This window comes from Heloderma suspectum, chromosome 1, assembly GCF_057233095.1.
Source record: "Heloderma suspectum isolate Gila_16-S chromosome 1, 16-S_ref, whole genome shotgun sequence".
NCBI lineage: Eukaryota > Metazoa > Chordata > Lepidosauria > Squamata > Helodermatidae > Heloderma > Heloderma suspectum.
The window spans coordinates 314069371-314213549 of record NC_139458.1 but is presented as its reverse complement, the minus strand read 5'-3'; the positions used below and the strand labels follow the sequence as shown (position 1 = coordinate 314213549).

At 42.6% G+C, this 144179-nt stretch overlaps 1 protein-coding gene across 4 annotated transcripts; it reads left to right on the top strand.

The window, feature by feature from the left end:
* Positions 1 to 75628: 75628 nt before the first annotated feature.
* On the top strand, positions 75629 to 134039 carry FBXL4 (F-box and leucine rich repeat protein 4). Of its 4 annotated transcripts, none has more exons than XM_084827164.1 (9): positions 75629 to 75718; positions 78650 to 78737; positions 92675 to 93278; positions 98158 to 98515; positions 104832 to 105076; positions 112983 to 113196; positions 119365 to 119436; positions 122963 to 123275; positions 133357 to 134039. In XM_084827164.1, exons 3-9 carry the CDS (start codon positions 92770 to 92772, stop codon positions 133518 to 133520), a joined length of 1875 nt encoding a protein of 624 aa, XP_084683290.1. In that variant the 5' UTR covers positions 75629 to 75718; positions 78650 to 78737; positions 92675 to 92769; the 3' UTR covers positions 133521 to 134039. The 4 variants fall into 4 exon arrangements, with proteins under 4 accessions (XP_084683290.1, XP_084683291.1, XP_084683288.1 ...); XM_084827165.1 differs by lacking the exon at positions 78650 to 78737 and adding an exon at positions 92261 to 92319 and having other exon boundaries at positions 75629 to 75793; XM_084827162.1 differs by having other exon boundaries at positions 75629 to 75793.
* The last annotated feature ends 10140 nt before the right edge of the window (positions 134040 to 144179 follow it).

The following is a 144179-nucleotide window of genomic DNA, read 5'->3' as shown; positions in this document are numbered from 1 at the left end:
AATCCAACCCATAGACTTTAGTCCAGTGTAAGATGTTGGTTGTGAATTATGGCCAAATGGGAAAACTATATGGTATATATATTCAAGTGTGTGAATGAAGCCCTGACAGATTTGTTGGGTTTTCTTTTACTTAATGAAACTTGTACCTGACACTTGTACTTTTACTTGTACCTGAATAGTTCTCCCCAGACAAAAAACAACAACATTCAAGCAGAGAAAAAACAGCCAGTGGGGAAAGGATTAAGCATGCGCATGCACACACATGCACACACTGTTCATTGGATCAAAGAAATAGTCTTCTAACAAAGGCTGTTTCTCATTAAAAGACCAACCTGTTGGGAGGGATTTAATTGCCTGCATTTATGTGTATTTACCCTAATGTCAATTAAGGTTAGGAATAGCTATGTGGTTTCTGAGCAGTACATCAGAGCTTGCACCAGTATAGCATTAGGAGGATCCAGGTGTACTAGTTTTCTTTCTACCAGGCTTCCATGACTTTTGTAGCCCAGTCCTATGTATGTTTGCTTAAAAGTGTTATTTAGTTTAATGGAACTTCTTTCTGCATTGCTGTGCGCAATGCACTGTCTTAATGCAGAAATTCAGCAGATGAAATTTTCCCTACTGATACATTTTTATGTGAGGAAAAGGTTCATGCTCAATTTCTGCATATCATGCATATGTGAAAGGCACAGGAGACCTGGCAGAGAAAAAGTTGGCAATCCCAGAAGGATTAGGCCTTAAAGTGATATGAATACAGCTGTTGGTTTAAAGGATGTTCAGTCGTTAAGTCATGTCCGACTCTTTGTGACCCCATGGACCATAGCATACCAGGCCTTCCTGTCCTCCACTCTCTCCCAGAGTGTGCTCAAGTTCATATTCATTGCATCGGTGATGCTATCTAGCCATCTCATCCTCTGCTGTCCCCTTCTCCTTTTGCCTTCAATCTTTCCCAGCTTCAGGGTCTTTTCCAGGGAGTATGCTCTTCGCATCAGGTGGCCAAAATATTTGAGCTTCAGCTTCAGGATCTGTCCTTCCAATGAGCATGCAGGGTTGATTTCCTTTAGGATTGACTGATTTGACCTCCTTGCAGTCCAGGGGACTCGTAAGAGTCTTCTCCAGCACCACAGTTCAAAAGCATCAATTCTTTGGTGCTCAGCCTTCCTTATAGTCCAGCTCTCACAGCCATACATTACTACTGAGAAAACCATAGCTTTGATTATACGAACCTTTGTCGGCAAGGTGATGACTCTGCTTCTTACTATGCTGTCTAGGTTTGCCATAGCTTTCCTCCCAAGGAGCAAGCGTCTTTTAATTTCATGGCTACAGTCACTGTCTGCGGTGATCTTGGAGCCCAAGAAAATAAAATCTGTCACTGCTTCCATTTCTTCCCCTTCTATATGCCAGGAAGTGATGAGGCCAGATGCCATGATCTTGGTTTTTTTTAATGTTGAGTTTCAAACCAGCTTTTGCACTCTCCACTTTCACCCTCAATAAGAGGCTCTTTAGATCCTCTTCGCTTTCTGCCATTCGGGTGGTATCGTCTGCGTATCTGAGGATGTTGATAATTCTCCCGGCAATCTTAATTCCGACCTGTGATTCATCCAACCCGGCGTTTCTCATGATGTACTCTGCATATAAATTAAATAAGCAGGGTGACAATATACAGCTTGTCGTACTCTTTTCCCAATTTTGAACCAATCGGTTGTTCCATGTCCAGTTCTTACTGTTGCTTCTTGACCCTCGTACAGGTTTCTCAAGAGACAGGTAAAGGTGGTCTGGTACTCCCATCTCTTTAAGAATTTGCCACAGTTTGTTGTGACCCACACAATCAAAGGCTTTAGCATAGTCAATGAAGCAGAAATAGACATTTTTTCTGGAATTCTTTTACTTTCTGCATGATCCAGCGAATGTTTGCGATTTGATCTCTAGTTCCTCTGCCTCTTCGAAACCCAGCTTGTACTTCCGGTAGTTCTTGGTTCACATGCTGCTGAAGCCTAGCTTGTAGGATTTTGAGCATAACCTTGCTGGCATATGAAATGAGTGCAATTGTGTGGTAGTTTGAACACTCTTTAGCATTGCCCTTCTTTGGAATTGGAATGTAAACTGACCTTTTCCAGTCTTGTGGCCACTGTTGAGTGTTCCAAATTTGTTGGCATATTGAGTGCAGCACTTTAACAGCATCATCTTTTAGGATCTTAAATAGCTCAGCTGGAATACTGTCATCTCCGCTAGCTTTGTTGTTACTAATGCTTCCTAAGGCCCACTTGACTTCACTCTCTAGGATGTCCGGCTCAAGTTCAGTGACCGCACTCCCATGGCTATCAGGGACATTCAGATCTTTCCTGTATAGTTCTTCTGTGTATTCTTTCCACCTCTTCTTAATCTCATCTGCTTCTGTTAGGTCCCTGCCTTCTTTGTCCTTTATCATGCCTGTCTTTGCACAAAACATTCCCTTGATACCTCCGATTTTCTTGAAGATATCTCTAGTCTTTCCCATTCTATTGTTTTCCTCGATTTCTTTGCATTGTTCATTTAAGAAGGCCTTCTTGTCTCTCCTTGCTGTTCTCTGGAAATCTGCATTCAGTTGGATATATCTTCCCCTTTCTCCCTTCCTTTTCGCTTCCCTTCTTTCCTCTGCTACTTGTAAAGCCTCCTCAGACAGCCACTTTGCTTTCTTGCATTTCTTTTTCTTTGGGATGGATTTAGTTGCTGCCTCCTGAACAATGTTACAGTCCAGACCTCCATCCATAGTTCCTCAGGCACTTTGTCTATCAGATCTAATCCCTTAAATCTATTACTCACCTCCACTGTATATTTATAAGGGATATGATTTAGGTCATACCTGAATGGTTTAGGGGTTTTCCCTACATTCTTCAATTTAAGCCGAAATTTTGCAACAAGCAGCTCATGATCTGAGCCACAGTCAGCTCCAGGTCTTGTTTTTACTGACTGTATAGAGCTTCTCCATCTTTGGCTGCAAAGGACATAATCAATCTGATTTCGATATTGACCATCTGGTGATGTCCATGTGTAGAGTCGCTTCTTGTGCTGTTGGAAAAGAGTGTTGGCTATGATCAGCGTGTTCTCTTGGCAAAACTCTATGAGCCTTTGTCCTGCTTCATGTTGTACACCAAGGCCATGCTTGCCTGTTATCCCGGTGGTTTCTTGACTTCCTACTTTAGCATTCCAATCCCCTATGATGAAGAGGACATCTTTTTTTGGTGTTAGTTCTAGAAGGTGTTGTAGATCTTCACATAACTGATCAACCTCAGCTTCTTTGGCCTCAGTGGTTGGGGCATAGACTTGAATTACTGTGATGTTGAATGGTTTGCCTTGGATTCGTACTGAGATCATTCTATCATTTTTGAGATGGTACGCCAGTACTGCTTTTCCCACCCTTTTGTTGACTATGAGTGCTACTCCATTTCTTCTAAGGGATTCTTGCCCACAGTAGTAGATATAATGGTCACCTGAATTAAATTCACCCATGCTTGTCCATTTTAGTTCGCTGATTCCCAAGATGTCGATGTTCAATCTTGCCATCTCCTGTTTGACCACCTTCAGCTTATCTTGATTCATTGATCTTACATTCCAGGTTCCTAAACAATATTGTTCTTTACAGCATCACACTTTCTTTCAAAACACACAGTACAAATGAAACTATTCTGAAATTAAGTGCATGGGTACCTTATGAATGAGATGAATAATCAGAAGTTTTTTAATGACTAAATGATGTGCTCATTCATTATTTTTCTACTTCCAAGTCTTAATAAACAGTCCCAGTGATAATTAAATGCAGTTCGGTGTTTATAAGAAAGTGGCACTTCATAAATATCAAAATGTGTCCATTATCACACATGTAGGCTGGTTTTCTATAAATGCATAAATGTGGTAATTACCACTAGAACTATTTATTAAAAGGGGGAAACAGATAGATTAAAAAAAATAAGAATGTCAGGTAATCATTACAATTCTAGAAGTAATATAGCAAACAGATAAATCCCTCTTTGTTGAATAGCCATTTCTTGAAGCCAGCCTATGGTAAATAAGGCAGTATCCTCCAGGGGAAGCCCGATTTGCAAAAGTAATTTTTCACTTCATGTGAGAACAATTTATATGAAAAATATGAGGCTGTTCCAATCAGTGTGTTAATTTTGTGTGGGGCCACATTAAGACATAGGCTAATATAGCCTTCTGTAATTACACTGGACTCTTAACTTCCATATAAATCAGAACTGGGCAGATTTTAGGCTTTGGGGATGAACCCCAATGTCCACAAATTAGAGCCTGGTGCAAAAAACATAAACCTGGTTAATGTGATGAAACCACCATGGTTTGTTTAGTGTGTAGGTTATTTGAGAATGACTGGGAGTGAGTGAGAGCAAGCAAGCAAGCAAGCATGCATGCATGCTGATTCCTAACCACTTGCCTGCTTCTGGTGTGCTAAACAACCCAGGGACACTGGTTTGTTCTTATAATTATTATTATTATTAAATTTATTAATCGCCCATCTGGCTGGTCACCCAGCCACTCTGGGCGATGTACAACATACAATAAAACAGTTTAAAACAATAAAATTCTACAATAAAAACATTTTCTAAAATACCCTAACCCACCCCAAATGCCTGCCTGAACAACCACATTTTTAATGCACAACGGAAGCTCATTAAAGAGGGGGCATGACGGAGTTCCCTAGGGAGGGAGTTCCACAGAGTGGGGGCCACCACAGAAAAGGCCCTCTCCCTCATCCCCACCAGTCTAGCTGTCCTGGCTGATGGGACAGAGAGAAGGCCATCCGAGGCTGATCTTGTTAAGCGGCCTGTCTGGTGCTGCTGGAGGCGCTCCTTAAGATAGGCTGGGCTGGAACCATATAGGGTTTTAAAGGTCAAAACCAACCACAGCTGACACCTGAGCCTCCATGGACAGCTGGGAGTCCAAAATGACCCCCAGGCTGCAGACCTGGTCTTTCAAGGGTAGCTGTACCCCATTCAACACCAGGTCAACATCCCCCAACCTCCTCTTGTCTCCCACCAAAAGTACCTCGGTCTTGTCAGGGTTCAGCTTCAGCTTATTCCTCCCCATCCAGCCACTCACTGTCTCCAGACATTTGGACAGGGATTCTACAGCCAACCTTGGTGAAGATCTGAATGAGAGGTAGAGCTGCGTGTCATCCGCATATTGATGACACTGCACCCCAAAACTCCTGATGATAGCCCCCAGCGGCTTCACATAGTCTTCACATCTTCACATAGATGTTAAATAGCATCGGGGAGAGGATGGAACCATGTGGCACCATGGGTTCTATAAGCCAAGAACAAACCATGGGTTCTAACTATGGGTTGTTTCTCCCCCAACAACCCAGAGTTCTGGTTTTGGATGTCATAGAGAACATCCTAGAGACAGAATGTTCCTGGGTTTAGTGTACTGGAAGCAGGTGAGCAGTTGGGATCCAACACACTTGCTCATTCCCAACAACCCACAGTTAACAAAACATCGTGTTTCATTGTGCGAACTGGGTCATACAGATAAAACTATAGAATTCTGAGCTGCGGAATTTGTTTCAGGTACCAGAAGTGAATGGAGCTCACAGTCATTCCACACAAAAATGTATGCCTGGATCCAATGTTAGTCCTACTTAGAGCAGACCCACTGAAGTGAATGGAACCCGTTGTTTTCAAAAGTGTGTGTGTGGGGGGTTTCCAATGGTGCTTAAAATAGTTAAACTCTAGTTAGCCAGAGGCTACATGATAGAGTGAATAAAGTACTGGACTAGCAATACAAGCTTCTGGTACTCCCTCCGCCATGATGCTCACTGGGTAGTATGGTTGGCTTACTGGGGCAACTGGGAGTGTCTTTTTAAGATGCTGCTGCTCTCAGTGATGCGATTTAGGTTGGTGATGGTATTTGGGCCATTGAGCAGCTGTCAAGGTGGAAAAGTCCTGTGTCCTTTCTGCAGGGAGATGTGAGGTCTAGGCCAGCCCAAGACATTTTGCTGCCTGAGGCAAAGGACAAGATGGCACCCTCTCTCCCATTCCACATAGATAAGCTGACTGGACTTCTAGTTGAATCTTGTTGTCCTACTGACAGTATTAAAGTATCATCCACCACACCTGAGGGCAACAGGCCAGCTTAGGGGATCAGGACAGGCCATATGGCACACACAGCTTTGAACTTCAAAAGAGGGGAATAACCAGAGGCCTCAGGAGGAACAACCAGGTGACGTCTGCTGCTGCCACCTAGCATCTGCTACCTGAGGCAGTTGCCTCACTCTGCCTAATGGTAGGGCCAGCCCTGCATGAGGTGGCAGTTGAAGCATGGCTGGCTTTGTCAGCATGGTGCTGGTGCCAAGTGCTGAATAGAAATAGAGGGCACTGATGTTAGCAAGACACTGGTGGAAAGTCCCTGTCACCTGATATGGTGCTGACAGAGCCCCTGTCCACCTCAGTAAGGCTACCTCATATTTCCTTGTACCAAGGACTTGGGGTCCCTCTCTCTCCTCAGTGTCTGCATCCAGGTTTACCTTTGGTTCTACATATCACCATGGTGTCATTGGACAATCACCACGCTCCTTTACAAGACAGTTACCTCAATGGCATGTGAATAGAACAAGAGGACTGCACCTGCTGACCCTGGCATCCCACACATGTCCATTGAACACACAGATCATAACATATTTAGAAGGCTTGCTTCTGTTAAACATGAATAACTTCTCCAACATTTCATGCCAATGAATCTGATTGCAAGTCAAATTGACCTGGAGTGTTTCTTGTTTGGCTAAGGTTCCTCCAATTCTCCAATTAATTTTGATGCTTGTATGGTGCACTCTGCTGTCAGGTTCTTTAAATATTTGCAAATAAACTTTGAATTGCTGTCTTTTCTTCTCTCTCTGACTTTTTTTCTTATTGTTGTGTTCTTTTCTGTATCAGTAACCCATGCTGTGTCTTTGATTCATAGTTCACTGATCTTATTTTCATGGGTTTTTTAATTAAATGCATATGAAGCTCACGATTAGAAGAAACCCACTGAGAGATAGATCTGCAAGGAAAAGTATATTGTCAAATGGGTTTCTACTCATATTTACAATAACCTGTAATTTCAAGTTTGTGACATGTATGCATCCCCTTATAGTGCAGTAACAACTTCCAAAGGGGAGCTGAATTAGTCTGAAATGGCAGGCTTAGACCTTAAGTTATCTGGAAGTTTAATTCTACTCATTTAGGTCTAAATCAAGATTATATTTCCCTCTCCCACTGTACACATAAATTAGCACAGCAAAGCTTGAATGATTGTGTTATCGCCAATTACTGCTGTTACGAATAGTCACTGCGTTTGACTATTCCAGCCCCAGCACTGGGTTGAAACTAAAGTCCACTTCCAGAAGGTGCCTTTGCTCAATTTTCATTGATCACTGTTCTTCCTGCACCACAGCCTAGCCCATTTAGCAGTGGCTCCCAATCCTCTGTGTAGCATTTTCAGGGGGCTGGAGGGGCTACCATGGGGGATGGAAGTCCAAGTCCAGCCCTGTTGCATGTGCCTAAATCTGGATCCAACCCTAAAGCTTTTACATTGCCTTGCCACAGAAGACCCATGTTGTGGCCATTTGGCCCCACCCTTCACATGTTTTTCTCTATTTGTTGTTGTTCAGTCGTTCAGTCGTGTCCGACTCTTCGTGACCCCATGGACCATAGCACGCCAGGCCTTCCTGTCCTGCGCTCTCTCCCGGAGCGTGCTCAAGTTCATATTCATTGCATCCGTGATGCTATCTAGCCATCTCATCCTCTGCTGTCCCCTTCTCCTTTTGCCTTCAGTCTTTCCCAGCATCAGGGTCTTTTCCAGGGAGTTTTCTCTTCGCATTAGGTGGCCAAAATATTGGAGCTTCAGCTTCATTATCTGTCCTTCCAATGAGCAGTCAGGTTTGATTTCCTTTAGGATGGACTGATTTGACCTCCTTGCAGTCCAGGGGACTCGTAAGAGTCTTCTCCAGCACCACATACCCTGCATGAATATGCATGAACACACATATATGTGCTGACTGAAGGTAACATTTTATGCATCTGATGAAATGAGCTGTAGTCCATGAAAGCTTATGCCACAACAAATCTGTTCGTCTTTAAGGTTCATTCCACGGTCTCTGTGCTGTTTTTCCATAAAGTATGTCATCATCAATATACATACTTATACAAGTACATACCTGGCTTCTTTTCATGGTGGAACGACCTGATTTCAATGGAAAAGGTAGTGTGTGCATCACTGTGCAACAAAGAATATTTTGAAGTCCTGTATCATTACTTTGTGTGTGTGTGTGTGCACGTGCGCGTGCATGCGCATAGATAGATATCTCTACAAGTCTGGCATTTTTCAGCATCTCTCCTCTAAAGAATTCCCCCCACCTCCCACAAACACGCCACAAACACACAAACCTCTCAAACCAAATAAATGGTCCACAGAATGATGTGGCCATGAGAGAGTTGCTTCTCCATTAATTATTTTCAAAAACAATATCTAGTTGATGTCCATGACATTTGCACAATCACATTCCACTCAGCAATCACAACAGCAATGAATCTTCTTGCTACAATATTGAAAAGGTTCAGTTAGATATACCATTATTATCTGCTTTGATCTGGCAAAAGCAAGATATAGACTGTGATGTATACAGAACAAATTGCTTGTCCTAGATTTCCTGAAAAATTGGGCTAAGTATAAAAGTAATTTATCTTCTGATCTCTTTCCGTTGATCTCAATACTATCTCACCTTCACTTTGATCCAATAAGAAAAGTTGTACATGTTTTATTTTGGGATCCTCCCTCTCCACCCATTTACTAGATACTATGATTTGACATAAAGACCCTCGGAAATCAAATGTAAGGCCCTCTGTTGTACAGTATCTACAGTTAAATATTTTTATAATGGACACATTTTTGCACAAATCAAGGGAGACTCAGGAATTATCTCCTATTGAATATATTCTAAAAGGGTCAACAAAAGCTAAAGAATTACTGTCTTAAACATAGAAGGTTTTGATTAATTTGTGTTTAGGGGAAGATAAAGCTAAAATAAGATGGGATAGAGATCTAAAGAAATCCAATTAAAATGAAGGATGGTTTTATATATGTAAACCAGGATACTATACTTCAATGTGTATAAATTTAAAACAAAACTTTAAAAAAAATCTTACACCAATGATACTATACACCTCTTAGACTAAGCAGAATTTAACAGTCTCCTAACATGTTCTGGAGGTGTAATATTGCTAATTCTGTTGTTGGTTTTGTTGCATATTTGCTGTCATTGCACCTTAGTGGGGAAAGGTAGTATGTAATATTCATTTAATTATTGGACAGAGACTTCCTGTATTACCAAAAGTTATTATGCTAAGTCAATTTTTTTTTAAAAGTGAATACAACCATACCTTAGTACAGAATCTTCTGATGGCAGCCAGGATAATACTTGTGAGAAAATAGATGACAAAAATATCCCAGATCAGTAAAGTCTGGGACATTATGTTTATGAATACATTCATATTATTTAAGGATGATTAATGGCACAGACACTATTGGAGATCTGGACTCCCTTTTGCATTTTTCCAATAATTTGAGACAAGACACAAATATACAAAATCAGGTTTTATTTTTGTAAGTTTAGTAATTTCTTCTTTTCTTATGTAATTTCACTGTATTAAATTCTTTAAAATAAAATTAAGAAGTATGACAGATGTCAGTAGGCAGACGTTGTGGCTTACCTGGGTACAGGCAGGGGGCATATTCACAGATTCATGGGGAGATCCTATTGCCGTCTATTGGCAGCCACTATGCCAGGGCTAATGCTGATATGGCAAGATAGCTGTAATCTTACACTCCACCAGTAGCTGCAGGTACGATGTGCCAATGTGGAAACACAGACACAGACTGCGCCTGATAACTCTAGTGCTGCATCCCAGTCGAGATGCTGTACTCCTGGGGCATGTTTCCACACTATCGGCTTCACTTTGTTTGCAACTTTGTTGTGATGTTTCTCCAATTGCATCTTCTCCTTTTCCTGTTTCCACAGTCCTTAAAGACCCGGCTTATTAATGCTGTAGCCTGGTGGTCTGGGCTGTTTCCACTGAGCTCTAATTGAATTATTTTCTTGATGACTGGGTGGAGTCTGGGTTGGGTCTGATTGCCTCATCAGTGTTCCCGCCTCCTCCTCTTGCCGATTCCCCCCTCCCTCACCTCCTTCTGCTCTGCTCCAGTTTCCCACTCTGGCTAGTCTCCTGCATGCCTTTCAAGCCCTTTTGTTTCTTTTCTTTAAGCAAAATCGTGTGTCCAGCATCCCCCTCCTTTTAAATCTTCCCCCCCCCCGCAAAAAAGGGACTTAACGTGAAATTTCACTTTAATGAAGGAGTGAAAAAGCAAAGTCATGTGTGCTGCATCCCCATCCCTAGCGCCCTCCCCCCGGTGACCGCTTCACAGAGACACCTTCTTCATTAGACCCGGCTTGCTCCCCCTGCTCCCCCCCAGTGCTGTTGTTGCTCTTCTCACTTATTCAGGCTTCCTAATGACCCTGCAAAGTGGGCTAGGAGAAGAGGTAGTGGCTGGCTGTCTCCCCCCCCCCAGCGCTGTTGTTGCTCTTCCCCCTTATTCTGGCTTCCTAATGACCCTGCAAGGTGGGCTAGGAGAAGAGGTAGTGGCTGGCTGGCTTCCCAATCAAAGGCACTTTTAATACCCATTGAAATCCTAAGTGTCAAGTCTTTTTCCTGCATGGCTGAGAAGGGAGACTTCCCCATCACCTGGGAGGAAAAAAGCCCATTAAACTGGTGAGCAAAAGGGAGAAGAAGCATTCAGTGAAGTCAATGGGAGGGGGAAGTTCCAAGTACATTCATTGAAGGGGATGAGAGACCTTATGACTGCTACTCTAAGTAGACTTACAATGCACTCCTATGCATGCCTACTCAGAAGCAAGCCACACAGATTTCAATGGCACTTACTCCCAGGAAAGGAAAGCCTTACAACCAATGAGTTTACTCAGAAGTAACACCGCCTAGCACACGCCCACACAAAGTGGGACAAAGTGCTAAAGGGGAAATAAATACACTGGGAGGAAATGGTGAGGAGAGCCAGTGGATGATATACTAGTTATGCATCTCGTCATCTCTGCCTCCTTCGCCCCCTTCTGCTCTGCTCGAGCCCTTTTGTTTTTTCCTTTAAAGTGAGTTTTAAAGTGCACTTTTGCTTTTACAAAGGAGTGACAAAGCAAAGTCGTGTGTGCAGCATCCCCCCTTTTAACCCCCACAATGAAGATTTAAAACACACTTTTGCCTTAACGTAGAGGACCATAAAAGCAAAGTCATGTGTGCAGCATCCCCCCCCACACTTTAAACCCTTTCTTCCCCTAAACCGGGGATGTGCCTTAATGACTTAGCGACTCTCCGTGAAGCCGTCTTTGTGGCTCTCCTGATTTCCCTGCCACCACCTTGACAGGGAACTTCATAGGGATACCCAGGGTGGGTGGACACTGCACTTGTATGTCAGGGGTGCTTATGGGTGCATCTCTTCATCTTTGCCTGACTGCTCCGTCCAGTATCATCTCCCCCTCTCCTTCACATGCTGCTTCCGGTGAGGTCATGGGGAGGTGAGTGACACACCCACAAGGGCTGGGCTACATGCCCCATGGGCAGGACTATGATACTGAACCCAGTGTGGTTGAGGAAACAGGTCAGTAATGGACCTGAAGTAAGCTGGAAAAGTCAGACTATAACCAGTCTCAGAAGAAGCGGTTTTTCCGTGTTAAAAAGCGGGGCTGGTGCTGAATGGCCATGATGTCATGGAACCACAGAGACCTCACTGCATAGCCAGGTTGGAGTAAATTGCTGGTGGAAACACAGCCCTGGACTGTGTTTCCACCAGATAGTTTTTCTGGTGGGGCCGTGTTTGGGGCCCAGATAGTTTTCTCATCCATCCTTCCAGTAGTTAGAAGAGGGATAGAAAGGGAACGAAAAATACTCCGGGTGAATGACTGGCTACGAAGGTGGTGCCGACGAGAGAGATTTGGATTCTGGGACCACGGGCTATACTTCCTGGAAGATGGGCTGTTGGCTAGGGATGGGTTGCACCTCACAAAGGCTGGGAAGAATGTGTTTGGCCACAGCATGAAGAACTTCATCAGGAGGGCTTTAAACTGAATCCTACGGGGAAGGGAGATGTAATGTTGGGGGTAACAATGGACGTAGGCGCATGCACTGCAATGGAGAGAACAGCTCTGATAGCGTCCAATAATAGTCTTCAGACACAGGTAGGAAGAAAGCCAGACTATGAAGCACATGGTCTTCGATGTCTATATACTAATGCCCAGAGTATGGGAAACAAACAGAACGAACTTGAACTCTTAATACAGGAGGGAAATTATGACTTGATAGGTATAACTGAGACTTGGTGGGATGACTCTCATGACTGGAATACAGCAGTTGAAGGATATAACTTGTTCAAAAAGAACAGGAGGAACAGAAAGGGAGGCGGGGTTGCACTGTATGTGAAAAATACATATCTCTGCACAGAAATACAGGAGGAGGAGCTTGGTAGCCCCATCGAGAGCATCTGGGTTGAAATAAATGGAGCAAAGAATAAAAGGAACCTGGTGGTCGGAGTCTACTACCGGCCACCCAATCAAGGAGAAGACAAGGATGAAACTTTTGAAAAGCAAATAGCCAATGTTTTAAGGAAGCATGATGTAGTAGTAATGGGGGACTTCAATTTCCCCGATATTTGTTGGGAGACAAATTCTGCAAAACATGGCCCCTCCAGGAAATTCCTGACTTGTGTGGCGGATAACTTCCTCCTACAGAAAGTAGAGGAAGGAACTAGAGGATCGGCTATCCTTGACTTGATCCTAACCAACAGAGATGACTTAGTGGAGAAAGTAGCAGTTACAGGAACTCTGGGGGAAAGCGACCATGTTGTACTTGAGTTCTTGGTTCTAAGGGAAGCAAAAGCCGAGTGTACTCAAACGCGTACCCTGGATTTTAGGAAAGCTGATTTTAATAAACTCAGAACAATGATCAGTAAGGTCCCATGGCAAGCAATGCTAGCGAGAAAAGGAGTCCAAGATGGGTGGGAACTTTTAAAAAAGGAAATTCTCAAGGCACAATCACAAACAATTCCAACAAGAAGAAAAGGTGGAAGACAACAGAAGAAGCCAATGTGGCTTCACAAAAAGCTTAGGGATGACCTGAAAACAAAAAAGGACACATATAGGAAGTGGAAAGAAGGCCAAGTAACAAAGGAAGAGTACAGGCAGGTAGCACAGAATTGCAGGGATGGCGTCAGGAAGGCTAAAGCGGAGAACGAGGTGAGGTTAGCGAGGGATGCTAAAAACAACAAAAAGGCTTTCTTCAGCTACGTGCATAGTAAAAGGCAGAGGAAAGAAATGGTTGTTCAGCTATTAAATAAGGATGGCAAAATGATAACAGAGGACAAAGAAAAGGCAGAGGTGCTCAATTCCTACTTTGGCTCAGTCTTCTCCCAAAAGAGGGTCTATGACCCCCCTGGCAAAGGCGAAGTACAGGCTGAAGGGGCAGGATTGCAGCTTGAGATCGACAGGCATATGGTCAAGGAACACCTCATTACTTTGAATGAGTTCAAATCTCCAGGGCCAGATGAACTGCATCCTAGAGTCATAAAGGAACTGGCAGAAGAACTCTCAGAACCGCTGTCTATTCTCTTTGAGAAATCATGGAGGACCGGGGAAGTGCCAGATGACTGGAGGAGGGCTAACGTTGTCCCTATCTTCAAAAAGGGTAAAAAGGAGGAACCTGGGAACTACAGACCAGTCAGTCTGACATCAATCCCTGGGAAAATTCTGGAGCAGATCATAAAGCAATCCATCTGGAAGCACCTTGACAACAATGCCGTGATTACTCGAAGCCAACATGGATTTGTCAAAAACAAGTCCTGCCAGACAAATCTGATCTCATTTTTTGATCAAGTCACCTCCCTTGTAGACCGTGGGAATGCTGTAGACATCATATACCTCGACTTCAGCAAAGCTTTCAACAAAGTGCCCCATGATATCCTGATGAGCAAACTAGCTCGAAGTGGGCTAGATGAAACAACGATCCGGTGGATCCACAGTTGGCTACAGAATCGGACTCAAAGAGTGCTTATCAATGGGACCTTCTCAATCTGGGGAGAGGTAACGAGTGGGGTACCGCAGGGCTCAGTCCTGGGCCCAGTGCTCTTCAATATTTTTATTAATGACTTGGAGGAGGAGGTGCAGGGAATGCTGATCAAATTTGCAGATGACACAAAATTGGGAGGGATAGCTAATACTTTGGAAGACAGAAACAAAATTCAAAGTGATCTGGATAGACTGGAGTGCTGGGCAGAAAACAACAGAATGGCATTTAATAGGGACAAATGCCAAGTTCTGCACCTAGGAAAAAGAAACCAAATGCACAGTTACAAGATGGGGGATACGTGGCTCAACCACACTACGAGCGAGAAGGATCTTGGAATTGTCGTCGATCACAAGCTGAATATGAGCCAACAATGTGATGTGGCTGCAAAAAAGGCAAATGCTATTTTGGGCTGCATTCATAGAAGCATCGCTTCCAAATCCCGGGAAGTACTAGTTCCCCTCTACTCAGCACTGGTTAGGCCTCATCTGGAGTACTGTGTCCAGTTCTGGGCACCACACTTTAAGAAGGATGCAGACAAGCTGGAGAGGGTTCAAAGGAGGGCAACAAAGATGATCAGGGGACTGGAAACAAAGCCCTATGAAGAGAGACTGAAAGAACTGGGCATGTTTAGCCTTGAGAAGAGAAGACTGAGGGGAGATATGATAGCACTCTTCAAGTACTTGAAAGGTTGTCACAGAGAAGAAGGCCAGGATCTCTTCTTGATCATCCCAGAGTGCAGGACACGGAATAATGGGCTCAAGTTACAGGAAGCCAGATTCCGACTGAACATCAGGAAAAACTTCCTGAGTGTCAGAGCAATACGGCAATGGAACCAATTACCTGGGGAGGTGGTGGGCTCTCCCACACTGGAGGCCTTCAAGACGAGGCTGGACAGCCATTTGTCAGGGATGCTCTGACTTGGATTCCTGCATTGAGCAGGGGGTTGGACTCGATGGCCTTGTAGGCCCCTTCCAACCCTACTATTCTATGATTCTATGATTCTATGACTGAGGTGGGAAGATTCCCTAATGCCCTTCCGTTAGAATGGACTGCTGAGTTTTTCTAGGGATGGTGGAGAATTTCTCCACAAATCTCGGGGAGGCCGAATGCCAACGCATTCGGCCCCCCGAAATTGGCGGTAAAATTCTCCGCCCCCCCGCCCCTCCGGATGGGACTTACCTCCTGCGACTGTCCCTCTCGGGGGAGGGTCCCGGTGGCGGTTTGGCGACGGTTCGTCGGGGGCAGGGGCGGCGGCCGGTCTTCCGACCGGCTACCACCGCCATTACAAAATAAAGTAAAAAAACCCCAAACCACGTGATAGGCTACGTAACAATTTACGTAGCCTATCACAGCTAGATTTCCAAAGTCAGCCATGATAGGCTACGTAAATCGTTACGTAGCCTATCACGGGTGACTTCGAAAAAAAAAAGCGCGTATGCAAATGGCGGCGCCCATGGGCGCCGCCATTTGCGTTCCTTATTTGGGCCCGGGTAGTCTACGTAAAGATGTATGAAAGGCACTTACCTGGTCCCGCAGCTTGCTTCGCGGTGGGAGGGAGGTGCTTCGGCTCTCCCCCCGAAGTTCAGGCTGGGGGGGGAGGCGTCCCGCCTCGCCCGGCCGAAATTCAGGCCGGGGGGGGAGGCGCCCCGCCTTGCCCGGCCGAAATTCAGGCCAGGGAGAAGCGCCCCGTCTCCCCGGCAGCGAAATACAAAAATGAAAAAAAAACACCCGTGATAGGCTACGTAACGATTTATGTAGCCTATCATGGCTGACTTTGGAAATCTAAATCGTTACGTAGCCTATCACGGGTGGTTTTTTTTTCACTTTTGTATTTTGCGGCCGGGGAGACGGGGCGCTTCTCCCTGGCCTGAATTTCAGCCGGGCGAGGCGGGGCGCCTCCCCACCTGGCCTGAATTTCGGCCAGGCGAGGCGGGGCACCTCCCCCCCCGGCCTGAACTTCGGGGGGAGAACCGAAGCGCCTCCCTCCGACCGCGAAGCAAGCTGCGGGACCAGGTAAGTGCCTTTCGTACATCCCTAAGTTTTTCTTACAAATTGTACTCCTTTGCCACCTTGAATATAATTTTATAGAAAGGTGGGATAGAAATGTTGAAAATCAATAAGAAATAGGGATGTTGGAGAATTCCGCCACGGATCTCAGTGAGGCTGAATGCCAGTGCATTCGGCCCCTTGAAATCCGTGGTGGAATGAAGCCCGCCGCCCCACCACCCCGCAAAAGGTGTGCGAAACAGACCACTTACCTGGTGCCGTTTGTGCTGCTTTGCGAATGGCAGCCGCGTCTGCGGCCGCCATTTGCTTCTTCACTATTGCCGTGATAGGCTACGTAAATACTTACATAGTCTATCATGGCAAAAAAGGGAACGCAAATGGCGGCTGCCGTTGCCGCCACCATTTGCGTTCCTGTTTTTTTGCCGTGATAGTCTACGTAAATATATACGTAGCCTATCACGGCAAAAGACAGGGACACAAATGGTGGCGGCTACGGCGGCCACCATTTGCGTCCCTGCGCAGCCCAGCGGCTGGATGTCTGGCTGCAGGCAGCCCCGGCTGGTGGCTCTGCGGAGTTGCCGTGGAGCGGACCCGGCCGGGGAGAATTTCGGGGGGAGGGATGGAGCCCCTCCCCCCTACAGCGGATGTCCCTGGATGAAACCAGGTAAGTGTTTCGTACATCCCTGAAAGAAACGGGGATGATGATGAAGGCAGCACAGGTATGCTTGTGTGGACATATTGACTCCAATCCAGCGAAAGTGATCAGAGGGTGGAGAGATGTTTTGAGTGTGGGTTGCCCTCTGGATCAGACCCCACTTCAGATCCCACACACTTCAGATCCCACACACCCCAGCACTATGGACAAATCCCTTGCTGGATCATATCGCAGGTGCTCAACAGCTCTGTTAGTGCAAATCACATCTCTGGAGATCGGATGGACTATTTCTAGACATCCTCTTTCCCATCCCCCGCTGAATACAAGAGAAGGAGGGGATAAATGGCTCCCTGTTTTACCCCCACCCCAGGCAACTTTGAAATACACTGTACCTTGAATCACATTGGCAGAAGGGTACTCTTTCAGTTAGCAATTATCTTTATGTTAAATAAAGTCCTATTGCTTAAACAGGTATGGGTTTGGATCCAGAGAGATATACTTAGAGTAGACCCATTGAAATAAATAGGAGTTCAGTTAGTAAAGACTAACTTGGATCTCATTGATTTCCATGGCTCTACTCTAAGTATGACTAAATCTGGATCCAACCCATAGTCTCAAATACAGTCAAATATTTCATTGCATTTCTTTACAATAAGAAATGCTTATATTCCTAATACTCTTAAACATTTGTTGTTGTTTTTAAACCATTCCATCAGACTGCAGCACAGGGAAGGATGGAAAGCAAGGCCATTCCATTGGCTCTGTTGAGAGATCAGCTCATTGCTCCTTCAACTCTCACCTAGCAGCAGCCACTCCATCAGGCTACAACAGAGGGAGGATGAAAAGAGTCAATTGGCTGTGCTGAGAGACCAGCCCCATTTGTCTCCTCCTGTACCTGAACTGTTTCCATTCAAGCTGGTCATTATCAGAACTTTCTAACTTTTAAGAACTGATGCCTAAATTTGCTTGTTTTCCTCTTCCCTCCTCATTGCTCCCCCCCACCACCTTCTGTTTGTGTCTTTTAGACACAAACCTGTAAACCTGCCGTCAGGGACTGTCTTGCTTTTATTGATCTTACGCAAACCTCTCTGAAAGGCTATTTGGCTGAAGAGTGGGGTAAAAATAAGTAATAAATAATAAACCAACAAGCAATATTGATTTCAAGTAGATATTTCATGATTTTTCAGTTGTTAATGATCTGGCTTTATACACATTAATATAATCGACAATTCTGCTACTAACTCTAATGGGATGAAGACAGCTTTCCTTTGTAATGAAAAGTGGGTTATTTTATCCACATTTACTGGTTTTATGAATATTTGGCTGTAGCATCTTTCCTCTACATATATGTAAGTTTGTTTTTCCAAGCACATGCATGTGATAGATCATTCAAATGGGGGATTTAAAAAGGAACAGAGCAGGGACTATATCTGATGAATCCCAACAGAAATAGGTTGAAAAGATTTAATACTCCCAGTAACAATATTTTGCAGGCAATTTGACAGTTCTTACCTAAGCCAAGTGACAGCTTTAGGTGATACACAGTATGCTGACAACTTCTTACATAAAGTATCATAGTTGGCTGTCAAAAGCTTTCTTGGAATCCAGAAATATAGCCATAGCCAATTTTATGGCAGTGGAAATGTGTTCAGTAATTTCTAGCAAAGCAGTTGGTGAGTGATGGAGAGTTATTTGATAACAAAAAGTTGCACACTAGCTAGTCGGCAGGTTTAGCCATATGCTTTTGTAACCCTGGCAGTGACTCAGACATTATGATACAGCCTGGGCACTTCTTAGTCCCTCGGGGGAGGGGGGGGCAAAGGTAATTGTATTCTCAAGCAGAAATAACACACCATCCTGGACATCTAAAAGTTTACTGGCAGTTTGTAACAGAGGTGTGTTATCTATATCACAATTGGGTGCTCACAAATACAGACAATGCAGCAGGAAAGCTAATAGGTCACTTTTTGTTTTCATTATGTAACTCCATTTTGTTCAAGGGCATTTCACAGGCAATACATTTGGCCCCTGATGTCTCAGTTTCCCAATGGGCAAGTCAAAGGTAAGAAGACAAAATCCTTTAAAGTCCTTCTCAGGACACTTGACTGAGTTGAACACAGATTATTTCAATAGCTGCTTGCTCACATGACAATTTCACACATTTCTCACAGAAGAAACCGCAATACCATCAGTGGTACAGTGGTCAGTTTTGAAGTGTACGTGCTCATCATGACCAGGCCTCTAGCCAGGAGTGTGTTAGGGGGTTCCTGGCTCCCCCTAAATGTTCTCTTCCTCCACTATTTTTTTTTATGAACAAATAATTAAAAAACATTTATAATTTTGTCTGTAAAAGGCCCGCAAGCCAGATGAACTGCCCTTCCCCCCCCAGTTGATCTTTTAGGCTGGCTATGGGCCTGATCATGGCAGTCCCTATAGCCATATTCCCAAGAAGAGGCCAAAAATGCAGGCGGCGGTGTTGATCCATATCAACAAACCAGTTCTAGCAGTTTCCATCTCTACCTAGAGGAGGTATTTTATAAAGTGATTGGGTCTTAATTGCCTATTCAAGATCAGACCACCCCAAAATACTTGGCATTACAACAGGGTTAGCTCACAACTACTTATTATTGCTGAGAAAAATAATTCCTCCCAAGCTACTGTGAGGAGAGCAGCTAAACTTGGAGGGAACAAGGAAACAGGGAATTCAGAGGGGGGTGGCAGATAATATCAGCATCCTTGCTAATAAAAAAAGTGCTGGTGCTGTGTCCCTGGGAACCCTGGCTCCACTACACCACTGAATACCACACAATACCTCAAGGAAGGAGCCAGATGGCAAAAGTAGCTTTTCTCACCACCAGAGTGGTCCAGCCAGACAAAATGTCATTTGACTGCCAGTATTTTGAGGTGGAGTGGTTAGCAGCTGCTCAGTATGGTCTCTAATGGCTGTGGAAAATCTCTGAAGAGAAAGATAGTTTTCTGAGAGCCAGTGTGGTGTAGTGGCTAGAGTGTTGGACTGGGAGTTGGGAGACCCGGGTTCTAGTCCCCACTCAGCCATAGAAGCTCACTGGGTAACTTTGGGCCAGTCACAGACTCTCAGCCCAACCTACCTCACAGGGTTGTTGTTGTGAGGATAAAATGGAGAGGAGGATTATGTACGCCGCCTTGAGTTTCTTAAAGAAGAAAAATGGTGGGATATAAATGTAATAAATAAATAAATGTAATAAATAAATAAATAAATAAATGACAAATATGTATGCCCTCAATTAACACCTCACTTCCTTCACAAGTTCATTTATTTTCCCAACTCAGGTACAAGTCAGAGAAAGCAGACAGTTTTATATGTACACATAAGATGTGAGATGAACAGTATATCATACAAGCAAGGACTTACACCATGTGCCCAAGTTCATAAATTTTGTAGAGACCTGGGCCGTGTCTACACAGCAATGGCAGGAGAAAGGAGGAGTGGCTTACCCGCATTTTTAGAAGAGACACTTTTGGCAGGGCTTCACACAGGTGTGCATTGCACCATTCCAACTCGCATTACATAACATACGTCTGGGTAGGGGTTGGGGGTTGGAGAGAACCCCATCTGCCAATAATGGCAGGGGCTGCTCAACCAATAAGAGAGGCTTCCCCCTCCCCCTTTCCCCTAAAGGTCCAGATACACCTGCATTTCAGGAGCAAGCCTCATTGACCACAGTGGGAGTTACTTCTGAGTAGACACACATATGCTTCTGCTGGGAAAGGCAGGGGGAGAACACAGGGATGGGAAAACAGCTCCCTTTCTAACCAAATCCATACGGTGCAGGATCTCTATAATGAAGCTGCGAAGTAGTTACTGCCTAAGGCAATAAACCAAACAATGGAGAATCGGAGCCTCAAGATCATGCTTTAGAGCATTTAGGGAATGTGCTTTAAACTGTGCCATTTCAATTGCGGGAGATCTCTGTAAATTCTGATGTGGACATTCAGGGGACAAGCCTCATTGACCACAATGGGAGTTGCTTCCGACTAGACACATATGCTTGTACTGGGAAATTGGGGGGGGGGGAGAACACAGGGATGGGAAACCAGCCCCCATCGATGCAGTGCAGGATCTCTATAATGAAGGTGTGGTTATTTCCTAAGGCAATAAACCAAACAACAGAGAATTGGAGCCTCGAGATCGCACTTTAAAGCATTTAAGGAATTTACGCTTTAAACCGTGCCATTTGTATTGATGGGGATCTCTGTACCTTCTGATGTGGGCATTCAGGGGACAAGCCTCATTCAGCACAATGGGAGTTACTTCTGAGAAGACACTAATTGATTTGTGCAGGGCCGGGAAACACAAAGGAAATACCCCTTGACCAGGTCACGGTGAAAGGCACACCCCTGGGCAGGGCTAGCATGCCCGAGGTCAATGTGGGGTTGGGGCACACAGCAACTATACTGCTGAGAAGCCAACTTAAAGAAAAGAATTGGACATTAAGCAGTCTCAGGAAATCCATTTTTCCCTGATAAGCTCCGGGGTGGGTGCTGGATGGCCACGACGTCATCTGTTCCTAACGACCTCAACATGCAGCTGGCTCGGAGTAAATCGCTGGTGGAGACACCCCCTTGAAGGCAAATCTATAGCAATTTCTCAGTGGATGGGGGAGAGGGAACATTGCCCATGATTTGAGTAAAAAGTGAGCGAGGTTTGTTCAAATTAGGTCTCGATAATTTAAAACCTCGTTTCTGTGAGTGGATAATAAGATTGATTTAAACTAGGTGACACCTATCAGATGCTGACAACTCCTAAAGGCAGATTGCTTGTGGCGTTGATTGGTTGGGTCCAGATTTTGCCATACATAGAGCAGACCCATTGAAATCAATAGGACATAAGTTAGGGCGCAATCCTATCTGGATAGTCACCAGCCTCCAAAATCGGAGGCTGCTAACTATCCTATGCAGGGCGGCTGAGCACAAAAGGGATCCTCTCCTCCATGTTCCAGCTGCCCTGCATTTCCGCCCATCTAGCCACAGCTTCGGGGAGGGAAGGAGCCTGGAGACCTAATAGAAACTGCGTAAAACAGCTTCCACAGTCTCCTCCCTCCCTGCCCCCAGGGCCGTCTGCTTTTCCTTGTCTCCGTGCTCTGTTTCCGAGTGCGGAGACATCGACCGTGCGGAGACCTGCGCCAGCTATGAGGGCTGGGGAGGGGGTGGGGAGTGTGGTTTCTGGGCTCCAACATCGGAGCCCTGGTTCTGACCTCGGATTCCAGAAACCAAACAATCCTATGTCCCCCCAGACACTGTCTAGGGGGCATAGGATTGCTTTCTCCGTTATGCTTAATGCAAATCCCATTGATTTTAATGAGTCTACTTTGAGTATCACTGAATCTGTAGCCACTCTCTATATTTGACATCCTAGGCTACCGAATACTTCTGAAAATATGACTTCATACAGCATGTCAACACCTTCCATGTGACAGTAAAGAGGAGATCACAAAGTTTACAGAGTGTAGGGGAATGTTGAGCTCAGCACTGACTTCATGGTGAATGTTCAGTCAGCCCTCAAATGGTTGCCTGATTGCTATACTATGCAACCAAATCACATTATCGCGCATCTTCTTAATATGAGTTGGTGTGATAGAGCGGTGAACTTAGAGTAGTGGTGAACACTAAGCTCTGGGTATGTGATGAAGTGGTCAAAAGACCACTTTACCCAGATTCATCACTCACCATGGGTGAATACAGCTAACCAGCATACCACATGGTCATTATTGCAAACATTGTTTACATTTTTTCTGCCATACATTTTCATGTGTGGTGATATTTGGGGTCTTTACCAAGTGGAAAGACTTCCCCACATTTTTTACATTGTTGTACATATCAGTAATCCATGGCTGGTGATACTGGATGGCGAAGGTATTCCCTCAAGCTAGAGTTTCACAGCTGGGGTTGTCTTCTTAGGAAAGACTTTTCTTCCCTGCTTTCCCCATACCCCAGTCCTTTGTGGGCATCAGATGGGGCTGTTCACACAACATGCTAACCCACACTCAGTGGTTGAACTGTGGGTTGTTTTGAACTGTGGGTTTTTTTGTTGAACTGTAGGTTAGTGTGTTGTCTGAATGCAGCACATTTTCCACAGGGTGGGTTATCATGTTGTCTGAACCAGCCAGGATGGCTTGTTAACCATGCAGTGCAGCATGTTAACCACCTGAACAACCCAACAACAAACCATGGGTTCTCAAGGTGGCTTGTTCAAGAATATAAGTCACACTTCATGTTTAACAAGCCACCCTGGCTGCGTTCAGACAACATGGTAACCATGGTTCAACAAACAACCCATGGCTCAGAACAACCCATGAGTATGAGTATGAGTTAGTGTGTTGTGTGGACAGCCCTGCTTCCTTGTCTTTTTGGTGTGTGAGTGACCTTTTTATTTTACTTTTAACTGAAATAAACCATAGCTTGTAATATCTCTGAAGCTGTTTATGTGATGTGTGATGAAGAGTTGATTGGGGGTCTGTGTGCATGTAATATTGATCTTGTTATCAATAGGTATAGTTAATATTTAGTAGTTGTTATATATAGTTAGATAGTGTGGTTAATGCACACGTATGCGTTTGTGTACATGCTCTCTCTTTCCCTGGCAAAATCCACTTCCCCACCTCCATGCACAAAGAGATCACATATGGATAATTCTAATTATGCACAGTAGGAGATTGTTTTAATATCTCTCCCTCCAGAGGCATCCAGGGAATACTATATATCACCGGACTTCTTCTTCTTCTTCTTCTTCTTCTTGAAGCCAGATGTTTTCCCCGCCAAAGAGAATGACTTCCCCTCAAAAAAGGCAGGGAAAAAAAAAAATCACATCATATATATTTGAAAAGCAAGGCAACCAACATAATTATCAATAAACTTTTAACACAGCTTTGAACATAATAAACCACCTACACCCATAAAGATAGAACCAAGACATAGTGACAATGAGCTTTTCTATATGAGGCATTTATTGTGCACTCGTGATTCTTTACTCATGTTTGTTTATGGGTTCTTCACCCAACATCGTGATCCTCCAGTTTTGCTTCTGTTTTTTAAGAGCACTTCCCGTTTTTTTTTTAAGAGAGGGAAAAATGGGGTATTATTTCTGAAAGTGAACAGAAAGGTATTTTCCTATTTGTGTAATTGTGATATTCTGCAAAGAGCACAGTGTCACATAGAGGTTATGTAGCTGAAAAGCAGGAAAGGAAAAGCTTTTGGTGTAGAACTCGGATCTCACTTCTGAACCAAAAGTAGACACAAGTCTTTTCTACATGAGACTGTTAATCTGCTGCATCTACTTTCAGTTTCGTCTCAGAATTAAGATCCGAGCACTACATGACCGCGGTGGCTTAGTGGTTAAGACGCTGAACTGCAGACTGGAAGGTCGGCAGGTCAGCAGTTCGAGACGCGAGTGCCGCGTGACGGAGTGAGCTCCCGTCTTCAGTCCCAGCTTCTGCCAACCTAGCAGTTCAAAAGCAAGAAATTGCAAGTAGATAAATAGGTACCGTCTCGGCGGGAAAGGTAACAGCGTTCCGTGCACCTCGGTGTTCAGTCATGCCGGCCACATGACCACGGAAGCGTCTTCGGACAGCGCTGGCTCTTCGGCTTAGAAACGGGGATGAGCACCGCACCCTAGAGTCGGACATGACTGGTTGGGGACACCTTTACCTTTTTACTACATGAAGAGCATTTTCTTTCCTGCTTTTTCACTACATAACCTCTAGGTGGCACTGTGGTAGAGCAGAATAGTGCAAATACCGCAAGAAGAAATTGCGCTTTCTTTCACCAAAAATAATGCTGTTTACAAACAGAAGTGAAACTGGAGGGTTATGATGTCATCTAGAGAACCCGTAAAACAACTGTGAGTACGGAATGACGAACTCACAACAAATGCCTCTTATAAAAAAGCTCATAGCAATAACAGCCTCATGCAGAAAAGCTCAAAATGGAGTGATGAATGGAGGGATAGGTAAAACTAGCCTCTTCATGCAATAACAACATAACAAGACAATTCTTAGGGGTGAAGCCACAGTTGTCTGAGTTTAATATAATACTTTTTAGTACACATTTAAGAAACTAGCAAACTTTCCACAAACTTTCACATTTTCCTGGTAATCTATTCACCGCACATGCCTAGCAAGTCTGTGGGGAGATGGATATGTGGGAAAACCACCTCACCCTGCCTGTTATGCAGAGGCTGAAGGCACAGCATGGAACCTCTCAATGTGGTGTAGTGGCTAGAGTGTTGGACTGGGAGTCGGGAGATCCAGGTTCTAGTCCCCACTCAGCCTTGGAGCTTACTGGGTAACTTTGGGCCAGTCAAAGACTCTCAGCCCAACCTACCTCACAGGGTTGTTGGTGTGAGGATAAAACAGAGGAGGAGGATTATGTACGCCGCCTTGGGTTCCTTCCAGAGGGAAAAAAGGAGGATATAAATGTAATAAACAAACAAACACACCCCACCAGAAATAGAGTTTTTTGTTTCTTTTTTTAAAAAAACCTGGATTTAGGGCAAGAAATGCTGCATTAGCTATGGTGGGGTGTGTGCATCATCTGACATGATCGACTTGGGGGCGGTACAGAACCAGAGTAAAAGCCTGGTGTTGATGAGTCCCCAGCCCACTGCAGAATGCTCTGTTGGATGCGATGTCCCACAGAGATGCCACATTCTAAGCGCCTTGATTTCCCTGAACTGGTGCAATTCTATGCTCGCCATGGGGCTGGCAGAGTTGATTTCTTCCCCTTGCATTCATTGCGGTAGTGGTAAATTTTGGAGTGCAGGCACTGATCATGACAGTCCCCACAGCCACACCCCCATGGAAAATCCAAAAATAAGGAAATTGTGTCGATTCATATCAACAAACCAGTTGTAGGAGTTTTCATCTCCACCAGGAGCAGGCCTTTCACAAAAGAAATGGGCCTTAATTGGACAGTCCAGATCAAGCCAACCCCAAACACTTTGTATTGCAACTGGAATAACGCACAATGATATATTGTTGCAGGGAACAACCATTTCTTCCCCAACTATTGTGAGGATTGCAGCTAAGAGGGAACAAGGAGCACGGAGGGGGGTGGCAGATGATATCATCATCCCTGATAATCAAAAAGTCCCAGCGCATCAACCCTGTGAACCTTGGCTCCATTGCACCACTGACAGTAGTCAACGGGAGGGCAAAAGAAAAAACTGCTGCCACCCCTAGCTGCCACCCTGCCAATGGTGAAACAGCAGGGCATAGGATGTGGCAGTTACTTCACCAGCAGATCTCCCCCACCTCGCTGTCAATGTACTGAAGGAATCCTCTGTGAACTACATGTCCTTTAGTTGCTTCCACCCATTGGGTGCAATGGAAATGAATTAGCTTCAGTCTGATTACTTAAGATTTACCTGGCCTCTCTGCTGGGAGCCAGAATAGGTATGAGCATTACAGTATCTTTTTCTTTAAAATATGCAGAAGTTTAAAAACAATATAGTAAAATAGCATAATAAAATTATGTTATATTTGCTGGGAAATTCTGCATGGTGAAGTACAGTTCCTGAATCTGTCAAAAATGCATTCTTCATATGAATGTTTCACTTCACTTTATCAGTTTCGAGAATCTCACCTGCACGATGACCCACTCCAAAAAATTCTGCATGCTTTAATTAATTAAGAATAAAAAGTTAGGAATTTGGCTCTGGATAAATGAAGACTGAATGGAAGATGTAGCTTTAATGACCTGGACAATATCCAGGAAGTCTGTAAAAGGCTAGCAAGCAACTCTGACAGTGAATATATTTGATAGGAAAGAGCATTCCGGGCCCGGCCAATTAAAGAACTGGGCCAGAAATAATGGTTTGTCACTGAATGTGTAACTGAGGCCAATTGGTCCAGATTAGCCAATGGGTTCTAATTTGTAAGTGAATTTAAAGGTCACTGTGAGTTGCTTTTAATGGGTAAAATATAATGTTAAATTAATATGGAGGCAAAAGATTTTTGAAATGCTAGACATGGAGATAAAAATTAGATTTGCTAATCACACAAAATCATATGGAATGAACTAAGCAAATTGCTCCTATAGCTGAAGGTCATAACTTTAAAATGTCTGGAAGAAGGCATGAATTTCAATCCATTGTGAAATATCTGTCTGCCACCCCAGGTGCATTATGAAAATGCAGGAGAGATCTCCTGGTAGCAACAGAGAAATGGCCTCCTATAGGAGTTCATAATTAAGGAGACATGGGAAATATATATCATAGAATACTTGTTCAGATTGGGTTTATGTCAGCTGGGGGATTCTTTAAGTTAAAAGAGAACATGGGTGCAGTGACCACTGGATATAAAGTCTATATTAATAAATATTAAGACTTTTTTGAATTCTTAGATGAGTGCCATAGACTTCCAGATGTGTTATGTTGACAAAATATATTAATTTTTATTAATCCAAGAGGGATATTGGGTTATATCCAATGTTAGTCTAATGTATGTCCCATTCATTTCAACAGGTCTACTGTAAGTAGGTCCAACATTGGATACAACCCACTGAATGATGAAGTTTCAACTGGTGCTTTATTAGTGCGTAAGAAACTTAAAAGAGCCCTGCCAGATCAGACCAAGAGTTCATCTTCCATGATCAGTCAAATGCTTTCAGGTGGCCTATAAGCAAGGTATGAAAATGATAGTTCTCCCATGTTCTTATTTCCCAGCACCTACTATTCAGAGGTATAGTGCTCCTGAGCATGGAGGCTTAATTCTCCCATAGATATCACTAGATTTTTTTAAAGTACATTTGGATTATGTCATATATTTAAGAAGGATCTTCTAATAGATTTGGATCATTCTCAGTCTGAGTCCTCTAGGCTTGACTGATGCTCATTTAAACAAAACAAAACAAAACAAAAAGAAACAGAGTTTATTCTGCATTTACCAGACTAATACAAGATGTTGCAAAGTACAAGCAATACGTAGATGTAGGAGCCTCTATTTCTTTTCAAATGTTCATTATTCTGAAATGCTAGTTCTCAGTAAATGTTCCATTGAATAGCAAGGCCCTCTTCTACTTTGCCAGCCCTTATCCATACATTAATAGATACAATTTTTAAAGTGCTTTAGTTTAAATGACTGTGTTCATGTTTCAACTAAGAGAGGAGCCCTGTTCACCTGCTATTCCCAGTAACGCCTACATCTTCAGTGTGTGTGTGTGGATTTATACTGGGTTGGATCCAGACTAAGTTAGTTGTATTTAGTTCCCATTGAAATCAATGGACTTAAGTTAAATCATGACTAATTAGTTCCTCTAATTTCAGTGGGACCTAAGTTCAGCTAACTGAGTCTGGCTCCAACTCATTCTGTTGCTATTACTGCGAATGTAAATGTGTGAGCATGTGACTCTTGAAACAGTTTTTTTCTCAAATCCACCAAGTTTGCAAAGATCTTAAGGCACTCTGTCGACAAATGGCATCTTTGAGGTTTCCAAAGCATAAACACATTATCCTCAATAAACTCTAATGCTCATGTTAGCGCTAATGTAACTACATTTATGAATATAGTTACACGATACCGGAATCAACAATAGACTTAAAGGTAGAGGAGAAGGAGAATACTGGTGGAGTGGGAATTCTGTTCACACCAAAGCAGACGGCTGCGGGGGGCGGTGGGGGGGGGCGGTGGGACAGATCAGAACAATTTTCAATTCATTGTACCCTTTTAGCGAACATGAGAAAATAAAATCCACCGACTTCTTTTGTTGTTGAAGGACAATGATGACAAATAACATCAAAGTTGGTCCTGAACGATAATACGAGAAAGAAAAGAAAAGCAAAAGAATGGTATGTACAAGTTGCACCTTTCTGGCTGAGGTGACCTGCCTTTTTTTTCCTTTTTTTTTTAGTGCTTTCTTCCTTTTACTTGTCATTGTATTTTTGCTTCTGTAAGAAACTCGGTCTCATTAAAAGCTATGCGGTGAAACTAGCTACATCATTACACGTCCTCAGACTGATAGTTGTGATCACCAGCACTTACGCTGTTCATAATAACTGCCACTTAGGATTCATGGACCTCTATTGGCACCACTGCTGGTGTGTGTGCGTGTGTGCGTGCGCGTGTGCGTGCGTATGTGTGTCTCCCTTACTTTTGAAATTTACATGTCTTCAGAACAACTAAAATCCACAAGAACAAACTAATTAATGGATTGCAGTTTTGACAGCTACAAGAAGACAGATGAGAAAGTAACATGCTTCTGGCAGCGTGTTATCAATTGGGAGGCAACAGTGCATTCCCTCTGTGTGGCACAGTGAACTGGAACAGACACTGACAGATGACACAGCCCTTGACAGTGAAGTCTGTACAAGCTGACAGCTCCACTTGCAGTCAGTCAAGTCCACATTTTGCACTGGAAGTAAACCAAGTGGATGTGCAGAATATGCGTGTCTTTATCTGCCTTTTTCAAGACCTGCTTTAGGGAGAGGGATGCCATTTTAACAGCATTTTCATTTCAGCACTGGATCCTGGGATGCACTGCACTACATTCAATGAACTCACTTAGCGCCGAGCTGCTGTGAGACACATCACAATGAAAGACGATTCATAAGCGCTCCAATTACAGATTCTGTAAGAAAAGCCTTGATTTTATTTGTCATTGTGTTGTACTTTGGAAGAGCCAGTGTGGTGTAGTGGCTAGAGTGCTGGACTGGGAGTCGGGAGATCCAGGTTCTAGTCCCCTCTCAGCTGTGGAAGCTCACTGGGTGACTTTGGGCCAGTCATAGACTCTCAGCCCAACCTACCTCACAGGGTTGTTGGTGTGAGGATAAAATGGAGAGGAAGAGGATTGTGTACATCACCTTGGGTTCCTTATGGAGGAAAAAAGGCGGGATATAAATGTAATAAATACATAAATAAAATGATGGGGTTGGTCTTAACCCTGTCTGTGTCAGATGCAGTCACATTTTGCCTTTTTTAAATAGGATAGAATAAATAGCATTGCTTTAAATTTGAATTCCAAAGCTCCAATGCATGGGCCTTGCAATGCATAGCCTCCCCCCTCCCCATGGGCCCTCCACTGAAAAATGGTAGCCCCTACTCTCCAGTCACCAAATCCCTGTCCAAATAAAAATGTATTAAGGCAAGTTCACATGTATGTGTAGACCCCTCCTTTAAACAACATAAAATGCATCACTTACAACAGAAGAAGAAGGCCGACTAGTGGTTCCCTTTATGACTTCAAGTCCAAGGCTGGCTCAAGCCATTTTGCTGCCTGAGGCAAAGGACAAAATGGCGTCTTTCCCCATTCCGTGTAGAAAAGCCAACTGGACTGGCAGTTGAATCTTGCTTGGTGATGGGACATTGTCTTCCATGGCACCTGAAGATAGGCTAGCTTAGGGTGGGGTGGTGGTGATCATGGGGCAGGCTGCATAGCACACATAGCTCTGCCTTCTGACACTTCACCACTGTTTCATACAATCATAGAATAGTAGGGTTGGAAGGGGCCTACAAGGCCATTGAGTCCAACCCCCTGCTCAATGCAGGAATCCAAGTCAGAGCATCCCTGACAGATGGCTGTCCAGCCTCATCGTGAATGCCTCCAGTGTGGGAGCCCACCACCTCCCTAGGGAATTGGTTCCATTGTTGTATTACTCTAACAGTCAGGAAGTTTTTCCTGATGTTCAGCCGGAATCTGGCTTCCTGTAACTTGAGCCCATTATTCCGTGTCCTGCATTCTGGGATGATCGAGAAGAGATCCTGGCCTTCCTCTCTGTGACAGCCTTTCAAGTACTTGAAGAGTGCTATCATATCTCCCCTCAGTCTTCTCTTCTCAAGGCTAAACATGCCCAGTTCTTTCAGTCTCTCCTCATAGGGCTTTGTTTCCAGTCCCCTGATCATTTTTGTTGCCCTCCTCTGAACCCTCTCCAGTTTGTCTGCATCCTTCTTCAAGTGTGGTGCCCAAACCTGGACACAGTACTCCAGATGAGGCCTAACCAGTGCTGAGTAGAGGGGAACTAGTACTTCCCGGGATTTGGAAGCTATGCTTTAATTAATGCAGCCCAAAAGAGCATCTGCCTTTTTTGCAGCCACATCACATTGTTGGCTCATATTCAGCTTGCAATTGACAACAATTTCAAGATCCTTCTCGCTTGTAGTGTTGTTGAGCCACGTATCCCCCATCTTGTAACTGTGCATTTGGTTTCTTTTTCCTAGGTGCAGAACTTGGCATTTATCCCTATTAAATGTCATTCTGTTGTTTTCTGCCCAGCGCTTCAGTCTATCAAGATCACTTTGAATTTTGTTTCTGTCTTCCTGGGTATTGTCAGGGTGGAAACTGAGCCGATAGAACCCCAGAGCAGTTTTGATTCTGAGGAGGATCAGCAATCTGTGGGAGAGGAGCCAGCTCATCCCTCACAGGCACAGCAGCTGGCAGAGATTCCTCCTGCCAGCATTCCTGAGATAGATAGTGATCCTAGCAGTGAGAATGTGTGGGAACGGGGCTTGCTAGACGCTCAACGCAGATGCAGGGAGTGATGAGCAATGGAGGGTGCGGAAAGGCGGCGTAGCACCCATTTGGTGTGCAAGCAACAGCTGCCTCCCGTGGACCCAAGGGAAAGAGGGAGGATCTCTCCCTAGCCCACAAGTTCAGGGTCTTCAAGTAACTCTCCTTCAAACGGGGATCAACTGCCTATTCGGCGCATAGGCTACTCTGCTGTTCCTTGCTTAGTCGCTGGTGATTAGCATCTGAAAGAGTCATTAAGTTGTAAAAGGATTAAAGCCTTGAAAAGAATCCTTTCGTCTGTGTCTGGAGTTGGCTATTGGAGTCTACTGAAAGAGGCTGCTAGGGCGCTCCTGACAGGTATTAGCTGTCCCGTCCAATTTTGTGTCATCTGCAAATTTGATCAGCATTCCCTGCACCTCCTGCTCCAAGTCATTAATAAAAATGTTGAAGAGCACTGGGCCTAGGACTGAGCCCTACGGTACCCCACTCATTACCTCTCTCCAGTTTGAGAAGGTCCCATTGATAAGCACTCTTTGAGTCCGATTCTGTAGCCAACTGTGGATCCACCGGATCATTGTTTCATCTAGCCCACTTTGAGCTAGTTTGCTCATCAGGATATCATGGGGCACTTTGTCGAAAGCTTTGCCGAAGTCGAGGTATATGATATCTACAGCATTCTCACAGTCCACCAGGGAGGTTACTTGATGAGATCAGATTCATCTGGCAGGATTTGTTCTTGACAAATCCATGCTGGCTTTGAGTAATCACTGCATTGTTTTCAAGGTGCTTACAGATGGATTGCTTTATCATCTGCTCCAGAATTTTCTAGGGATGTCAGAGAATTCTGCGACGGATTCCCCCAAAATCCATCGCAGAACGAAGCCCCCGCCCCCCCAATCCATAAAAGGCGCACGAAACGGAGCACTTACCTGCTCCCGTCAGCGCTGCTTTGCGAATGGCGGCTGTCCTGTGGCTGCCATTCACTTCGTCTTCATAGCTGTGATAGGCTACGTAAATACTTACGTAGCCTATCACAGCGGGGGGGGGGGAAACCCAGCGTATGCAAATGGTGGTGGCTACCGCCATTTGCGTACGCTGGGGTTTTTCCCCCTGCCATGATAGGTTACATAAATATTTACGTAGCCTATCACGGCTCAATACAGGGAAACAAATGGCGGCAGCTACAACAGCCGCCATTTGCGTCCCTGCAGGGCTGCCCAGCAGCTGGATGTCAGGCTGCGGGCGGCCGGAGCTGGCCGGCAGCTCCACAGCTTGGCCGCGGAGTGGAGCCGGCTGGGCAGGTTCCGGGGGGAGGGACAGAGCACCTCCCTCCCTCTGCGGATTGCCTGGCGCGGAGCCGGGTAGGTGTTTCGTACATCCCTAGAATTTTCCCAGGGACTGATGTCAGACTGACTGGTCTGTAGTTCCCAGGTTCTTCCTTTTTACCCTTTTTGAAGATAGGGACAACGTTAGCCCTCCTCCAGTCATCTGGCACTTCCCCTGTCCTCCATGATTTCTCAAAGAGAATAGACAGCGGTTCTGAGAGTTCTTCTGCCAGTTTCTAGGATGCAGTTCATCTGGCCCTGGAGATTTGAACTCATTCAAAGTAACGAGGTGTTCCTTGACCATATGCCTATCGATTTCAAGGTGCAATCCTGCCCCTTCAGCCTGTACTTCACCTTTGCCAGGGGGGTCATAGACCCTCTTTTGGGAGAAGACTGAGCCAAAGTAGGAATTGAGCACCTCTGCCTTTTCTTTGTCCTCTGTTATCATTTTGCCATCCTTATTTAATAGCTGAACAACCATTTATTTCCTCTGCCTTTTACTATGCACGTAGCTGAAGAAAGCCTTTTTGTTGTTTTTAACATCCCTCGCTAACCTCAGCTCATTCTCAGGTTTAGCCTTCCTGACGCCATCCCTGCAATTCTGTGCCTGTACTCTTCCTTTGTTACTTGGCCTTCTTTCCACTTCCTATACGTGTCCTTTTTTTTTTTTCAGGTCATCTCTAAGCTTTTTATGAAGCCACATTGGCTTCTTCTGTTGTCTTCCACCTTTTCTTCTTGTTGGAATTGTTTGTAATTGTGCCTTGAGAATTTCCTTTCTTAAAAGCTCCCACCCATCTTGGTCTCCTTTTCTCATTAGCGTCGCTTGCCATGGGACCCTACTGATCATTGTTCTGAGTTTATTAAAATCAGCTTTCCTAAAATCCAGGGTACGCATTTGGCTACACTCGGTTTTTGCTTCCCTTAGAACCAAGAACTGAAGTGCAACATGGTCGCTTTCCGCAGAGTTCCTGTAACTGCTACTTTATCCACAAAGTCATCCCTGTTGGTTAGGATCAGGTCAAGGATAGCCGATCCTCTAGTTCCTTCCTCTACTTTCTGTAGGAGGAAATTATCCGCCAGACCGCCACACAAGTCAGGAATTTCCTGGAGGGGCCATGTTTTGCAGAAACAAAACATGTTTCCTGCCCTCAGCATTGGGTGCCTGAGGCAGCTGCCTCGTTCTGCGTAATGGTAGGGCTGGCTTCTCCAGCTTTCTTTTCCCACTAGGAAGGAACCTTCATAGTTGTGAATATGCAATTATGAGCAGGTGTTATGCTAGCTGTAAGCACAAGACTCCCACAACCGCCTTTTAAATTTCATCCACAAGCAATAGATGCCTCCTTCGAAGCTGATAGTGCTGCACATATATTTTGTCATTTAAACTTGGGTAGTTTTTGTCCGGGAGCTCAAGAAGTGTGAACTGGCTCTAATTGAAATTATCTGATGGATCTATATTTCCAACAAGGGGTGGGGGTGAGACAAAGGAATGTATATACAGAGCTAGGACTTCCACTGAAATAAATGGGAAAGGACAGTGGTTAAGGAGCATTAAATGTGCATTGGTGTGTACACAGATTTCTGTATCAGCGCTATATGTTTAGGATCAGAATGGGATGCAAAGTAGGACTTGGGTTCATTTGTCACAGGGCATCTTTTGAAATTATTCATTGTGCAAGGTCTATACATTTAAAAGAGATCATAGCAAGACAACCATTCTGTGGGGCAAATGTCTCTGTATTCTTCTGCTTTCATTCAAGAAAACTTCCTGAAACTAAGTCTATACATAACTATAAGAACCTAATTGAGTTTTCACAAATGACAACTTTTAAGCATAAACTGAATATAATTCCTGGTGAATCTTTAAAATAGGCTTGAAACAAGGATGGGATGTTATCTGTTCTACTAAAAAACACCAGATGATATAATTATCTCACCTTTTTTTTTTTTTTTAAGAGAAAGAGTTTTTTCCCCCTATATAAATCATGTGAGTCACTTACCTGCATGCACACACAAAATTGATGAAGGTCACTTGCCAAGCAAACAATTTCTGACCTCTGCTATGTAAGTAAGAAGCTGAATCCAAATTCATGTGCAGGTCCAATGAAATATTAATGAGACTGAGCAGACATATATTCACACCATGAACACATGGGCAATAGGTAGATATGCAGATTCTGTGTGCATTTGGATTTTCCTTATGGTCAGGTTCTACTTGGGCCTCCCTCACTTGGACATATCTTAAACGGCTTATATTTATACTTAATAGCTTGATGTTTACATTCTGCCTGTTTTATGTTAAAATTTAAAATGTCATCTTGAATTTTCAGCACACGGTTATGGAGTCAGGTGGCAAACGTTCCCCAACAAAATCCCATTTTGAGTAATGCTAAGACTACTGAGAACATGGTCCCAACTTTTTAATATAGTACACTGTGCCGAGCATTGGTTTCTTTGATGGTGTGCACCCTAATATATTTCAATAACTCACTGGTAACATGGTGTATCAAGGGAATTTCAATGAATATCCTGCCCAGATTTTCTGCTCATGTAATGTGTGATGCTCCAGTAACTTTAATAGAGTTATGCATTTTTCACCCAATACTAGAGCTCTGGCCTTTTTTCCCCCTTTCTGATCTTTCAGATTACAGAGTCTGAAATAAATCTGTGCTCCCCACCAACATGTATCATAAAGGGAAGCAAGGCAAACAAGAAAAGAAGAGGTAGCATAAATGTTACTGTGTTCTTCTTTTTAATGTTGCATTGCTTTTGTCAGTGGTAAACAAAAATATTTAGGCAGAAGCCTGATACACAGGTTTGTGCTGCAATCAGCTACAGGGGCCTCTCATGCAATGCAAAAGAGGCACAGGTGCCCAACTCTGATCAACTCTCACAATTTCACCTGTTACTTGTACATGTTTGCACCACTGTCTTAATTATGTGGCATGCTGGAGTCATAGCTCAGTGGTAGACACTTAGCACATCCTCTGTGTATCAGTGTTCCTCACTGCAAAGCCCGAGGGCCATTGGCAGCTCAGTCACAGTCACCTTGAACGTGGCTCTCCATCTCTCTTTCTCATGCTCTCGCTCACGCTGTCTTTGCAACAGAGGCTCTCTAGCTTTCCCTTCTTGTTTGTTGCAGTGGTAGGCTGGCTGCTGCGATCTGGGCTACAGGAGGAGGCTTTGGGGGTGGGGGGGTGAGGAAACCTTCCACTCATCAGCTGTAAGGTGGCTGGGAGCGGGGGAAGGAAAATGCCTGAGCAATTTGACAATTAGCTGTGGTGGGGGAGGAGCCCAAGAGGAAAACAGCAACATGATTGGCTAGCTGCAGTGGTGCACCATGCAGGTGCTGGAGGTTGAGGGTAAATTGAATATGCAAGTGAGAGAGGGAGAACGAGAGAGTGAACAAGCAACATGTCCCTGCACTGGGAGGTTTTGCAGCTTTGAGTAGACCAGAGAACTCTCTTAGTGATGAGAAAAAGACCCATTCCAATCCAAGGACGAAGTGAGCCTCTTGGAATTTGCCTGCCTGGTGACTGACTGATGGTGACACATAAAACCTGTGCTACATAGGCAGGGCCATAGCAAACTGTGGGTGAAGCAAATGACAATCTTTGGCCCCTAAATAATGTCCCGAGAGCCTAAACTCAACTCTTAATCAGAAGTTATCAGCCCATTATTTCTTGATTTAAATGCATTTATCAAACTTACCCATTTTATTTCTGTCGCAGGACACTCGAAATGAGACATGGACAGCAAAAAGGAAGAAAACAAAGTAAAACACCAGAGCAATAATGCAAGAACAAGAAAGAAGAACAAAAGATAAAAACACAAAAATAAAACAAGTGAAAAAAGCTGAGTGGAAATTTCTGAGTGAATAAATTATTTTGATAGTGGTTGCACCACCAAGAAAGCTCTGTTCTGAGCATGACTTTTTGCTTTCAAAAAGAAGATGGTGTGAATAGTCTAAATTGAGTGCAGAATCTAGTTTGGCCCAAGGGCTGGATTCCAAGCCGAATTCCAAGCCTTAAGTAGAGGCATTTCAACCTTTTAGAATGCAGGAAGAACAACACAAAAGCCAGGAAACCACCAAACAATTGGTGGTTGGGGGTAAGGGGGTGGGGCCAGGGAAAAGGGGCATGTCTATATGGGGAATCTAGAAAGCTAGATTGGAACCCCAGGAGGGCTGGATTGGACCCTGAGCCTGAGGTGCTGATTCCTGGTCTACATCTTGGCAGCGCAGTGAGTACTGGCCTACTGCGGTCTTCCTGAACCTCATACCCTAACTGATGTGTCCAACACATCTGGAAGGCACTAGATGTATCCAAAACATCTGGAAGGCACCAGGTTGGGAAAGGCTGGTCTAGTGGTGGAAATTCCTTTTGGTACAGTTACATCATTGTGCATTTTCACTGGGCTAGATTGGATGATTCTGTCTCTCTCTCTCTCTCTGACCACTCCACCACACTTATATTAGTAGGTAGCGGGAGCAAGAATGTGCCGTACCACCCTGCCTATCTGACATGCCTACCACATCGACAAAAATGGGAAAACTGAGAGGGAAAGCACTGTGTGCAAAAAACAACAGGAAGGACAAGATCCCAAAGCGCCCCTGAGTATGGTCTATAATAATTGTTTATTTGTTGTGCAAATCTCCAAAATGCTCTGCTCTGTGCTTTTTGAGACAAGGTCTCTTCTACAGGAGCATTTAATCTGCTTAAAGTATATAAAATACATATTTTTGTTGTGTGGTGAAATTAACGTACAGTTCCTAAAAATCAAATTTTAGGAATTGTATACTTTGATTTTACCATACAACTAAATATGTATTTTATATACACAACAAATAAACAATTATTATAGACTATATTCAGTGGCACTTTGGGATCTTTTCCTTCCTGTTGTTTTTTATGTCTATCCCATCACCAATACCACCATCCCGTCAAAATCCGATGTGTACAATCGAATGCACATAGGCTCAGTTCGTACGATCCATTGTCAGATGTTATGTAGGGCTGTAGATGCATAAGCCTCAGAGACCACAGCTCAGTAGCAGAGCACGTGCTTGGCTTGTAGAAGGTCCAGTGTTGGCTCAGGAAAGGAACATGGCTGGCTGGTCAGATGTGGAGGTGTGCCTGGCCCTGTTGGTTATTTATTTGTTATTGAATATCAGATTTGTGTGTGTGCATGGAATGTGCACATTCTTTGAAGCCTTGGATATAAATTCTGTCTCACAAAGCATTTTGGCATTTTTGTCACCTGTCTTTGATAGATATGTTTTGCTTTTTTTAATGATATGCTTTTGAACAATTTTTAATATGTTGTAAGCCACCAAGATGTACAAAAAATGAACCAAAAAATAACAGAACAACAATAATACAAGAACAAGAACTATGAATGCCACCATGAGCATTGTTTTAACAATGGAAGGGTGGGTTATACTTTAAACAAACAAACAAACAAACAAACAATTTCTTTTCTGTGCCTCAGATATTGGACTGAGATTATAAATCAATTTTGAAAATTCCTGTTAAACTATAATTTTCTGATTAAACCATAACAGGGGATACATTGTTGTGTCTTTATTGAATAAAGTGTCAGGCAAAATAAATATTGAGCCATTTCTCTATAATTTTTAGGGAAAGGTGGCATGGACATTCCCCTGTTTTTCCCCCCTTCATTGCATCTGATACAACTTGACAACAAGAGCTTTTATAACAATTTGGGCTTACTGAATTCACAATGTGCTCCCTGTAATAGTTTTCAATCACTCAAGAGCAAGGTGATGTAGTTCCTATTGACTTTGGCTATGATAGGTTCAAAAGAGACATTTGCACAAAATCGTGAGTCTTTGTTCCAATCCAAAAAGTTGGCCTGCCTCCATGAATGCTCCAGACAGTGAGATCATGTGGGTTATTGTCTGAATATGCTCCTACATTAATTTGATGTTCATTCTCACTATAGTACTTGATTTACTATGAATTTTAAAGTGTCCTATGCATTAGACACAACAGAGAATTTGTATATTACGGGCTGTAAATTACACATCAGTTAATGGGTATAAGCAAGTAAACATGAGTATGACCTATAAAAAAAATGGGGGAAAGATGGAAAATACTAATTTACCTAACTCTCTAGTGAATTTATTAGATTATTTGGTAGGTGGCAATGGCTGCTCTTTCCAAATTGTATTAAGTATGATCTAGAAGTTTTTTGATAAAGATTAGCAAGACAGACTTCTTAGTCATATAGCATTCAATTTACATGTAAGTAGGAAACTTTCCTTCTTCGCATTTGAGACAACATGCTAAATAAAGATGCATTCAAAATCCAAAATCCACTTACAAGCCCTCGAAACAAACAAGTTGAGTTTACCATATTGTGGCAGAATTGAACTGCATATCTACAAGGCAATAAATTGTCTTAAGTGGAACATAAATAAATAAAGCCATAGCATACGGCTTATGTTGGCTTTCTTCTTAAGGATGGATTTCACCATGAGTGAGCATTAAATAAAAGCAAAGAAATCTAGGCAGTTGAATACACTTAGCACTGTATTCCATGTTGCAATTTAATGACACGAAAGTGCTCCCACTGGTGCTGAAACGTCTAAAAATGTAATGTGGGATGAACAAAGTGTTAAGCATCCTTTGCTTCCTAGGGCTCCTTCACACTGAGCTCTTATCCTGCGATTGAGATTGCTCCTTCACAGAAGTTTGCTGGCTCATTACATGACGCAGTGATCCTCCAGGGTGTCTCCTGCACTAAATGCCCTTTATTCCATTTTTAAATAGATCGCAGATAATGAGCTATCAAATTACCCCGTTGTGTTCCAATTCAGTTTCCTCCGTGAAAAGAGTTAAAGCGGCAAGAAGAGGAGCGAGATCAATGAAAGATAATGGAAGACTCAGATATCGGGGGGAAGGTAAGCACGTCCAAAGGGGGTCAGTTGTGATCCTGCATTTGAAATGGAAGCAGAAAGCCTCGTTTTAAATGCAGGATTTTAGGTAGGGTAGAATTAGGTAGAATTCTAGAATTAGGTAGCATTCTGCCACAGATCACGGTGAGGCCGAATGCCAGTGCATTCAGCCCCCCGAAATCTGTGGCGGAACGGCCTGCCACCCCCTTGCCCCCCCGCGGATCCCCCCCGGGATGAGACTTACCTAGGGCAGATCTTCCGGGCGGCGGCGGCTCCGGCAGCTGGTCTTCTGATCGGCTGCCGCTGCCGCCATTTGCAGTTTTTTTTTTTTTACACAGACGTGATAGGCTACGTAAGTTTTTACATAGCCTAAAATGTCTGGGTAAAAAAAAAAAAAGCGTACGCAAATGGCGGCGGCTACATCTGCTACGCTACTTGCGTTCCCCTTATTTTCGCTGTCTTAGTCTATGTAAATATTTACGTAGAGTAAGACGGCCCAAACTAAGGAACGCGAATGGCGGCGGCCGTAGCTGCCGCCATTTGCGTACGTGGTTCCCCCCTCCAGAGCCCTCCGCAGCCGGAAATCCGGCTGCGGACAGCTCTGGCCTGGCTGGGCCTGGCCAGCTGCTCCGCAGAGCTGCCGCAGAGCACAGCCGGCCGCGGAGGATTCCGGGGGGGAGGAACGGATCACCTCCCCCCCGGCGAGGATTCCAGGGGTAGGGACAGAATGCCTCCCCCCCCACCATCAACATAATCCGCGAAAGGTAAGTGACTTTTGTACATCCCTAATTTTAGGCTGGTGTAGAGATGCCCGTAGAGTAGGGATGTTAGAGTATTCCACCACGGACTCCAGTGAGGCCGGATTCTTTAGAATTCGGCCCCCTGGAGTCCATGGCAGAACGGAGCAATCCCCCCCGTCACCCCGCGGAATCCCCCCGGGACAGAGCCTACATTTGTCGGCCGCCCGCTGCCCCACGAATGGCTGCCCTGGACTGCGGCTGGCATTTCCTCTCTACTTTAGCCATGATAGGCTACACAAATATTTACGTAGCATATCACGGCTAACGCAGGGACACCATTTGCATCCCTGCCTTTTGCTCTGATAGGCTACGTAAATATATATGTAGCCTATCACGGCTACTGCAGGGATGCAAATGGCGGCCGCTACAGCGGCCGCCATTTGTAGCCGCAGCCCAGCAGCAGACAGAAGTTCGGCTGCGGGCAGCCCCGGCTGGCAGCTCTGTGGGCTCCCCGCAGAGCGGAGCTGGCCGGGGAGGGATGGATCGCCTCCCCCCTCAGTGGATGGCCCCAGAGGAATGGGGTAAGTAATCTGTACACCCCTACCCTAGAGTGGTGAGAAGTTCTAGTGGAAAAACTATACTGTGGTATTTCCATTGAATAAAGGAGCAGTGGATGTGCTGGTGCCTTACAATATTTTCTTTATTTGCAAATATACCAGCAAAGCACATGTGAGCTGCATTTGGCATTTAAATGGGCTGTGGCTCAGTGGCAGAGCACCTGCTTTGCATGCAGAAGGTCCCAGGTTCAATCCCCGCCATCTCCTGGTAGGGCTGCCTGAAACGCTGGGGAGCTGCTGCCCATCGGTGCTGACAACACTGGGCTAGATACACCAATGGTCTGACTCAGTATAAGACAGCTTATATATAACAGGAGTAGGCAACTTGTGGCTTCCAGATGTTTTGGCCTACAGCTCCTATCACCCCCCCACTGGCTATGCTGGCTCGGGTTGATGGGAGCTCTAGTCCAAAATATCTGGAGGGCACCAGGCTGCCTGCCCCTGATTTAGGGCATTCCCTCAAATAAGCATTAACCACACATAATAAAATGAGTTACAAAAATTATGAAATTGTATACCAAGGGCTTATCTAGAAAAGCACTTCCAAGCATTGCCTCCATTGTATTTTGACCCCTGTGGAATAGCCTTTTACTCTATCCTCACATAATGGATAGGAGGTGGCCTTGCTGCAGGGGGGATAGCTGTGCTGCTGCCTCTTTGTTTCTGGAAGGTTGCTGTGCACTCTTGCACAAGAGTTGGACGCACTCAGCCTTCAACAAAATTCATATAACCAGCGCTCAAAGTGGGATGGAATGCCATTCCACTTCTTTTCAGATGGACATAATTGAGACTGGCCTAACCATCCTGCTTCCCTTTCCCTCCTGCTTTGAAACCATCCTACTTCCTTCAAAACCATCATACCACCTTTCCCTCCTACTTTGGGCACTGCATATAATTTTGTATTACTGTCTAGTACCTTTCAGGAGCCATGTGGAAGATGCATCCTAAACCACCTACATCTCAAACACTTTTTTATTGAGAAAGAATTATAATTCGACATGATCCATTTTGTTCCAGACAACAAAAATCTTCTTTTAACATGAAGAAGATGTTTAACATGAGTAAAAACATGGCAGTATGAGTTCCTCAGATTTACATGAATACAGTTTCTAGATATTTTGCACAGCTGTCTAATTACAAATACTTATTTTGTTGTATGTCCAGCACTGGAGATGTTATCTGTACTCTCTTTGTGAATTTAAAACTTCTCAAAAGAATTTTTTTCCATAATGAAAAATAACCAAAAGGGCTTTCATTCATGAAAATATGAGAGGCATCTGAAAATCTAGGATATGTAGGAGTAATGCCCTGTTGTTCTATTTTGCTTTTTGAAAAATCTTATTTAACCCATTTTCCTACTGGGTTGAAGGAAGCATGTCCGGAAAATAGTGGAAGACGTGCGGGCATATTTTGAATGCCTAAACAGTTGAACACTAGATGTAGAAAGATTCAATGATAACATTGGAGGAATGTGTGTAGGTGATCACACACCAGGCAACCACAAAGACGTGCTTGCATTTTAATAATTTCATATGTCAGAGACTGGCCTGGCATGGAAGCACTTAGGACTTATTTCATAACGTACAATATCAAGACACATGGCACAAGATGGTGATAGGGTGACAGCCAGGCTATTGAACATACAATGAATGTGGACAAGAAATCTGAACACCGTATGCTGCAAAACCAAGTAACACTGCATGACACATTCTACCAACTTCAATCAAACTGTAAAGTTGCGGTGTGGCAGTGTTGAAGTTGTTTATATTTCTAGTTTTAATTGATTGATTTCATTGCAAATATTACACCTATGCATAAAATACATCTCCTGAAAGCTGTTGTCTTTAAAATTTTAATTCACCTGCTAAAAATCTTGGCAGATGGTGAGGAAATACGAAGTTACATCATAGTGTTAGCTAGTCCAGAAACAAAAGAGGGTGATCTACAGTAACTGTATCTTTTTGAAGGGCATTTTTGAGGCTGCTGCCAAAGTTGCTACCACTCGCTTTAGTCAGTTTGCAAGTGCTGCTACCTATGAAAAATCATTAATAAACATTGTCCAGTGGTGACTTGGATGGGTAAAGGACATTAAGAAATTCCATTAAGGCATATGGTTGTCCCCTCCCCTCCCATCTGCGCATATCAGAGGAGATGGAGCATGCCAAATGTTTCAAATTATTTCACTAGGTTCTTTTCATTTTAATGTTAATGGACTGTACCCAATGGTGGCTTTACACTAGTACAACACGTCTGCTTGTGCAAGGCAAGGCACCATGGTGATTTTCATTGATCCACTCTGCCCACTGCAACCCCTGTGTTTCCCGAAAAGCTGCTCCTGCGTGTTGGGGGACTGGACGGGAACAGGATGAGAGGGCTGGTGTCAGTAGGCGGGGTCAGTGAAAATCCGGTGCCTCACTCTGCATGTATGGAAGCACAAAGCCACCACTGGATACAGCCTATCAATTAAAATGAAAATAATCTTGTCAAATAATTTAAAATATTTAGCATGATCAGTCCCTTCCTATATGGGCAGCTGCACACATGGAAGGGGGACTACCAGCTCAATGGAACTCTTTAATTTCCCTAACCATCCCCCAGTGGCCCTCAACTGGGCGCATGGAGCGCACAGCACATGGCAGCATGCCTCGAAACCGGCAGCTAACATGATCAAGGGGCTGGAGTATCTCCCCTCGGAGGGACGGTTACAACAGCTGGGATAGTTTAGCTTGGAAAAAAGGAGGGTCAGGGAAGACATGACAGAGGTCTACAAAATTATGCAAGGTGTGGAGAAAGTGGATAGGGAGACATTTTTCTCCCTCTCTCATAGTAATTGAACTGGGGACATCCCATGAAGCTGATTGGTGGGAGATTCAGGACGGATAAAAGGAAGTACTTCTTCACACAGTGCATAGTCAAACTCTGAAATTTGTTACCCTAACATGTAGTGATGGCCACCAATTTGGGTGGCTTTAAAAGGAGGTTAGATAAATTTCTGGAAAAGAAGGCTATCAATAGCTGCTAGTCCTGATCGTTATGTGCTACATACAGTATCAGAGGCAGTATGCCTATGTACACCAATTGCTGGGGAACATAGGTGGGAGGGTGCTGTTGCACTCACATCCTGCTTGCAATTTCCTAGTCAACAGCAGGTTGGCTGCTGTGTGAACAGAATGCTGAACTAGATGGACCCTTGGTCTGATCCAGCATAGCTCTTCTTATGCTGTTATGTTTCTGGAATGGGATGGCTGCACGCTTCTTCCATAGACTGAGCCAGCTGTACGGCTCCTCAGGACTGCTCTGAGAGTGAGTAGCCTGTGTATGTGGAGAAAAGCTGGTGCCTTTCACTATGGCAGTTGCACATGGTCGCCCCATTCCAGGTAATGGTAGCATGCATGGCATTATGCACAACTGGGTAAGAATCAATAGGAGCAGCGAATTTAAACAGACCACTTGATCCCTATGTGCATTCCTTCCTGCATGTGCAGCTATGAAGGCAGGAGGGCATGAATTACATTTGGGTCCACTATTTATCACTGATTACAGTTGTTTATGAACAGTTACATGAAGAAATATAAGTATTTCATCTAGCAAATGGTACATACTTTAAGAATACTCAGTAGGATGGACTCAGTAAGATTTCCATCCCATGCTTAAATAAAGACTGCACAAAACAAGAATTCAAGGACTATCAATGCCAACTATAAAATTACTGTCAGCTCTTGGAAGTTATTTCTGAGATATAATTGCCTGAATTTTATATGGCTTGCACTGGTTTTCTGAAACAATTATTTAATTTTAATGTATTATAAGCAGTGGTTTTTGTTTTACAAAAATGTCACCCATTTGAGCTCCTGAAATAAACATGTAATTAAAAGAATAAACATTAACACTGAGTTACGTTTCAACTAAGGAGAAGCGGATGGTCACAATCCAAAGAAGTTATTTAAGTAAGGGAATCACAAATAAAGCCAGAGCCTTTAACATTTTCTTAGCAACAGTTCTTATGGTGAACTGCATTCAAATTGTTATTTCTTTTGTCAGCTGGAAGAACTTTTCTTTGCTTAATTACACTTCAAGGGTTCATCAGCTTTGCTTCCCCAAATGCTTTACTTGGCATACATAATTTTCCAGGAAAGCTTTTACTATGTGTGTGTGTGGATGGCGGGTGGTGGGGCTTTGGGCATCTCTACACCAGCCTAAAATCCTACATTTAAAACGGGGCTTTCTGTTCCATTTTAAATGTAGGATCACAATGACCCCCTTTTTCACCAGCTTCCTTTTTCCCTTCCCTTCCCCACTCCTTCTCCCAATATCCGAGTCTTCCGTTATCTTTCATTGATCTCACTCCTCTTCTTGCCGCTTTAACTCTTTTCATAGAATCATAGAATAGTAGGGTTGGAAGGGGCCTACAAGGCCATCGATTCCAACCCCCTGCTCAATGCAGGAATCCAAGTTAGAACATCCCTGACAGATGGCTGTCCAGCCTCGTCTTGAACGCCTTCCAGTGTGGGAGAGCCCACCACCTCCCTAGGGAATTGGTTCCATTGTCGTATTGTTCTAACAGTCAGGAAGTTTTTCCTGATGTTCAGCCAGAATCTGGCTTCCTCTAACTTGAGCCCATTATTCCGTGTCCTGCACTCTGGGATGACTGAGAAGAGATCCTGGGATCCTGAGAAGAGATCCTGGCCTTCCTCTCTGTGACAACCTTTCAAGTACTTGAAGAGCGCTATCATATCTCCCCTCAGTCTTCTCTTCTCAAGGCTAAACATGCCCAGTTCTTTCAGTCTCTCTTCATAGGGCTTTGTTTCCAGTCCCCTGATCATCTTTGTTGCCCTCCTCTGAACCCTCTCCAGTTTGTCTGCATCCTTCTTAAAGTGTGGCACCCAGAACTGGACACAGTACTCCAGATGAGGTCTAACTAGTGCTGAGTAGAGGGGAACTAGTACTTCCCAGGATTTGGAAGCTATGCTTCTATTAATGCAGCCCAAAAGAGCATTTGCCTTTTTTGCAGCCACATCACATTGTTGGCTCATATTCAGCTTGTGATCGACAACAATGCCAAAATCTTTCTCGCTTGTAGTCTTGTTGAGCCATGTATACCCCATCTTGTAACTGTGCATTTGGTTTCTTTTTACTAGGTGCAGAACTTGGCATTTATCCCTATTAAATGTCATTCTATGGTTTTCTGCCCAGCGCTCCAGTCTATCCAGATCACTTTGAATTTTGTTTCTGTCTTCCGAAGTATTAGCTATCCCGCTCAATTTGATGTCATCTGCAAATTTGATCAGCATTCCCTGCACCTCCTGCTCCAAGTCATTAATAAAAATGTTGAAGAGCACTGGGCCCAGGACTGAGCCCTGCGGTACCCCACTCGTTACCTCTCCCCAGTTTGAGAAGGTCCCATTGATAAGGACTCTTTGAGTCCGATTCTGTAGCCAGCTGTGGATCCACTGGATCGTTGTTTCATCCAGCCCATTTGAGCTAGTTTGCTCATCAGGATATCATGGGGCACTTTGTCGAAAGCTTTGCTGAAGTCGAGGTATATGATGTCTACAGCATTCCCACAGTCCACAAGGGAGGTTACTTGATCAAAAAATGAGATCAGATTCATCTGGCAGGACTTGTTTTTGACAAATCCATGTTGGCTTCGAGTAATCACTGCATTGTTTTCAAGGTGCTTACAGATGGATTGTTTTATCATCTGCTCCAGAATTTTCCCAGGGACTGATGTCAGACTGACTGGTCTGTAGTTCCCAGGTTCCTCCTTTTTACCCTTTTTGAAGATAGGGACAACGTTAGCCCTCCTCCAGTCATCTGGCACTTCCCCCGTCCTCCATGATTTCTCAAAGAGAATAGACAGCGGTTCTGAGAGTTCTTCTGCCAGTTTCTAGGATGCAGTTCATCTGGCCCTGGAGATTTGAACTCATTCAAGTAATGAGGTGTTCCTTGACCATATGCCTATCGATCTCAAGCTGCAATCCTGCCCCTTCAGCCTGTACTTCGCCTTTGCCAGGGGGGTCATAGACCCTCTTTTGGGAGAAGACTGAGCCAAAGTAGGAATTGAGCACCTCTGCCTTTTCTTTGTCCTCTGTTATCGTTTTGCCATCCTTATTTAATAGCTGAACAACCATTTATTTCCTCTGCCTTTTACTATGCATGTAGCTGAAGAAAGCCTTTTTGTTGTTTTTAAAATCCCTCACTAACCTCAACCCGTTCTCAGGTTTAGCCTTCCTGACGCAATCCCTGCAATTCTGTGCTACCTGCCTGTACTCTTCCTTTGTTACTTGGCCTTCTTTCCACTTCCTATATGTGTCCTTTTTTGTTTTCAGGTCATCCCTAAGCTTTTTGTGAAGCCACATTGGCTTCTTCTGTTGTCTTCCACCTTTTCTTCTTGTTGGAATTGTTTGTAATTGTGCCTTGAGAATTTCCTTTTTTAAAAGATCCCACCCATCTTGGACTCCTTTTCTCGTTAGCGTCGCTTGCCATGGGACCTTACTGATCATTGTTCAGTGTTTATGAAAATCAGCTTTCCTAAAATCCAGGGTACGCGTTTGACTACACTCGGCTTTTGCTTCCCTTAGAACCAAGGACTCAAGTACAACATGGTCGCTTTCCCCCAGAATTCCTGTAACTGCTACTTTATCCACTAAGTCATCTCTGTTGGTTAGGGTCAAGTCAAGGATAGCCGATCCTCTAGTTCCTTCCTCTACTTTTTGTAGGAGGAAGTTATCCGCCACACAAGTCAGGAATTTCCTGGAGGGGCCATGTTTTGCAAAATTTGTCTCCCAACAAATATCAGGGAAATTGAAGTCCCCCATTACTACTACATCATGCTTCCTTGAAACATTGGCTATTTGCTTTTCAAAAGTTTCATCCTTGTCTTCTCCTTGGTTGGGTGGCCGGTAGTAGACTCCGACCACCAGGTTCCTTTTATTCTTTGCTCCATTTATTTTGATCCAGATGCTCTCGATGGGACTACCAAGCTCATCCTCCTGTATTTCTGTGCAGAGATAAGGATTTTTCACATACAGTGCAACCCCACCTCCCTTTCTGTTCCTCCTGTTCTTTTTGAACAAGTTATATCCTTCAATTGCTGTATTCCAGTCATGAGAGTCATCCCACCAAGTCTCAGTTATACCTATCAAGTCATAATTTCCCTCCTGTATTAAGAGTTCAAGTTCGTTCTGTTTGTTTCCCATACTCTGGGCATTAGTATATAGACATCGAAGACCATGTGCTTCATAGTCTGGCTTTCTTCCTACATGTGTCTGAAGACTATTATTGGGCGCTATCAGAGCTGTTCTCTCCGTTGCAGTGCATGCGCCTACGTCCATTGTTACCCCCAACATTACATCTCCCTTTCCCGTAGGATTCAGTTTAAAGCCCTCCTGATGAAGTTCTTCATGCTGTGGCCAAACACATTCTTCCCATCCTCTGTGAGGTGCAACCTGTCCCTTGCCAACAGCCCATCTTCCAGGAAGTATAGCCCATGGTCCCAGAATCCAAATCTCTCTTGTCGGCACCACCTTCGTAGCCAGTCATTCACCCGGAGTATTTTTTGTTCCCTTTCTATCCCTCTTCTAACTACTGGAAGGATGGATGAGAAAACTCTCTGGGCCCCAAAGTTCTTGAGTTTCCTTCCCAAAGCTTCAAAGTCTGATGTGATTTCTTCATAGCTCCACTTGGCGGTATCATTTGTTCCCACATGGATGAGAAGAAAGGGATACCTGTCAGTGGGCTTTATGAGTGCAGGCAACCTTTCAGTCACGTCTCTAATTCGTCCTCCCAGGAGACAACATATCTGGCGAGTCCATGGGTCTTCGCGACCTACTTGGGTCTCGATCCCAAGCAGCAAGGAGTCTCCCACTATTACCAGACTTCTTTTTTGTTGTAGGCCTGGGTTTCATCGTCTCTGTTTGACTGACCTTCAGCCTCTTGCTCACTCTCATGCAGGTTCCCCTGTGATTCTTCCTCTGCAGGCTGTCCTCCAGTCTCATCCGCAAGTACCTGGAATCAGTTCCACAGCTCCACTGCTTCCACTGGTGCAGAGTGGCGTCTAGTTCTTCTTCTCCTAACTGTCACCCTTTTCCAAGGAGTATCCCCTACTCCATTTTTCTTCACCTCAGCATTTCCCACTGCCTCATCTTGCTGTTGCTTTTTCTGGAGGGAACTAAAGCAGAACACATTATCTGCAGTCTATTTAAAAAAGAGGGTATTTATTGCAGGAGATGCCTTGGAGGTTCATGGCATCATCTAAAGAGCCTGCAATATCAATAGCAGGATAAAAGCTCCATGTGAAGAAAGCCTTTGACTCTCCATTCAGCCTTAGCAGCAAAACAACTCTACTTATTGGTGCTCCCAGATAATACTTTTACTGTACAACCATCCTGCTTCATTCACAGGATTTGATGAGGGATCCAGACAATCTTGCCTTCATCTTGTAACTGTCTCACCTTGATTTCCACTGTTTCTTCCATCTTTTTTCTTACAGTTAAAAATAAATAAATAAATAAAGGAGGAAAAGATGGAATAGCTGCACAATGCCTTTTGAGTCTTAGTGCCCTCCATCTAGAAGTATCCCTATATTTAAAGCGCAATCGCTCCTCATTTTCAGGGACTTAGAAGGACAAATACACAGCTGCGCTCTAGGCCCCAAGCCATCACAACCCATTGGTAGGAAGTGGCATTCACAGGTGTGCATGTATGGGGCTCCACAGCTGTTTCTGGGCTGGAAGAAAGTCATATGGCGCTGGATAGAGAAACACACACTGACCAACTCAGCCTAAGCAACAGATGCATGGTTACCAAATCTAGGAGGTCCCTATTACCCAATCACTTAGGATGGCCATAGAGGACTGTCCTTTTACAGATGGCAGTCCTCTATTTGAAGGGTGCCAGAGGAGTGTTTCCTATTTGAAGGTGTCCTCTATTTGAAAGGCTGCCCTGTCCAATTCCGGTTTAAAGATATATAATCGTAAGAACTGTTGCACATCAGAAGTTAGCAACTGAACAGCAGACAGAACAGGCAGGCACCACAGGTCAACTGGTCACAGTCTGCCACACTAGGGTGAGATGTACTGTATTTCTATGTAAATTATAATAATTATGTCTACATTTATGTCTATACATATAAATTAGGATATGCAAATTTCATGCAAATCACTGTCCTCTTGTTTGATTATTCAAACATGGCTACCCAACGGTCATTGGAACATGTATGTGAACCATCCTGGAATGCCCACCAGCATAAATCTCTCAGCAGGACATTTGGAAGGCTTCCCTGTACTTCAGCTTTCTCTGGGTAGACCTTCCTCATGGTCTTAAGCAGGACCATCCTGCGTGCGTGGGTTGCTTGGGGCCTAGAAGGCTTTGGTGGCTAGCTGTGTGGCGCCTTACCTTCCACTGTTGTAGCACACAGTAGCTGACATTGTTATAGCAGGTGATGCTGCCAAATTTCATAATTAGTTGGCTCATTGGTCAAAACTTGTCCCTTCGTAATTCTTGCCTTTGTAGCAAGCCTGGATCGATGTCTTACAAATTTGCTATTAAGTTTGGAATTGATTGTGAGCTTCAGAGCATGTGCAGTAAAGTAATACACAGATTCTCCCCTAAATGTTTAGTCATCCTACCACTCAGATCCCTGCCCCCACCCATCTTACTTGAATCATTCACATTAGCTGCTTCCCTCACTGTTGTCATTGCTGCCGCAGCTCTGGCTACAAGGAGGAGGAATCTTCATTTCTTCATACCAGTGAGTAAACATCATATGACTTATCACGCAAGCAGGCCACGTGAAAACAACCAATCAGAAAGGGGGGACATAATGTAGTGATGCAGGACATCATGCCACACTACACAATTCCAAACTACAGCTCCAACAACGCACCTTGATATTGCACATGTGAAAGAACCGATATTTGTTATTTTGCGAGTAACAAATTTACTTGGAGTAAGGCTCCATGCATGTGAAGCCCTTACAGATTGGATGTGGGCAGTGGTAATATTGCGTACCTGCCCCCTGGGTATTTTGGTATGCATGGAAACCTCTATACCCACCCTTGACATGTGGCCCAGGAAGACTAGCACACATCCATTCTTTCTAAGTCACATGTATTATTATAATTAGTCCCTTTGCTCAGGCTGATGCTAAGTGAATGCAGCATCTTCTCAGCTACCACTGTCAACATACTATGGAAAGAATTCTGCATTGGACCCCACTGTACAAAGCTGCCTTGTTTGCTGGCTGGCATTTTTAAGTCACACTTGTTCTTCTGAGGTGATCCTGGGATGTTGCATTTGCTCCTATGAAAGCCTTGCTCATTTTGAGACTCTCTGTCTTCAGTCTGAGGGAACAGAGAGACGCAGCCAGTTCTGTTTGTCACATAATTTCATAAACACCAAATTGGATGAGACATTTAAAATATATATCTGTCAAATCTGAACTATGAATGGGATTTTTTCATCTCCTCCTGATGTTGGGCTTGACAAGCCAAAGAATTAAATGAAAAAGAGACTTGGCACTGATTAAGAGTTAGAAAAGACAAGTTAAAAAAAAAATAAGTGGAGAGAGAATTAAGGGGAAAATATTAGATTGAGTTTTATTCCTTTGACAGTGGGTAACTGTAAGAAACAAATACTGAAATTATGTTTTCCCACCCTTTACTCGGGCTGATTTTCACTTCCACTATGGTTACTTTCTATAGCTCCCTCAGAGCCACACTGCATGTTATATCTGGAGCTCTGATGATATTTTTTGTCCTAAATGCAGTTGTGAGGGAGACAGGTGTGAACATTTTATCAGGAAGGAGCAGGGTTGTGTAATCTCATACCTGTAGGCATGTCTTGGCTAGAGGAATTAAACCCTATGGTGGGACATGGGAGGGGGCCTTCTCTGCTGTGGCACCCCAGTTGTGGAATGCCCTCCCCTTGGAGGCCTGATTGATGCTGTTATGGCCAACTGCAATAGACCAGAGTGAAGCCATATTGAGGCCGAGCGAAGGTTGGGCCTGGGTATCTTCACTGTGGAATTTTTGAATGTGTACATGACCACCCCTACCCTTTCTTCTGAAAAACACAAGCTTTGCAAGGTCTGAGAAGCAGTTTGCCTAATCAGCAAGAGTTTCTAAAAGAGCAACTCAGACAGAGTTGCCTATATGTAGCCACCCTCGCAGACAGGCTAGCCAATAGTTTAAGAACTTGTGGTTAAACTAGACTTCCTTTTTAATAAACAAGGATTCTGCGCATGATCAAGTGGCTGTAACCAATTTTCTAATAAAAAGCTAGCTGTGTCTAGCATGCTCTGAGGAGTTTATTTCACTTTATAGAGAGGGTGAACTCCTTCCGCTGCAGAATCATTCCCTCCCTCTCAATGAAGGTATGTTGTACCTGAAAGTGTCTCCAAGGCCCCATCTACACTGGGCTTTTACTCCAGGGCAGGTGCAAGGTGAGGTCCCTTGTGACAGATGACGCAGTTGCAACTTCACAACCATCCGTGGTTTTTACCTGGAGAAAGCGGAGTTCCAAGGAATCGTTTTACTGCAATTTGGGGGGTTTGCTGCGGGTTCCCCCCACGGTTGTGGGCCATCTGTTCCTTCCCTGAACTGACTTTGCATCTTACAGTGGGTGTGTTGTAGGTGTGCGTAGTGACTGCGTCACCCTGTGATGCCCCTTTGCTCCCCCATCCCTTCGCAGGTGCACAGTTACAGAGGCACAGAGGACTGTTTTCATTTATTTAATCACACTTGCACATATTTTTGCAGCTTCATATCTTCGCAATGGTTGCTTTTGGACTCAGTACCCAAGGGCTGGGGAGGGTCTTGAGGGAGGAACAACATCACTCTGGGCACCATTTCGGAGTGATGGTTAGGCACGTAGCGCTCACGCTTGTGAGTGCGAACCATTGTGAGAGTCTTGGGCTGGGGAACTGACAAACTGATGGTGCAGATATGAAGGAGCACAAAACACCCGATTTTTACCTAAAACAGGGTCAGAAATACACAGCAGAGCCCTGCAAATATAAAAGAGCCACTGAAGTGTTGCACCCCCACACTCATGGAACTGCATAGCTGCGCATTTCAGTATAATGGCAGAAAAAAGAGGGTATGGTGAGTCTCTTAGGGAAGCGTGCAGTACATGGCGAGTGTACCGCAGGGCATGCCGACTTGAAGCCACATTGCTGCGCAGTTGCGACGGGGTGGGGGGTCAAAGCGGTGCCATATAGATGGGGCCCGAGTGTTGGGCCAGGACAACGCCTGCATTGATTTCATTTTGGCATCAAGTAAAACAATATGTGTGTTGTTGTTTTTTTACCAAAACCTTGGAGGGCTAAATGCATTCCCTAAAACACTGTTTTAACTGTTTTAGATTTTAATTGGCATTAGCTTGTTTAATGGTTTAATATGTCTTCAGCTGCTTAAACAATTTATTGTTTTATATTATATTGTTTTATAAATTGATTTTATCTGTATACCGCCCTGAGATCTTAATGATATGGGGCGGGATACAAATGTTTTAAATAAATAAATGCTCTCCCCCTGGCATGGGCATCTGCAGGAAGGGGCAAGGGGGTGCTGTTGCCCCCCTAGATGAGCCATACTCTCCAGGTTCCCAGATTTCATTTTTTAAAAAGCAAGTCTTTAGCCCTTATAGAACCTGAGATAGGAGGTAAAATGTGCTGCACTGTTCTGCCCATTTGGTTTGTAAGAAACTAGCCTGCTCCCATCTTTCAGTGTTTTTAGCCAATGAATGAAGTTACAGGAATGATAAACATTGGTAAACCCTTCTGGGTATGGGAAGCCTTTTGGGAGTCTTCCCTGTTAGGAAGTAATTGCAGCCTCATAAAAAACAATTTAGAAATCCAGGAGTTTAATGTAGCTGAGTCTGGGCAATAGTGTGTCTACAGAAGACGAAGAAGAGGTAGCAGCAAAGACAAGTGTTTATGATCTTTCTAACTCAGGTCTTATTAATATTTTTTATGAGTTTATAAACAATTTTTTAAATTACCTTGACAACGTGTGCAGAAAAAGTTCATCATTATTATACCCATATTGCAGGAGGCAGGGTTGTTGCTCAGGAAGTGCGGGTTACACCTATCCTGCAAAGTAGCCTAGTGTTGTTATTCCCATTTTATGGTTGGTGGGTTGGTGGGTGGGGTTAGAGTAGTGTAAGGCAACTTTGCAGTGTAGTCCTTTGTTGTTATCCAGTCTGCTGGTGTGTTGGTGAATTAGAGAAATGAAGACGGGGCTGTGAAGTTGATTGTAGCAGCAGTGCAATATATTAAAGGCCGGGGTAGTGTGGTGGGGGTGTTTGTGTATATACAGCCATAAAAGAACCTGCCATTTTTAGCCCATGCAGGAGGCCCAAGTGGAGCTATTCTTCTCTCTCTTACTGCAGGCTTTGGACTTGAGACAGTGCCATGTAGCTCCTCAGAACTTAGTGTTTTTTCATGTATTGTAATAATAAATAACCCTGTAGTGAAGATAACTGAATCTATTGTGTGTTGCCTGCAGAGCCTAGGAGTAGACTGCAATCTGAGTAGGTCACCCAAGGGCCTACAGGGGTGAAGGGGGTCAGGAAAGAATTGAGGGTTTCAACTGTGGGTGGAGATTCTTTGGACAACCCATAGAGAAGCAACACAGAGGTAGACTTGGTAAATTCTGAGGCCATCTATTTATTTTGGGAGACATGGTGCCCAGGCCTTGTCACTGCTTAGTCACTAGATTTACCAAAAATAGCGGACCTCTGATGCTATCACGTTCCCCCCCACCTAAAGTGCAACCATACACAAAATGTGAAGTTCCAGGAAAAATATGGAATCCCAAAAGAACAGTGCTGCAGTTCAGAATTCAAGCCATGCACACATTGTATTGTTAGCTGGTGTAAGAAGTGGCTAACAACATGAAAATTAAAGCTAGTAGTCCAGGCTCCTCTAGAACCCTAAACCCTGATCAAGCATACCCATTTTTCCTTCCACCGCTAAAGACACTTGCAACAGGCTCAACTGCTACTCTTCAGAGCTGCCTTCCCCCACCTGGTGCTCTCCAGATGTTTTGGACTTCAACTCCCATCAGCCCCAGTTCAAACTGCTACTTTTATCCTTCACGGCTAGGATCCAGGTTACTCACCCAGACCTCAACATCTTCATCTTAAGCCTTCCTCTGAGTGACCCGGCCAGGTGAGGTGTGGCAAGTGATTAACAGAGAACAGGCCTTTTCAGTGGTGGCACCGTGGCTTTGGAATACTGCTCTTCCCAGAGATGCTCGCTTGGCTCCTACCTTGATGTCATTTCAGCACCAGATAACACCCTTTTTATTTTTCAGGCATTTCAATTTGTCTCAGCTTCTACATGGATATTTATCTCCACAAGTACATTCTATGCTGCTTTTAATATATTTGTATGGTGAGTATATGCTTTATTCTATGCATTTTAAGGATTGTCATCCTTTGATTCTGCCATCTTGAGAACTTGGGATAAAAATGTTCTAGAGAAATCAATCCCTGGTGAACAAAAATAAGGCTATCTGCTCTCTTGTAGCAGTTCACTATTATTTTGTGAATCTTTTCCCCCCTTTGTAAAAAATTATAGAGCAACCAGCTCTTTTGTGAGGAAAAGAACTGAGCAGCATGAGTATGTCCCTACACACTGAAACCCATGGCAGACAGTCCTCTGGGAGGAGGCACTCCGTAAGCAGTGGGTGTTTCTGCATCCCTTACTGGGTCGCCGAACATACCAGGCTGAAAGTTAAGAGACCTTGATCTAGCCACACCACCCTTCTGGCCAACCTGGATCTAGCCACTGTAGGTCCCAGGGGTGCTGTACACTTTGCTCTTTCTGCCTGCTTCTTTCTCCTTCACAGCTGGCCAGACTGGTAAGTACAGCAAATTTGAAATTTTTCACCCTGAAGGCTCTACTGCAGGGAGAGGCGACATCCAGGCTCAGGGGGCATAATGTTGCAAGAAAATATGGTGTGTGGAATGCAGAATCGTGCTCCTGGGAAGCCTCTGGGAATGCAATTCTGCCTGCACCTTGTTTCCTTGCAAAACTGCCACTACTTTTGCTGCAGACAGAAAGCCTGGCCCCTTCTTTGCTTAAAGGCCTCTCCTCACAGCTGTGGAAGACTTAAATTAACACTGCCCTGTTGTGTCCCAATTAAGCTGGGACACTACTGGTCCATTTCAGGTATTTTCACACTTAAATTTACACACAATAATAAAGGTTTAGTGAAGTTCATGAATACTCTCTCCGCCTAAAGAAGCTTCAGCTTAATAACACTTCCAAAATTATGTGTGACAGAGTGGATGTTTAAAAGATGGTAAGAGGAACTGCTAACACACTTTTATCAGGCCTACTGACATGCAGGAGTGAAGATTATAACAAGGTATAATTGTTGCTTGCTCACTTGTTTGAACTCAAGCAAACTATATCAAATGGCACCTAATTATACTCATCGAATAACCATTACAGAAGGGAACATACACAGTGGTAGCTCAGTGTAAACAAAAGCCCATATTCTATTACCAGGGTAGGTGTAAACAGATAAGAAGCTGCTGCTGCTGCTAATTAGCTTGGCATTTTTGTGCTTGCAACATCAGAAGTAAATTGCATGAAAATATGTTTGGAGCCCGAGTACAAAGTTTCCTGCAGCTCCATCTGGTGCATGCCCTCCGATTACCCGGAATGTTTGGCTGCTGGACTGAAGGACATCATTTGAGAGCAGGCCAAGTTGAAAGGTCTACTGGCGGTAAACAATGACCACCCTTTTACAAGTGGATCATTGTTGCCGAACAATAACGCTTTCTGGCTTATTTGAATGTCAACAATTCAGAAAAGTTGATGTTTTGGAGCTATCAAATAAAATGTTTTTTGTGAAACAGTTTATTATTTCAGTGGCAATTATTTGAATCATTCATGGTAAAGGATGTTTACTAATGAGAGCTTGGCGGCTGCAAATTCCAGGGAGACTGAATGCTCTTTGTGCTGACAAAAAGGCCCAAATCACAGGAGAGCAACTGACTGGACAAATCATTCATCTATGCAAATGCCAGCTAAAATGGTCAGATGCATTTATTACCCTCCTCATTATAGTAAACAAGGCAAGAATCGTGACTGGCAGTTATCAACTTGCCCTGAAGTATGATTTGTTCTCCTACTACTATTTAAATGAGAGGAAAAAAGGCATGCCACCAGGGACTTTGTCGGTGTATGAAAGAGTAAATGTCACATAGCCCAGTGCTTAAAGACTCTTGATTGACAAATGTTTTATTTGACATATCAAACAATGATGGTTTTCATATCAAATAGCCCACATTTGTGAGCTAAAAGTTAACCCCTTAAAGAGTGATACAATACCAGAGTAGGCTCTAGAAAGAAGCTACTCTCAAACTAGATCCGAGCAATTCTTCTTCTAAAGAACTAAAAATACACTCTAGAGCAGGTGACAGGAATGACAAATTGTTTTATCGCAGCACACACACACGCAAACAAAAACATCACACAAATGATAGTGCAAAAAGTACTTCTTACCGGTGGCTTCAAATGACCTACTTGTGTTCTATAACTGCGATGTTGCTGTTTTAATGTTGGGAGAGCTAACTAGTAATGGAATTACTCATTAGAAATGCTAACTTTTCCATAATGCCATATCACTTTGTCTGGACATGTATCTTGAATTCATCCCAGGCTTACTCTTGGCACTCCTGCTTCTATAAGAACTCTTTGTCACCCCATCCCTTTTAACACCTAGAAGGATTCACAGTTTCTTAATGCATATTTAGCATTCCCCCTTTTTTCTGTTTAAATTTACTTATATATAAGAACTGCTCTCAATTCTGGGAGAAGGCAACCAATCTGTATGGGAAACATCCATGGTAACATCAGGACAATTAATTAAAAAACAGCAACAAAAGATTCTGATACAGAAATTCTCTTTAGTATGGCATGAGGGGAAAACATGTATGTATTTGACATTAACTAGAATAGTTTCACATATTCAGCTGCTGAATGTTCATTCTCCCCTCTTAACTCCTTCCAGATTCCATCTCCTTCCTTGCTTCTATTTGTTTCTTCTCCCTGTGCCAAGAGAGCTCATTTTTACGTCAGCTACATGTGATCCAAGGATTATCTTCTTCTGCTAGGCTAATCCGTATGAAACACATCAAAACGGATGAAAGATCTGAAGTTCTCTGGTACACTGTAAATACTTGATCAGCTGTGTCATACACACATGTACACAAAGCAATACAAGGAGAGTGCTGTAGATTGAAGTTTATCAGCCTTCTGTTGGCCACTTACAAATATTTTTGTTAAGAAATGATCAGCTATAGCAAATCTGACGTCCTATAGTAAAAAAACTCATAAGCTAATTAAAGAATGTAGGAAAAGGTACTCACTTCATTTGTTGTTGTTCAGTTGTTCAGTCGTGTCCAACTCTTCGTGACACCATGGACCATAGCACGCCAGGCTTTCCTGTCCTGCGCTCTTTTATCTTATGCTACTGAATCCTTTGCTGTTATTAATATATCTTGATTTTGAATCCCTCCATTAAATGCTCATTTAATTTACTCATATATTTTACTAGTTGGTTAGCTTGGTTAGAACACACATTTTTTGCACTATTTTTCTCCAGGAATAGAGAAAAGGTAGGTATTGTTTCATTTCCATCCATCCTTCGCATGACCATCAATTTAAGCCACTGATCTCTGCAGATCCTGAGGTTGCTCTTGCTTGTTCAGTCGTTAAGTGGTGTCCGACTCTTCGTGACCCCATGGACCATAGCACGCCAGGCCTTTCTGTCCTCCGCTCTCTCCCAGAGTGTGCTCAAGTTCATATTCATTGCATCGGTGATGCTATCTAGCCATCTCATCCTCTGCCGTCCCCTTCTCCTCTTGCCTTCGATCTTTCCCAGCATCAGGTCTTTTCCAGTGAGTTTTCTCTTCGCATTAGGTGGCCAAAATATTGGAGCTTCAGCTTCAGTATCTGTCCTTCCAATGAGCACTCAGGGTTGATTTCCTTTAGGATTGACTGATTTGACCTCCTTGCAGTCCAGGGGACTCGTAAGAGTCTTCTCCAGCACCACAGTTCGAAAGCATCAATTCTTCGGCGCTCAGCCTTCCTTATAGTCCAGCTCTCACAGCCATACGTTACTACTGGGAAAACCACAGCTTTGATTATGCAGACCTTTGTCGGCAAGGTGATGTCTCTGCTTCTTACTATGCTGTCTAGGTTTGCCATAGCTTTCCTCCCAAGGAGCAAGCGTCTTTTAATTTCATGGCTACAGTCATCATCTGCGGTGATCTTGGACCCCAAGAAAATAAAATCTGTCACTGCTTCCATTTCTTCCCCTTCTATATGCCAGGAAGTGATGGGGCCAGATGCCATGATCTTCGTTTTTTTTAATGTTGAGTTTCAAGCCAGCTTTTGCACTCTCCACTTTCACCCTCAACAAGAGGCTCTTTAGATCCTCTTCGCTTTCTGCCATTAGGGTGCGTATCTGCGTATCTGAGGTTGTTGATAATTCTCCCGGCAATCTTAATTCCGACCTGTGATTCATCCAACCTGGCGTTTCTCATGATGTGCTCTGCATATAAGTTAAATAAGCAGGGTGACAATATGCAGCCTTGTCATACTCCTTTCCCAACTTGGAACCAATCGGTTGTTCCATGTCTGGTTCTCACTGTTGCTTCTTGACCCTCGTACAGGTTTCTCAGGAGACAGGTAAGGTGGTCTGGTACTCCCATGTCTTTAAGAATTTGCCACAGTTTGTTGTGATCCACACAATCAAAGGCTTTAGCGTAGTCAATGAAGCAGAAATAGACATTTTTCTGGAATTCTCTTGCTTTCTGCATGATCCAGCGAATGTTGGTGATTTGATCTCCAGTTCCTCTGCCTCTTTGAAACCCAGCTTGTACTTCCAGTAGTTCTCGGTTCACATACTGCTGAAGCCTAGCTTGTAGGATTTTGAGCATAAACCACAGCTTTGATTATGCAGACCTTTGTCGGCAAGGTGATGTCTCTGCTTCTTACTATGCTGTCTAGGTTTGCCATAGCTTTCCTCCCAAGGAGCAAGCGTCTTTTAATTTCATGGCTACAGTCACCATCTGCGGTGATCTTGGACCCCAAGAAAATAAAATCTGTCACTGCTTCCATTTCTTCCCCTTCTATATGCTGGCATATGAAATGAGCACAATAGTGCGGTAGTTTGAATACTCTTTGGCATTGCCCTTCTTTGGAATTGGAATGTAAACTGACCTTTTCCAGTCTTGTGGCCACTGTTGAGTTTGTTGGCATATTGTTGGCATATTGAGTGCAGCACTTTAACAGCATCATCGTTTAGGATTTTAAATAGCACAGCTGGAATACTGTCATCTCCGCTAGCTTTGTTGTTAGTAATGCTTCCTAAGGTCCACTTGACTTCACTCTCTAGGATGTCCGGCTCAAGTTCAGTGACCGCACTCTCATGGCTATCAGGGACATTAAGATCTTTCCTGTATAGTTCTTCTGTGTATTCTTTCCACCTCTTCTTAATCTCATCTGCTTCTGTGAGGTCCCTGCCTTCTTTGTCCTTTATCATGCCCGTCTTTGCACAAAACGTTCCCTTGAAATCTCCGATTTTCTTGAAAAGATCTCTAGTCTTTCCCTTTCTATTGTTTTCCTTGATTACTTTGCATTGTTCATTTAAGAAGGCCTTCTTGTCTCTCCTTGCTATTCTCTGGAACTCTGCATTCAGTTGGGTATATCTTCCCCTTTCTCCCTTGCTTTTCGCTTCCCTTCTTTCCTCTGCTACTTGTAAAGCCTCCTCAGACAGCCACTTTGCTTTCTTGCATTTCTTTTTCTTTGGGATGGATTGAGTTGCTGTTACGGACCTCCGTCCATAGTTCCTCAGGCACTCTGTCTATCAGGTCTAATCCCTTAAATCTATTAATCACCTCCACTGTATATTTATAAGGGATATGATTTAGGTCATCCCTGAATGGTTTAGGGGTTTTCCCTACGTTCTTCAATTTAAGTCGAAATTTTGCAAGAAGCAGCTCATGATCTGAGCCACAGTCAGCTCCAGGTCTTGTTTTTACTGACTGTATAGAGCTTCTCCATCTTTGGCTGCAAAGGACATAATCAATCTGATTTTGATACTGACCATCTGGTGATGTCCATGTGTAGATTCTCCTTTTGTGCTGTTGGAAAAGAGTTTTTGCTATGATCAGCGTGTTCTCTTGGCAAAACTCTATTAACCTTTGTCCTGCTTCATTTTGTACCCCAAGGCCATGCTTGTCTGTTATCCCGGTGATTTCTTGACTTCCTACTTTAGCATTCCAATCCCTATGATGAAAAGGACAACTTTTTTTGGTGTTAGTTCTAGAAGGTGTTGCAGGTCTTAGAACCGATCAACCTCAGCTTCTTCGGCCTCAGTGGTTGGGGCACAGACTTCAATTACTGTGATGTTGAATGGTTTGCCTTGGATTCGTACTGAGATCATTCTATTGTTTTTGAGATGGTACCCCAGTACTGCTTTTCCCACCCTTTTGTTGACTATGAGTGCTACTCCATTTCTTCTAAGGGATTCTTGCCCACAGTAGTAGATATAATGGTCACCTGAATTAAATTTGCCCATGCTTGCCCATTTTAGTTTGCTGATTCCCAAGATGTCGATGTTCAATCTTGCCATCTCCTGTTTGACCACCTCCAGCTTACCTTGATCTTACATTCCAGGTTCCGAAACAATATTGTTCTTTACAGCATCGGACTTTATTTTCATCACCAGACACATCCACAGCTGAGTGTCCTTTCGGCTTTGGCCCAGCCGCTTCACTCTTTCTGGTGCTACTTGGAAATTCCCTCTGCTCTTCCCCAGTAGTATAGTGGACACCTTCCGACCTGAGGGGCTCATCTTCCGGCGTCACATCTTTTAGCCTTGTGATACGTTCCATGGGGTTTTCTTGGCAAGAATACTGGAGTGGGTTGCCATTTCCTTCTCCAGTGGACCACATTTTGTCAGAACTCTCCACCATGACCTGTCCGTCTTGGGTGGCCCTGCACGGCATAGCTTATGGCTTCACTGAGTTACGCAAGCCCCTTCGCCACAACAAGGCAGTGATCCATGAAGGGGGAGGTTGCTCTTACAGGTTACCAATTTAACAAAGTGGGAGAGGTAAACAAATGGCGATGAAGCTGAGAAAGAGCACCATCTATGCACAAAATCCCTGTGCACAGGAATTTGAAGAAAAAAGTAAAAACCAGGTGCTAATGAAACTAGTATGAGTAACCTGCTGTCAATATGCCAGTATCATTGCTGGTCTCTACCTTCTCAAGTGCAGGCAAAGTTAAATAAATTGTAGTTATGTTGTTTGCATTTTTACCCTACTCTCCAGCTGAAAAGGCTCTGGGAGCAGCTTATATAAGACCAATTAAAAAAACAAGACAGTCCCTGCCCATAGGCTTACAATCTAAAATACATAAATAAAATAAATAAAAGATATGGCAGAAAAGGAAAAAGGGATGAGGAGTGACGAGGAAAAACAAATGAACTCAGGCACCAATTCTAACAGTAACACAGTAGTTCTTATAATGGCAGCTGGAATGGAAATATTTCAGGGACGGGATACAAATATAACTGGTCTCTCATTAAAGCCAGGGGAGTACAGACTGCTTTTCATCTCTCCCTCTGCTGCAGTCTGATGGAAAGGCTGCTGCCAGGTGACAGCTGAGGGAGAGAAGAGCCTGATGGAGCTGATCTTTCAGCAAAGCCAATGGAACGGCCCTTCTTGCTCCCTGATGCAGCCTAATGCAATCGTTGATTAATATAGTTCAGGAATTTTCAGAAATGTGAACTAATCCAGAAGTTCTCAAGCACTTAATGTGTCCAGTCAATAACAGTGCTATGTTCATGCCTCTGTTCCCTGGATAAGTGATAATCAGCAAGTCACAGCCAAAATGGCTGCATTCATCAGAGGGCTGGGGAACAAAAATAGAATGAAATATTTCTAATTCACTATGCTGAGTATCAGCAATCTATAGAGAGTCAAGTCTGCTGTAATCAAGAAATGTAATAACCTAGATTCCACTGCATATCTGCAAACAGGAATTGGTTTTTGTGTGTGTGATTTTAGGTCTTTTTCCCCATGTGCAGGGACACAGACCTCTAATAACTCCCAAACACATTTTCCCTGACTGATTATTTGTGTCTAGAAGCCCTGCTTTATAAAGCAGCTTGTAGATACAAGTAAAATATTGGACCATTATTCTGGTAAAAAAGAAGACAAAACTGAAAAGCCCTGCTATCCACTGAGAAGGGGATCCCTTTTCATTGCTAAGCAGAGAGGATGGGGCCAGGGGACGAAGCTGCTGAGCTAGATGTGGAACCTCTGTGGGACATATCAGGCCCACAGGCCAGAAGTCCCCCATCCCTGGTGTAAAGGATGTGATCTTACAATAGACATGCTTTAGCTTGACTCTTACGTTTATGGCAAACTCATTACCTGGAGCTACAATGGTTTACTGTTTCATTTCAGGTTGGCCATATTATGTAGGAGTTATATCAGTGTTTAAATATAACTTGTGCATTATTGTTATAATACAGATTTCTTCATATATGTCACAAGGAAAGATATATTACATAGGCTGGGCATTATTTGAAAACCTGGACATAATACTAAAAAGGCTCTTTGCACTCATAATGCAGTCAGGAGTTTCTGAATGGTCTTGGGTCCTTCCATCCTGACGGGCCTGGGTTTTATCTTGATGGAGCTTCTACAAACACAAGCCATTACCACAGCTGTGTTAGCCACAGCCACAATGCGGCTTTTCTCTTTTGCTCCATGCTTCCCAAAGAACCTTGGCTCCTAGCGCTTGCACTCGCTCTCTCTCTCACTCTCTCTCTCTCTCTCTCTCTCTCACACACACACACACACACACACAGAGCGAGCGTGTGCAAGAGAGAGAGAGACAGACATTTTCTGCTAGATGTATTGTGTTCTCTGTTCATCTTGAGCCTTACTTTTTTCCTTCCACCTGAAGGATGCAGCAAACTGCTGCCTCAGGCAGGTGTGGACAGCTGCCTGTTGGGAATGGCTGCCTCTGAATGATCATCAATTAGCAAAATGCCCATCACTATGACAGCCAAGGGTTGAATATAGAGGAAATGCCTCTACTATGTAGGGCCTAGAAGAATGTAATCAGCATGTTCTACCAAACAAAATGTTTTATAGTTCTTATCACCTTTCTTGTCACAAAATTTCTGTGAGGTAGATTAGGCTTTGAGACAGTTACCTGCCCAAGGCCATGAAGAAAGCTTCAAGGCTGAGCAGGGATTTTAACTTAGGCCTAACAGGTCCAAAGCCAACATGTGAGCCATTATACTACCCTAGCATGTGCCATCCTGGCTTTACGCATAGCATTTGCAAGGAAACCAAAAGAAAAGTTATAATTATGTAGATTTTGACTGGCTTGTGTGTTGAATAGTCTGAAAATGACAGAACAATGGAACAGAAGAAAAAATACACACCTTCAAGTTCACTTTTAGCACCAAAAAGTGATTCCTTAAACAATCTAAACTGTAGCCAATGCAAAGATATTAACGCCAGACTTTTTATTATTCTAAACTGTTCCAGGAACAGCATCCAAATTTACATAGCCATTTATTTCTATGGTAGCAGGAATTCATGCTAATTGTACATTAATTCCTAGGATGAATAATTGAGGTATCAGATGCAACACCTCAAAAAAACCTCCTTAAATCTTGTTTAGTACTCAAAGTAACAAGTTCTAAGCCATGAGTTAATCAAGAAAACTATACATAGGTCTTCATTAGCATACCAGGAATCAATCCACAAATGATAAAATCACTGAACATGCAGACTTAATAGTGCATAATTCAATCATGCTTAACTCATTCTGAACACATCAGTATCTTCAGGTTTCATAGAAATGGTAATTTTGTAGATAGGATATAACAATCATCAACCTCAGGGAAAACATTCCATATATTTTGAGGTATATTTTATTTTTCTTCATATTTATAGGGTATGTGTGGATTTGTAGAATGGGGAGGGGGATATAAAACCAAGCTTCCATCTAGGTCATTCAAAAGTCTAGTTTCAAAGATAAATTAAAAGTAACAACCACTAATTGGATTTTAATAGTTTTGGCTGACAATTTTTTTTCCAGAAAGCAAAATCAAGGAGTCAATTTGAACCAGTAAGAACATGAACTGAAAAAACAGACTGAACCTTTATTCTCCACCCACCCAAACTGGATCAGAACCTGAACCTCTATTTGAGTATCTCTGTTGCACAAAGAGAAATAAATAAATAAACCAGGCAGTGTCTCCACAAATGACTTACTCTGAGCTGGTTGCATTTGGATGTCGTTAGAGATACATGAAGTCGTGGCCATCTCACAGCCACTCTGGAGTTTCGTGCCGAAAAACCAGTTCTTCTGAGACTACTTTTAGTCCAATTGTTTTCCTTAATTTGGCTTGTAGGCGCTTCTGCTGTGGTGTGCACCACCCTCCACATTTACTCTGGCACGATAGCCCTGCCCTGGGGTGTGTCTTTCACCTCACTGACTCCATTCAAGGGGTGTTTCCCCAGTGTTTTCCCTGCCTGTGTTTCCTCGCTGTTTCCACCATTTCAGGGCTGGCTGTCAGAGTTCTATGCCACCTCATGGCATTTACTTCACCTTGCCTACCAGTAAACTCTGGTGGCCATCCCAGCCAAGTATAGGTGTGCTCTGGGCAGCCTCTAACTTCTTAAAATAAAGAAGTGTTAAACTGAAATAGTGCTTTTGTTGGCAGTACTTACACCTCTCCACTATCTGGCTATCTCAGTATGTCACTATCTTGCATTTGTCCACGTCTTCCCTGTGTCACTACCTCACTATGCCACTATTTGGGGGCATAGCTATTGCTGGACAAATGTGTGATAGTGACGTAGTGACACTGAAAACCCCTTTGTAGGTGTGATAGCACATGATAGAGTGATACAGCACTTGCGTGATAGAGCAAATGCATGATAGAGGCATAGAGACAATAAATAAATACATGAAAGAAATCACCTATCCAAAAAGGGAGGTTAAAAAATCACACCTACAAAGCGTTTTTTAATGTCACTAGGTCATTATCACGCATTTGTCTAGCAACAGCTATGCCTCCTATCTCTATGTCATTATTGCGCATTAGCGCTATCGTGTGATAGTGACAAAGTGAGATGGTGGTTTTAGAGAGGGAGAAATAATAAACAATTGGCGGAATCGGGCATAGCTTGGGGAGGGGGTCTCCTCAGAAGTAACTCCCATTGTGGTCAATGAGGCTAAGCTTCCATCCATCACTTTATGGGAGTATCAGGGGATGAAAAAAGAGGAGCCTGGATGGCGGGGGGGGGGAGAGGCTTTCTTATTGGTTGAGCAGCCCCTGCCAGTCTGATGACATCTCCAATCCCCCACCCCACCCAGAAGTATGTTCTGTGAAGTGAATTTTACTGGGGTGGTGCACTTGCTCATGGAGCCCTGTGTTGCCCAAAGCGCACCAAAGCCAATTCCTTGAAAAAATCCGTGTAAGTCTCCCTTCGCTTCTCCTTCCATTGTTGTGGAGACAGGCTCCAGGTTACCTATTCAGAATAAGGTTTTGACAGGGGCAAAAAAAACTGATGTTGTAGTGCACAGACTGAGCCCAATCAGAATGAATCATGAGCCAATGTCTAGGAAGATTTTTAATTAGGTTTCTGTAGTTTATCCTCTTTGAAGGCTGAAAAGCAACAGAATGACGGCTTATTGTGGTCAACTGGCAATCTATAAAGCAGACTCTAAGATAAAATGCCTCATGGATTACATGGCAAGGAGAACACAGCATTTCTGGGCATGCAGAATCCCTCCTGCATACTCTAGTACTCAACCAGTCTCTGCAGCTATTAAAGGTGTCAAAACAGAAATGTAAGGGCTGCAGGCAACTAGTTAACTTAAAGGTAGGCAAGCTGTCATCCTCCAGATGTTTCAGACTACAGCATGGCTAATGGTCAGGGATTATAGGAACTATAGTCCAAAACATTTGGAGGGTACCGGTTCTCTACCTCTGATTTATCTCATGGTTATTTACTATGGTACACATATAAGCACCATGTGGGAAGTATCTGTATGCTGCCCTGAGATCTTAATGATATAGGGCGGGATAGAAATGTTTTAAATAAAATTAATAATAATAATTAGTTGTCTGTAACATTTGACCATATGGTGAGGATATATTTTTTTTAATACATTACTTATTGAAAAGGTGGGGAAGAGGACATTACACAGCCAGACACTGAATGGCTTCTCATGTATTATATGCACACTGTAATAAGTGGCCACGGGGTAAATGGTCAGGATCCAAGCATGGGTTGGCGATACATTACCTGGGTCCAGGGGAGTCTGGGCTGCAAGACCATTATCATGGGGAAAACACTGAAGACAACAAAAAAACTTTTTATAGGCCTGGATCTTAAGATGTCGATACAGTCTCAAATGTGAATGTGTTATCTGTACAGGGATTTTATGTCACTCACTGCTTGGAGAGTTACATTTACCTGAAAATCGGCGTATACATAATCATTCAGAAGTGTGAATGTCACTGAACTACTTCTTTGGAAGAAGCAAGGGAGAGGGAATCCTCCAAAAGAATCTCCAAAAGTTTTTCCCTTGATAAATACCAAGTGTTGAAACGTGTTGGGAATTTAATTGGTGCAGCTGTTTCTTTTTTGACTTAGAGAACTGATCTTGCCTCTCTTCACAGAAACTGCCTTGGGGCAGCAACACAAGCATTGCCATGGTCCTGGTCTATGCTTGATAGAATGGATGGCATGTCACTTAAATTTGAAGGTGTACACTAATGCAGGGGTTATACACAGTATAACAGTGTGTGTGCGCACATGTCTGTTTAATACAGTCACATACAACAAACACACACAACAAAGGACACAGATACTATACTACTTCTCAGAGACAGACAGACCTACTCATATTTGATCCTGAACAAAAATGCAGCTAGGTCCAGAATGGGTGAAGATTAGATAAGAATTCTGATATTAGGGATTGGGTTTTAGGAAATGATTGGCCTGGATTAGAAGAAGGTCACACAAACAAAACACATCCACCAGCAACTCCATAATTCCTTCAACTGTGTTGCTCCTAGGAGACTTGGAACTTGCAAAAGAGCACTGAAAACACTGGAACACTTCTGATAGGTTACTTCAGCATCCCTTCCAAAAGCACCATGTTGGATAGCCCTGGAAAAGTCATTCCCTGATGGGAAGCTACAGCTGTCAGCCACAAACCAACACCACCTTCCTCTGCCCGGCCACCCCCCCACACACCTGGCATTTTACTTTTATGGAGAGCTTGGGAAAGGTTCAGATGTGACTTAGCCAGGAAAAAAAAAAACATTGTAAAAACATCCTTTTGCAGTGAGTCCAAAGCTTCAGGTGCTTCAGACAAGACCAAGACTCACTTTGCTTTGGAGAAGGTCCAAATAATTCCAAAGCGGCCAACTTTGGTTCAGTATTTGGGCTTCATCCAAAGGGGATGCACACCCCTAATACTAACTATAAGCTGAATTCTTTATAACCAGCCAAAATCACAGAAGTTCCACTTAGCTTTAGAAATCCTCCATTTAGGAGGGAAGGATGATCTTAAAGCTTTGTGTGAAGGTTAAAACCAAAAAGAGTCTTGTGGCACCTTAAAGATTAACAAAGTATTATCGTATGGTATGAAGGTTATAGACCAGCCTTCACCAGCCTGGTGCCCTCCAGATGTGTTGGACTACAACTCTCATTGTCCCTAAAACAGCAGTAACCCATGCTATATGTTTACCTGTGGGTTTAAAATGAAATCATTCGTCCAGCACCTGTACATCTAGAATGTCAATAACAAAGAAATGCCATATAGATTTTCCATTCTCATTCCTAGGCTTCAGTAGAATTGTGCTGAAAAACTTTTTGTAATGCCTACATAAAATGTGAGTGTAAGTTTCTATTTATATTCTGTTCTAGTCTTTATCTCAGGCTAAAATCAGCAACTTGTTTCACTGGCTCATAATGTTTCCGCTAAAAGGTTCAGGATTTTATGTGAATTCTCAGCTACAGGATCTGTTATGTGAAGCCTCCGCATTGTACAGCAGTGGATAGAACTAGACATGGTACCAAATTCCAGTAAAAATGCTGAACTGAAGGACAGTATTTGGAGCTGTGGTCAAGCAGAGTCTGCCAGGCATTTATGGCAGAACTCCCAGCACTCTGAAGAGCTTTCCATCTGTCTTCGACAGTCTGGGGACCTTGCAAGTCCTGTGCAGAAACACTAGCACCTGCCAACAATCCCTTTGCAAAGGTTCTTACAAAGTATAATACTGTGTGACCCTGATTCATTTCACATGTATTTAGGGCAGGATGGAGACCTGGATCTTCCCTGCCACCCTTGTTTCCCACTACCTTCTAAAATATTATTATTATTAATAATAATAATTTGTTGGCTGCATGCTTCACTGCTGTACTAGTCCATCCATTGCTGGAACATTAATCCAGCATATATATTTTTAAGTTAAAAAAGCCAACAGGTAGTGTTGTCCTATTCTTCTTCCCCAAATCTGGGTACCCTGATCTGCACATTACGCAAATGATTTGCTAATTATGCAAATCACATGGTGGGTTGGGAAAGGCTTAAGCACTCCCCCTTCTGATTTTTCACTCCAAACCACCCTTTTCTAAGTTGCTTATAGGTAAGAAACAGATGGTTGGGTTTTCTTACTTTTGCATGTAGCCTTATTTAGCCTTTGAACCCTCAAAGGCTAAATAAAAATGAAAACAATTGAGTATTGTAAAATGTTTAAGGCTGCAATCCTGTGCACACTTTCCTGAAAGTAAGCTGCATTGAACACCGTGGGCCTTATCTCTGAGTAAATATGTATAGGATTACAGTGTTCGTATAATAAAGTAACCTACAACTCGCTTACAGAGGCTGCAGTATCCTTCAAGGACTGCCCTTCCTTTTCTTATGCATGGAAATTCCTTACTATAGTTCTCTCCATATGTAGTTTGGCACTTCCTTTTTTTGTCAGTCTTAACACCTTTAGGTGGCATTTTTATTTTCGGATTCAGATACCACTGTAAACCGCCCCACAGTTTTATTAAAACTTTCACCTAGCATTTTTAGAAAATAAAAGTATTACTCTTCCTTGTACACTGTCCTTTAGGGTTGGATCCCTAACTTTCTGTGACAGAAATGAAGCAGACTATCACAACCGATACAGGAAAAGTCAAGAGCTAGACCCTGGGCACTTTAACAGTTGACTTGGTATGGTCATGTGATGCTTGGCTGGGACAAAAGTGCCACGTGTTTGTGGCTGCATGCAGGTCAATGGAACATGGGGTTTCTGCATGCAACGGAGCATTGGCGTTGGGCTGGGAGGCAGTCTGACAGAAGAAGGGAACTCAACTGGGGGTATTTTTGGCTGGAGTAGTGGAGGTAACAATTTCTACTGCAGCATTGTAAAGCATTTTGAAAGAATACTGAGGTTCAAACTACACACAGTTGTTTTGGGGGAGGCAAATGTAGGTAGGAGGACTGTGACGTTAGAAGCAGGGTGAGGGGAAGGGAGAATAAGGCCTTCCCTTTACACTATTTTGGTGATCAAAATACACTCAACCACAAGAGTCCCCCTATTTGTCCCTCATGGGTGGAGAAACAAATAATCACTCCTACCTCCCCCACTTCAAAGTCCCTAATGGCACCTAAAAGCCCCAACACAGCAGGAGACTGGATAACACTCGACTACTCTGCAGGGTTGTCATACACTACTCTCTCTCTCACTACTTCATGGATCACTACTTTGTTGTGGTGAAGGGGCTTGCGTAACTCAGTGAAGCCATAAGCTTCATAAGCCGTGCAGGGCCACCCAAGACGGACAGGTCATGGTGGAGAGTTCTGACAAAATGTGGTCCACTGGAGAAGGAAATGGCAACCCACTCCAGTATTCTTGCCAAGAAAACCCCATGGAACGTATCACAAGGCTAAAAGATATGACGCTGGAAGATGAGCCCCTCAGGTTGGAAGGTGTCCAATATACTACTGGGGAAGAGCAGAGGGAATTTCCAAGTAGCGCCAGAAAGAGTGAAGTGGCTGGGCCAAAGCCGAAAGGACACTCAGCTGTGGATGTGTCTGGTGGTGAAAAGAAAATCCGATGCTGTAAAGAACAATATTGTTTCGGAACCTGGAATGTAAGATCAATGAATCAAGGTAAGCTGGAGGTGGTCAAGCATGAGATGGCAAGATTGAACATCGACATCTTGGGAATCAGCAAACTAAAATGGACAAGCATGGGCGAATTTAATTCAGGTGACCATTATATCTACTACTGTGGGCAAGAATCCCTTAGAAGAAATGGAGTAGCACTCCTAGTCAACAAAAGGGTGGGAAAAGCAGTACTGGGGTACCATCTCAAAAATGATAGAATGATCTCAGTACGAATCCAAGGCAAAAGCACAGTAATTGAAGTCTGTGCCCCAACCACTGAGGCCGAAGAAGCTGAGGTTGATCAGTTCTATGAAGACCTACAACACCTTCTACAACAAACACCAAAAAGATGATCTTTTCATCATAGGGGATTGGAATGCTAAAGTAGGAAGTCAAGAAATCACCAGGATAACAGGCAAGCATGGCCTTGGGGTACAAAATGAAGCAGGACAAAGGCTCATAGAGTTTTGCTGACTGACAAGAGAACACGCTGATCATAGCAAACACTCTTTTCCAAGAGCACAAAAGGAGACTCTACACATGGACATCACCAGATGGTCAATATTGAAATCAGATTGATTATGTCCTTTGCAGCCAAAGATGGAAAAGCTCTATACAGTCAGTAAAAACAAGACCTGGAGCTGACTGTGGCTCAGATCATGAGCTGCTTCTTGCAAAATTTCGGCTTAAATTGAAGAACGTAGGGAAAACCACTAAACCATTCAGGGATGACCTAAATCATATCCCTTATGAATATACAGTGTTGGTGAGGAATAGATTTAAGGGATTAGACCTGATAGACAGAGTGCTTGAGGAACTATGGACGGAGGTCCGTAACATTATTCAGGAGGCAGCAACTCAATCCATCCCAAAGAAAAAGAAATGCAAGAAAGCCAAGTGGCTGTCTGAGGAGGCTTTACAAGTAGCTGAGGAAAGAAGGGAAGCAAAAAGCAAGGGAGAAAGGGGAAGATATACCCAACTGAATGCAGAGTTCCAGAGAATTGCAAGGAGAGACAAGAAGGCCTTCTTAAATGAACAATGCAAAGAAATCGAGGAAAACAATAGAATGGGAAAGACTAGAGATCTTTTCAAGAAAATCGGAGATTTCAAGGGAACGTTTTGTGCAAAGATGGGCATGATAAAGGACAAAGAAGGCAGGGACCTAACAGAAGCAGATGAGATTAAGAAGAGGTGGAAAGAATACACAGAAGAACTATACAGGAAAGATCTTAATGCCCCTGATAGCCATGATAGTGCGGTCACTGAACTTGAGCCGGACATCCTTGAGAGTGAAGTCAAGTGGGCCTTAGGAAGCATTACTAACAACAAAGCTTCCGGAGATGACAGTATTCCAGCTGAGCTATTTAACATCCTAAACGATGATGCTGTTAAAGTGCTGCACTCAATATGCCAACAAATTTGGAACACTCAACAGTGGCCACAAGACTGGAAAAGGTCAGTTTACATTCCAATTCCAAAGAAGGGCAATGCCAAAGACTGTTCAAACTACTGTACAATTGCGCTCATTTCACATGCCAGTAAGGTTATGCTCAAAATCCTACAAGCTAGACTTCAGCAGTATGTGAACCAAGAACTACTGGAAATACAAGCTGGGTTTCGAAGCGGCAGAGGAACTAGAGATCAAATCACCAACATTCACTGGATCACGGAGAAAGCAAGAGAATTCCAGAAAAACGTCTATTTCTGCTTCATTGACTACGCTAAAGCCTTTGATTGTGTGGATCACAACAAACTGTGGCAAATTCTTAAAGACATGGGAGTACCAGACCACCTTACCTGTCTCCTGAGAAACCTGTACGAGGGTCAAGAAGCAACAGTAAGAACCAGACTTGGAACAAATGATTGGTTCAAATTTGGGAAAGGAGTACGACAAGGCTGCATATTGTCGCCCTGCTTATTTAACTTATATGCAGAGCACATCATGAGAAACACCGGGTTGGATGAATCACAGGTCAGAATTAAGATTGCTGGGAGAATTATCAACAACCTCAGATACGCAGATGATACCACCCTAATGGCAGAAAGCAAAGAGGATCTAAAGAGCCTCTTGTTGAGGGTGAAAGTGGAGAGTGCAAAAGCTGGTTTGAAACTCAACATTAAAAAAACTAAGATCATGTCATCTGGCCCTATCACTTCCTGGCATATAGAAGGGGAAGAAATGGAAGCAGTGAGAGATTTTACTTTCTTGGGCTCCAAGATCACCGCAGACGGTGACTGTAGCCATGAAATTAAAAGACGCTTGCTCCTTGGGAGGAAAGCTATGGCAAACCTAGACAGCATAGTAAGAAGCAGAGACATCACCTTGCCGACCAAGGTCCGCATAATCAAAGCTATGGTTTTCCCAGTAGTAACGTATGGCTGTGAGAGCTGGACTATAAGGAAGGCTGAGCGCCGAAGAATTGATGCTTTCGAACTGTGGTGCTGGAGAAGACTCTTACGAGTCCCCTGGACTGCAAGGAGGTCAAATCAGTCCATCCTAAAGGAAATCAACCCTGAGTGCTCATTGGAAGGACAGATACTGAAGCTGAAGCTCAAATATTTTGGCCACCTAATGCGAAGAGAAAACTCACTGGAAAAGACCCTGATGCTGGGAAAGATTGAAGGCAAAAGGAGAAGGTGGCGGCAGACGACGAGATGGCTAGATAGCATCACCGATGCAATGAATATGAACTTGAGCACACTCTGGGAGAGAGCGGAGGGCAGGAAGGCCTGGTGTGCTATGGTCCATGGGGTCACGAAGAGTCGGACACGACTTAACGACTGAACAACAACAACTCTCTCTCAACTCCCCTACAAGTACAACACGGTGTTATTTTGAAGTGCTGATGAAACCCATGCTGTCTTAGCCATATCTCCCCCCGCCTGCCCCCATGTTAATTTGGGTGTAATAATGGTGGACTTTATTTGCATTGGCAGGGGATTAAAAAAATTTTTTTTTACAAACCCAGAAAAACAAATAATTTGTGTGCATGCATGAAATAAAACCTGAGTTAGAAAGAGCATGCTGCTAGCTTTTGTCTTCAGGTGATACACTACTGTCCAATCAGAGCTACACTAAAATTCTTGATTTCTCATTTTTTTTCTATGGGCAGAAAGAACTTTTCCAAAAGGAAAGAACCAAAAATGATGGACTGAAAATGAAACAGTTCTTTTATATTGTATTTAATGTTTTAACTTCTGGGTAAACTGCCCAGAGAGCTTCAGTTATGGGGTGGTTTAGAAATGCAATAAATAAAAAAATAAAATAAACACAGACTGTGTGTTACCTCTTTCTAAAACTGCATCAAGAATTTATTTGCATGACCACAGAAACAAGGATACAGGACGAAGTACTCTCGCAGTACTTTCTGCCAATCCCAAATCATGAAATCAGCAGACAGGCATTGTGTGTGTGGTGAAGCTGTCAACAGAACTGAAGCTGTTTTCACTAGAAATTTGGGGAAATATTCAGTCTTGAAATAAATTTAAATTATATGCAGAAACATGCAAATTGTTGTTTTTTAATTTTTAGGTGTTGCCCCATCAATAATCACGCAGATCAAGTCTATGTTAAAAGTTGTTTGTTAATGTGCCCCTGGACTAAATACTTAAATGTTTATTTTATGATGGAAGAAATAAAACTGAAGACCAAACGTCTCTTATCAGTTCACTGTACTTGCTTGCATTCATAGATAACATAAGCCGCCCCCGGGGGGGCGAGGGCATCACTCCCGTCCCCAGGCCCCCCACTGCCGTCATCCCAGTCTCTCATAGTCTGCCCTTGCTACTCCCTGGTATCCCGCCCTTTCAGTGTGATTAATATGGGTTGTCTGTTCATTTACGAGAGTCCTGCTCTACTTCCCAAAGCCACACGCAGGGTATAATGAAATAACAATAAAGCAAACATTAAAACTTAACATTAAAAACAATGCAGCACGAAGAGCGGTATAAACCACTTCATTTCTCTCCGACACATCCCACTCCCTCGCAGGGTTCATTCCTCGCTTTATTTGCAGCGTGCAATTGACTTAAGCGGAGGCCGGTCGTGTGACACGGCACTTACAGCTCCCTCTATTTTCACGGACTTCCCCATCACTTCTTTTAGCGCATCCCCAATAACTCCGCTCCTAACCTTGTCGCCGCCCGTCCGCCCTCCCGCCCCTCTTCCCGTCCGCCCTTGCCAGCCCTGCCGTGACATCTCCGAGCCCCGCCTCCTTCCTGCGGCGATCTCCACGCAGCCCTCGTCGGCACCTTCTTCCTGTTTGGAGCTCCGCCTTTTCCAAGGGTGGACCGGGGGCCCTGAATTAACTCTTCGGCCCTCTGCTGGAGGGTATAGCCCCCCCCCTTCCCCACTTGTTCGGTTGGGGCTCCGGCCGGGCACGCGCGCGTCTCAGGACGCCGCTTGGCGCGAGCGGCGTGATGCGTCGGCGCGAGGCCTCAGCTTGCTCCGCCCGCCAGGCCGACTCTGTGCGTGCTGTCGCGCCTCGTCACGGGGAGACAGGCAGGAGGAAATGGCATAGTTCGACCGCGAGAATGAACGGCCGCCGCTCGCAGCTCGCTGGCTGCTGGCAGTGAGAACGTGTGTACGTGCGCGCGCGTCTTCCTAGTAAACAGCATTGCCTGGGCAGAGCCCCTGCCTGCCTCAACGACTTTTACGTGTGAGTTGCTGATGTTGTTTAGGGGCCGGGCCTGGCATGGGTGGGCAGCGCCTGCAGAGCGAAGCCCAGTGCCCCCGTTCTCCCCCCTCACCCCGCCCAGGGTTCAGTCTTCCCTACTGCATCACCAGGAGAGAGCAGGGCAGAGGTGTCGGATCACACTCTTCCTGGATGGCACGCTGGGGAAGACTGGGTCCTCTGACACAGCCCAGCAAGCAAGCCACTGCCTTTGCCCTCTTGTTCACCCTCTTCTTGCAGGAGTTCCTTTTGCTTGCTGGCTATCCCTCTTCGGGTAGCATGCCCAGCAGGGCCATCCTGAATAAAGGAGCAGCTACTGCATCTGCTTGCTCAGTCTCCCTTTTTCTCTGGGCAGTGCAGTGGGCTTTGTTGTTATTGTTCAGTCGTTCAGTCGTGTCCGACTCTTCGTGACCCCATGGACCATAGCACGCCAGGCCTTCCTGTCCTGCGCTGTCTCCCGGAGCGTGCTCAAGTCCATATTCATTGCATCCGTGATGCTATCTAGCCATCTCATCCTCTGCCGTCCCCTTCTCCTTTTGCCCTCAGTCTTTCCCAGCATCAGGGTCTTTTCCAGGGAGTTTTCTCTTCGCATTAGGTGGCCAAAATATTTGAGCTTCAGCTGTCAAATCTGTCCTTCCAATGAGCACTCAGGGTTGATTTCCTTTAGGATGGACTGATTTGACCTCCTTGCAGTCCAGGGGACTCGTAAGAGTCTTCTCCAGCACCACAGTTCGAAAGCATCAATTCTTCGGCGCTCAGCCTTCCTTATAGTCCAGCTCTCACAGCCATACATTACTACTGGGAAAACCATAGCTTTGATTAGACGGACCTTTGTCGGCAAGGTGATGTCTCTGCTTCTTACTATGCTGTCTAGGTTGGCCATAGCTTTCCTCCCAAGGAGCAAGCGTCTTTTAATTTCATGGCTACAGTCACCGTCTGCGGTGATCTTGGAGCCCAAGAAAGTAAAATCTCTCACTGCTTCCATTTCTTCCCCTTCCTGGCATAGCCAGGAAGTGATAGGGCCAGATGACATGATCTTAGTTTTTTTAATGTTGAGTTTCAAACCAGCTTTTGCACTCTCCTCTTTCACCCTCAACAAGAGGCTCTTGAGATCCTCTTCGCTTTCTGCCATTAGGGTGGTATCGTCTGCATATCGGAGGTTGTTGATAATTCTCCCGGCAATCTTAATTCCGACCTCTGATTCATCCAACCCGGCGTTTCTCATGATGTACTCTGCATATAAGTTAAATAAGCAGGGTGACAATATGCAGCCTTGTCGTACTCCTTTCCCAATTTTGAACCAATCGGTTGTTCCATGTCTGGTTCTTACTGTTGCTTCTTGACCCTCGTACAGGTTTCTCAGGAGACAGGTAAGGTGGTCTGGTACTCCCATCACTTTCAGAATTTGCCACAGTTTGTTGTGATCCACACAATCAAAGGCTTTAGCGTAGTCAATGAAGCAGAAATAGACGTTTTTCTGGAATTCTCTTGCTTTCTCCATGATGCAGCAAATGTTGGCGATTTGATCTCTAGTTCCTCTGCCTCTTCGAAACCCAGCTTGTACTTCCGGTAGTTCTCGGTTCGCATACTGCTGAAGCCTAGCTTGTAGGATTTTGAGCATCACCTTGCTGGCATGTGAAATGAGCGCAATTGTGCGGTAGTTTGAACACTCTTTGGCGTTGCCCTTCTTTGGAATTGGAATGTAAACTGACCTTTTCCAGTCTTGTGGCCACTGTTGAGTGTTCCAAATTTGTTGGCATATTGAATGCAGCACTTTAACAGCATCATCTTTTAGGATTTTAAATAGCTCAGCTGGAATACTGTCATCTCCGCTAGCTTTGTTGTTACTAATGCTTCCTAAGGCCCACTTGACTTCACTCTCTAGGATGTCCGGCTCAAGTTCAATGACCGCACTATCATGGCTATCAGGGACATTCAGATCTTTCCTGTATAGTTCTTCTGTGTATTCTTGCCACCTCTTCTTAATCTCATCGGCTTCTGTTAGGTCCCTGCCTTCTTTGTCCTTTATCATGCCCGTCTTTGCACAAAACGTTCCCTTGAGATCTCCAATTTTCTTGAAGAGATCTCTAGTCTTTCCCATTCTGTTGTTTTCCTCGATTTCTTTGCATTGTTCATTTAAGAAGGCCTTCTTGTCTCTCCTTGCTATTCTCTGGAACTCTGCATTCAGTTGGGTATATCTTCCCCTTTCTCCCTTGCTTTTCGCTTCCCTTCTTTCGTGAGCTACTTGTAAAGCCTCCTCAGACAGCCACTTGGCTTTCTTGCATTTCTTTTTCTTTGGGACGGATTTCGTTGCTGCCTCCTGAACAATGTTACGGACCTCCGTCCATAGTTCCTCAGGCACTCTGTCTATCAGGTCTAATCCCTGAAATCTATTCCTCACCTCCACTGTATATTCATCAGGGATATGATTTAGGTCATACCTGAACGGTTTAGTGGTTTTCCCGACGTTCTTCAATTTAAGCCGAAATTTTGCAAGAAGCAGCTCATGATCTGAGCCACAGTCAGCTCCAGGTCTTATTTTTACTGACTGTATGGAGCTTCTCCATCTTTGGCTGCAAAGGACATAATCAATCTGATTTCGATATTGACCATCTGGTGACGTCCATGTATAGAGTCGCCTCTTGTGCTGTTGGAGCAGTGGGCTTGCTGGGTCCCAATCCACACTGCCCGAAGGTAGAGTATAAGTGAGTGAACAAGAGGACAAGGCTGTAGTCTCTGCCCACTAGCATGACTGTGCTCCTCAGTCTGGCTGGTGCTGTGGTGCGAATTGAGAAGGTGAGCACGTAGCTTACACTCTTCTCTCTCTCTCTCTCTGGACAGTGCCATGGAGCCTGATCTGTCTCACTCTGCCATCAAAAGCGAGGACAAATAATCAAGAAGAGGCAGCAGCTGTTTCTGCAAGGAGCAGGTGCTGCCTTAACTTTCTCTCACACAGTGGGAAACTCACCTGGGGTGTTCTACTTCTTCCTGCTGTGCCGCCCAGAGGGAACATGAGCAGGCAAAGTCAGGAGCAGCCTCCTCCTCTTCCTCACCTCTGCTGTCCTTCTGGGCTGCTTGGTAGACCAAATCCTTACCATAGCTCCTCACAGGGGCGAAGATCAATTATTGATTTCAGTGGCAGACGGGCCTTACAACTATCAATCAGTCACTTTTGTGAATGAGCAAGCAGTAGCTTCCCTGTACAACCTGCCCTCTGAGTCTGGGGGCAGGAGGAGGTAAAGAAGAGGAGGTCCTGTTGCTATTGCTGCACACAGCACGAAACGGGGTGGGGGGCACATACCTGAGGGGGTTCAAACCTCCCAGGGGCAGCTGGTGGCATCATTGGGACCTCAGCTATTACAGACACTGGTAGAGATGTAAAATTTCTGAAAATTTTGAAGCAGGGGGGCACACAGATGGACCAATGGACATTTTTTTCCAGATGGAGGTGGAAAAATCAAATCTTTTAGGAAAAATTGATAAATATGCAATATTTACTTTTTTTAAACACTCTTTACAGATCTAAAGTCACTTTGTTACTTTAGGAACAAAGTGTATTATGTATAATGACTGACTCCCAACATTATAATTAAAGTTAAAAATATTTAAAAGTAAACTTAGTAAATGTGTAATTATTATCTGAATAAACTATACTTTTAAATTTAATATACAAAACATGATAATTTTATGAGCAAAGTTATATGTAATACATTTTAGGTTCCTGTTTTATGTCTGACCAGAAGAAACTTCAGCAAGCATAGTCCCTGAAATATGAATCATACTAGAAGCCATAAAACGCAGGAAGAGCTGGGGGCAGAGGAAGACTTGTGTACATTATCTATTCATGTTTGTGAGGAATTGGCTGGGGGTGTGTTTAGGAAATCTGGTCTGAAGGAAAAACTGTTGAGAGCTTATTTAGCTGGAGAAGACGGTGATCAGGGGACTGGAAAAGATGATCAGGGGACTGGAAACAAAACCTTATGAAGAGAGACTGAAAGAACTGGGCATGTTTAGCCTTGAGAAGAGAAGACTGAGGGGAGATATGATGGTGCTCTTCAAGTACTTGGAAGGTTGTCACAGAGAGGAAGGCCAGGATCTCTTCTCGATCATCCCAGAGTGCAGGACACGGAATTATGGGCTCAAGTTAGAGGAAGCCAGATTCCGGCTGAACGTCAGGAAAAACTTCCTGACTGTTAGAGCAATACGACAATGGAACCAATTCCCTAGGGAGGTGCTGGGCTCTCCCACACTGGAGGCGTTCAAGACAAGGCTGTACAGCCACTTGTCAGGGATGCTCTGACTTGGATTCCTGCATTGAGCAGGGGGTTGGACTCAATGGCCTTGAAGGCCCCTTCCAACCCTACTAGTCTATGATTCTATAAAGACTCTTATCCAGCCTTCCCCAATCTGGTACCGTCCACATGTGTTGGAAAGCGCCAGCTTATCTCTTTCCTATTAGGAATGCTAACCAAGCAGAGTTAATTTAAGAAACCTTACGCAATCTCAACTATTATATGGAATTACATTTTATTCCTTTTGTAAATAATTCCCTTTAATAAACCAAATTTTTGTTCATTTTGGAACGTTGTCTCTAGTGATGGTGTCAACCTCATGCCTGCGCCCTAGGAACCAGGCTGCTGAGTTTCTTTTACATATAGAGCATTTATTTTGATGGCAGTGGTTAAGAGTTTTATAGCTGAGGCAGCATTCCCTAATGGTGAGCTTTAATTGGGAACTTTATTAAAACTGTAGCAGTGAGTTCTATAGACTGAAAACTCAAAGTTGTTCTTTTCTTGTTTTTTAAAGGAACAGGTCGGATAACTCAAATGTTGTTCCTTGGCAGTGTTGGGATAACTCACATGTGGGTTTTAGAACTACATTCATTGACTGCTATAGCATCTAACCAGAAAAAGCCCAGAAACACAGAACTCTATAGAACAAAATCCAAACTGTAACAATATAGTGACTACATGTTGGGAAACAGAGCATGATTTAGGGCATCCCTAAATGTTTATCAATAAAAAGATACATTAATCAATAATTTTAATAAGGAACAGAAGAAATAACTATACTGGGAATTTTGCAGAGAGGATTAAAAAAAAAATTTCCTCCCATGGTTTGACTTTTCCAGAAATTTTTCATCTCTAGTTGTACATAGAAGTCTTCTTTCATTGCTTTTAGAAATCAGTTTGTGGGGATAAAGACTGGGTAGCAATATATGAGCACCTTATTTATTTACTGCATTTTTATCCTGCTTTTCAGATGATTATCTCCAAAAGCAGCTCACATCAATAAAAGAAGAGAGACAGGCCCTGCCATCAGCCTTAGAAATTAAAAAGACAAGACACACAAGGAAAGGGGAATAAACATTTCATTCATCATTCTAAAAAAAATTTCATAATCCCAAACTGTTGTTTTTTGCGGGGAAATAAAAAAAGATCTTTGAAAACAGATTTCCCTCCCAGGCCTTCACATTTCTAGACACTGCCACCCCCTGCCCTGTATACCTGTCACCAAAAGGTCTAGTTCTTGTTTGCTCTGCATGCCCATATCTTGGAGCTGTCTGCCCAATGGCCATGACATCCCTTTCGTCAGAAATTTGCCCATTACATTAAACCTGAGAGGGTTTTTCTCTCTCTTGACTATCTCCTACCAAACTTTGGCTCAGTATAAAGCTTTGTGCCAAGTTGCAAATGTTGTGATATGTTCTTGGCATGTGAGCATAAGTCCTTGTCAGTCAGCAATCAGTCTGGTTATGGTAGACGTTTATGTAATGATTCATAACCTTTCTTTATAGTTTTGAGAGACTTTTCTGTTGAAGGAGATGTGTTTGACCAGTTCAGTAATGCCTTCTTCTTGCTAATGGTTAAAAACTAATAGTCTAAATCCCATCCCTTCCCAGTCCAACTGGGAGGTACTGTTGCACTTGTGTCCTGCTTATGGGTTTCCCATGACAGCTGGTTTGGCCACTGTGTGAACAGAATGCTGGACTAGATGGACCTTTGGTCTGATCCAGCATGGCTCTTCTTAAGTTCTTAACTGCTTTCTACAAAGTGGGAATTAACATCTTTCCTCCAGGCCAGAAACTTCCTGGTTATATTCTGGACAATTTAATCTGGTATAACTGCCACTTTTGATTGTTTACAGTCACTAAGGCAGATTAGATTCCCTATCTCACCTACTCACTATATACACTATTAGAAGGTGTGATGATGACACTGAGTACAGAACCAGTCTCTGATAAATGCTAATTATTATCGGCCAATAATAAGCTCAAGTGGTGAGTGCTCCCAGGATTTCATTAAAATAGGGTCACTGAAAAGTAAGAGGGAAGTATCTATGTTTGGAGGAACCCCAAGGTTTGCAGAAATACAAACAACCTTTTTTAAAAAAAGCACATATGGGGTTTAAAAGCCCTCCAAAGCCCTGGAAGTACTGACCTACAGAATATAAAGCGAAAAGGAAAAATAGAACGGGTGGGGAGAATGGAATGCTCTGCTTGGAGGTAACAGCAGGCTGGAACCCTGAACGTGAATCCTAAAGGAGGATATGCTGCAACATTTTGTAGCAGGTCCCACTTGTTCCCCTTACTAGTGAACTTGGCTGAACAGCTGCCTTACCAGGAAGCAAAATGGGATGAACCACCCAAAATTAAGAGGAGTTTTAATATACTTGAAGCCTACTCTAGGTTTGTCAAAATATGTATGTAAATTAAGAAAATAAATTTAAAGAGCCCCCCCCAAAACAAAGCAATGCTAAAATGACTCATTGAACTACTGGGATATGTGGAATTTCGGGGACATAGAACATTCTAAGACTACTTCATCTCATGGTCTGGAGAGGGAATTTCTGGGTGCACACTAAATACCAAAGTCCAGCACTCTTGTCTCTGCTGCTACATTGTGTTTGGGAAGGATGGAGGGAAGGAACACACTCCTGAACAATCATAGCTATGTTAAAATCCTAGATTTCTCCATTGTTTGATCAGGGCAGTTCTCACTTCTGCCTCAAAAGAGAGGAAAACTGTTAACCTACTAATATTTTCTAGGAACATGTTCATTTTAAAGGCTCTTGACCTATATTTTGGGAAGATAACAAAGATTTGCTATGTCACGTTCTGTGGAGGTTGCACCATTATGTCTATTACATCACCCGCTGCCACGTGAGGAAGCCGCCGCCAGTACCTCCCTCGGCCCCGGCGGCTGCTCCTCCTCGCCGCTATTATCACCCCCAGCAGCGGTGGCACCTGCCCCTCCTTCCCCTCGGGCCCCGCCGTTGAAAGTAGTGGCCACAGCCGAGCCCCGCGGTGTGGGAAGCCTCTCTTCGTCTGCGCCGCCGCCCTCTCAGGCGAGCAACCGACCGCCTCCTCTTCCTCCGCCTGCTGCCCACTCTCCTGCTCCAACGGTGGGCCCCTCGACTTGCCCTCCCCGCTTCAGGCCGCCACTTCCAGGGTCGACTTCACCCCCTGCCTCTCCTCAGGGCCCACGCACAAGCACGGGGGTGGAGGGAACCCTCCGCTCAGGGCCGGGCACGGCGTCCTCGCCGACCCCTGGTTCTCGAGCCGGCGGAAGCCCGCGAAGAACTGGCAGGCGACGACGCCTGTGGCGCGGGAGCGCTTCGCCTTCCCCTTCTATAATGAGGGGCTGAGTGGTGTCCACTTCTTGGTGGGCAAAGGCTGCCCCGGTGGCCAGCGCATCGGCGAGGGGCTTGTGGAAAGGGGTGGGGGGAGAGGGCCCCCGCTGTGGTCCTCTCCTTCCTCCTACTCCGTCGCAGTTTGGGTTTATTTCTCTTTTGGGACCAATTCCAGAGAGCAAAAGCTTATAAAGAGCTACAGGCTGCGCTCAATGCATTTCATGGCCTTTTAGCCCCAGTGTTTCATATGCTGTTAATAGGGGTATGGCAAGCAGAAATCCAGCAGGGTAACTCCCCTTCGGTATAACCCATCCCTGCTCTTTGTGCTTCTGAAGGAATGACAGGAAGAAATTCAACAGGGCAACCTCAGTGCGCTTTTGTACTCTACTTTTGTGAGCTTCTGTAGGCAATCTTGTTGGAAACAGAATTCTCATCGCTTCAGCTTAACCCTATTTACCAAGGAGTGCCTTCCCTATCCTTGGTTTCAGCTCCTAATTCCAGGGTCTCTAGCAGTTAAATCTCTTGTGTGTGGACTGGATATATCTTATTTCTAGTGTCCATTTAGGTTTGTGGTTACAAGTGTGCTAACTTGTTTATAAGGGATTCAAGATTGAGACCGGAAGCTCAAAAGAGATGAAGAGAAGTTTGTGTTGGCAGTGTGCAGTATTCTCTTCTGCTTTATTTGGCAACCTTATTCTGGGGAATGAGTGATGATGGTGACAGGAGTTTTCCCCAATTGATGGAAGGAGGAGCAATCTAAAGGGTGGGAGAACAGTACCAGTATTTGTTACAGCATTTTTGATGCACATTAGCTTGGTAAGCCTTACAAGAACCAGGTAATGATAATGATATATTATCATTACATTCTGTGACTGGCTCCACATCACATCTGGATTATGGCAATGCTCTCTACTTAGGGCTGCCTTTGACAGCTGATTCAGAATGTGGTTGCCAGATTGTTAACAGGGGCCTCATGTCGGGAGTATGTGACTTCCTTATTGAAAGAGCTGCATTGGCTTCCGTCTATTTCTGGGCACAGTTCAAAGTGCTGGTGATGGCCTTTAACACCCTTCATGGTTTAAGACTGCGATATCTGAAGGACCACCATCTCTGTATGAGCCATCCTGCCTGTTGAGATCATCTTCAGATGCCTTCCTGTGTGCTGCAATACGTACAGAAATACACTTGGCCTTTTTTGTGTCTCTGCCTAGGCTTTGGAACTGCCTCCCAAGGGAGGCTTGTCTTTCCCCCTTTAATGGTTTTTTGGAAGTTAATAAAAACCTTCCTTTTTAGGAAGGCTTTTAGTTTGTAAATGGCTGTGCTATTGAACTGGTTTTAATGGCGTCTGGTTTTTTTTTTTAACTTTCTGTTGCGTTGGTGGTTTATTATTGTTTTCTGTTGCTCTTTTGGTTTTTTTATGTGTTTAATATTAGATTATAATTGTTTTAAATTGCTTTTTTATGGTTTTCATTTTGTTAGTTGTCTTGAGTTCTTTCAAAGAAAGGCAAGATAGAAATGTTTTAAATAAATACATCTTTTGTAGAAAGCTGCATGACTTCATTAAACCTACAGAAAGGCAAATACACAACTGAAAGGCAAGAAATGCATGTGTACGCCACAGTCCCCTCATATACTGTTTATCTTTTTTGTTTAAGTGGGCATATGTTCTTGCTTCAGCAGCTCTTTCTATCCTTGTTCAAGTAATCTCTAAATCTTGTTTGGTGGTTAGTTCAAAGCTTTGTGTGTATGGGGGTATGGATGGGGGATGGCGATGCTCTCATTGTTTCCTGGGTGCATCTTACTCTTGTTTCATCCCATCTCATAGGTTTTGTCCAACTGCAACAGTTATGATTCCAAAGAATAGGGTGCGTGCTGTGTCCTGGACTGTGGTAATTTAAAGTAATGGATTTTGTTCATAGGTGAATGTGTCACAAACAGTGGCACATGGTTGTTGAAATGTACCTCTTTCCCACTCCAAATGTTGGAGGATATGCATGTGGCTAGACCAGTTTATTCTCAGTTCTGTGTAAGGCTGTTTATTTTAAGCCTTTCATGTTTGTGCCATTGTTGATGTCAACATTATTTAAGGCTGTTTGATGGGTGGTCAAAGATAGGGTGCATGTCCTTGAGAGCTTACAAAACAGAATCTAGGGGTGAAATCCAACAGTGACTGTCTGCAAGAAGAACCAACGCTGTTAATGAAATGTATCCCCCCCCCCTTGCTGGCAGCCTTCTGTGATCCCCCAAAATCTGCTCCAGAGAGTTGGGAGACCCTCTGGAGCAGATTGGGGTGTGTGTGCTGGGGGGCTGGTGGTGGAGGGAGGTCCCATTTCATGAGGGGAAGCCCACTCGCACAGCACTGGATTTCACCCTATGATCACACATATTTCACCCTATGATCACACAATGTGTGAATGTAAGACAACGTGTGAATGTGAGAATAAACTATAGTGGCAGTGCAACACAACAACAGGGAGTGACATTGAGGAAATAGTTGCAGTTGAGTTACTGCAAATCAGATATTTGGATTGTATAGGATAGGAGAGATAAATATATTTGTATATTTGTCAAGTCTCTCTATTAAGGGTCTCACTAATATAGTTTGATTAAGATTAAGTTGCTATGATCATATCGGCAAACTTTTGTTTGTAGTCAGTCCAAAAGTGAGGTGAAGTCAAGACAAGCCATTTACTGAAATGCCAGACTCTAGTTCTGCATTGACCAGAAAGTAAACACTTTGGTTCAGATTCTTTAAGTTCATTTATAAAATAAAAGAATTTGCAAATGTTCTGATGATTTAAAGGTGCCCAGTATTAACAGTAAGCTTAACCAGAAAAGCCAACAGATGGTCACCTTTTGTAATTGTTCAGTGTTTTTCTCTTCTTTTGCTTTAAGTGCTGAACAGTTCTTTATTGCCACAGCGGACAAGAACTTATCTTACTAATACTTAGTGATCTTAACACTTGTTTCAACTACTTTAGGTTTAGATTTTAATAATGCCTAAGTTTGGATCTTCATAATCTTAATATTGCATATATTAGCTTTTCCTTATTGGAACTTCATTTCTGCATATGCTGAATAATATACTCTTGTACTGTCTTTATTAGGCTGGAAAGGTGTGTGAATGAATGCATGAGAGAGAGATGTAGAACTAGTAATAAATAGGCTTTTGGGGATGCAGTAGAGTGAGAGCATTGTGCAAAACCTTAACTGTGATGGGATGAGAAGTTCAGACTGAATGCAGTGAATGAGAGGATGCCTGTGGAAGGAAGTGAAGAGGGCAATGACATTAAAGTGGTGAGAGAGGAAGATAATTTCAGCAGTTATTTCGTACAGTGTGAAGAGCAGGGAAGATAAAAAGGTCAAATAAGAGGAGATTGAAGTTGTGCAAATGAGAAGGTGTACACCTGTGAAGAACAATTCTTTAGGAATGGAATAGATAGGAATATTTTCGATTGTTGTACTAGAATTGAGAGGATATTACGATTGCCTGAAAAGAAAGGTCTAGTGTGGATTTAGGATGGTTTAATTTGGATGGGGAGGATAATTATTAGGAGAAACACCTGAAATACAGTTTTATTAATGAGGGGACATTGATTAGCCAGGTCTGACATGTATGTGTGTGTGATATGTCATGATCATTTATAGCAAGAGTTCCTAACATTTTTGTGTCAGAAGGCACCTTTGGAATTTTGGAGAGTGTTATGAGTGTTATCACAAAGTGGCTGCCATTATGGGGACTGTCCAGTCACAGAATGGCTGCCATGGTAGGCGTGGCCAGTCACAAAATACTTATTTCCCAGAAAGTGAAGCTCAGACAAGTAATTTGACCAAGTAACTGAATACAAGGCAGAGGTGGAATTTGAGCACCAAATGTCAAATGACATATTTGGCCTAATCCCCTGTAGCCCTCTAGGACACTTCCTGCCACCCCCAGATTACCTTTTCCTTGGGCATGTTTCAGTGAATGAAGCTGTCTTGCTGTAGTAAGGCATCAACAAGGCTTTCAAATTTTTCTTCATCTGTAATTCAGTAGATGTTCTTGGGAAAAACTAAATGTAGAAACTGGGAAAAACTAAACTATAAATATAAACTAAGAAAAATGATTGCTGTTTGGTAATAACTCTTTCATCACATGGCCTGCTTGTTTTAAGTATGTGAAGCATAAGCAACTAGCCCAAATCTGGCCCTGTGCCAAATCTGGACTCCTGGATAGTGTTATGTGACTTGGTCAATAGTGAATTCCAGAGGGAAAAGGGTGGTGTGAATGAGCACACCTGTAGCAATGGAGCAGGTTGTTTGGGGAAGTTTTGACATTCCCTTGTAAAAGCGGTCCTCTAGCAACAGTAGTTGCTGACTTGGATACTTTTTACATTGGGTATTAGGTACCACAGATGGTAAATTACCATGTGAGTTATTTAAAAACCATAAGAATTTAGTCTGAAACTTATGATGAACTGGGCTGTTGGCATTGGTGCATCTCAGTTCAGCTTTGAATGGATAAATTTGCACAAGTATACAATTTTTCTGTTATTTTTTACTCATGAAAATAAATCTTCATGGGCGGAAATTGGGCTGTTAGAACATAAGCCCTCTATTTCCTTCTCTACTTAGATAAGCTAAGGCTGCAGTCCTATGCACGCTTATCTAGGGAGCGAGCACCATTTTATTTATTTATTTATTTATTTTATATCCTGCTTTGCCACTAAACATAGTGCTCAAGGCAGCTAACAATTTATTCTTACAATAATAAAATACAGATACAATGTTACATAATTAAAACTTAACCACATTGAGTTACTTCTGAGCAGACATATGCAAGATTGCACTGTCTTCATCTTAGGTATTCTAGTCTTGAAATGATGAAGGAAGCTATAGCCATCTCTTGGCTTTGTTTTCAAACAAAATAAATATTTGAAATGCAGACATCATTAGTCCAGCATAGTGCATGTTCTGGTAAATGTCTGTTACACAAATGCTGGATCTATTTTAAGACCTATTTCGTCATCCCTGCTCCAGACTCCAACAGGTTATATAGGCATTGCTTCTTCTCTCTGCCATTGAAGATAAACAACTAAGAGCAGAGGCAAGAAGATTAATTTGGGGCATTTTGGCTCATACGTTTGCACAGAAGTATCGTTCTCAAGGTTAATGTAATTCTGGGGCTACCAAGGCAGTTTGAACACATACCTTTATATTCTTTTTATTATTTTATGAAAAAGCAGCCTCATTTTTTCTTTCGTTAATAGGAAATTGTGTGTGTGTGTGTGTGTGTGTGTGTGTGAGAGAGAGAGAGAGAGAGAATTTGCAACATAGCTGCTTAGAATAGAAATTATATTTAAAAAATTGATATTATGTAGAAATTACATTTTTAGAATGTTCCCCATGATGCTTACATTGTGTTATGTCAATATTTCTGGGCAATTGCAAAGCAAGTTTTAGTTTAAAAAACAAAACACTTAGCTTTTATACTTATTTTAATTTGGACTGCAGATTTTTCCAAACATTTGTTCCTTACGTTTTTTAATTAAAGTATTTTTAAATTACAAATAATAATCCAGTTTTACCTAGATACTTATAAAGAAAATGTTGCCTGAATATTTAAGGTCTTGTCCCTTCTCAAGACCTCCCATACTCCCCCCTCCCTGCAATGAATGACCTCTCTACATTATTAGTTTGTATTTATCATATTTGACAAATTTGCATGTTAATGAAGTTATGAAACTTGGCTCCTTCAGAAATACTTTTTGGACTTCAGTGGACAAATATTTAGTTTGATGAATTAACTATATAATAAAGAAAGGGCAAGAGTGGGGCACCTGGAATATAGATTAAAAAACAACATTACATTAAAAAAAAAAGTTTTCAGAGTTTCTGATGTCTGAGTGTGAAGACAAAATGTGAATGCATTTTGTGCCAGCTCATAACCCTTGGGCAGCTTGATCTATTAGTCCAGTATGGCTTCCCTTTTATATTGTGATGTTTGCATTCCTTGACTGCTTCCAGATGCAAGATATTGACATGATGCCTTTTATCAGCTTTGTTTGTGTTAAGAGACTGTTAAAAAGAATATATATGTTACAAATGTTAGACCAATTAGAGAATGTTTTACTTAATGATGAACATAGATGAACTATAACAGTCATTGCAGACTAGGAACCAGGGTTGATAAAAATCAGTGCTTTAAACAAAAATGGATTTTTAAAATTTAAATCAGATTTTGAAATTTTTGTAAAAGAATTAGTAAAAAAAAAAGTCTAAGTCAAAGATATAATCATGAATACTAATTATACAACTTCTAATTATATTCTATTAATATGTTAAAAGCAGTTTATAGAGATGGGAGATCACCTGCAGTGCAGAGGACTGATCAGGTTATGTACAGAAGTGCATGCTCGCTCGCTCTCTGTCTCTCTCTCTCAGGGCCTTGCCTCTCTCTAAGTGTGAAGACAGAGAAAGTAAATGAACAGAGAATTTGGGGAGATAGAGTAGATCTGAACAAGGAGGAGGAATCTGGATATAAATACAAGGAGTAGGGGAAGGGAATAGAAAGTGAAACCTCCATGGGTCCCCTGTATGTCTCTACAGCCAATCCCCAACTGTATCTGCATCCCTTTTATGCTATCTCTGTCTTTCTGCAGGTCCAAAGTAAGAACTTTATAGTGGTCTATCTCCTCATCCCACTTAAATACGTTTCCTTTTTTACAAGCAAAAATATGGAGAAAATGTCTACCTTAATTAAAATTTGTTAGCTCACCAAGGGCCAAATAAACATTACTTTGGAATGCAAGCTTGTTCAAGGTGGAAGTCCCGCTATGTTTACTTGATTTACTCTCAGGTTATAGTACATAGGATTGCAGCCGTTGGCTCTTGCTCAAAACATATTGCAGGTTTCACCTATTGATTCTTCTTATGTCTGCTTCTATGTGGATTATTAATTTACCTGAACATTTTAAAAATCCCACAGCCACCTTTTTGCAGGTTTGGCAAGGGTTGTGTTGGATACAGAATAGGCAAATTGCCCCAGGGCCCCACAAGGCTTAGGGTCCCTAATGTTCATATTACTGGACAAACAAGGTTGTGCCTGTTGCCTCTTTAAGAGCCAAGCCAGCATGAGCAGGCCATATGAGGGAACTGGAAGAATCCGTTTCACTTTTGCATCAGAGCCCTGATAAGTGGGCTTGCCTCTATAGTCAGGCCAAGAACAGCCCTGGGCCTGATGGAACCAGATATGTTCTTGGTTAAGTTGCACTTGTCGCTTTTCCTCCTATCCAAATTTTTCTGTCCTGGGTTTTCCCATTGAGTTGTAATAATAAATAGGTGAGTGATACTGTTCTCACATATACATAGCACCTTTGATCTTCAGGGCAGTGGATTTACTGGAGTGATTCCTTTGTTGAAGACTGTACTATTAGTTGGGACAAGCAACAGCCCTGAGTGGGAGGGATGAGAACTAGGCCCCAACACTGCTTTGAGCTCTTCAGAGAGGGGGTGGGGGGAACAGGATATAAATGGAATAAGTAAAACATAAGAATGCTCACTTGCATCCCTATATTGGTTGCATCAGGTGAACGTAACTTTAATAAATTGGAACTGGTAAAGGATCACCTAAGATCTACCATAGGGCATGAAAGGTGTAACCAATTTACAATCTCAGCAGAAAATAAGCTTGCTAGGCAAATCTCTTTTGATAATTTATTTTATAAGTTTGCCAATATGAAAGCAAGGAAGAAGTCATTCAAGTAGGCTAGCTGGTTAAGTATTAGATTATTCATTAATTATTGTAATAAAGGATTTTTGTTTGAATTATGCTGTCTGATAATTTCTGATCTTAATTTTAGTCATCATAAATAATGTTTAGAGGTACTATGATAATTCATAATTTTCTGAGATTGCAAGATGCTCCTTTTGCATTTCATTAAAGTAGGTTTGCCTATCTAGTGAATTGGCATTCATGGTTTATTAATGAATTTATTATTAAATACTGCATGCTTAACTATATAATACATTTATTATGTATCTATTCCATGTATTTAAATACTCTTATCTACTGACAGCATTGGCGGTGGGGGTTGCTGGAGAAGGGTCCTAAGGCTGTTGCCCTGGGTTACCTCTCTGTGGCCCTGTGTTTAGCTTAGTGCCTCCCCCCTCCCCCAAAACAGAAAAGTCTATGCACCTGGGTCTTACGGAAATCAATGAGACTTAAGTTAGTCATTGTTATCTTTTCACAATGATTTAAATGAGATCTTAGTGCGGCTAACTTGCAGTGCAATCAGTTGTACTCATGTCTACTCATCAGTTGAGTTTAATGGGATTTACTCTCCAGTAAGTGAATATAGGACTGGAGCCTTAGGCTAGATCCAGTCCAGTATATTCAGTGGTGAAAGTAGATGATACAGGTAATACAGCTGTGTAAATAAGCCCACAAAAGTTACTGTTCTGCAAAACTAGAATGGGCATGGGACTGGCAGAGAAAGGATATAGAACTGCGTTTTATGGTGGGTGTGGAGGACCCTGCTTGGTTTCTGTGTTGGGTGCAGAGGAGGGATGGTGTACTCCATCCCTTCTCTATCAGCCTGCTCTCTCACCTGCTTAGAATTCTATGCACCTGTCTGCATGCAACTCCTGGCCACCTACGGCGACCAGGTTAGTGCTTAAATACAAGGCTGAGGTAACAGTTCAACATAGTTTTAAGGATACTAAATAATACAGAATGCCAAGGCTCAGTTCTGTGATACATTCATTAAACGTTATGGCATCCATATACTTTTTAATGAATATAACTTTATATATTTTTCTTTTTTCTGTATCTGCACTCAGAAGAGGAGCGTGGAGTGGCCAAAACGGGACGTTCCGGAGCGGGGAAGGCGGAAATGCCGGTATGACACATCCTGTGTGTTGTCTGGCAGCCTCCTCCTGCACTCCGCCTTCGTGTGGCTGGACAGCCAATATTGGCTGTCTAGCCGCAAATGCAGGGTGTGAGAAGCACGGAGGGAACGATCCCTCCGTGCTTCTCCTGCCCTGCATTGGATAGGTGGTCACCTCCGAGTTCAGTGGCGGCTGCCTATCCCCATAGGATTGCACCCTTAGTAACTGTTTTTCACTTGTGATATCATACCTTTAACCACTGTAGTGCCATCTAAAGCTGCCTACCTATAACCAGTAAAATCAGTTTTGTTTCTTGAGTTATTTTTGGTATATTGACTGTGCTTTATTGTTTTTCTTTTTATTCAGGTGCCTGGTTTTTCTTTAAAAAAAAATCCCACAAAGAGTTAATGTTTGTGTCTTGAGGATACCTGACTTTTAGCTATCTTATAATATCTACCTTGATGTCACCAGCATTTCCCATGTTAACAGTTCTGAGCATGTTTTACTATATTTGCCTTCGGCGCCGAGCCAGGACAGCGACAAGGGGAGAACGGATGAACAATCGGAGAGCCATTGAATCAAACAGAGCCTCACCTATCAATGTTGAATTAATCCAATATGCCAAAGAGGTGTTGGATTTCAGTTCCCATTATGGCAGTGAAAACAGCATGTCATATACCATGTGGAATTTGGCTGGAACTCCTAATGTGTACCCTAGCTCTGGTGACTTCACACAGACTGCTGTATTTAGAACTTATGGAACATGGTGGGAAATGTGTCCTAGTGCACGGTCACCTTTTATGAGAACACCCCCCAATTTCCATAGTCAAGACTATGTAGAGCTTGCTTTTGAGGAACCAGTTTATCCTACAGCAATACATGTTTTGGAAACATATCATCCTGGGGCTGTCATTAGAATTTTGGCATGTTCTGCAAGTCCTTATTCCCAAAATCTGCCTGCTGAAGTAAGGTAATTCACTTTATTAATTTTCTCTTCTTGACAATGAAATGTTAAAATATTTAAAATAGAATTTCATCCTTAAAAGATATGGATAAAAGTTTGATTTTAAAAAATATATGTCCTGTCTTGTTTTATGACTAGTTGCAGAAACATAGAAGCTATGGTTGACTCAGATCACATTTGGGCAACACCTTACTTTTGTACTATACTTGCAGCATTGATGATGATACACTTTGTTGATGTAGTTTGAGATCATTGACTAAGTAAATGACATGAAGCTTAGTTACACTCATGTATGTAGTCTTTGAATTGTCCACTGAATCGTTTATTAATAATGTAAAAATAAATGCGGACTTTTTTGGGCTGGAAAAAACTTCAAGATTCTGGTTATCTAATATCTAAAAACCTGAAACCTAAAAGTAAACCCAAGAGAGGTGAACTTGTGTAACGAAGGAGGGAAATTCAAACTTACCAAGCAATAGCATGGAACAACCTGGTCATGCATCTTCTAGGTGATTTCTATAGTACCTACTTAGCATAATGCTGACTCAGTCTGGGATGTGTATACAAATGCATATTTTGGGATTTATCGTAGCCTAACCATGCCTGGCATGTTCTTTGTTCAAAGATATTTCGAGAAAGGATGGGGAATAAGGTTGGATTCATCACACAGGTGGTCCCAGGCCGTAAAGCAGTTCATCACTACTTGGGCTTGTTTTTGGGTGTCCATATCTCTCTAGGACTGTGAAGGTAGCATTTATGAAGAAATAGGCCCTGCTAATAGATTAAAATACTGGACAGGCTTGGATCGAATGTTTTAACCTCGTGTAAATGCAATCGGGCATTTATAGGCACTAAAAGAGTAAGAAAGGATAGCAACAACCTTAAAAGGTATTTTTCAACCATGATAGTTACATACTGAACTGGATTATCAGTATTGTGTTTCAAGTGTTAAGAGGGACTAGCCCAAATGCCTGCAATATTTAAAAGAAGTCTCCCGTATGTTGGGGGCTAGAAGGGTGCTATACTTTTGAGGTGCCATACTCAGTGCTAAGGCAATTGCAGAAGATCCCAGGCTCAATATTTGTCATTTTTCTCTAATGGTTTTCTGGAGAGAAGTATGGGAAAGGCCTCTGAGGCCTTAGAGAGCTGTTGCCAGTCGGAATACTGTGAGCTAGTGAAAACCCTGTTGGGTCAATGGTTTATTTATTTGGCTGTTTTATATGTTCATTACAATCATATCTCAATATTCCGATTAATTCAGGTTTCACTTATCAAAATCCTTTTTTATTAGTCACATTCATTTTGATACATTGAAATCTGCAAACTCATAATCATTTATGTTAAATTGCATACAGGTAAAGAGCATCAGAACTGAAATAGACTACTGCTGGGATCAAATTTCACTCTTCTACTTATGAGATCATATTTAAAATGTTGATGGGTATACTAGTAGAATAGTAGAGGAATTGGAGTCCAAGGAAATCCTATTTAATGAAGAATTTCAAGTTTTTTTAATTATTTCTTTGTTCATATAGAAAAAAAAATATTCTTAAAACATTTATTCTTAGATCAGTCTTGGCTTGTGTTTCTTGTTAGTCAGGTAGACTTACATAAATGAAAGTTTCATCCTCGTATTTACCAGATACATAAGGAAGTGTAGCAACAATTGAGTAAGGAATTTATTAAAGCAGAGCAAAGATTTAATAAGTACCACTTTCTTTGGTATATGAGGCATAGTATTTGTTTCATTGCAGTTGGGCTGGATGGGTATTATCTCTTTTATGATTCCCAGTCTACATTTTAATGAAACTGCTTTTGTGAACATTGTGTATGACATGCTGTTCTTGTAGTGTGCCATACTGGAAGATGATGAACTTATATCCTATGGAGCTATGCGCGTATATATAGAGCTCATCTACTTAGCAGTTTGCTAATCACTACACTTACATGTTTTTTTTAAAGCCATTTATGTGTAGGCATGCTTAATACATGTCCTATGATACCAGAACAAACAAATGGGATGTGTGGAAGACATGCAATGCAGTCTTGCTTGTTGATCATCTCCAGGTATTGAGGATCCTGGATCATAAAAATGTCCATCTAGTCCAGCATTCTGCTTTCCATTATGACCAATCAGGGCATGAAGGGAATATACCTCCCCACCAAATGAGATGCAGTCGCATACTGCTTCTGAACCTGGGGGTTCCATGTAGCTATTCTGACTAATTGTCATTGATAGGTCTATCTCTGTGAATTTGTGAAACCCCCTTTTAAATCCATCTAAGCTTCTGGCCTGGGTAGAATTAGACATTATGAATGACACTGAGCTGCCCTAGACAACAGCAGCCCTGTTTCTCCTCCTCTCACTCAGGTGACATGATTTAAGGATACTCAACATGTAATCTGGTATTGTTATGCTGTGCGTTTCACTACCCCCACAAGGGGCATTCAGTGAAGTGAAGCAGGGACAGGGAAGCCCTGTGACAACACCATATCCTATGTCAACCATGCTGAGACATGTGAGAGAGTGGAAGAGGAGGAACAGGGCTCCTGTTTTCAGGAGCAGCCCCGTGTTTACCATAATAACCAGTTCCATTCTAAGGAAAGATAAAAAGCTAAGGAAACGGGGTCTGGCTGGAGTCAGGAAGAGGAACATTTACTCTGCATAGCTTCCCTATTTTTTGACATGAACCCCCAACCTTTCTTACCCTTTTATGCCCACTATTTTTCAATTAAGTTTATCGCTATCTTAGTTTATCACAGGTATTTCTGTTTCTTGAATATAAAATCCTAATGTTGATAAAATGTTGTAACCACACTGTAGATCAAATGGGTGTACACAATTTGTATGTGTACTTCTGATCAGAGTTTTGACTTGTAATGTATGGCTGTGAGAGCTGGACTATAAGGAAGGCTGAGCGCCGAAGAATTGATGCTTTCGAACTGTGGTGCTGGAGAAGACTCTTACGAGTCCCCTGGACTGCAAGGAGGTCAAATCAGTCCATCCTAAAGGAAATCAACCCTGACTGCTCATTGGAAGGACAGATAATGAAGCTGAAGCTCCAATATTTTGGCCACCTAATGCTAAGAGAAAACTCCCTGGAAAAGACCCTGATGCTGGGAAAGACTGAAGGCAAAAAGAGAAGGGGACGGCAGAGGATGAGATGGCTAGATAGCATCACGGATGCAATGAATATGAACTTGAGCACACTCCGGGAGAGAGCGCAGGACAGGAAGGCCTGGCGTGCTATGGTCCATGGGGTCACGAAGAGTCGGACACGACTGAACGACTGAACAACAACAACAACAAACCAGTGTCCCTGCTCTTAGTGTGACCTTTTGAAATAATCTGTTTTCTATTTGTTAGGTCTGTGACTGTTTTTTGCTCCTTTCTTCTGTCTGTCTAGTCAGAGAATTTACTTCTAAACTGAACCTGCCTTTCTGATATTTATTGTCTCATGCCAGTGAAACTTACCTTTGCCAGAAATTCCAGCAGTTCTTTCCATAATAATGCTATTTGATTTATGCTCTAGAGTGGCCTTGAAACTTCTGTCTGACTTGTGCAGGTACTCATCTTTTGTGTCATTTCTTCCCAGTATGTGACCAACCCAGCATAATTGTATTGTGATGCATATGGCTTAAACATTACCAGTTAGACTGCTGTGCTTTATTATTATGACAGGCTGTCGTCACTGAATACTTTTTCTCCATTAGCAGTGGAGCATAGCACTCAGGTGTCGGATGTGAGGCTTTTCTGGGAGTCAAATATAGCATCAATATTAGACGTATTTGTACCCTCAAGGTAGATGTTTAAGCTTGCAAACAGTTTCATACGTGTCACTGTGGCCAGCTCTGTTCTTTTGAAGTAAATGTATCTTGGAAAGTTATAACTCAGAGGATACCTTCTAGAATATTTTCACAGCTGTTGCCTTTTAAATTGGCTGTGGGTCCTGCCTATATTCTAGACATAATGTGTCCCCAATTTGCTGTCCGGGTAAATTTTTCCAAGGTAGATAGCCCTGAGCAACTTTACTAGTAAAAACTGAAGTTCCAGTGTGTGAAGGAACCTTGTGTTGAATTCTTGTCTTCTCACTAATGGTGGTCATTTGGATGCTTCCACAATGAACTACTAGATGGCTTACTCAAAACCATTCATATACATCAGCCTTCCCCAACCTGGTGCCCTCTGGACTACAACTGCCATCATCCCTAGCCAGCATGGCTGGAGAACAACAGATGGGGGAAGGCTGCTGTAGATATTCAAGCAACAGCTTCAAGATTCCATTCAGTTGAGTATCTCAAAAGCAACATCACACTATATTAAAGCTTTTGTTATTTTCAAAATATTGGCAGGCCTAATTTGGACCTGCACAGTACATGCAGAACTTTAGTTTTGGGGGGAAGTGGCTTGTTTCCTATGCTGCTAAACCACAGGTTAGGTAGTTCTCCAAGATAACAATTTCCTCAAGTAAGGACTGCCATTTCAAGATGCAGGATTATAGAATGTCCAGGAGAAAAATCTCCAGCTGGGAAATGCGTCTAGTCTACACAACCAGTGCCTGAAACTTGCACGCACAAGAGTGCTCATTATTATTTCATCTACAACTACCTGTAATTCTTCAAATGATCCCTTTAATTGTTCTCTTATTGAAATGTATCTTCACTATGACTTTATTCTCAGTATCCATCCCCCATGTTAATATATTATCTAACCTTCTTTTCTGTGAGATATCCATTAAATTTTGTGGAATAGGACAGTTAAGACTGTCTTATATCTGTCACATTTTAATGTACTTAATTCCTGTATTTCTAAAAAAAAGTAGAACTGTATTAATAACATCTGCTTGGTACTAATAATATTATATGCATGTTTTTCATTTTGTAGGTGGGAAATCCTTTGGTCCGAGACACCTTCCAAGGTGAATTCACCTCAGGCACGCCGGTTTACACCTAGTATCAAACAGATAAACTTTCCTACAAACCTAATTCGTCTGGAAATAAATAGTTCCCTTCTGGATTATTACACTGAATTGGATGCAGTTGTACTACATGGTTTAAGAGAGAGGCCTGTGCGTTCACTTAATGCTTCAATTATTGATATGAATGATCTGGATGATGATGATGAAGAAGATGGAGAGAGTGACAGCAAGAGCTTCAGCATGGACAGGCTTAATAAGCAGTTTGGTGCTGCTGCCTTCAGGGAAAGCTCAACTAATGGATTCTTTGATAAATTGCCTTATGAGGTAAAGGAGTGGGAATCTTATTAGGATGGTGGAATTGCTATAACCAGTTTGGATACAAGGGTTCACTGGGTTATCACATGTGAATGGTAATAGTTTCACATATGGTCCTTTGGAAGCTGCCCATGATTTTTTCTTTAAAAATGCCCCATTAGTATGTTTTGGTAAACTATCAGCTCTTCTCATAAAGGTGTTAAACAGATCCAAGTAATGTTTCATCAAACTACTAAGAACCAACATAAAACCTGTCAACGTCTGGGGTGGATATTCACGACAACAGAATGAGAAGCGCGTTGGAGTATTACGCGAATTTTCATGGAATCGGATTTGGTCCGTCAGGGACACGCAAAGCAAGATAAACTGAGTGTAGCATACCTTTAAAATCCGGTTTTCAGCACTTGAAAGGAATATACTTCCCAGGTTGCATGGGGGGAATAGAACTGAACGTCATCAAACCGGCAGGGCTGCTCAACCGATGAGAGAGGCTTGTTTCCTGCCCCTGTCCAGTCTCCCCGCTGCTACTACAATATTATGAATGGAGAGCAACTAATTTCCCCCGTGTGTGCAGGTTTCCCTGAAGAAACCAAAATTCCCAGTTCTCCAGTGCAGCATCTGAAGGCTCCTGAGAGCCCCCCCCCCCAATTTTGCCACATCCCAGCAGTCTGCTGCAGAGTTATTGCTCCCACTCTATTTTTCCCCATGTGTGTACTTTTGCCTATTGCGTCTAACTCCCCCATTCTGACCCCCCCTTCTCCCTGCTCCCAATGAGAAGCTCCCGTAAATCTGGAAGATCATTACTGCGATGAAGTGGAGAAGGGACTTTACATAACAGTGGAGAAAGGACTTATATCAGAGAAACTGGGGAACATCAAGAAGCAAATATCGCAATAGCGATTTAAGAGAACAACAGAGAAGTGAAAGAGCACTTTAGGGCAAGTTACTAAAATTAGCCCTTAACCCTTTCACTGCAGGGGAGCGAGATTTATTTCTTACTTCTGAGTAAACATGCACAGAAGGGGGATCTGTTAAAGATTAAAAGCAGGCTACCTAAGGTGACTGAGCATCCTCACTACTGTGGTAATGTGAGGAATTGTTGCTGAGCTTCTGGGGATTTTCTCAATGGGAATGGGAAAAACATTGGGGAAGCAAGAAGGAATGGGGCATCCCACCCCCTTGACCATGTCATTGCCAGGTCACAGAGGCATGGCCAGGATTTAATGCAGGGAGACACTGTGGTAAAACCACCAGGGAGCCGCTTTCAGTAAAGAAGTTGGAGTAAAAGCAACTTTTAGGTTCAGAAAATGCAGCTTCTCAAGAGCAAAGTGGCTGGTTGGCAGCGGATTGGTGACAATGTCATCTGTCATAATGGAATTCAGACTAGTCGAACTTTCCCCAAATTGCTCATGAAGGCAGCCCCTAGCTGTTCATGAGTAAAATTGTTCTCTTTTTCTCTTGATCTGTTATAGAAAAGAACCTTTCCACTTGCCCTTCATGGATATGTAAAAGGCTTAAAATTTTTATTTATTTATTATTAAATTTATTAATCGCCCATCTGGCTGGTCACCCAGCCACTCTGGGCGATGTACAGCGTATAATAAAACAGTTTAAAACAATAAAATTCTACAATAAAAACGTTTTCTAAAATACCCTAACCCACCCCAAATGCCTGCCTAAACAACCACATTTTTAATGCACGACGGAAGCTCATTAAAGAAGGGGCATGGCGGAGTTCCCTAGGGAGGGAGTTCCACAGAGTGGGGACCACCACAGAAAAGGCCCTCTCTCTCATCCTCACCAGCCTAGTTGTCCTGGCTGAAGGGACAGAGAGAAGGCCATCCAAGGCTGATCTTGTTAAGCGGCCTGTCTGGTGTTGCTGGAGGCGCTCCTTAAGATAGGCTGGGCCGGAACCATATAGGGTTTTAAAGGTCAAAACCAACACCTTGAATTTGGCCCGGAAAACAACTGGTAACCAGTGCAACTCCTTCAGCACTGGAGTGATGTGATCTCGCCGGTGGCTGCCTTTAATCAGGCGAGCTGCCGCGTTCTGCACCAGCTGCAGCTTCTGAACCGTCTTCAAGGGTAACCCCACATAGAGCGCATTACAGTAGTCTAAACGAGAGGAGACCAGGGCATGTACTACCGATGGGAGCAGATGGTCGGGAAGGAAGGAGCGCAGCCGCCATATCAGATGGAGTTGGTACAGCGCTGTCCGGCTCACAGCTGACACCTGAGCCTCCATGGACAGCTGGGAGTCCAACATGACCCCCAGGCTGCGGACCTGGTCTTTCAAGGGTAGCCGTACCCCATTCAACACCAGGTCAACATCCCCCAGCCTCCTCTTGTCTCCCACCAAAAGTACCTCGGTCTTGTCAGGGTTCAGCTTCAGCTTATTCTTCCCCATCCAGCCACTCACCGTCTCCAGACATTTGGACAGGGATTCTACGGCCAACTTTGGTGAAGATTTGAACAAGAGGTAGAGCTGTGTGTCATCCGCATATTGATGACACTGCACCCCAAACCTCCTGATGATAGCCCCCAGCGGTGTCACATAGATGTTAAATAGCATCGGAGAGAGGATGGAACCCTGTGGCACCCCACAAGTAAGTGGCCACGGGTCCGAAACCTCCTCTCCCAGTGCTACCGTCTGGTACCTGCCGGAGAAGAAGGACCGGAACCACCGCAATACGGTGTTTCCAATGCCCAACCCCTCCAGGCAGTCCAGGAGGATACCGTGGTCAACGGTATCAAAAGCCGCTGAGAGGTCAAGGAGAACAAGGAAGGAGCATTCACCCCTATCCAGAGTCGTCCTCATATCATCTACCAAGGCGACCAAGGCCGTTTCTGTCCCATGACCAAGCCTGAAGCCCGACTGAAATGGGTCTAGATAATCAGTTTCTTCCAAGTGTGCCTTCAACTGCATCGCCACCACCCGCTCAATCACCTTGCCCCAAAATGGCAGATTTGAGACTGGGCGAAAGTTGTTCAGAACTTGAGGATCCAAGGAGGGCTTCTTTAAGAGCGGTCTTATCACTGCCTCCTTGAGGGCTGATGGCATCACTCCCTCCTCAAGGGAGGCATTCACCACCACCCTGATCCCCTCACCTAGTCTCTCTCGGCAGCCCATAATGAGCCAAGATGGGCAAGGATCAAGTAAGCAGGTGGTCGGCCTTACAGATGAAAGCACCTTGTCCACTTCATCAGGAGGAAGAAGCTGGAACCGATCCCATAAAACCGGTTTGCCACAGGCTGCCTCTTGCTCACTAACTGTATCCACAGTGTGCGGAGTAGCACTCCTAATCTGATCAATTTTATCTGCAAAGTGCCTTGCCAAGGCCTCACAGGAAGCCTTAGAATGCTCCAGTGGTTCAGGAGCCACAGGACCGACCAGGCTCCGGACCACTTGGAACAGCCTCCTGGGACAGCACTCTGCAGACGCGATAGAGGCAGCATAATATTCCTTTTTTGCTGCCTTCACCACTACATGATAAGCTGAAGATACAGCTGTAGCCCGTGTCTGGTTGTCTTTGGAGCGAGACTTCCGCCACCGGCGCTCTAGCCGTCTCACCGCCTGTTTCAGAGCTTGTAACCGCGGATTGAACCATGTTGCAGTCCGAGCCCTGTTCAGGGGGAGAGGGCGTTTCGGAGCCACCTGATCTAATGCCCCAGTGATTGCGGCATTCCAGCCACCCACCAGGGTCTCGACCGAGTGGCCGTTGGTGTGCCCAGTGCCCCAGAGAATCCCCAAGCACGTTCATGAATCCATTTGGATCCATAAGACGCCTGGGGCGGACAAAATGAATATGTCTTGTTCATTAAGTTGTGTTGATTAGAGAGGAAACTAGTCCAGTTTTGGGAATTCTGTCATTTTTTTGTTATCTGTTAATCAAATTAATCAAGGGGATGTAATTTTTTTCCTCTTTTGGAAAGGGAAAAGGTCATTGCTCCAAATCCTCAGTATATGTTAAGACTATAACACACTACAGTCATTATGAGAACTCTTACTCTACTCATATTTCCTTTTTGTGCAAGTCTTCGGAAGATTTCAAAAATCCCTCCAAGGGTCTTTTTCTTTTATATAAACTATTTTAAAAGACAAAACATCAGAAATAGATAGCAGCTGCCATATTTTTTCAGTAATGCATAATAACCACTGTGGTTTGAAAGAGACTCTGCATGTTACAAGATTAGTTTTCAAAAGCAGATACTCAACAGCATTCTGAGAGTCTTCCTGAATTCATCACGTCTCCTCACATATTCATTATAGTATCAAATTGTGCTTTATGCTATGGTACGCACACACATAAAAAGCAAATTTGTGACAGACACCAGACTCTAAACTAGTAATGATTAATGGCTATTAGCCTGTAGGCTTGGAACCTGTTATCTTTGTTTAATCAAAAGCAAAAAAGTACTTCAGTTACATCTTAATGTCATAATCATAATGACATTTCATTATATCCTTTTCATTTCAGGTATTATGAAGTGTAATTTTAGTCTAAAGTGGGATTAACTTTTCTGGTGGTAATACTGACATGTTAAGAGATTTTTTTTATCTCTGATACAGAGTTAGCGGTGTGTAGATTATCGGATACATTAAAAATGAAATTAGTTGAAAAGGATATTATTGAGTTTTTCATAGCTTTACTAACTATGCTATAACAGAGAAACAGGAGAACCAAAATTTTGTTCTCTTTGAAGAGTAGTGTTACCTTATTAAATCTTTTATGGCCTTGCTTTACAAATTTCATTGCAATTGCAATGATTATTGTCAAATTATCAGTCATTTTGTGCTTCTTTGACTAGTTGCTTTGCTGGCTCACAAATAACAGCATACGAACTGTTTCAGCTTGATCATATTTTTGTAAAAATAAAAAATGTGAGTGGTTTGATATCATAAACTACAGCAATAGATAGTATTAGGCTATAAAATCCTCGAGTAGGTGAAAGGGAGACAACTTGCCCCTATCACAGCACTGACTTCATTCCAGCCCTCCTACCGGTGCAGCTGTTGGTACCAATCACCAAAATTACTCCTCAGTCTCTTGGGTTTTTCACATTTTCGTGTAAGCAACCTCAACAAATATATCTCCTTGGCCACACTGCAGTGAATCAGTCACGATCTCTGCTTTATGTTAAATGGTCAACTTGATTTTTCTAGTGATATATGTCAACCTAAAATATGAGCTTGAGATGTTGTCCCTAGTCTTGTTTTGGCTGTGTGGCAACATACAATAGAGTAAGTCAGGTGGCCATATTCTGAGCAATTGGTAGATGAGTTTTATTTTTTTATTTCTAATATTACTTGTTTTAGTTTATAAAGTGATATTATTTCTAATATTTATGTCTCACAGATCTTAATCCTTGGAGTCTCAAAGAGACTCTTCTGTTGTATGCATCTGTATTTATAGAGGGCATAATCAAGCCCCATTAAGTTCAGTGGGAGTGAGTTAACTCTCCCACTGATATTAATGGGACTTGAAAGCTGGATCATTTAATTTCATTTATTACATTTCTATACTGCCCAATAGCCAAATCTCTCTGGGTGGTTTACAAAGATGAAAAACTTTAAACATACATTATACATAGTGTAAAAACCATTTACAAACATATAAACAGACAGTGCACACAGACACACATATATCTAAACAATTTTAAACAAGAAGAAAAATCCAGGACCTGATTAAAACCTCATTATATGCTGCCAAATGCCTGAGGGAAGAAGAAGGTCTTAACCTGGCGCCAAGAAGATAACAATGTTGGCGCCAGGTGAGCCTTGTCAGGGAGATCATTCCATAATTGGGGGGCCACCACCGAAAAGGCCTTCCCCACGTTGCCACTGTCCGAGCCTCCCTCAGAGGAGGCACTTGGAGGAGGGCCTTAGATGATGAATGTAGTTTATGGGTAGGTTCATGTCCAATAATGATCTCTACCAAAAAATAACTGATTTTTTTTTGTGAATGTTGGAGAGGCTGTATGAGCACAAAAAGACTGAACTGATTTTTTTATTTAAGTTGAAAATGAAATGGAAACACTTTCAGTTTTCTAACGCCTGAAAAATAAATCTTAAAGATAGAAAACAAAAGTTAAAAAAGTTAAATGTCCATTATTCATAGCCTGAAAAGAAAGGGGGTGGGAAACAAGCGCAAAATAGAAGAAATATATTCTGTACTTTTCCCCCCAAAGTGTATTAATTTTTTAAAAAAAAAATAACAGTGAAATAATGTGAAGAGAAGGGTTTATGATAGAACAGGTGGAGTGAAATTTTACCTTTCTAATATTGGATAACATTGTAATCTACTTTTCTGTGTTCTCAATTCAGCTCATCCAGTTGATTTTGAGTCACCTTACAGTCCCAGATCTGTGTAGATTATCGCAGACATGTAAGATGCTATATCAGCACTGCTGTGATCCTCTACAGTACATTCACCTCAGTTTGCAACCTTATTGGGCAAGGATAAATGACACGGCTCTGGAATACCTACAGTCGCGCTGTATCCTTGTCCAGTGGCTGAATTTATCTTGGACTGGAAACAGAGGAGCCATTTCTCTTTCTGGTTTTAGCAGGTCAGTGTTCCAAATAATGAGATATTGTACTAAATGTTTGAGAATCATCTCCCTCCCCTCAATTCAGAAGGCTTTCAAGAGGGACAAAAATGTTATTTTCTTTCTTATTAACATGACCCTAATTCAGCAATAGTACTTCAAGCTCAGAAGCAGGTGTCTGCATTTTGATTTGCTGGAGCAGAGGCAGAAGAGCTAGTTGTAAGGATGGAATCTGGCAGACATTTTTAGCATCTGGCTTTGGACATGCTTTATTCCACCTTACGCTGAGCTGGTACTCTCTAGATGCTTTGGACTTAAACTCCCATCAGCCCCAGCCAGAGGTTAGGAATGCTGGGAGTTGTAGTCCAAAACATCTGGAGGGCACCAGGTTGGGGAAGGCTATTTTATTTGCTGTTAGAGAGGTAGTCTGATCTCCTCTTGGGATTGGGGTGGTGTGGTGTGGTGAGAGAAACTCAAGACCTTCTAGACTCTTCCATTCCCCTTCCTCCTGCTGAATAGTTGGTTGACTTTGACAGCTCAAGCCATATTTAAACAGGGTAGAGGGATAAGAGGGTCCCTAAGAACAACAGTGGGACTCTTGCTTCCTTCTGTTGTGCTTATGGTTCTTTACGTCAGGGCAACTTAAATCTCCTTTCAGGGCGAAATTAGGAACATTTATTGGATCATCTACTAATAGAGAATGCTGGCTTCTCTGAAAGACAACTGTTTTTTAGATAGAAAAACTAAACTTGAGAACAACTAAATTTATTAAGCAATGGGAAATTGCAGCCTTTACAGGTAATTTTAAATTGTAAAAGGAATTTACAAGTCCTTTGCATACTGAACCAATGTGAGAACAGTGGTTTAAACACAAGGCATCTGTTTAACCCATTGTTTTTGGAATCCAGACAGAAGTATGAAATTGGGAACATATTTTTTAAAAAGATTAACAGTGGCCAGGTAAACTAGAAGGAGTTGTTGTGTTAAGAATATTGCAGTTTTAAATATTAGTTCCAGAGCTTGGGTTAGATGGGTTTTGATCTTGTCCAGCCTTTTGGTTTTGTTATCACAAAATCAAAAGGCTGAACAAGATCAAAACCCCATCTTGGCTGGCTAAAATATCAAGCTTTTGGCCAGCCAAGCTAAATACTATCTTTATGTGTGGATTGGCCACTTTAGGGATAGGCAACCTTTTGAATCGTGCATACATTTGGCAATCTGAGAAACTGTCCTTGGCAAAACTACAAAATGGCTGTCATAGGCAGCATGGCAAAGGGCAAGTAACCTCTCCAAAATTCAGTATAAGGCAGAGCTGGGGTCTGAGCCCCAACGAGCTAAACTTCTTTGAACCCAGTTTTCAGCACCAATAAAAACCTGTTCTACAGCAATCCCAGCTCCTGGTAAGAAAATGTTTTAATTAAAAGTGGGAGAAGTAGGGTACTTTGGTGGACATGAAGAAAGGTGTCTGGGGCACACTGAGGCCTACGGGCACCACGTTGAGGGGTGACTCTACTTTAGCACTGGTTATTTTTACAGATATTCCGCTTACCATTTATGCAAAATCCTCATTTTCCAGATAATAGACTCTTCATTGTATGAATATATGACCATCAGTTGATACATAAAAGCATTGTAAGCTGAAGAGTAAAAATAACCTGTCACCAATGGAGCTGCTTTCCTGGATTGAGAAGTCAGGTTAATGCATATGTAATGATCCCAATTCCTCTTAACCATGGTTAAGGAATCGTGACCATTAAGTATGCAGTAGTTCTCTACATGTTTAATTGTAGCTCAGTTTACACATTCACAAACCTGTCAAAGATTTTTAAAATGTTGATCTAGAATAAAGAAAAATACTAATTATTTCATGCTTAGTTGGAGATGGAAATTCTATAAATAGTGAAAATTGAACTACAGTCAGTTTGTGCTCTACTAATTTAAAGTGTTATTTGCCCTTTTAAACTTAAATCTATGAAAATGAACAAAGTGTAAGTCTACAAACTGAGGTATATTATTTGTAAGAAATAATTTGCCATCTAAAAGTTATTGTCATTAATGATCTATTATGCTCCAGTCCACAAATCTTATTGAAACCTATGGACAATTGAGTAAGTTGTCCTGGATTTTAGTCTACAGGTAGCATTACTTACTGTTAATACATGTTTGGGAGGGATGGAAACTTCAGGTTTATAGAATCCATTTAAAACTATACAGATAACTTGTTATTTCTTATGTTCTGAAAATGTAAGTATTGGTAGAATATGTATTAACTCCAAGGAAATAGAACAAATTAGAATAGCAATCTAAGAAATCTGACAAGCAAACAGTATATTATCATGAGAGGAAAGAATGCTTCAGGCATGTGAACATCCTGAGGCAAAGCTGAAGGTAATTTAACTTATTGATAATGTCCATCTCCTTAGGGTTATATATGAATGTCATACTGTTTCACTTGTGAGAATTACTAAGTTTGGTAAACTTCTATGCTTGAGCTAAAAAGGGAGTTTGAGAAATACTAAATGGGACTAGAAATTAAAGGTATTGATATATTTGAATAAATTTATATTGCTCGATCAGTGAGAGTATGACATGACTAAACAAGGTGCATAATCGCATTACATACAGAAAATTTGTTCTGTTATCAGTGGAATAATAGAGTTTTTAACACTACTTGGAATGTCAATTGTAGGAAGATGAAGTTTGTGCTGCAGCAAAGTATTCTGTTTAAATGCATTTGGATAATATGTCTGAGTTTAATTGTTCAGTCGTTAAGTCGTGTCCGACTCTTTGTGACCCCATGGACCATAGCATGCCAGGCCTTCCTGTCCTCCGCTCTCTCCCAGAGTGTGCTCAAGTTCATATTCATTTGCATCGGTGATGCTATCTAGCCATCTCATCCTCTGCCATCCCCTTCTGCTTTTGCCTTCGATCTTTCCCAGCATCAGGTCTTTTCCAGTGAGTTTTCTCTTCGCATTAGGTGGCCAAAATATTTGAGCTTCAGCTTCAGTATCTGTCCTTCCAAAGAGCACGCAGGGTTGATTTCCTTTAGGATTGACTGACTGGACCTCCTTACAGTCCAGGGGACTCGTAAGAGTCTTCTCCAGCACCACAGTTTGAAAGCATCAATTCTTCGGCGCTCAGCCTTCCTTATAGTCCAGCTCTCACAGCCATACGTTACTACTGGGAAAACCATAGCTTTGGTTATGCGGACCTTTGTCGGCAAGGTGATGTCTCTGCTTCTTACTATGCTGTCTAGGTTTGCCATAGCTTTCCTCCCAAGGAGCAAGCGTCTTTTAATTTCATGGCTACAGTCATCATCTGCGGTGATCTTGGAGCCCAAGAAAATAAAATCTGTCACTGCTTCCATTTCTTCCCCTTCCATATGCCAGGAAGTGATGGGGCCAGATGCCATGATCTTCGTTTTTTTAATGTTGAGTTTCAAACCAGCTTTTGCACTCTCCACTTTCACCCTCAACAAGAGGCTCTTTAGATCCTCTTTGCATTCTGCCATAAGGGTGGTATCGTCTGCGCATCTGAGGTTGTTGATAATTCTCCCAGCAATCTTAATTCTGACCTGTGATTCATCCAACCCGGCGTTTCTCACGATGTACTCTGCATATAAGTTAAATAAGCAGGGCGACAATATGCAGCCTTGTCGTACTCCTTTCCCAATTTTGAACCAATCAGTTCTTCCATGTCCGGTTCTTACTGTTGCTTCTTGACCCTCGTACAGGTTTCCCAGGAGACAGGTAAGGTGGTCTAGTACTCCCATCTCTTTAAGAATTTGCCACAGTTTGTTGTGATCCACACAATCAAAGGCTTTAGTGTAGTCAATGAAGCAGAAATAGATGTTTTTCTGGAATTCTCTTGCTTTCTCCATGATCCAGCGAATGTTAGCGATTTGATCTCTAGTTCCTCTGCCTCTTCAGAACCCAGCTTGTACTTCTGGTAGTTCTTGGTTCACATACTGCTGAAGCCTAGCTTGTAGGATTTTGAGCATGTGAAATGAGCGCAATTGTATGGTAGTTTGAGCACTCTTTGGCATTGCCCTTCTTTGGAATTGGAATGTAAACTGACCTTTTCCAGTCTTGTGGCCACTGTTGAGTGTTCCAAATTTGTTGGCATATTGAGTGCAGCACTTTAACAGCATCATCTTTTAGGATTTTAAATAGCTCAGCTGGAATACTGTCATCTCCGCTAGCTTTGCTGTTAGTAATGCTTCCTAAGGCCCGCTTGACTTCGCTCTCTAGGATGTCCGGCTCAAGTTCAGTGACCGCACTGTTATGGCTATCAGGGACATTCAGATCTTTCCTGTATAGTTCTTCTGTGTATTCTTTCCACCTCTTCTTAATCTTATCTGCTGCTGTTAGGTCCCTGCCTTCTTTGTCCTTTATCATGCCCATCTTTGCACAAAACGTTCCCTTGAAATCTCTGATTTTCTTGAAAAGATCTCTAGTCTTTCCCATTCTATTGTTTTCCTCGATTTCTTTGCATTGTTCATTTAAGAAGGCCTTCTTGTCTCTCCTTGCTGTTCTCTGGAACTCTGCATTCAGTTGGATATATCTTCCCCTTTCTCCTTTGCTTTTTGCTTCCCTTCTTTCCTCAGCTACTTGTAAAGCCTCCTCAGACAGCCACTTTGCTTTCTTGCATTTCTTTTTCTTTGGGATGGATTTCGTTGCTGCCTCCTGAACAATATTACGGACCTCTGTCCATAGTTCCTCAGGTACTCTGTCTATCAGGTCTAATCCCTTAAATCTGTTCCTCGCTGTATATTCATAAGGGATATGATTTAAGTCATCCCTGAATGGGGTAGTGGTTTTCCCTACATTCTTCAATTTAAGCCGAAATTTTGCAAGAAGCAGCTCATGATCTGAGCCGCAGTCAGCTCCAGGTCTTGTTATGACTGACTGTATAGAGCTTCTCCATCTTTGGCTGCAAAGGACATAATCAATCTGATTTTGATACTGACCATCTGGTGATGTCCATGTGTAGAGTCTCCTCTTGTGCTGTTGGAAAAGAGTGTTTGCTATGATCAGCGTGTTCTCTTGGCAAAACTCTATGAGCCTTTGTCCTGCTTCATTTTGTACACCAAGGCCATGCTTGCCTGTTATCCTGGTGATTTCTTGACTTCCTACTTAAGCATTCCAATCCACTATGATGAAAAGGACATCTTTTTTTGGTGTTAGTTCTAGAAGGTGTTGTAGGTCTTCATAGAACCAATCAACCTCAGCTTCTTCGGCCTCAGTGGTTGGGGCATAGACTTGAATGACTGTGATGTTGAATGGTTTGCCTTGGATTCGTACTGAGATCATTCTATCATTTTTGAGATGGTGTCCCAGTACTGCTTTTCCCACCCTTTTGTTGACTATGAGTGCTGCCCCATTTCTTCTAAGGGATTCTTGCCCACAGTAGTAGACATAACGTTCACCTGAATTAAATTCGCCTATGCTTGTCCATTTTAGTTCGCTGATTCCCAAATGTCGATGTTCAATCTTGCCATCTCATGTTTGACCACCTCCAGCTTACCTTGATCTTACATTCCAGGTTCCGAAACAATATTGTTCTTTACAGCATCGGATTTTCTTTTCATCACCAGACACATCCACAGCTGAGTGTCCTTTCAGCTTTGGCCCAGCCGCTTCACTCTTTCTGGCACTACTTGGAAATACCCTCTGCTCTTCCCCAGTAGTATATTGGACACCTTCCGACCTGAGGGGCTCATCTTCCGGCGTCATATCTTTTAGCCTTGTGATATGTTCCATGGGGTTTTCTTGGCAAGAATACTAGAGTGGGTTGCCATTTCCTTCTTCAGTGGACCACATTTTGTCAGAACTCTCCGCCATGACCTGTCCGTCTTGGGTGGCCCTGCACGGCATAGCTTATGGCTTCACTGAGTTACGCAGGCCCCTTCGCCACAACAAGGCAGTGATCCATGAAGGGGCTGAGTTTAATACTGCTCCTTTAAACATCATAAATATCTTTATTATTAAGAGCATTGTGAGATATGAATACATCAGAACAAATAAATGTACATTTATTCTGTGCTCTTCCATATATTTTTCTTTGGCCAGTGAAAATCAAGCACTGCCAAAACATGCTTATGTAAGAGTTTTTGTTAGAATTGTTTTATTGGGAATTATAAACTTCCAACAAAAGTGAAAGGGAAGACTCCCATTGATTTTAACAAAGTTGGGTTGCCACCTAATATTCTTACATTTTGTAAGAACATAGTATAAAGTTATAAAAAATTAGCCTCTGTGATCTATGTCCTATGTTGATAAGATGTATATTAAATGATGTGATGCTCCAAGTTACAAGACTTAGTTTGTTTCAAATTTTCAATTCTGTGGCTGGATTGAGACTAGTATCTTTAATGAAACAAAATATACACTAACACTATTTAGAGCAGGAGCGGGCAACTTGTGAGCCTTCAGATGTTGTTGGATTGCAACTCCTATCATCCCTCCCCACTGGCTTTTTTGGCTAGGGCTGATAGACGTTGCAGTCCAACAACATCTGGAGGATCACAAGCTGCCCAGCCCTGCTTTAGAGGATTGTTCTTCTGACCAATAAGAAATTAGATTTGAAGTACTTCAGAAATAAATACAGATTATATTAAGAAAACTTTACATTTACTCTACTTTGTAATTACGGCATGCTTCTAACATAAGTATATTGGCTTAATAAGCCAAGATATGTATGACCTGTGTGCCTGCTCACTTTGTCTTCACACCACCCCTTTCCACTTCCCTTTTTTGGCATGCCTCAGTTAACCCAGGAAGTATTCAGTTAACCATAGTTTCCCTTTATGTCCAATCCAGGAAACTATGGTTACTAGCTTTGGAACCAATATCTGAAACTATGGTGTGAAGTTGATTTAAGATCTTGGCTTCTTCCACTCTGATAACTATGAGTAGGATCCAACGGGGACTTGCCGCTGGCGGCAAGCACCGCTGTTTCCAGGTGTGGGTGCAGCCCCTATTGCCAGCAGCGGCAATATAGCATTTTCGGGGGCAAGCCCTCAGACAACCAGAAACACAAGTTTCTGGAAGGCGCGACCTGCAACAGTGCCAATAGGGACCAGAAAAAAACAGCTGTAAGGGTGGAAACCAAAGTCAAAAAAGAAACCACTGCACCAATTGAATTCCCAATGTGTTTCAACACTTGGTCTTTATCAAGGGAAAAACCCCTTGGAGATTCTTTTGGAGGATTCCCTCTCTCTTGCTTCAATGCATGGGCCAATTTACGATGCTTGTATCACATTTTCTATTACGGAAGAGCGGCTTCTCTCACCACCAGCACCCTTTTCCCCTGGCAAGCATATCTGTGCATTCAGGCTGAGGACATATGTTATGGAGACATATGAAGAGCCACATATGGAGTTGCATTGCCCATTTTTGAAACACAAAGCCAACAAAGTTTCTATAGAGAAATCACTTCATTGTAACAATTAACACAGAACCCAAGTGTGAATCATAAGCATGTGGGTTATGCAACCCATTTGTGTGTGTTTTGTTTTTTTGTAGCTATATACAGTGGGAAGCTGCAGTTGGGTCCCCAGTGTATGCACACATCACACGCTTCAAGCACCAGTTTTGTACTGTGTGAAATGGACTTTAGGTTGCATCATGGTTCTTGCATGGCAGAGTTTTGCTTATTGCAGCTGTGACAAAAAAAACCCTTCAGTTAGCTAGCTAGATGGCTTTCTCTTGGACCCTGGAGTTGATTATGCTTACCGTCCCAGTTCTCTGTGTAAGTTATTGCTGTACTAATGAGGCTCCTCATTAGGCATGCATAACTTTGCTCCCGAGCTACTAAGACATGGCAGGGGAAATTACTGGGTTTTACCCAGTTTTTATAAATGATTGTAGGCAAGGACACTTCTTTCCTTGCTGAATTAATCCACATGAAAATGTGTTTTTTACAGGTTCCTGAAGGTTTGTGGTTCAGAACTGGTGCGCCTGGAGTTGTCTTGTGGTCATTTCCTCAATGAGCCTTGCTTGAAGGTCATTGCTGAGACATGTCGGAATCTTCAGGAATTAAATCTCTCCTCCTGTGATAAGCTACCACCTCAGGCTTTCAACCACATTGCCAAATTGTGCAACCTTACGTGTCTAATTCTTTATCGAACAAAAGTAGAGGTAGGAACAACAATTTTTCTTTCACTTTTACCAGTGATGATAATACGCTTGGGAAAACTGAATTTACAGTAATATTTTAAGCATGTAGTAAACATATATCAAAGATAAAGAAGCAGAATAGAATATCGTAAACGGATTACTTTGAAAGATTCATGTTTGAAAAGATCAGGAAAAAACACGTTATGCTGTAAATAGTAAATACAGCTTGCATCTGCTAGTAAAGATATATTCCTAGCTGCCACTGTGCATTCCTTCTCCGCAACCCAAGGATTGTTAGGGACTGTGGTGGATACTCTACAGCTAGGGATGGATGATAATTTTGTTTCAGTTCATTTTTGATAGAATTAACAAAAATTTGCAGATTTCTTCATATTCAAGACAGAAAGAACTTGAGATTTTAAAAAATAAAAACTAGGAGAAATCCAAACTGACATATTTGTTCATTCAAGGCCAGGGCTTTGCATGCTTAGCTCATCCTTCCCCAATCTAGTGCCCTCTAGATGTCTTGGACTACAGCTCCCAACATTCCTGACCACTGGTCATGCTGTCTCAGACTGATAGGAGTTGAAGTCCAACATATCTGGAGGACACCAGGTTGGGGTAGCTGGTTTAGCTGTTAAAAGTTTGGGTTTGAATCCCTGTGTATTCAGCCATACTTTTGGTGCTGAATTAAAGTTGGCATTTCTTTTTTCTACTCATCTTTAACAGCTACATGGCAGGTAGGTCTGGCCAGTGCATATGGGTGGTTTTTAGAATTTATTTATTACATTTCTGTGCCACCTAATAGCCAAAGCTCCTTGTGTGGGTCACAAAAATTAGAACCCTAAAAAATACAACAAGGTAAAACATAATTAAAATATAATGTAAAACTTAAAAGTTTTAAACCAGAATAATACCAAAATAAAAACCAGAGTAAAGATCTAAAAACACAATAACACATTTAGAAACAAAACGGAAGGACTAAAAAGTGTGGGAGAATAAAAAAAAGTCTTCACCTGGTGCCGAAGAGACCAGGTGAGCCTCTCTGGGGAAGGCATTTGACAACTGGGATGCCACTGCTGAAAAGGCCCTCTTCTTAGGAGCTACCTGCCTCACCTCACGTGGTGGGGGCATCCAGAGGAGGGTCTCCAAAGATGAACTTTAGGCAGATATATATGGGAGGAGAAGATCTTTCAGGTAACCTGGCCCTAAGCTGTTTAGGGCTTTAAAAGTTAATACCAGCCCTTTGAATTGGCCCAGAAATGGACTAGAAGCCAGTGCAGATCACAGAGCACTTGCATAATATGTTTGTATCAACCAGTCCTTATTGACAGTCTTGCTGCCTTATGTTGGACCAGCTGAAGTTTCTGGCTCTGCCGACCTGCCCCCTTCCAGAAACTCGGATTCCCATTCATTTGGGGGCTTGCCTCCTGAAGTGCTAAATTGTGTTTCCGCAAGCGGCGGAGCTGGCTGCATGTGGCCTGGAATCGGTGGCCAGCTCTGCTGGTGGCTGGGCAGTGTTGGATGCTGCCCCTTATCTACAACTCTTATGTTTTATCATGTGTGTGGTTTGGCTTGCTGTCTGCTGGAATATTGGTTGCTATTATGATTGATGTCCTGAGGTTCATTCAAGCAAGAAAAATGTCCTGTTTCAGCAATTTATAGTAATTGTGGTTTCTTGGACAATGTATACTAAATTTCAGCTTTCTAACAGTTGTGCAAATACCATAACAAGTTTGCCTCTTCCTGAGTAAATGACTGACAAAACAGATTATTATACAATTATTTTAGTGTTTTGCATTTCTCCCTCATCGATAACAGAGCTCTGTGTCACTAACTGAATGTGGCAGCCAAATTCTGAACAAAATAATTTTATCCTGAAAGGAGAAGGTACATGCATATGTGGCATGTCCCATTTTCAAACTCACGCACCTTCACTGCCAGCTTCTTTAATTTTGGGCCACCTCTGCTGAGTACACATGGCAAGTCATTCCTGTGTTTGGCAAATAGTGGATCAGCGTTCACCTTTTGAAAGTGCCTTTTAGATGATACCCAGTCCTCCACTTAAACAATCCAACTGTCATGTCTTTTCATAAGATGTGATTAGCTGTTTCCAAACTCAAGATGCAATAAATCTTCTGAAATAATGATTTCTTAAAAGCTTCTTAGCTTTTGCAAATAATACAATTTATAATTTTGTTTCAACCAACTAAGTAGTCTATACGTACATTCTGCTCGTTAAGACCACTATTATATGCAGAAGATTTTTGTGCTGGTGGTCTTGGTATTTGCTGATACATGAGTCTTTAATCTTTCATTCATTGAATATGCATTCACAGCATACTTCCAGAATTTGTTGGCATTGATGCATTTAAGGTGCACAATGGACAATAAAAGTACTTTGTTCGTACTAACTTGACAACGCACATCATTATTTTGGTTTGTATATGTATGTTATCTTGATTTGATGCTTATCTTGAATTTCTGTTTCCACTTTTGTGTTGGAGCCAACATGATGTCTTTGTTACAACTACCAAATATAATAATTCTAGTACGTTAAGATTTTAAAATATCAGCATTTTATATGTTTTAAAAAATGAAGTATCAGCTTGCATTTCATTTAACTAGCAGTCAAACCATTTCAAACTTCTTTTTTAACTGTTGTTGCCTTTGCATGTTCATAAGAATTGTTCAGTTTAGAACCTGTTGGCAACCATTGGGTTGTATCCTGTGGTGTCCATTCTACTGGTGGACAGGCATCTCTGGCAGAACAGATTCCCCCTCCTCACTGCAGCCCCCTGCTCCAGAGGGCTAGGGGAACTTCTGGAGCAGATTTGGGGTGGTACAGGGGAGAAGAGAGGAATTCCCTTGATGCGAGTGGAAGTCCTCTTGCACCACTTGAATCTACCTCTTAGTTTGTATAACTATATATTTTGTACAAATTCACTACAAGAAGGTGAAAGGGAATTGAATATGGGATATAGAGACCTGTGCCCTATCAGTCTGCAGTCGAGTTTATAAGGCATCTGGAAATTGGGCTCATACTAGGAGTGCACGAAAGCCACTTACCTGGTCTCGCAGCTTGTTCGCGGTGGGGGGGAGGCGCTTCGCTGCTCTCCCCCCGAAGTTCAGGCCGGGGGGGGGAGGCTTCCCGCCTCGCCTGGCCGAAATTCAGGCTGGGGGGGAGGCTTCCCGCCTCGCCCAGCCGAAATTCAGGCCGGGGGGGAGGCACCTCGCCTCGCCCAGCCGCGAAATAAAAAGTTAAAAACAAAACAAAACACGACCCCGTGATAGGCTACGTGACGATTAACGTAGCCTATCACGGCTAGATCTGCAAAGTCAGCTGTGATAGGCTATGTTAATCGTCACGTAGCCTATCACGGGGGCGGTTTTTTTTTTTAACTTTTATTGGAATGGCGGTGGTGGCAGCCGGTCGAAAGACCAGCTGCCGCCCCCGCCCCTGACGAAGACCTGCTGAATCGCCGCCGGGACCCGCCGCCGGGAGGGACATTCGGGAAAGGTAAGTCCCGTCCCGGGGGGGTGTGTGGGGGGCGGGGGGGTGCTGAGAATTTCTCCCCGAAACTTCTTCGGGGGGCCGAACACGTTGGCGTTCGGCCCCCCGAAGTTTCGGGGAGAAATTCTCCGCCATCCCTAGCTCATACTAGCAGTATCCTTTAATTCTCTTTCAGCCATCTTGAAAGGCCTCCTCACTATTCCCGCTATCCATTGTTGTGGTAGTTTTATTTTTTACAGTCTTCCAAACAAGCATACAAAACCATCTGAAACCTGCTAAGAATGGATTTAGGTAGTTTTCCTGCCATCCTATTTTGACATTTGCTGTCATTGCACTTTGGGGGCCTAAAAGTGTGCTATTTGCTACCAGACCAGGTTTAAGGTTTTGATACTAGTGTACAAAGCCCTAAACAACTTGGGACCAGGATATCTGAGAAGGCACCTTCTCCCTTACCAACCTACCCGATCACTGAGGTCATCAGAGGGCATGATCCTGTTGGTTCCACATGGACCTATGGCTCAACTAGCTTCCACCAGGAGAGAAGCCTTCAGTGTGGTGGCTCCCTTTCTATGGTACTCCCTGCCCTTGGAGGTCAGGCAGGTGCCAACACTGGGTTGTTTTGGATGCCTCCTAAAAACAGCTCTTTTCCAGGAAGCCTTCCTTGGTTAAGCAGCCTTGGTTTTATTGGCACTCTGTTTTTTAAAGAATAAGCTGGATATCATGTTTCTCCTTTTTATTGTTTGTTCATTTTATCTCTTGTTGTTCGCCGCTCCAGAATCTGTTTAGATGTGGAGCAGTATACAAACCTTGTAAGTAAATAATAATAAATAAATATATATCAGAGATACAATTTTCTGCATGCCAGCTATTCTGAGCAGATACTTCCCATTCCAGTCTGAATTTGATTTGGCTCTGAAACTTTTATTGCTGCTGTTCACTTGTAATTCCTGCTTATATATGATTATTACTTATTTATATGTTTTATCTGTATTAAATGTTTGTAAACTGCACTGTGAGGGTAGTGTACCCTGAAAGGTGGTCTGTAAATGATTTTAATAAATAATTTGCAAAAATCTGATATTTCTAACTGTACATTATGGCACATAATGATAGTTGCTTCTTTGGTGAGCTGCTACTAGATAACTTTTCACTATTAAATAAAGAGACTTGTGCAGCATTCTGGCAGTTGGTCTCTTCTGTTTCCCTTCATTTCTCCCTTTGTCCTTATAACTTTATAGAAGTATTCTCTGGAGACTAAATCTATTCACTTATCATGTCTGTACATTAAACGAAGTTCAATTAGGATTCATTTGTGTCATTAATAATCACTAATAACCAATCACCCATAAAGACCAAAGTATTAAAGAGGTTATGCAATATATTTTTGAATACTGAAATCCAGTATTTGCTTGCAGAAATGGCAAATTGCTACATCCCTATTAACAAGGTACCCTGTTATCTCTGATGTTATCTATTTACATTTTAAATAGTAAAAAGCTGTAGCACAATATTTCAAATTATGATATTAATCTGATATTGCAGGCAGGTATACTGATTCAAAACTCGGAGTGTCGGACAGTGAAAGTGATTAAATAAAACTCACTCAGACAATCAGCCAACCAGATTGCCCCCCCCCCTATCTATCTACTTATTTTCTTCAGTAAAAATCCTGAAAAAGAACTAGGGTTCTTAAAACTTCTATAAATACTAGAAGCCAAGTGAATACATGTAAAGTAAAGTGAATATATGCAAACTTGTCAGGTCATGGTGAAATATAACAAATAGAGAAGCAAGGCATTTCAAATTTTGTATTTAATTCTGTTTGTATCTCAGCTATGCTTTCCCTCAATCAAAGCATATTTCTGAACTAAAAATCACACTGAGTCTAAACAAATACATAATACAGAAAAATGTATTTCAGGTAAACATAAAATGGTAATTTGGAATCAGATTGTATGTGTGTGTATACACATGCGTGTGTGCTCACACACACACACACACACACACCAGCCTCAAAAGAATTGCCATTTTTCAAGGTGCATTGGGTATTCTGGTGGAGTCTAATTTTTTAATGATTTGGCCCTTCTCTGTGAACATGCTTAAAATGGCAGCAACATGACTATAAAGTGCACATTATATTTGTTTCTGTCTGCATGTTGCTAGTGACAGGTGCTCGATGATTGTCAGTATCCTTGTCAGCAAGAGCATCCTGTGACATTAAAGTCACCAGCTCTATCCTGATGCTGTGTGACTCTATTGGCAGTTCCATCAGGCTGTAGCCGATCAGTGAATGTCAGAGATGCTGCACTTTTCTGGGATGTCACCAGCCCTCTGTGTTTTTGGTTTGGCCTTGCTTGTTGTTTGAACTTACCAGACTTCTAAGAGTTCTCCTGAGGGAGAAGAACTGATAGGTCATGGGAATAAAAGGTGTCTTCAGGGCATGCAAAACCACATCCGGAGTGACTTATTATATAAAGGCTTGTAATGATTACCTTGACTCTAAGCCAATCAATGGTTAGAGCATCTGGGGACTCATTAAATGGCATTTGTGGTGTCTGTTACCTAGGTTTTGAGCTGAATTTCAGGGAAAGTGGTGACAGCCTTTAATGTCTAATTGACCCTTTCTCTTTGTGTTTGCTTTCTATATTTGCCTCTGATGTGTTCCCCAATGGTAGCAAACAGCACTGCTCAGCATTCTGAACTTCTGCCCAGAACTTCAGCACCTTAGCCTGGGTAGCTGTGTAATGGTAAGTTTTTAAGGTCCATATTTGTGCATATGTTATCAACATTTAGACTCTGTTACCACCTCAGGTACAGAAAAATTAACTTCTTTTCATCTTGTTATACCAATACACTTCTTGTAGAAGGACAACATTGAATGTATGCCAGAAGTTACACTTGTCCATTTGCCAAGCTTAAAGTTATCTTATATTTTATTGCTTAGGCTATTTTATAGGAATTACAGAAATCCTCCCATATATAGTTAGGAATCCCCCCCCCCCCCCCAGCTCACAAACAACTATTCTCTGCCTGGCTGTGGTATGCAGCCTTTCAAAAAGAACTACTGTGGGCATGACTTTAAGGCTATATTTTTGTCACGGATTCGTTAAAAAAACAAACAAACCGTTGCCAGTTCATTTAAAAGAGAACAAATGTGCAGGCATCCTGGTGTCAGAATTAGACCTGGGGAGGCCTGATCTTCCTGTGTTCTCTGTGGCCACAGAATATGTCACTAAAAGCTCATGTGAGATCTGCAACCATTGAAGAAGTGAAAACAAAATATGTTTCTCCGTTTTAGGTCCAGTTCATACAAATATCAATGTGTGGCTGCTTTAAATAAAACTCCATGAAAGCTCTTCATATTCAGGAATATGCCACACAAATATGATAGTTTTCACATGCCACTGTACTCTTCTTTTACTCCCCCCGCCCACGTTTTTAACATGCCTTACTGTTCAATGTGAATGTTGAAATAAAGCCTACATCTACAAATGTCATTCTTTATTTCTTGGGTAGTGGGTGATGTAATCTTTTTCATTGTATGGTATTTCTTCATGCCCGGTTGGGGTCACATTGCTTTCCCTCCCTGCTTGGGGGAGTCACATTGCTTTCTTGAAATATAGTATGTTACACTTCCGTTTTTTGGAGAGGAACTGGCTTCAGTCATTCATGTTCTAGTCACCTCCAGATTGGACTACTGTGATGTGCTGTACATGGGGCTCTCCTTGACACTTCCATTGATTCAAAATAAGGCTGCAAGAGTTCTGACTGGGGTCAGTCAATCAGATCATATTACACTGACCACAGTCAGAACTTCACTCGCTGTCTATTCACTGGTTGTCTATTCACTGGTTACCAGTTTGATTTTAGGCTCAGTTTAAAGTGCTGGGATTTGAACATCTTAAGAATTGCCTTTCTCCATCTGAACCTCCATGACAATTTTCATTTTCTGAGGCCTTGCTTCAGATCCACCTTGCATCAGAAATATGGTGGATGGCTAACTCACACAGGAACTTTTTAGCCATGGTGCTCAGGATCTGGTACAGCTGGCCCCATTGTGGCTTGCTTTAGAGTCTAAAGTTTAGACTCTAAGACTCTACAGACAGTGAAGACAGTTTTATACTGGTGAACTTTTACAGAGTACCGTCCTTAAGCTGTTTTATGCTGTTATTGCCTTTTAGTTTTTTTTTCCTTTTGTAAGTTATTTTGTATTTTAGACATTTCCATTTTTATTATTATTTTGATTGTACTGGTTTGAATAATTTTAGAATCACAGGATATAAATGTTGAAAATCAATAAAATGTGGAACTTTGGTCTTTTCATAGATCTATACATGAACTGCTTCCCTCATTAAGCTTTGATGTTACTCTGAACAATCTACTTGTTGGAACTGTCCATGTCAGAAATCTCAGTTGCAAACACTATTTTTACTATTATTACTAGTCATAAGCAGGTAGATTTAATTTCTGTATTTAGTTTAAGTTATGGTGTTCACTACTTTAATCTTTTGTAGTTTTCCCATGTTGAACGTACCACTTTCCATGTGGATGCATATTCAAATATATAACTTCTGGTTTTCTGGATTAAATGTTTCAGTTCCTTCAACATGCACTTCATTAGATTTATGGGCCAATATACATATGACACTGAGTCATTTTGCCCTCCAGCATTTTGTTACGTTTGTTTAGTTAAAAAGGCAACTGCAGAAGATGCAATCTGCCTCAGAAGACCTATGATGAGGCGGGAAGGTTAACCATATATTTTCCTTCACATGGCAAAAGTAGGGGGATAGGAGAAAAGTCAAAAGCCCTTTCAGAGGGGAAAGAGTTAAAAACCACTTTGCTACATAGGCAGATTGCACTGCCTATGTCTGCACTTTTTAAAAAAGCAGCACCGCTAAAAAGTCAGGGAGAAAAATTACATTTGACTCAGCAGCATGTGGCATATGGGTCCTTAATCTGCAAATTTATAGCACCAGATATATTTGTTTTGCAGATCATTTTAGTCAGGAGATATGTGTAATTTCATAGCAAAGGTAGTAATAAGTGTATATATGGATGGTTTGATTTGATTCAAAATCCTCTGAAGTTGAAGAATATCTGTGTTGCCATATCTGTATTGCCACTCTCGTGTGTGACACATAGCTGACATGACATCATCAGAATGTACTTACTACAAAATTTGCCACAGAACAGGTTTTTCATACATTATGCTCCCTAAATAAATGGCATTGTTTCACTACAGAAATGCACACGTGGTATATCCCAGATAGTTGCTTGGATATCTCCCCAAATTTGTTTGGGGACACATCAACATGAACGGCACTTCCAGACATCTTGAGAAGATGCATTAAAGTCTGCACACTATCTAAATAAAGGGGGGGGGGAATCAAGTGTACAGCCTTATATCTGAACTGACCAGTTGATAAGTTGGGGCAGAAAGCAATTGTCACCACGGATTGGCAACTAAGAGAGAGGGTTCCACTCCCTTCCTGGCCAATGCCAGTTGGAGGTTGCTTACTCCTGATGAATGGACAGTGGCACCCAGTATGAGCCAATTATGTCATTGGTACAGAATACAGATAAAGACTGATGACTTCATCTGACTGTACCACATGGCTAGCCATTCACCCTCTGAGCAGTGGCAGCCATTTACTGCAGTCTGTACCACCTCACTTGCTTCCACTGGAATTGACTCTTAGTTTTAGTTTTCCAGTGACTGTTGACTTCTTTAAAGGGTGTGTTTTTAAGTCACTGAAAGTTTACTTGCTGTTGTTCCTTAAAGTGAAATAAAATCTTTTCTATTTTATGATTATTACTTCTAATTTTGTGAAATACTCTCATTTACCTAAAATATTTTATCCTGCTTCTAGTTATACAAGTATAATCTAAGAGTTGGCCATTTCTTAGCTGTTTTGCACTGCTGCGGCAGATGGTATGCCCCATTTCTTCTGGATGCTTTACCCCATCTGTGTGTTGCAATGATAACACATTGGCTAGAAGGTCATGGCTACTTGACATGAAGTGTGTGAAGTTACATCTGCGATGTTATCAGTCACAAGTCAAATAAGCTGAAAGCCAGTATACACAAGGCATTCTGTGAGTTGCATGGGCATGAAGGTCCATTGCTATTGAAAGCAGTGGCATTTATGCTCACTTTCGGACTATAGCCCAATCTGTAGCCTAAGCGTTTTTCTGAATAAGTTCATGTTTAATTACATGAGTGAGGGTAGAAATAACAGTAGGTTCAAAATGGGTGTATTTTCTTCACAGATCGAAGACTATGACACTATAGCTAGCATGATGGGAGCCAAATGCAAAAAACTTCGAACGTTGGACTTATGGAGATGTAAAAACATTACTGAAAATGGAATAGCAGCCCTAGCTGCTGGCTGTCGGCTGTTGGAGGAACTTGATCTTGGCTGGTGCCCGACACTTCAAAGCGGCACTGGCTGCTTTGCAAAAATTGCCCGTAAGCTCCCAAACTTGCAAAAGCTTTTTCTGACAGCCAACAGGTCTGTGTGTGACTCTGATATAGAAGAACTTGCCGCAAATTGTACTAATCTTCGGCAACTTGATATTTTGGGTAAGTAACTGCATGAACATTTGGGTCTTCTTTCAGTTAATTGATTGTTATCAGTAGCAGAAGAGATTATTTGTTGCATAAAATGAGATGTTTTCTTGAGAGTAAAATTGGATTCAGGGATCTCCTCCCTTTTCCTGGAGGCAGATTCACACATAAAAATACTTCATGAACAAATACCTGTCCCTGGTTCAAAGCATAATGGAATATGGGGCTTAATCAGTTTAACTCCAGATTCTTTGATTTTTTATTATTTTTATTTTTATTAATATTATTATTATTATTATTATTTACAGTTCTATACTGCCCAATAGCTGGAGCTCTGGATTGTGAATCAGGCTGCACATTTGTTTAATGGCTTCCCCTTTGCTGCTACTTCTTAAAAAAGAGACTAGTTTTTTATGGTTTCCTGAAAACCATTTGACTGCTTTTGCCAGCTTTCAAAAGCTCTTGGAATTTTAATACAGTGTGACAGGATATATTTATAAAGTGTGAACCTTATGATAAAAAAGTTTATTCCAGAATATAGAGTAAAGCTCTCTGCTGAGCTTATTCTTTCAAAAATAAATACAATTGTAATTTTTTTAAAAAAGAAATACATATAATTTTTCATTTCTACTGCAGTAAGTATAAGTATCTGGTTTTCTCCAAAGGTTAAAACTGTAAGTCTCTGTGTTAATGTCATAAGTAGAAGCCTTTTGCTAATCATAAGCTTTTTTTCCTGGAAGTTAAAGAATGGTGCTGTTTCTGTATGTTACACGTTGTATTATGCATCTTAGCTAACAACACAGTAATAATAGAAAACCTTATCTTCTGATACACATGCTAGAAATGCCCATACAGGAAGGTTTATATAAATCTTCTTATATATAGCATATAAAGAGGAAGTTAAAACAAAGCTCCTTAGCTGATGCATACAATCAAAAGAGTATGTTCTATTTAGGCTCTGGTTCTTGATGGTTGCAAAAAAAGATGCATCAGTGCAACATGGGAAGACAAGGGTTGCATGTTACACAAATATCCTGTTTTGTACCAGCATAGACTGCAGGATTATTCGATCTTCGTAGGTGTGACATAAGCCCATCTATACAACTCATGAATCCAACCCTCCAGACAGCATTCTTTCACTGGCACAGACTAGGAGGGAGACGAGCTGACAGTATGTTAGACCTTCTGGCTTGTTCTTTTGTCTTAAAACCAGTATGGGATGGTTGGCAGTCTGTCTCTTCTTGCACAAGATTTGGGATATTGGGGGAAAATGTACAAGATCTAGTATACTCTCTCCACTTACTTCTTCTGTGCTGGTGGAACCACCAGGAGCATGCCCTCTGATGATCTCATTGACCAGGCAGGTTGGTAAAGGAGAAGGCGCTCTCTCAGGTATCTTGGTCCCAAGTCATTTAGAGCTTTGTACAGTAGTACCAAAGCCTCAACCCTGGTCTGGTAGCGAATAGGCAGCCAGTGCAGTTCCGTCAGCAAAGGCATTACATGCTGAAAATGGCAGCTCCCAACAACAACCGGGCTGCTGCGTTCTGCACTAGCTCCAGCTTCTGGAGCAGCCTTTAGGGCAGTCCCACATAGAGTGCATTGCAGTAATCTAGTCTTGTGGTTACTAGCACTTGTATCTCTGTGCCCAAGCTATCCCTGTCCAGGAGAGGATGTAGCTGGCGAACCAGCCAAAGCCGGAAAAAGGTACTCTCAGCTGCCATGGCCACTTGGGCCTCCAGCCACATTGAAGGATCTAGGAGTACCCCCAGACTATGAACTTGATCTTTCAGAGGGAATGCAACCCCATCCAGAAGAGGCAAGTGTATCTCCTGGACTTGGGAACCACTCAGCCCAGAGTGCTTCCATTTTGCCAGGATTCAGTTTGAGTTTATTGGCCCTCATCCAGCCCATTACTGAGTTTAGGCACTGATCCAGGACTTGCACAGCCTCTCTTGATTCAGATGTCACAGGGAGATAGAGCTGTGTGTCATCCGCATACTGATGGCATTTAGCTCCAAATCCCCTATGAATGCTCCCAGCAGCTTCATATAGATATTAAACAACATTGGAGACAAGATGGTACCCTGCAGAACCCCATTGCTCAATTGCCAAAGGTCAAGGAATGGTTACTCTATGTTACTCGTTGAAACTGGCCCCATAGGTTGATTTCAGCTGTACATCAAAGTAAGGTAGAAGAGAAATTAGTATCAGTTTATGGTACATATTGTAAATTAGGTAAGGATTTAAGGCAGTCTGTTTCTACATCTGGATTTAAATAAAACATCTACATTGTTTTTCAACTGAATAAAGTGGCTTACTGTTGTAAATATATGATTGGGTTCAGACAACACAGTAACCCACAAAGGGTTAAGTAAGCCACAGTGGTTTGCTTAACCCATCGTGGGTTATCATGTCATCTGGAGGGATTTTAAATCCATGATGGCTTATTTGCTCAAAATAACCTGCTTTAATAACCCACGGTCTGCAGAAGGGGTTATTTAACCCATCGTGGGTTATTGTGTCATCTGTCAGGCACCATTGGTTATTTTGGTCACCTACAGAGTCACGTGGCAAGAGCAGTTCAGATCGCTGCCACTCTACGCTGCCACGTAGCTCTGCTCCTTGCGGTGTTCTCTGTGTAAGAGCGAATGAGCTTTGCTGCAGTGTGGTGAAGCTTTGTGTCAAGTTTTGTCCCGATCCTGCAAAGTTCTGAGGGTCTACAGACACCACCCCCTTTTTGGTATCTGGGATTTTCAGCTTTAAACTCATAGACAATACTGTAGTAGCCAGTTTCAGCTGTCCTCCATACCATGGAAGCATTAATTTGGTCTGTCGCTATATCATAGTTGTGCATTTAAACCCATAGGCAGTACTGCGGTAGCCTTTTAAATGTGCAACTGTGATATAGTGACAGGGCGCTTTCACAATATTGAGAAAAGAAGCAGCTCTGCCAGCAATGTCTGGGGGGGGGGGGGAGGGGATGCGAAATTCCACTTTAGCGCTAAAGCACTATTGAGAACACTCAAGGTGTCTATGCCAGCAATGGGTATGGGGAGAAATGGACAAATGAGCGTTTTGTCGGTTCATCGGGTACCTCCTGACTAGGGGAGGCTGCCTATGAACTTTTGTCCCGATCCTGCAAACCTCCATGGTGTTATAGCCACACACACCCTTTTGGTACACCTGGGATTTTTCCTCCTCTGGGGGTAATTGTGCAGGGTTTTGATAGTGCATCAGGTGCCTCCCGACTAGGAGAGGCTGTGTGTGAAGTTTGGTCCCGATCCTGCAAACTTCCAAGAGTTTATTTGTGCCACCCCCTTTTTGATACACACCGGGATTTTGCTCCTGGTAGCCCCTGCTGTGATGTAAGAAATGGATGAAATAGTGCCACTGCTCAGGTGGGAGGACTGCAGTGGGACAAGGGGCAGGGGGATGAGTAAGATTAGGCACAGTACCTTATTAGCCCAGTTGGGCATCATAGGCTATTTCAAAAGTAAGCTACTCTGAGTAGTTTATCAAGCCACAGCCACCATGGCTTAAAGTGACATTCATATGAGGCCTACGTGTGTGTGTGTGTGTGTGTGTGTGTGTGTGTGTGTTTGTGCGCCTACGTGTGTGTGTGTGTGTAATATGGTTTGGATCCTAAAATAGGTTAACTTAAGGAACAGAAATTGTCCCTCCTCCTCCCTGCTTCATCCCCTTGAAAAGTCTCTCCAGAGGGTCAGGAGTCCTCCTGAATAGTGACCTGGGGCTTCTGGGGGACAGAGAATTGTGCCCACTTGAGATTATTCTCCCATCCCAACCCAGCAGCCTCTCACACCCCATCCCACATTCTTCAAGAAGGCCCTAATCCTTCAGAAGAAGACTTTTCAGGGGGCTTCACTAAGGAGGAAGCAATAGGAAACCTTCCTTCCATGAACTTCCTTAAGTTAACTTACCTTAGGATCCAAACTTATATGTATATGTGTGGGGTTGGGAGCTCTTCTGTATCTGTTATAATGTCATTCTCTGCCCATAAAATGAACTGCATTTTATATTTTAAAAAAGAGTCTAAGCAGTGACATTCTTTTCTGGTTTAGTATGATTTCCACAAGTCTGTCTCTCCTGTATGTCAACAATGAAGGTTTAGTGGTGTCTTCCTTCTTATATTTCACTCACCTGTTGACATTTACCTGCAAAATAATATTTAAACATGAAAAAGGTTCAGACTCCCCAGAGAATTGCTTATGGCCAACTCTGTTTGAGGTTTCAGGAGACTAATGAAGACCTTCCTTTTTAGGAGGGTGTGGTTTGTTGGATTAGTAATGATTTTGGAGTTCTCTCAATGTGTGGGAGATTTTATGCTCTTATACATTGTTTTAAAATATTTATTGTAAATTGCTGCTGCAAAAGTGCTTGGGGGCTGAGCATAGATGGTGTAAATGTATCAACAAAGTTTTAAAATTAATCAGTTTAAAAATAAATTATGTCAAAACTCTGCAGAGCTCAGGGTGTCTTGCAACAATAATTAAAACCATAAAATACAAATAGATAGATTTGCATTTGCTGCTTTGGATGCATCAATGCACTCTCCCCAGGACATACACATGTACGTGTGTGTGTGCGTGCATGCGCGTGTGTGTGTGGATGTGCTGCCTTGTTGAGCTAAATCTCTGCCTTTAAACAATGAAATCTTTTCCATAGAGGTTTCATAGAGAAAAATGAAATCTCTTCCCAGGATCACTTCTGTTGTGAAGCTGGTTCTACCCTTTCTCCTGTCTAGTTTTTCTGCTGGCACTGATAATGAGAAGTTAATAACAAACATGGGTGAAATGATTTCATTTCGCTACTATAGAAATGTAAATTTAAGAATCAGTAGAAATATTTAGTTTTCCCAGTAGTAATGTATGGCTGTGAGAGCTGGACTGTAAGGAAGGCTGAGCGCCGAAGAATTGATGCTTTCAAACTGTGGTGCTGGAGAAGACTCTTAACAAGTCCCCTGGACTGCAAGGAGGTCAAATCAGTCCATCCTAAAGGAAATCAACCCTGAGTGTTCATTGGAAGGACAGATACTGAAGCTGAAGCTCAAATATTTTGGCCACCTAATGCGAAGAGAAAACTCTCTGGAAAAGACCCTGATGCTGGGAAAGACTGAAGGCAAAAGGAGAAGGGGACGGCAGAGGATGAGATGGCTAGATAGCATCACTGATGCAATGAATATGAACTTGAGCACACTCCGGGAGAGAGCGCAGGACAGGAAGGCCTGGCGTGCTATGGTCCATGGGGTCACGAAGAGTCGGACACGACTGAACGACTGGACAACAACAACAAAATATTCAGCCCTGTTTCAAGTGTGGGCTCCTATAATGTTTGTTACCCCACCCCACCCTCCTTCGTGCTTGTTAATCATGAGGTTCCAGGCTTAGTGGACTGATAAAAGTATGAAAAGGGTAATATGTGAAAAGGGGATAGTTTTGTTCCTTGCCTGGAGGGCACCATATGCAGCGCCATTATGTGATCACATAAATTGCAGCATATGTGTGAATTATGCTTAAATAAGGGCATAAAACATGCTCCAGAAAAATAAACTTCTAGTTGATATTTTGACTGCAGCCAGGCAGCATAAAGTAGAGCTTAAGGAGAATGTGGTGAGTTTAGCCATCTGTATGTACTCTACATCATTTGTTATCTCAAATCATTGAATTAAAATCAGTAATTCTAGGTAAGTTGACGTTTAAAAGCTCTATTTTCAAATATGTAAAACCATTCAGGCATGAAAGGAGGAATAACAATGCCTTCTTCCCTTGTACAAGAATATTTAACTGCCTCATAGATGCTATAAACCCAAAAAACCTCCCACAGCTTCCTAGAATGCCAAAAGCTCCAACTGTCCCCTTCGTGGCTGTCAAAATCATCAGCTTTCCTTGACAGTTTCAAACTGCAGTTACTCAGTTTCTGTACAGAAATAAAAAGCACATTATAGTCCCCACTCCAGAAAGGCGTTCATGCACCTGAATTTTGAAGAGTTTCCCTTCTGAAGAACTCCCACACTCACAAACAACTCTGCCCACCCCTGATTTAAAACTTGTGCCCTAACACCGTGTGTGGGCCCTCAGGCTAATTTTAAAAACCCTCTGCAATTGATCATAGAACAGAATAATAGAATCATAGAATAGTAGGGTTGGAAGGGGCCTACAAGGCCATCGAGTCCAACCCCCTGCTCAATGCAGGAATCCAAGTCAGAGCATCCCTGACAGATGGCTGTCCAGCCTTGTCTTGAATGCCTCCAATGTGGGAGAGCCCACCACCTCCCTAGGTAATTGGTTCCATTGTCGAATTGCTCTAACAGTCAGGAAGTTTTTCCTGATGTTCAGCCAGAATCTGGCTTCCTGTAACTTGAGCCCATTATTCCGTGTCCTGCACTCTGGGATGATCAAGAAGAGATCCTGTGACAACCTTTCAAGTACTTGAAGAGCGCTATCATATCTCCCCTCAGTCTTCTCTTCTCAAGGCTAAACATGCCCAGTTCTTTCAGTCTCTCTTCATAGGGCTTTGTTTCCAGTCCCCTGATCATCTTTGTTGCCCTCCTCTGAACCTTCTCCAGTTTGCATCCTTCTTCAAGTGTGGTGCCCAGAACTGGACACAGTACTCCAGATGAGGCCTAACCAGTGCTGAGTAGAGGGGAACTAGTACTTCCCGGGATTTGGAAGCTATGCTTCTATTAATGCAGCCCAAAAGAGCATTTGCCTTTTTTGCAGCCACATAACATTGTTGGCTCATATTCAGCTTGTGATCGACAACAATTCCAAGATGTTTCTCGCTTGTAGTGTTATTGAGCCATGTATACCCCATCTTGTAACTGTGCGTTTGGTTTCTTTTTCCTAGGTGCAGAACTTGGCATTTATCCCTATTAAATGTCATTCTGTTGTTTTCTGCCCAGCGCTCCAGTCTACCCAGATCACTTTGAATTTTGTTTCTGTCTTCCAAAGTATTAGCTATCCTGCCCAATTTGGTGTCATCTGCAAATCTGATCAGCATTCCCTGCACCACCTCCTCCAAGTCATTAATAAAAATGTTGAAGAGCACTGGGCCCAGGACTGAGCCCTGCGGTACCCCACTCATTACCTCTCCCCAGTTTGAGAAGGTCCGATTGATAAGCACTCTTTGAGTCCGATTCTGTAGCCAACTGTGGATCCACCGGATCGTTGTTTCATCTAGCCCACTTTGAGCTAGTTTGCTCATCAGGATATCATGGGGCACTTTGTTGAAAGCTTTGCTGAAGTCGAGGTATATGATGTCTACAGCATTCCCACGGTCTACAAGGGAGGTTACTTGATCAAAAAATGAGATCAGATTTGTCTGGCAGGACTTGTTTTTGACAAATCCATGTTGGCTTTGAGTAATCACGGCATTGTTTTCAAGGTGCTTCCAGATGGATTGCTTTATCATCTGCTCCAGAATTTTCCCAGGGATTGATGTCAGAGTGACTGGTCTGTAGTTCCCAGGTTCCTCCTTTTTACCCTTTTTGAAGATAGGGACAACATTAGCCCTCCTCCAGTCATCTGGCACTTCCCCCGTCCTCCATGATTTCTCAAAGAGAATAGATAGCGGTTCTGAGAGTTCTTCTGCCAGTTCTTTTGTTAATCTAGGATGCAGCTCATCTGGCCCTGGAGATTTGAACTCATTCAAAGTAATTAGGAGTTTCTTGACCATATGCCTATCGATCTCAAGCTGCAATCCTGCCCCTTCAGCCTGTACTTCGCCTTTGTCATAGACCCTCTTCTGGGAGAAGACGGAGCCAAAGTAGGAATTGAGCACCTCTGCCTTTTCTTTGTCCTCTGTTATCATTTTGCCATCCTTAATAGCTGAACAACCATTTCTTTCCTCTGCCTTTTACTATGCACGTAGCTGAAGAAAGCCTTTTTGTAGTTTTTAGCATCCCTCACTAACCTCAGCTCGTTCTCAGGTTTAGCCTTCCTGACGCCATCTCTGCAATTCTGTGCTACCTGCCTGTACTCTTCCTTTGTTACTTGGCCTTCTTTCCACTTCCTATATGTGTCCTTTTTTGTTTTCAGGTCATCCCTAAGCTTTTTGTGAAGCCACATTGGCTTCTTCTGTTGTCTTCCACCTTTTCTTCTTGTTGGAATTGTTTGTAATTGTGCCTTCAGAATTTCCTTTTTTACAAGCTCACCATCTTGTACTCCTTTTCTCGTTAGCGTCGCTTGCCATGGGACCTTACTGATCATTGTTCTGAGTTTATGAAAATCAGCTTTCCTAAAATCCAGGGTACACACGTTTGACTACACTCAGCTTTTGCTTCCCTTAGAACCAAGAACTCAAGTACAACATGGTCGCTTTCCCCCAGAGTTCCTGTAACTGCTACTTTATCCACTAAGTCATCTCTGTTGGTTAGGATCAAGTCAAGGATAGCCGATCCTCTAGTTCCTTCCTCTACTTTCTGTAGAAGGAAGTTATCTACCACACAAGTCAGGAATTTCCTGGAGGGGCCATGTTTTGTAGAATTTGTCTCCCAACAAATATCGGGGAAATTGAAGTTCCCCATTACTACTACATCATGCTTCCTTGAAACATTGGCTATTTGCTTTTCAAAAGTTTCATCCTCGTCTTCTCCTTGGTTGGGTGGCCGGTAGTAGACTCCGACCACCAGGTTCCTTTTATTCTTTGCTCCATTTATTTTGATCCAGATGCTCTCGATGGGGCTACCAAGCTCATCCTCCTGTATTTCTGTGCAGAGATAAGTATTTTTCACATAAAGTGCAACCCCACCTCCCTTTCTGTTCCTCCTGTTCTTTTTGAACAAGTTATATCCTTCAATTGCTGTATTCCAGTCATGAGAGTCATCCCACCAAGTCTCAGTTATACCTATCAAGTCATAATTTCCCTCCTGTATTAAGAGTTCAAGTTCGTTCTGTTTGTTTCCCATACTCTGGGCATTAGTATATAGACATCGAAGACCATGTGCTTCATAGTCTGGCTTTCTTCCTACATGTGTCTGAAGACTATTATTGGGCACTATCAGAGCTGTTCTCTCCATTGCAGTGCATGCGTCTACGTCCATTGTTACCCCCAATTTAGGGCTCTTGGGAGAGAGAAACGGGTGTGGCAGAGAGAGAGAAGAGAGTAGCTCCACCTACATTTTGCTTGGGACAGGCCCATCACTGGCTTGGGTTTTGCCCACTGCCAGAATGCAGCCCCCAACAGATTATCCCTAAACAGACAAAAGCTTCCCTGGCCCTGCCTTAACCTCTCGTCTTCCCTGCCCCTTTAATATTCAGCTGTGACCTCCAAGAATGGTTTAGAGAACATTCTAACAATAATTGTTTCCAACTCCTAGCACTGCTAGAATTTGTGAATAGTTAACAAGAAAGTATTGCTCTTAAACATTCCTTAAGATGCCTGTATCAAAGGATTTGTAAAACCTGACATACTGTCTCCTTTTGTCTGCACCTTAAGTCAGACTCTCATTAGATTCTAAAAATTAGCATATTTATATGGATCAGGTCATATAACCATAGAAACATGCATTCAATAAGTGTGTCTGTGAGTGTGATCAAAGCTTAATAATGAACTGAAATTGTTGACTTGATCTGTGCAGCAGCCAAGATTACAGTTTATCACCACTCATGCCATGCCAGTGACTACTCGCTTTAAGATGGCTTTGGTTACATAGTGAAAATATGATGGCTAAGCATCTAGCTATGCAGCAAGCTATGAAGACAACTGCTTCCCCACAGGTTGGCCTGAAACACAGATTGACAAGCCACACTTTTTCAAAAAGTAAACATTTTACCACATTAGCAAGATCATTGTTTGCCCAAGGCCACCCAGTGAATTTCAGAGGTGAACTGAGATTTGAATCTTGGTCTTCCATGCCTCCTCTGCTAGACTGGCTTTTAGGTTTACTTCTAGATGTTAAGACAGGCTTTAAGTATAGTATTAATTAGATTAGGGGGAAAATACAATTAAAGCTTTTTTACCTGTTATGAAAGCTACCTTCCACCCACTCCCCTAGTAGCACAGTGTATTCAGTTTCCTTAAATGTGAAATTCTTTGACTTTCAACTGGTCTCTTAATCTTTTCCTTCTTTCTTTTCTAGGCACAAGAATGGTAAGCCCTGCTTCTTTAAGAAAATTGCTGGAGTCTTGTAAAGATCTTTCCTTACTTGACGTGTCCTTCTGTTCACAAATTGATAATAGAGTTGTCCTAGAACTGAATGCCAACTTTCCAAATGTGCTCATCAAGAAGAGCTTCACTCAGTGACTCAGTTCATATGTTGCTATATGGAACTGATTTGATAATTCTGCTTCCTGAGTATTTGTGACTGATTTTTTTCAAAGACAAAATATCCTGTGAATAATGGGGAAAAGGTTAACTCCTCTTGATATGAAGGTTAAATGTGAAATCAAAGATTTAAATTTTGATGATTCCATGTACTGTATCCAGTTACTGTACTTGGTAAGTGGGCCTCCCCGTTTGAAATTGAAAGAATCATGTAAATGTAAGATGGCATACATTTAAATGCCTGTTAAAGAGCATTTGATACTACTTGGATATTAACATTAAAATAAATGGCAGATATAAATAGAATTACACTTTAAGTTTTAGTATTGGCCTTTTAGGGGCAAATGTACTTTGGCCACATTTGGAACTGAAACGTTTCAAGTGCAAATAAGTGTGAAACTCATTTCTTCTAACAACAGTGATTTGATAGCTCCTTTAAAACTGATATTTGTGGTGAGGGATTTGCCAATTCAAATAAAAGAGGAGCAATTACATCTCTGTCCATCTTAGAATTTTATATTTATCATTATATATATATATATATATATATATATATATATATGGAACCTGTGAGACTGAAATAGTAGCCACACATTGCCATCTCTCTCCCCTGATGATATCTGACAATACAAAATGTGTAGACAATATCACTGGGCAGAGACTTTCCTCACCCCCATTCCATTTCATTGGGCTTTCTGTTGTGTTGGTAGAGTAACTCTCTCAGTGAGTGCAGTGACATTCAATCATGTGTTTGGTATTACTAGATTAAGCAGGAATGGGGGAAGAAGAGCTTTTTGTTGGCCTCCCATTGCTTCCAACTTGATTCTTGGTACAAGATGCAAAATTTAGTTTGCATTTTGTCTGCTGCAGTAGTGCGTCAGGGTTTTGAAAGCAAGCTTATTTTGCATCAAGTGTGACTTCTGATTAGGATTACCAACTTTAATCAAGGTGATTAATAAACTACACTTGAAGTTTCAGATAAAAAGAATTAGCCCCCAGTTAATCAGTAGGGTTGACAACAAGTGGGATTTTAAAAGAGCCTGCTGCTATGAACATTTTCCATTTTCAGAAATGGAGATCAGTTGCGTACTGTCCACACAGTTTTCCTGTACCATCCAGCTCATGCTAAAGTTCTTCCATGTGTTGGTTTACTAGCATATATGGTCACAGGGATAAAATAGATGTTGGTGTGCATGTGTGTGCCATTACTTAAAATATTTAAATATGAACATGGTACTTTGCTGACAGAGAGCCACCCTAAATTTGTTCTGTAAAAAATATTTTATTTGGTATTTTAAAAATGTGTTTTTTTATAAATAATATATATTCAGTATAATTAAGAATTATATTTATACATACATGAAGAGTTTGCTCCTTTGGATTGCGTATATTTACAAATTTTAATATTTTAAGATAAGCCTTGTTTTATGTAGCTCAGGGTGTGCATGGATATGTTTTCTTTAAAGAAAAATAGTTGAATATGTCTAACTGTAAATAGTATTACAACTGTAGTGATTAAACTGTGTGCCTTCCCTTTTTACAATCAACAGAACATATAAGGACACCTATGCAAACACTGAATGTCATTGAAATCAATGAAGAAAGTGTGTTTTTGCTTTATGGTGCAACTGTCTTTGTTTACATCCCAGAGCAATTGATTATTCTCTTCACAAAAATTAGACTAGAGTCACAAAAATTGTCCAAGAATGAATTAAACTTTATTTGGACATTCTTCTCAATGTTTATTCCCTTGGGGATTTGTCAAATAATTTGCATTGGTACCAGTTAAATAATTATGGCATTGGGATTATTTGAAAGGACTTTGGAAGACTAACCGGCAAGAAAATGTAACTGTATCTTACAGGGAATGGGGCTGTTCTTCGAAAAAATATTGCGTTGAAGACTGGAGGGGAAAGAAGGTTTAAGGTGCAATCCTAAGCATGTTTAGACAGAAAAAAGTCCTACAACTCCCAGCATTCCCCAGCCAGCATGCTGGGGAATGTTGAGAGTTGTAGGATTTTTTCTTTTCTTCTTCTTTTTTTTTTTTTTACTAAACATGCATAGGATTGTGTTTTTAATTACTCCATCAAATATCCTTTAAATACAGTGCTCAGCGCTTCTGAGCTGGGCCCCAAAGGCCTCAGGTACACATCCAGACACTTGGGCTTCTCCAATTTCCAATTCAAAGTCTAGTTCATGCTGCACCAAAGACTGCTTCCAAGGCTACTGTAAGTTCTGGAAGTAATTTTTATGGTCAGATGTGAAGGCTGTAGTGTGAAGGAGGATCCAAGGTGACCTAGTTCACATGCAGAAGCTGAGGGGATGCACACAAGTTCTGCACACAACTGTTTGGATCCTAAGCCTGCAATAGAATACATACATGAAACTGCAATTGTGTAAAGGGCCGGAGGGCTATGTTGTTGCTCTTCTATTCCAGAAGCAATCTCAGCGAAAACCTCGTATCAAAAGGCACATAATTTAGACGAGCAGTTTTGCTTTGCTCTTGTTTAAAAACAAACCTATGTCTAATCAAGACTCAACTCAATGGGACAAATTACGTGAATTTTAAGAGTGTTCAGCATGAATATTGGCTATCAGTATTTTGTTTTTCTGTAAGAAGTTGTTGCTTAGAGCCGCCTCCCCATCCCCCCCACCCCACTGCCTAATTGCACTTGTAGGTTGATTAACTTCTTGGTTGATGGTGACTGAAAGGTACTTGAAATAATAATGTCAAATATGGAGTAGAACATACATAAAACATATGGGTCGCTTTTCTGATACTGCAGTGTCTGCCTTTAAAAGGAGGTGAAGGGGCAGAATGGCCTGAAATGGCACTTAAAATATATTTTGTTGATGTAAAACTGTAGGTAAGTCAATGCTAATTCCTTTTTCTCACCATTCAAAAGATAATCCATGTCTTTTCATCTCAACCAGGCTTGCTTTATTCGCGATAGTTTGATTCTTGCATTACCTTGTAAAAACATGAGCGTGATCTTTAGGTCATACACCTATGGCTAAAAATATTGGAGGGGAAGTGTGATGATTTCAATATATATTTCTACATTGAAGAGAAGGTCTGTGGATTGTAGGGAAGCTTCTGAATTTTCATCGTTTACTAATCTTAGTTATTTATATGAAGCATTTTTATCCCACTCTTCAGCCAAAAAAGAGTGGCTTACAAGGATCAGTAGTAAGACAGTCCCTGCCCTTGGGGTTATAATCTAAAAGACAGGACACAAAAGGAAAAGGGATTGGAAAGGAGGAGGAAGACAACAAAAGAATGGCCCCGTTCAACAAGCAGCAATGTTGAGTTGGGTGTTAAAGGAACAAAAAAGAAGTTCCAACCCTGCTGGAAAAAAATGGGTGCAACTATATCACAACAACGTATGGTGTAAGGACAAAGGGTGGAGGGAGAATTGAAAGGCTTCGGAGTTAAGTGCATGAAGTGTCTCTTGCAGTGCTACAGTGAGAAGATGAGGAATTTGTGAGAGGGAAGGAAGAATCATGAAGACTGTAACTTGTAATCCTTAAAACAGGCTTCTTGGATAGCCGATAGGCAAGGTTCTTCTAGTGTTCTCTTCGAAATGAGAAGGTGGACTATACCACAGCTGATAGGAGAAGTGATTAAACAAACCTAGATGGTTGAAGTAAATAAGCTGTACCACACGTTATGGAAGGAGATGAAGTTTTTTGAGTCATCTGTCATCTATTAATCATAAGCCAAGTTTTTTTCCACCTCTATTATAGATGGAACCATCTAATTAAAATAACGATCATAGACAGAATCTGGGGGCACTGCTTGGGGATTATTTTCTAATAAAAAGTGGGTAATAAATTTCATAAACAGACTTAAGCAGGAACAGTAGGGCTTAAGATTTTTTTGTTTTGTTTAAATAACAGTCCTTATTCAATTGTTAGAATATGGGCAAATTAATCTTTCAAACAAACAAAAAGTAGTTGGAATGTATTGGGGATAACATTTTGCTTTAGGATAATGAAAATTGCAGGCAGGGTCAGGGATTTTCAGTTTGGTCCTATCCCATAGTGAAGAACTGAAAGAGAATGTGGACAGTTGGACCTTGGGGGGGGAGGGGGAAGAACACAAGGTCCTAAAGTAAAGTAATGCTGTTTGATGTTTAGAAACAGCACTCTAATAATTATGGAAATACAAGACTGAAAATTATTGGAAGAAGCACAGTCACACCAAGGTGGAATGACAAGAACCAAAGAAGAAGAGAAGTGCAGTTCTGCCTATCTTTTTGTTGGTCTGAAAATTATTGCTTTGGACATGCAGCTCTTCAAAGAGTGCTCCCACGGCATTTTTTACTCAATCCTCCCCAAAATAATCATGCTATGGTCCCTAGCAAGATGAAGATGGGTGTGTGTGTGGGGGGGGGGGGGAGAATGGCTGCTGTGAAAATTTGCTAATTTTCACCAAATGGGAAAACTATTGAAAAGGCACTCAAACAAATAAATAAAGGAGCAGTGCACCACTGGAGAGGGAAAGCATACAGTCCTTATAAATTCAAATTAAAGAAAAATGTTAATTAAAGGTATGTGTTAGCAGGGTAAAGTTTTGCTAGTGTTGACCTTTATTCCCCAGGAACGTTAGATGTGTTCCTATGCCCAAGTCAGGCTTTGCCCTCCCATGAAGAAGCGTGAAGTCCCCATCTCAGGCAGTAGAGCAGGAGGAGTGGCAAATTGCACCACTCTCCCGAGACACCCCAGGAGATCCTGCTGCTGCTACCTCCGGCAAGCGCTCCAGGGAACCCTGCCAGCTGCTCCCGCAGTGGCATTTACTGCTGTGAGAGCGTGGCCAGCAGGGCTGTCTAGAGCAGCCACCCTCTAGAGAGCTGTGTTGGTCAGGTAAGCAGCCAATGTGGTTCTTCAGAGATCCCGCCAGCCTGAAATGGCTGGCTTTGAGGGGGTCCTTCCTCAGAGCCAGGCATGGGAGGGGTTCCCCAGTAATTGCACAAGCAATCTCCTAGGACACTGCTCCCATGCTTGACTCTGAGGAAGGATCCCTTTAGAGCCAGCCATTTTGGCCAGGTGGGCTTTCTGAAAACCCATGCTGGCTGCATAGCTCAGCAGTAAAAGGGGAGGGGAAAGGGGGTTGCAATATGGTAAAGGTAAGGGGTGGGGATGAGATGCGGGAAGCAAGCACAATACAGGAAAGGGTGGAGTGTAATGTGGAACGTGAATGCGGTACAAAATGCAGGAAGTTTGGGAGGGGTGCGAGGCAGGGAAGGAGATGGTGTGATGTGGCAGTGGGAAGGAGAAGGTAGAGTATGACGGGAAGGGGATCGGGGGGCACGACATCATGGTGTATGTGCTATTTTGCCTCAGGTGGTGGGAGAGCTTGCGCTGGGGATGGCCCATGTGGCACAGCCAAGACCACTTAGCTTTAAATTATTTTTCTTTCTAAAAATAGCCATTTTTACCTTTAGTCAGGTTGGCTGGGACTGATGGGATCTGCAGTCCAACAACATCTGGATGGGTTAAAGTTCCCCAACAAAGAGAATCATAAATCCCATGAAGTGGAAGTAATATAAACACTCTCATATGACCTCTTCTGGAGTGCCGTGTTCATTTCTTTTGCACCACAATGCCAGAAGGATATTGACATATTTAAAGACATCAGAGGAAAGCTAAAAGGATAAAAGGTACTTAGAAGGCAAATCCTGTTAGGAATGGCTGGGAAAACTAGGCCTGTTTATCCTTGGGAAACTAAAATAAAAATTAATGGAGCATGTTTTGACTTTTTTTTTTAAAGATGTAGAAAGATGTCTGTGAAGATTTCTTTACAGTTCAATAAAGAAATATGCTGAGAAACCCACGTAGACTTCACTGTGTGTGGATAGATTTTGACCCCACTCTATGGTCCTGTAGCTCAGGTGGAGACCAAAACATTGAGACATACATTGTTTCACATCAAAAACAAAGAGCAAAGGTATAGGGAACACAGGCATACTACCAAAACAGTATGTTCCATTAATTCTCTTATCCCTAGTTCTCACCTAAGGTGATTCTTTTGTATTAATCCCATTATTTCTCTAGTTTACACTACCACATGTAGAGATGTTGTCACTATAGCCCTGTTCACTCCACCCAAGCATCATCCAAAGGAATTACTTTTGCCGAAGTCCCTTCTACTATTTATTTCTTAAATGTCTGTCATGATTTTTCTCTCTAAACACATTACAAAATGTCAATAAAAATAGAGCCTAAATCCAAATAGAGCCTGAAGAACATAAAGGCAAATTCAGATTAAAAATCATGGAACTGGAGGGAACCTTTAGGTCATCCAGCCCAATCCTGTTCAATGCTGGATATACAGAGCTAGAGCATCCCCAACAGATGACTGTGCAGCCGCTGCTTGAAGACCTCTGGCATGGGAGAGCCCACCACTCCTCAAGTTAATTGGTGCCATTGTTGAATCATCAAGAAGTTATTCCTTCTTGTCTGGAGCCTCTCTTTAAATGGATGGCATTAGGTTCTCGGCATATTAAGGCAGACAGAGCTCCTCCCACAATTTTGGCAGTTAGGGAATGTCGCGTCAATTACAGTTTGGCCCATTTTCCCATGCTAAATTGACTTTATGGGGAAATCCAGATTTAAGAATAGGCAAGAAAATGTTTTTATGGTGGACCTGGACAGCTAAGATGATCTTTACTTTAGATCAATTAGTGGGGGTTGATGATGAGTTTTTGGTATTTTCAACTTTGTGAGATCAATTTGATCTGCCAGCTTCAGCGGAATGGCAGTACTTGCAATTGAAACATTTGTTGGTATCTAGATTCAGTCCTGCTCCTTTTACTGCCTTGGAGTCTCCTAGGATTCGTGTTTATAAACATTTATTATCAATGAATAAATGTGACAAGTGGTTTACAGCAGGAATGGAACAGGGAATTGGAACGTCCTATTTTGCTTTATCAATGGACTGCCGTTTTGGCGTCTGTATCGGACATTTCAATAGATCTTCGTTTACGCCTTATTCAACAAAAGCTCTTGTTTGGGTCTATGGGCTGCCACAGCATCTATTTAGTAAAGGCTTGTCAAATTCGGCTAATTGTTGGAGGTGTAATGCAGTCAATACTTCTTTTATTCATATGTTTTGGAAATGCCCAATGGCCACCTCCTTTTGGGAGGAAGTTATTGTACAGATAAATTTTGTATTGGAAAGCTCTTTAATATTTACTGATGTAAATGTTCTGTTAAACTACTTACCTGCTTCTTGGAATGTAATGCATGGTCAGCGTAAATGGATTTTTTGTGCCCTTTTGGTTGCTTAAAGACTGATACTATGATATTGAAAGGATAAAAGCTCACCGCCTATAACACAATGGACTGAAGACTTAACAACGCTAGCAACGTTTGAAAGAGTTGGGTAGGAGAGAACAAGCTTTTGTCTCTTCTTTATGACTGCCCTTCAGGTATTTGAAGAGTGCTATAATACTTCCCCCAGCTTTCTCCAGGCTAAACATACCAAGTTCCTTCAACCTTTGCTCATAAGACTTGCTTTCCATACTGCTTATTATCATAGCACTGGTTAGGCCTCATCTTGAGTACTGTGTCCAGTTCTGTGCACCGCACTTTAAGAAGGATGCAGACAAACTGGAGAGGGTTCAGAGGAGGGCAACGAAGATGATCAGGGGACTGGAAACAAAGCCCTATGAGGAGAGACTGAAAGAACCGGACATGTTTTGCCTTGAGAAGAGAAGACCGAGGGGAGATATGATAGCGCTCTTCAAGTACTTGAAAGGTTGTCACAGAGAGGAAGACCAGGATCTCTTCTCGATCATGCCAGAGTGCAGGACACGGAATAATGGGCTTAAGTTACAGGAAGCCAGATTCCGGCTGAACGTTGGGAAAAACTTCCTGACAGATCAATACGACAATGGAACCAATTACCTAGGGAGGTGGTGGGCTCTCCCACACTGGAGGTATTCAAGATGAAGCTGGACAGCCATCTGTCAGGGATGCTTTGACTTGGATTCCTGCATTGAGCAGGAGGTTGGACTTGATGGTCTTATAGGCCCCTTCCAGCCCTACTATTCTATGATTCTATGATAGTTGCCCTTCACTGCCCCTTCTCATTTGTCTCCATACTTTTTAAAGTGTAATGTCCAGAACTAGGCTCGGTAATAACTAATTAAAACAACAATTACTTCAATATCTTCCTAAAAATAGGGTTTGATGAACCTCTATGGGAAGAGAATTCAATAATTTGGCCACAGTTGAGGACATTGGAAAGAAACCTATTCTGTTTATTAAAAATAGAATATTTGTTGCATAATTGAATAATGTTAAAAGCTATCAATAAAATTATAATGAGTATTTCAAAAGACTGTTCTACATAAAAGACAAAAGAGCAGCAATAGTCAAAGAACTTCTTAACTTCATGTTCTAATACCTCTTCTAAGGGCTATATTTCCATGTGTGGAAACAGGAAATCCACCCGAGATCCTGTTTCATGCACATAATAGTCACAACCCGAGACAAAGTTGAACATGCTTAAGCCTTTTGATTTCATCCCCTTTAAGTCACTACTATTCCTGCAGATTTCATCTAATGTCATCAAACAGGAAAAAAGTTATACTTTATTGATTTTGTGATGATAGTCAATGGGAGATTCAGATTTGGCCTGCGTCAAACTGGGCTCCAAATCAGTCTGAGCAGAATCAGGCTGTTTTCCAAATCGCCAAACCAGGGTGGTCAGTGCATACTTCTTTTTCATCACCTTATCTCTCTCTAAGTCATATAAGAATGGCTGCTCTTAAGGAAGGAAGAAAAAACACTAAACACAATTTATTGTGACTGGCTATTTATATTTTACAAAGTGAATTCTTTTTTCCATTTCCCTTGTGTTGCATTGTAAAATATGAAGTATGCAGACTAGAGGAAACAATGTGCTTCTTTTTGCTAACTTTTTTCTTGCATGTTTAAAAAAATACATATAAACAAAGCCAAAATGTGGTACAGAATTGAGATTGCAAAGTGATTTGAATTCAACTGCTGTCAGGTAAAGCCTTTTATTAGTTCTTTTATGTAGAAAGAGACAGACACACGTCTTTCAAAGGGTGTTTATGAAGCAGAATATGGAAATGGCAGAGATGGTTTTAAGGATTCCTTAGAGCAGGGGAAGGCACTGGTGAAGTATTTTCAGATGTTAGATGTAATAGTTGCTGTGGTTTTCATATGGACTATGATACCGCTGTTATTAATACACTCTGAACTAGGGATGCGCGAATCCACCCCTGTACAGGTTCTCCGGATGCCCACCCCCCCCCTGCCCCTGCTTACCAGTCCCTGGACCACACTTGAGCTCCTCCCATGCTCGCTGAGCAGCCTGCACTCACCCTAGCAGTCTCATTGAGCTCCACAGTCACCATTTTTTTTAAAGAAATAAAATGGCAATTGCAAAAATGTGCACATTTTCATATGCACGTAAATGTGCATTTTTGCGAATGGGCATATTTGCATGTGTGAAAATGCTCATTTTTGCAAAATGCACATTTTGCAGATATGCAAATATGCACATTTACGTGCATGTAGAAATGTGCACATTTTTGCGATCACCATTTATTTCTCAAAAAATGGCGACCACAAGGCTCAATGAGGCTGCTGGGGTGAGTGCAGGACATTCACTGAGTATGAGCAGTGGGCGAGCAGGGAAAGGGGTTCAATGAGTGGGTCTCGGGGGTGCCGGCAGGGGCAGTTCCACCAGAATCCTGGACTGAATCAGGCACCTGCGCCATCCCTACTCTGAACACTTTTAAGTGTGAGGGCAATATTTTTTATTGCTAAAGAGTGAAAAAAAATTCAGACAAACCTATTTTATGTCCTATTTTAAGCCCTATTAGGAGAGACTGAAAGAACTGGGCAAGTTTAGCCTTGAGTAGAGAAAACTGAGGGAAGATACGATAGCGCTCTTCAAGTACTTGAAAGGTTGTCACGGAAAGGAAGGCCAGGATCTCTTCTCGATCATCCCAGAGTGCAGGACATGGAATAATGGGCTGAAGTGACAGGAAGCCAGATTCCAGCTGAACATCAGGTGAAATGTCCTAACTGTTAGAGCAATGCAACAACGGAACCAATTCCCTAGGGAGGTGGTGGGCTCTCCCACACTGGAGGCATTCAAGATGAGGCTGGACAGCCATCTGTCAGGGATGCTTTGACTTGGACTCCTGCATTGAGCAAGGGGTTGGACTCAGTGGTCTTATAGGCCCCTTCCAACCCTACTATGTTTCTATGTATGGGTTAGATTCTGACCTGGAAAGGGCTTCTCTCAATAGCACTTCCTCTCTGTCACTATGCTTCTCCACATTACTGCCTATGCTACTTTTAGAGGCTGTCCAAGACTCTTTTGCTCTCTATTAGTGATACCTTCCCACCTACGGCTGCTTTGCTGAAAATGAGAGAAGAAAATGGAGTATTAAGCCAAGGGTGCCAGGCAAGAACATTGTGATCCTCGTTCTGGATCCAAGGGGAAAAAAAGTCTGAGCTCGCTGAACCAGCTGTAGGTGCATCAATGAGTAAAAAAGCACCCGAGGAACTAGATACTTAAAAAACCCAGGAGGACTGCAGCCCAGGACAAATGATCCATTTGCCTAATAAATGGTATATGTTTAATTCATG

What these genes read in the sequence shown, in the direction of transcription:
- FBXL4 (XM_084827164.1), top strand. Translation starts at nt 92,770, where the DNA reads ATGTCACCAGCATTTCCCATGTTAACAGTTCTGAGCATGTTTTACTAT. An exon ending in TTGATAAATTGCCTTATGAG is followed by an intron (nt 98,516 to 104,831) that starts GTAAAGGAGTGG and finishes TTCTCAATTCAG; the next exon opens with CTCATCCAGTTGATTTTGAG. An exon ending in TTTATCGAACAAAAGTAGAG is followed by an intron (nt 113,197 to 119,364) that starts GTAGGAACAACA and finishes CCCCAATGGTAG; the next exon opens with CAAACAGCACTGCTCAGCAT.